Genomic DNA, 140,455 nt, shown 5'->3' on the forward strand with positions numbered 1-140,455 from the left:
CCATCAAATGTTGTTCTTTAGAGAGTACAGTTGATCTCTCAATAACACAAGCCAGATGTTGGTCAGATGCTAGATATAGCTAGACTTGACCCTAAATGTGACTTTGCTATTACTGTGGGTAAGTTTGAATTACTGCTTTCTATGCTTTATTTATCCTAGGCTTGTAAATTAGTAAGTAATGGTAGTCTGTGCTCTCAAAATGTATGCATGGAAAACCCCAGTACTGTCTGCGTGGCACAGACTACAAACATATGGGACTGATAGATTTCCCTAGGGAGAAGTAATGGTGAACTAGGGCCATAATTAGAACTGGATTATAATGTGATGAAATGCATAATGATTACCTTTTAAAAAGATAATACTTTTTTTTAAGCTTATTTATTTATTTTGAGAGAGAAAGAGGGAAGGGGAGAGAGAGGGGGGGGGGGGGGGGGTGGTGTCAGAGAGAGAGAGAGAAAGAATCCTAAGCAGGCTCTGCTCAATCAGTGCAGAGCCCAACACAGGGCTGGATCCCATGAATCATGAGATCATGACCTGAGATGAAATCAAGAGTTGGACGCTTAACCTACTGAGCCACCCCTTGAAAGGATGATTCTTGATCAAAGTTCAGACCTTTAGTAAATATAAGTTCTTCTACTTATTACCTTTTAAAGTAAAAATACAGATCAATAGATTGGCATTTTAATGACCCTTTTCTAGGATTGGATCTCTTTGTAGTGAATTTGAGATACTAAATATTCATGAATGAACATCCATGCTTTACCTTCAAAATATCAAATTCCTCTTTGTCTAAAGTTACACTGTCTTCATTTTCTCTTTTAATAAGTATCTCTTCTGCTCGCATTTTTGTTTACATGAACTTATTTACACAAAAATCTAAAGTGAAAGAGAGAAATGATTTTGAATTATGTCCAGTTTGACGATTAAGGGTAAGAAACAATTAGGAGTCCAACAAGAAAAATGAAGTTACATACATAAAATGTATTATTTTGTCATGTTCCTAAGTGCTTCAAATTACATTTTAACTGAAAGAAGCAGGAGTTATAGGGGCACCTGGGTGGCTCGGTCGGTTGGGCGGCCGACTTCGGCTCAGGTCGTGATCTCGCGGTCTGTGAGTTCGAGCCCCGCATCGGGCTCTGTGCTGACAGCTCAGAGCCTGGAGCCTGTTTCAGTTCTGTGTCTCCCTCTCTCTGACCCTCCCCTGTTCATGCTCTGTCTCCCTCTGTCTCAAAAATAAATAAACAGTAAAAAAAAAAAAAAAAAAAAAAAGAAGCAGGAATTATAAATAAGGATTCAGAGAACACTTTTCTAAGCACCTGGGCTGTATCTCTAGTATAAAAAAATTGTACAAGTACACAGCCTGGATTTTCATTGCAGTACCCAGTTCTAAGAAGGTCTTCTGATTACTCTCACATGATAGCCTGTGGCTTGAAAACTAAACCCTCGAACAGAACTTCAGAAAGATATCCAAATACACATCATTTTGTTTGGTGTCTGTTTCTTCAAAGCCTCATGTTTCCCCAAAATAACTTCTCTGTCTATAGCCACACGTCAATTGCTGAGCAAGGCTTTCAGTTTGACATGTGCTTATAATACATAATCCTGCATTTATTTCTGTTTGAAAGACTACAGCAAGGCAAATAGCTGACAGACAAGTCCCTAGATCTATTCAATTATTTCCTGGGAGTTCAAAATGTGCAGTAACCTCTCAGAGACTCTAAGAAGCCCTATTGTAGGGAAACCTGTTTAGCTTTGTTTAGCATAGTCCCAGCTTTTCAGGCACTGTAATATTTACTAACATGGCAGGGTGTGTTTAGGGAATTGCCAAAAGCAGTAAAGTTGAGACGTGATGAAGTGTTTTTCAAATTACATGTCTGTATTCAAAGGTCAATATATCACTATCATCACAATTGTAAGGTACCTTACAGTTTACAAAACACTTTGAAATACGCCATTTCATTTCATTTCTGTAAATATCTAAGGAGTTAGAAAGAGCAAGGACCCACCTTGAAGCTGAAATCACTGAAGTTTAACACAACTGAAGTGAGGGTTCCAGTTCCGGTGATGATGAAGGAAGCCTCTCCACTCTCTCTCTCCAACTGAAGACAACCAGAGCCTTCCACAGACCGCGTGGAGTGCATGCTCTACGAGAACTCTAAGTAAATGGTAGCAGGTGACTTGAGGAAGAAAACCGGAACTCAAAGTACAAGAAATCAGTGGCAAGTTTCCTCGTTTCTTCTTTTTTCCACCCATAACTTTTAGTTTTTGAGTCAGCACAAATCCCAGAGTGGTGTGGCAGGCATGGACAAAAAAGAGCTCCAAAAGAAGTTCTTTTTTTTGTTTGTTTGGGGTTTTTTTTTGGTCTTAAGTACTGGAAAGTGGAGCCTTTAAAAGGAGGAGAGAGCGTGGGGAAATCCGTGGTCTTTGTTTATTTCTCTCTCAGCTTTATCTCCAGCAAGCCTCACTCCTCACCCTGCAACCACGTGGTGGGTGGCGGTGGCAGTGGCAATGAGATGATACTTGAAGGAGTTGGGGGGGGGGGTGGCGAGGGAGGGAATCCTTTTCTCTAATCAGGGAAACTGTGTGATCCAAGGACCACGGAGGAAAATGTTCGTTTTTACTTTCCGTCCTCCCGCCGCTTGCATCTGGCAGCAGAAGCAGGCTCGAGACATGTATGCCATGTAAGGAGACTAGCAGGGGACCAGGAAGCAGGAACCCTGGGAGCCAGACAGTCTAGGGGTGACAATGGCGAAAGTAAAGGAGCCCAAAACATTTTAAATTCTCTTTAATGTTTATTTATTTATGAGAGAGAGAGTGAGAGAGAGAGAGAGAGGGCGCACGTGCGAGAGCCTGCACAAGTCGGGGAGGGGCAGAGAGAGAGGGAGACATAAAATCCGAAGCAGGCTCCAGGCTCTGAGCTGTCAGCACAGAGCCTGACGTGGGGCTCGATCTCAGGAACCACGAGATCATGACCTGAGCCAAAGTCAGGCACCCCAACTCCAAAACACTTTAAATGAACCCTTTGGCCCAACCCTGAGATGAGTAACGGATCTGACCCTAGCCAGTATACCAAAAGCCTTGAGCACTAAAGTACGAGGTAGACAACAACTACCCAGGCCTCAGCCTGGGCCCCAGCGAGACACACGCAGAATGCTGAAGAACATAGCAAAAGCTTTAAAAAGTATATGGACATTTGAACCACAGTCCACATAGGCATTTCAGACATTGCAGCCAACTGGCTGGTAAACTGGCTACTAAACCAAACTCAACTGGCTACTAAACCAAAATAAAATGACAACAACAAAACACTCTCCATAGGACTTAGTCAAGACCCAGACTCTCATAACTTCCTATTCAAAATGCCCTGCAACCAATCCCAAATTATTCAACTTATAAAAAAAAAAAAATCAGGAAAATCTGACAAATTACCAACGGAAAAGAAATCAACAGGCATCAGTTAATATGAGCCAGGTGGTCAATTATTAAAGACTTTAAAGAAGCTGTCACAAAATGCTCAAAATGTAACATCCTTAAAACCAATGGAAAGATAGAAAGTTTCACCAGAGCAACAGAAGTTTTAAAGGAGAACCAGACACATTTTAGAACTGAAAAATACAATCACTGAAATTTAAACCAAAAAATCACTGAATGAGGTACACAACAGAACTGGGGACAGTAGAGCAAAGAGTTAATGGACCTGCAGATCTATCAATAGAAATTATCCAATTGGAACAACAGGGAAGAAAATGTGTAAGGAAAAAATGAACGGTCTTAAGACTGAGGACACATCAAAAAGTCTAACATTTGTGTCATTGGAGTTCCCAAAAAAGAAGAGAAAGGTTATTGTTCATAAAAAGATATATTTGGAGAAATCATGCCTGAAAACTTTCCAAATTTGGGTAAACACATAAACTTATAGACTCAAGCAGTTCAGCAAACCCCAAACAGGAAAACTCAAAAGAATCCATGCCCATACACATCACCACCAAACTAATAAAAATCAAAGATGAAGAAAAATCTTGAAAACAGAGAAAAATAATGCATTATATATAAAAGAATACGTATTTAAATGATTGTAGATTTGTCGTTAGAAAAAAAGCAGTGGGGCAAAAATGATATTGTACTAAAAGAAAAGAACTGTCAACCTAGACTTCCCTATCCAGTAAAAATAACTTTCATTCAGAAACTAACATGAAACTAACATGAAATAAATACATTATCATATGAATGAAAACTAAACCTGCTATAAAAGAATTGCAAAAGGGGTTTCTCTAGGTGTAAGGGAAAAGATATGAGGGAAACAGAACTTTGGGAGTAAGGGAAGAGCTACAAAAATCATAAAAACCTGCATAAATAGACTATTTTTCTTTGAAGTTCTTTAAAATGGTAAGTTCTTTAATTAGTTGAAAGTAAAAATTATAACATTTTCTGGTAAGTTGTTCAATAAACATAAAGTTAATGAATATTACAGTTGAAACATAAAGGGAGATAGGGTGGTAAGGTTTCTACATTCAACTGAAGAGTTAAATATTAACTGAGTAGACTCTGAAAACGTAAGTACGTTTATTGTAACACTTGGAAAATATTCAAAGAGATATATTCAAAACTTAATTGACAAATTAAAATGAGATATTTAAAATATTTAATTAACCCAAAAGAAGGCACAAACAGTAGAGTGAAAAACAAAGGAGACAAACAGAAAGAATAAAATGGTATAAACGTTATCGGTAACTACTTTAAAGATAAATAGTTTAAGCATACCAATTAGAAGACAGCATTGTCAGACGAGAAGAGGGAAACAATTATATGTGGTCTATAAGAAATGCACTTTAAATATAGTGATAAAAGTAGGTACAAAGGAAAAGAATACAGTTATACTAGTATACCAATCAGAGGAAAACTGGAATGGTTATAGTATTATCAAAGTAAACTTCAAAGCCAGCCGAATTACCAGAAATGAGAGACACTGCATCACGATAAAAGGGCCAATCCTTTAGGAAAATGTAACAATGCTAAATGTATGCAACTCACAACAGAGCTTCAAAATATGTGAAGCAAAAACGGATACAATGGACAAAAGAAACACATAAATCCACAATTGTATTTGGACATTTTAACACTCCTTTCTCAACAATCCATAGAAGTAGCAGATACGAAACCGTTAGGAATAGAACTGAAGGACATCATCAAATAATTAGGCCAATAGACTACTGGAGCCACCAGCAGAAGAATCCCCATTCTTTTCACGTGTACAGGAAACATTCACTTTGAGAGACCACACCATGGGTCATAGCACCAAGCTTAACAGATTTAAAAGAATGGTAATCATACAAATCATGTGCTGACCGTAAACTTATTATATACTTACCACATAATATAGCCCTCTCCCACTTAGCTAATTCTGTGGAGAAATGGAAACTTGTGGTGATGCAAAACATGTACATAAATATTTAGAAGTTTTATTCATAGTCACCTAAAACAGGAAGCAACCCAAAATGACCTTCCATAAGTAAATGCAGTTTAAAAAATGTAATTCATCCATACAGATTACTCCTCAGCAATAAAAAGGAACTATGTGTATACACAACACTACTGATGAATCCCAAAGGCATTACACTGAGGAAAAGAAGCCAATCTCCAAAGATTACAAGCTGTATGATGCCACTTACCTAACAATCTAGAAAAGGCAAAACCGATGTGGAAGAAGAGATTCATTGGTGTCAGCCATTAGAAGCAGGGAGAGGTTTTAAGTCCAAAAGAGCAGCCAAAGGGAATTGTTTGATGTGATGCTGCTATTCTATATTCTGATTGTGGTAGTGGTTACAGGAATTCACACACATGTTACAACTTACAGAAGTGTACCTCAAAAACAGAAAAGGTTAAGAACATAAACCTTTAAGTGAGTTGCCCAAGATTATGTGACTCTGATATGACGAGTCAGAAGAACGAGTGTTTTCACTGGGCCTTCAAATATTTGTGGAATACTCCACTGTCAAAATAGTAATTTGGCAATAAATGAATTAATTGTAAAAACTGAAATCACAATTTTTAATGTATTTAAATAACACCTGATACCTTTCAACAATTCTTCCTGCTTCAACAATCTCTGCCATGTGACACTGCAGTTTTTCCTTCTAAAGGTTCCACGTGTATTTCTCCAGGCCTCCGTCTGGTTTCAGCTATGTGACTTGCTTTGGCAAAAGTATTCGGTAGAAGCGATGATGTGTCCGTTCAAAACCTAGACCCTGAGAGGCCTTCTATGTTTCCATTCGCCCTGTTAAACCTCTATCAATGCCATGAGAAACACCTGCTGGGATTAGCCCACCAGGCCTGGGGGAAAATAAGATATTTGTAGAGGAAATGCCATGAAACTGAGCCCAGGAGACTCACAGATCCATGAGTCTTTTGTGTGGCAAAGGCTAACTCGTATCTTTCTAAAGCACAAAATGACCTCCAGTCCCTGACAGGATCCCAGTCTTAGGGTGATAGCAATGAGAATTAAGGTATCTAGGAAAGAATTCAAATAAAAGGAACAACACATATCCAGTTCTAGCAAATGGAGTGCATGATTTCTCCACAGGCTCAAAACACCTGGTTAACAAATCTGAAAGGAAAAAGTCAAAGCAAAATAAACATCAGTGTTAACTTGTTACTTGATCTACGTGGGGCTCTTAAGCGCAGACAGGATTAGAACTGAGTTAAAAGTAAGAAAGACTGAATCTCTAGGTGAAGGTCTAATAAATACAGAAATAGGAAAAAAAGGTGAGTAGCTAGGGAGAGAGGAATGCCTTTATTGCAATATAAAGAGGCCACTATATAAGCATTGTGTTTCTTCTTTGGACTTGGCTAACATGGGAGCTTAATGATAAGTTTTATGTGCAATTACAGTAAACTTCTCACCACTTCTTCCAAATGATTCTGACCTTTCTTATCTCCATTTTAATAGTATTAACACTATTCCTTCAGGGAAAAAAAGCACTATTCCTTAGAACTATCTAGTAATTCATTTTACAGATGGGTATGACAGATATAAATATCAATGTATGAGTTCTTAGCCTACGAACTAATGCCTTCGAAATTGTACATTATAGGGGCGCCTAGGTGGCTCAGTCAGTTGAGCTTCTAAGTCATCGTTTCAGTTCAGGTCATGATCTCAGAGTCATGAGATCAAGCCCCTTGTCAGGCTTTGTGCTGGGTGTGGACCCTGCTTAAGTTTCTCTCTCTCTCTCTCTCTCTCTCTCTCTCTCTCTCTTTCTCATTCTCTCCCTCTGCCCATTCCCTCCTCACACGGGTGTGGGGGCACTCTCTCTTTCTCTCTCTCTCTCTCTAAAAAAAAAAAAAATGTACAATATGGTCAACAATGTACTCAATATACCAAGAATAATGGGGGATACTGCATGAGGGCTGCTCCTTGTCTTTTAAATAAAGGGCCAGTAACATTGACTTTTGTGAAATTCTCATTTACTACACTGCAATATTCAGGCAATCATCAGAACTTGAAAAAAAATGTCTTGCCAAATGCTTCAGAGATGCAAATTTAAGTAATTACAATTGTTCCTCTTAACTCTTACCCAATACTGTGATTAATTTCAGATGTCCAGGCTGAAATTTTCTGTTGCCAAACTTTCTGAGAGAACACTCCTTTTAACAGCTGAAAGATCTCAAAAGCAAAGGAATAAGAAGTAGTTTAATTTGGACATGCCTTAAAACCCAGTGCTTTAAATAAAAAGAGCCAAGTAGCATAGCATTAATGCTTGTTTTATTTGGAAAGACCTTGAATTTGGAAAACCATCCTTTTATCCCATGCTTACTGGGCCATGTCATTTGCTATCAGTGATCATCCAAGTTTATTCGAAGTATGATCGTAAGATGTTCTTATATAGAGTACAAATTATGTTGTGCATAAATTCAGTAAGATAAGAAACATTAAATTGAAATGAATTAGTATTTATACTTTCTCAAAATCCTTTCTAAACTTCTCTAAACATTTTATGGACATCAACAGCAATTTTAATATTCTAATTTAGTTGAAAATTGACCTTATAAAATTGCATTTGGAAATTTTGGCAATCCTATTATTAGAGATAATTACACTGGAACAGAATAAAATCTGATATTTACATTCAAATAAAAAATTGCATTTACATAAAGGTTGAGAGAAACCTCATTTAAGAGCAAAACTCATTTTGTTACATATTAGAACAATCGCAACACCTTACAAAAATACCTACACCTGGGCTTCTACCTCCAGAGGTTCTGGTTTATTTCATTAGGGCCAGAACATTAGACATCAGTATTTTTTAAAAGCTCTACCGGGTGATTTTAATATGCAGCCTGGATTGAAAACCACTGAGCTAGTATTTTAAGTCATTGTGGTAGTGATCCCTATAAAACCTGATAAAATCTTAGGTGATCTTTCTAGAAGTACAGTGACCAGACCAAGGGAGGCAATCAGAACCACTGCGGTAGTCTATGTCCCACTCAGATGACACACTGGGAAGTGTGATGTTGACAAAGGAGAAAGAAGCAGGGAGTCACAGAGGACAGGGCGGTGACATGGTTGTTAAACCCTGAAATGTTTACTTTGGAGAGCAGACTTAGGAAGATTATAGTCCATTTGCATTGCTAACTCATGGAAAAGGCATTCAACTTAGTCTGTGTTCCTCCAGAAAGCAGAACTAGAGCCAACAGGAAGAAGTTAAGAGGGCAACTGGTGTCAGCTCGAGATAGGAGAATTCTGATAACTACAACATTTCATCCACAGATGAGCAAGCTGCAAAATCCTCAAGTAGAGGCCAAGTGATCTGTCATCTAAATGGGAAGGAGGTTGAACTAAATGATCTTTTCTTTCTCTCTCAACCTGACAGAACATCTTGAGACTTCATGAAATTTCTCAAACTGTGTTCTAGTATTTTGGGACATGAAGCAGAAGAAACAATTGACTGTGGGAACTTGGCTGGAACCAAGGCTGTCTATAATCATGAACTGTTTCCTTGTGTGATCACACTCGGTCCAACGTGGCCACCTTAGCACTGGTCAAGTCTCTGGATGTAGTAACCGAGGGAGAAGTTGGTTATTTTTGTCTTCCAATATAGAAGTTTTTAGATTTCATTTAGATTGCCATTCAATGATTGATTAGACATTTTTTATTCACCATGGTTCCACTAATTAGCTGGAAATCCTCATTCAGTAAGCAAAGCATAGGTTATAAATATTGTGTAGGGATATAAATAACATCTTTGGTAAAGAAAAATTATTTGATGACACCTATTCAAGCACAGTAAGGCAAACTTTATTCAGGACCATTACAATAGGTATAGGGACCACTGCAGTAGGATGTCGCATTGAATGGGAGAAGTTGGGCTCAACTTAGAATATAGCATGGGCAGTGGGAATTTAGAGCCAAGGAACAGGGTGGAGATCAGCTGATGGGAAATTCCTAAAAAGGAACATCAGGGAAAGGGGGAATTCTAGCTAAACCAACGTAACAGGATTCTTGCTGAAGTCTGGCCAGAGTGATCAAATACCCCTGGGGGATGGTGGGAGATGAGGATCTCAATCAGAAATCAAAGGTGATCAGATATCAAGCATCTGGTGGAGGGGGGGGAGGGGTCCTGTTAAACTACATTTTTTTAAGCTTATTTATTTTGAGGTGGGGGAGGGGCAGAGAGGGAGGGGAAGAGAGAGAACCCCAATTCCAAGCAGGCTCCACACAGACAGCACGGAGCCTGATGCAGGGTTCCTGAGACCATGACCTGAGCTGAAATCAAGAGTCAGAATTTTAACTGAATGAGCCACCCAGGCACCCCCAAAACTGCATTTTACAAGGAAGGGCACAGATTGGCTTAGGAGAAGTTTCAGGAGCCTGACTAAAGTTTGGCCAAGCAAAGCATCTTTGTCACTTTCAGGGGTTAAGCTAGATCCCGTCTTCCCAACCTTTGCTGTATATTAGACGTATTTAGGTAGCTTTTAAAATTAGCTCACCCCCCCCAAAGGTAATTTTATATTAAATTATATTGACAAAAATCTAAAATATGAGCACTCTTCACTTTGTTTCTATAGCACTAATACTTTACCTATTGAATTTAGATCTGGGCACCACCATGGGTATATGGACACATGTCCGTGGACATATTGACAAATCATTCCAAGAGGAAAGGAGAGTGTATGTAGTGATATTAACACTTTGTAAGATCAGGAAGCCACACTGGGCAGGAAAGAGGTCCAAAGGTGGTCATTTATACAAGGACTATGAAGAATCTGATACTTTAAACGTGGAAAAGATTAATATGGTGAGCCAGAGGGGGTGGAGGGGAGAGAGGGAATGTTTGTGATTACTGCTTTAAATATTTGAAAGATAAGCCCATATTAAAAGACATTAATTTTTTTCACATCATTCCCAAATGTACAAATATAAACTTTAAGTAGAAATTACAAAAGACAGGGGCGCCTGGGTCGCTCAGGAGGTTGAGCGTCCGACTTCGGCTCAGGTCATGATCTCACAGTTCATGGGTTCAAGCCTCGTGTCGGGCTCTGTGCTGACAGCTCAGAGCCTGGAGCCTGCTTCAGATTCTGTGTCTCCCTCCCTCTCTCTGCCCCCTCTCCCCACTCATACTCTGTCTCTCTCACTCTCAAAAATAAATAAACATCAAAAAAAATTTTTTTTAAGAAATTACGAAAGACAGATTTTGACACAGTTAAGACAAAGCTTTGCTGTCTCTGTCTCAGGATTCAGTGATGAATGCATCACTGGATTGTAATGGAAGGACAACATCTAAGTCATTTCAGGTACAAAGATGGGCATGTAACAGATACTTAACAAACATTCACTAAATGAAATTTTCAAGTGTAGTCTTGGATAATCATCAACCAAGGAAGCTTGAAAGGGATTTATTTATGGTGGGAACAAGGCAGAGATGGGACTTCCTAGCTTTTAAGACCACTTCCACCCCTGAGAGTCTATTGTCAGATGAACAAATGAAACCACAAAACCCTACAATGACTCCAGTTTTTTTTATTATTTTAAAATCAACACATACCTAAGTCTACCATCTCCAAACAAAATATGTATCATTTTCTCAAATATATGATTGGTTTTATTAGCCAGGTAAAAATAAGTTATCTTATTGAAACTTTAACATATCAAGCTTCATTTCTTTTTCACACGCATCTATTGTGGGCCTGGCACCTGTTAAGGCAAACCCCCTTCCAAATAGTGACTCAGGACACAGACATCTCAATATATATGCTTCAAGAGTCACTACTGTGGGCTCTGAAATGGGAGTGCTCTGAAATTGGCCTTTGGAGCGATCATCACTTCTGCTCATAAGCCACTGGCCAAAAGCAGTCACATGACTCCACCTAACTATGAGTGAGAAATCCGGGAAGCATATGAATGTTCCATGAAAAGCACATGAAACTGCCACAAAAGTAAACCATCACTGAAGATTTATATTCTGAGCTACAAGCATCTGAGAGTGGATGCAAATTAATCATGTCACATAGACAAGTACATATTCTGCACTTCTTGTTCTGTCCTCATTTTAGATGTTAAAAAAATAGTGCAACATTGGACTAAATATTTGCAAGAAAGCCTGTTGAAGGATGAAACTGGAAAACAGGGCACACAGCATACTTTCCAAAAATAACAGAACAATCTGAAATCTTAACATCAAAACAAATGCCCTAAATTAGTAGCTATAACCCCTCTAATCAATGGCAAGTTAGATGGGGGTTCATGCCCGCTTGTCACATTCTTATTTTGAAATATAATTAGATTGATTATAACTCCTGAACCTCATTGCTCTCTCTCAATTTTTTACACACTTGAATTTACTGTTTGTTACCTTTCAAATGGCTCAGATCTGCCAAATCCTTTACCAATTTTACGCAGTTAAAAATATCTTCTCCATATTTGTATAAAAATACTGCTTGCTGCCCAAGTCTGCTTTATTCAAACTATTACTTACATGCAGTCAAGAAGTTTCTAAGGTCTGGATTTTTCTGACATAAACTCCATTACAGCTCTCCGAAACAATTCATTTTTTTATCAGATTTATACCGGTCCATACTTCTGAAATTATAAAGCTTTAATTCCATTATTCATTACATTTCTAGGATCACACTGAAAAGATGTTAAAATGGCGCTTGGTTAAAATCAACAAGCCACACCCAACAGCAGTGTAATCTGTAACCATGGCAGCAACAGTGGTTCCAACGAAAATACACATCAAGGCCACACTCTCCTTGGAGTTTAAAAATCCACTATTTTCACAGTTTTCTATTTTATAGATAAAATATAGAGATGTTAGTCACTAAATAAGCATAATGCTTCTTAAAGCATTTTATTAAAACTGTCTTAAGATAGGTAAAACCAGGGGCGCCTGGGTGGCTCAGTCGGTTAAGCGTCCGACTTCAGCTCAGGTCACGATCTCGCGGTCTGTGAGTTCGAGCCCCGCGTCGGGCTCTGGGCTGATGGCTCGGAGCCTGGAGCCTGCTTCCGATTCTGTGTCTCCCTCTCTCTCTGCCCCTCCCCCGTTCATGCTCTGTCTCTCTCTGTCCCAAAAATAAATAAACGTTGAAAAAAAAAAAATTAAAAAAAAAAAAAAAAAAAAGATAGGTAAAACCAAACTCATGGAATTCAAAATACTTTTTGAAAGCCTAATAAACATATGGCCCCTAAGCAAGCTACTCATAAACTGACCACTCCCTGTCTCAGTCCTTCAGCACAGCATGCTGAGGATAATAGTGATATCAGTTTAATATTACAACACAGCAGTATATCATTCTATCCAACTTGAGGCCACCTATATATCCATTTATTCAAGAACAAACTGTACAATCTTTCTCAAGTCTTTCCTTGAGAAAACACACCATAACCAAAGTACACATTATTAAAAGCACAGATTTATTTTTATTTTTGGTCTATCTGTTAACTTTAAAACTCCTATTCCCTTCAGCAATCATTTTGATTCAACTACAATAAAATCTCAGACATAAAACCAAGTGTCCATTACTCACTCACACATAAGAACATATTATATGCCAGGCTGTATGCTAGGGTCTAAAATGGAAAAGATTAAACAAGGGCCAATCCCTTTCCTCAAAGAGCTTATGGCCTTATTGAGGAAAATGAAAGGTAAATAAACCGGTGTGTTAAGTGCTCAGAAAAGCAGGCCCAATTAGAGAACCAGTATAGACGATTATCCCTGGTTCAGTTATCTACACTGCTATGTAACGAACCACACAAAACTCAGTGGCTTAAAACAATGGTAATTTTGTTTCTCATGGTTCTGTGGGTTGACTGGGCTCAGCAGGTGGATTTGCTTTCGGACTCACATGTGGTAGCAGTAGGAAGTCAGCCATGGAGATAATAGCCATCTGAAGGTTTGACTGGGTTCATCATATGCAAATTATTTACCCACATGGTGCCCAATGATACTGTAGATCATCTTCAGCTCTTGGCAAGAGTACTTGTACACGTCCTCTCCTTGTGGCATAGGCTTTCTACAGAATGGCACCTGGATTCTAGAGGGACCGTCTAACGAATGAATGCTTCAAGAGAACCAAGCCACAAGGTCTCCCATGACTTAGCTTGGAATATGCAGAACTGCTTCCCAGTAGACCCGCCCATATTCAACGTGGGAGGGAACTGGACAAAAGCATGAATCCTGGGAGTCATGGCTCATTGAGGACCATCTTTGGTGACTTGCTCTCACAGGTGCCAAATCATTTAGGTTTCAATAATCCATATTTATTTTTATCTCCTCTCCTCTTAGCTCACAGAAGATCAATAAGGAAACTGTCTCTGGATAATGCGAAAATCATTGAAGTCACTCTAGAGTCAGAGTTAGTTCAGGAGCACCTGAATTCAGCCAAGCATTCAGAGCACAAGGTGATCCCCCGGGAGGAAAGGCAATCAAGAAGGATATGTGGGCAACATTTGAATACACGAGAGCTGGAGTAAATTAGCACTATGGCAGTACACCTCCCTTCAACAACTTAAGCAGGAACAAATTGCATTCATCCTCAAAAAATCAAAACAGAGATTATTAACTTTCATAGTTTGTCTGAATCACCCAGTTTTTGCCCCACAGGAATCCTGTCCTCATTGCTGCACTTACTGGCCCTTTGCTGATTATGAAGAAAAATATTATTATGACTTCTCTTTCCCTACCACAAACACATTTTTAAGAATATATTTATTTTTACAATTAAACTCTCTGGAACTGTTCTAATGTAAGTTATTTTGTCTACTCAAAACCAACTACTGTATCAGTTGTAATGGAGTCTGACCACTTCTATAGTGATTTTATTTTTAGTTCAGGCCCATGTCCACTAGTGAACACAGATTAGCAGTCTACAAAGTAGGTAAAGAATAGAAAACAAATTATTTCCTCAGTACTAACTGGAAATAATGCTAGCTATCCTTTATTTCAGAAATAAGGTATCCAAATCCTTCTTTTAAAATATTATACTATGTTACCAAAATAAAAAAAAAGCAATTCCTGAAAAAACATTCAACGTTATCATTTTTGTTCATATTAGCCTTTAAGAAAATTTTTGAAAGCATGAATTTTTTTAAAAAATTAAAGTTCCTGCTTTTTTGCTTAAAATTTAGACCCTATTAGTTATCTACATTGACCACAAGATGGGGCTGTGATGTCACAATTTGGCGAGATTTATAAAATATATAAACTATGTGAATACAGATGAAAATAATTTAATGAAGCAAAGTTTAATAGGATAATCTCATTTTAAATATGCATATATCTTCAATTAATCAATCATCTAATCATTTATGCTCATCAAGAGAAAATCACACTTTAATTTGTCCGTTTCTCACTTGGAAGTTATTGAGCTTTTTCAAACACAAAATTCTCCTGTGAAGATGCAGAATTAAATATCACGATGTGATTTCTTTAAGGATTCTACCATTTCACATTGCATTTTTAAAAGAAAAGTTACCGAACTTAAATCAGTGTTAAGAAAAATGTCGCTTAAAAGTATTTTTTAAATTATTTTATAATTAAGCACAAAGAAATTCATTCCTCATCAAAGCTTCATGAAATTTTTTCTCCTCTTCCATCTCTTAATTTTTTGGGGGTAATCTAATATAGTTGACCCTTGAACAACATGGGTTTGAACTGCACGTGGTCACTTATATGTGAGGTATTTTTTACATACAGTACACTGCTGTAAATGTATTTTCTTTTCCTTATGATTCTCTTAATAACATTTTCTCTCATTTTCTCTAGTTTAATTATAAGGATACAGTATATAATACATATAACATTTTAAAAAGCATGTGTTAGACTATAAGGCTTCCACTCAACAATACGTTATTAGTAAATTCTTAGGGGAGTCAAACGTTATATGGGGATTTTCCACTGTGTGGAGAATGGGGGTTGGAGGGTGGTCTTGGCATCCCTAACCCCTGCGTTGTTCAAGAGTCAACTGTATTTACTTTGGAGTGAGGATAATTTGAAAGAAACAGTATATTCTTTATGATATTTATGGCATTCGTGATCTCTCCATTTCATTTGTTGAAACTTCTTTAAGTTGATTACTTCTGTGTTTTGCATCATTAAATAGGCAAAAATTCCTTTCTATTTTGAAAAGATTATAAGGAATCTGATTTCTTAGTCAACCATTTTTCAGTAGAGACACAAAAGCAGGCCAAAATAATCAGTTAGCTGATTTATTAAAAAAACAAACACCACCACCTCAAAAATCAGCAAAGACGTTACTTTTCACGAGTATATTCTATTTTAATATGTTAACAATGATACAAAAATATAATTTAATTCTTAAAATTAAAAAAAAAGCTGTAAGAGTTAAGATTTATAACGTATATACATCCCTCGTATGTTTCATCTTTCCAATTGTTCTAATTCCTTTTATTAGAATAAGTTAGCTATGTTGCATTTTTAAAGCATGTCTCCATGTAGTTTTCTACTCTTTTCACTACTTATTTCTTAATGTATGTCTTCAAATTTAATGCAAAACCCATTGTGTTATTAAAGAGTTTTATACATTTTTCCTCTTCTTTTCCCCAAGGGCCTTTTCTTATTAAAGAGCTATTCTAAAAGAAGCATGTAGCTTGCTATTCTGAAAGTCCACAGATAAACGGTGCTGTTTGACAAAGGGTGCTTTCATGAAGCCTCCAAGACTTTAATTTTCCAAAGTAGTTGACATCTAGTCAAAGAGAGCTATTTGCAGAGACTGACTCTCAACTGTGACTAAAAATTGTATTTGGCTTTCCTGCAACTTGAAGAGATCTGTTGAATAGGCCACGCCATATTCCAAATGAATGACAGACCCCTAAAATGTCATACAAGGGGGACTTAGCGAGCAGAGAAATTAATAAGTGCAGATGACAGACAAGAAAACAGAGGAGTGAAGGAATATACAGATTCTGTCATCAGGATGGACAGAATGGACTCAATTTGTATGTTAATCGTTTTCCATACTTTTATTCTGTAAACAGGTATTTGATCTCTCAGGTAAGTTACCAACACAAGTAAATTATTAGTGCTTTTCAAAAATGAAGCAGAATCAAGAAAATTAATATACTGGACTACTACTAAAGTATCTGTATTAAGTGAAAATATTCACATTGATTCCTATGCACATGAAGAATTAGGGAAAAAAAGCCACTATGATGAGCATTTAAAGCTTTTTGGGAATATATGTTATACACACACACACACACTCACACCTGTAAACACAAATAATTACTATTGATATCAATATACTTCCATTTATTCAAATTAAATCAGTTATGAGAATTCTCCCCTTTTCTTTCTACTGGTTTTTTCTTTCTATTAAACAATTAATACACAAATATATATCTACAGCAAAAGATTTCAGTTCCACAAAACAGTAAAAAGAGCAGTGATATGATCTAGCAATTCCACTTCTTGGAGTATATCTTATTTGAGATAAAATCATTATCTCAAAAAGCAATCTGCACCCTTGTGTTCAGTGCAGCAGCAGGATTTATAAAAGCCAAGACACGGAAACAACCTAAGTGTTCACTAGTGGATGAATGGATAAAGGAAATGTGATATGTATACAATGGGATATTATTCAATCTTAAAAAAGAAGTAAATATTACCATTTGTGATAACATGGAAGGGCCCCGAGGGCATTATGGTAAGTGAAATAAGTCAGAGAAACTGAAACACTGTATGATATCACTTACATGTGCAATTTAAAAATGAGAACTCAGAGAGGCGCCTGGGTGGCTCAGTCAGTTGAGCGGCCGACTTCGGCTCAGGTCATGATCTCGCTGTCCGTGAGTTCGAGCCCCGCGTCGGGCTCTGTGCTGACTGCTCAGAGCCTGGAGCCTGTTTCAGATTCTGTGTCTCCCTCTCTCTGACCCTCCCCCATTCATGCTCTGTCTCTCTCTGTCTCAAAAATAAATAAATGTTAAAAAAAATTTTTTTAAATAATAAATAAAAAAATAAAAATAAAAATAAGAACTCAGAGAAACAGAGAACAGATTGGTGGTTGCCAGAGGTGAGTGTGCTTCAAGTGACAGTTTTCCGGATCCAACCAATCCTGCCTATTTCCTGTATCTTTCAAATTTTCTGACCTACTTGGGAGAATTTTTCACACCTTCCCTGATTATGAATTGTTCTTTTTAAAAGTACATTTCATATCATTTCATAAAACCTGAGATAAGAGGGAAGATGGAAAATGCTCAGTTGACTGCCTTGGTCCAATTTCTGAAAACATGGCACAAAATTAAAAGTTACTATAGTTGCCGTTCATGTATACAACAACTAAAAAGAAACAGGATCTCATAGATGTCTTTCTTCTGAAGTGTATCACAAGGGATATTAAGCTGGTTTGCACTGGTAGATTCTGTTTTTTGTAACCAGAATCTGCTCTGATTGGCTGGCATCCATACCAGTTGTTACATATTTAGAATACTATCCCTGAAGTACAGTAATGTAATTCAGAAAGAATTACTAACATGTCTCTTCAACAAAGTTGATGGACTTTGTTGGAATTTACTTTGAGTATTAAGTGCCACCAAAGAAAAGAGGTAGAACCCAACTGCCTTATTTCCTCGGTCCATCTTCCAGTATTTATATTATCTTGGTTATTATATTATCTTGGTTAAATATTATAATATTTATATTATCTATTTCCTCAGTGCCTGGAACAGTTCATGGCCCATAGTAGGCACTTGAAAAACACCACAGAACAGATATATTGAATATATGTTTTGTCTCTATTTCGTCACTTATAAAATAACTACGTCAATCTCTAATCATTTTCAGATTGAAGATAATTACAATTCAATTCATAATTCAATAAGTAGAGTTTTCATTAAGTTATTATAATATCAGTAAATGTACCAAGCAAAATGAAAAATCATAGCCTGTTATATCCAGATATTTGGATACCCCATCATATATTCTCTTCTAAAGATAAATCACCAATAATAAAGAGACCAAGAGAAACTTATTTTAAATTATTTTATTTTTCATAAGTTTCTAACACATGGTGTTAGAAAAATGAATTTTGGCACCATGACTTAGAACTTTTTTTTTCAAGTTTAACCTTTAAATTAAAAACAGTAGCTACAATAAGTATATTTAAACTGCACTCAGAAAAATGGTGAGAACTCAAGACACAAATTTTTTTGTGCTGGGGATTTTTTTTAAAATGGGATCAAGAAAAGGTAATCAAAAAGTAAGAAGGAGGATAAAATGGGAACTAGGCTGGGAAGACACAAAGGTGAATAACTCTCTAAAAAAGAATGAGGAGGGAGACAAAGGGCGAGGAGAAGAAGAAAGGCTCACCAACTTTATTTTCCTGATAGAAAATTCAAGTACTTAACAAAGTTTTTTTTAAATCATAAAATGCTACTACTAATCTCATGAAATTTTCTTTTCCTCATTATTTTCTAGAATTAAAATCAAAAGTCTGTTTTGACTTAAAGACACTTGCTGATCTTAGGTTGATACTTGATATACTTTCAATAATGGAAAGCTTTGAAAGCTTTCCTAAATCTAATACCGACTCAATATAATCCACCTTGGAAAATTCATCTGAAGGAATAGAGGGCTGGATTTGTAATATAAATGTAACCAAAAAAACTTTGTTTAACAATATAAACAGAAATGTTTTCAACTGGCTCTGTACCTCAATTGTGTTTTATACTAAGTGTCTTGAGGAAAAACATTGTGTGATATTTATTGTTCTCTGTATTCCTTCAGTAACTTCTAGAAAAGGTACCTGCATAGGTCATCAAGAAAGTACTTACACAATTAGTTGTATACAAACTCAGTTATAACTCCAGTTTTCCAATGATTCAAAAATTGTCAATATTCATTTATATTCATTTTGCCTACATGTTGATAAATAACATTCTTCCCGAGCTTTCTTAATAATAAAATATTATTAGTCTCACTTGTCACTTGTACATTTGTAGCTGAGTATCTGATCAAATGAAACACGAAATCAGAAAGTTGCCATTATTCTCAGAGACAAAAGGCATAGAAATAAATATTTGCTTTTACTTTTTTTCTTTTCTTCTTCAATCTGTGTTTTAAGGCTCAGAGCAGACATTATGAAATATCAAACAATTTTTTACAAAAAGTTTTTCAACGTTTGGCCCAAAGTGAAGTTGTTCTGTTGAAGTTATTTAAATATTCCTTTCATCTTCTCAAGCACAACTCCAAAGACAGGTTCATCCATTCCAAAAGAAAAATTCATTTCTATGAAAAGTAAATAACTTAGGGGTCTATAAATGACACTGCAATGTATCTCGTTCCATTTTTAACAGGAAGTCCTTCATGCAAATGTGTGAGTCTCCCTGGATGCATGAAGCTCCAGCCTTTTCTGGGTGATTCAATAGAGCAGTTGTACCTCAGAAATTTGCATCCGCCTCCCTAGAAGAGATGGAACAAATAAATGTATCAGCTTATTGTTTAATTTCTAATCGGTGGCAAAATTCAAATTATGCCCTCTGAGCAGAATTTTTAAAAAATAAGGCAAAAACCTTATCGTCATGACATATTTCTTTTAAGAAATGTAAAAAAATAAAAGCCATAATTACTTGAAAATCTTCTCCCACGTTATTGAGTGCAATGTTGATGGTAAATGTAGAAGCATCATGATGAGGGCGAAGAGAGCGTTGCCTTTCAGGGGAGTATTTTACTACAAAATTCAATAGTGCAAACCCCTAAAAAAAAGCAAAGTAAACCAATGGATTTGCTTATTAATAAAAATATAAAATAGCACGTTTGTGTAAAAACTAGTAGGAGGTAGACGGGAGGAATGGGAGCATAACTACCTTCGTATAATAACCTGCAAAGACCTTCAGTGTAACGGGTGCAATAAACTCCCGGATAAAATGAAGCCATACATTCTCCAGATCAATTTGCTTCATGTGGATATCATCAGTTGGGACATTTTCATAACCACCAGATATACGGCTATCCTAGAAACAGCATTAATGATGTCATAAAGCGTGGTCCACATGCAATTCACATTTATATTACCTTGGAATTTTTTTCAACCACAAGATCATAATAGACAATAAAAATAACAGTTGTTCAATTATGGTGTACCATCTGCTTTAATTGCAAAACTATCAAAATAACTTAGATAACATGGCTTTGCAAATGTATCAATGATGAAGCAAAGTATTGCAGAGTCAATGGACTCCTTTCTTACTTACTAATATACATTTGAGGTCTGACTGTCAAGTAAATAAAACTTATTTCCAAAGACTTCCTATGCCCTCTAAAAAAATTAGTTTTTTACAGTAACCCTTCAGGCAGTCTTAGATACTTGATGGATAAAGATTCTGCCAGTCTGCTCTTTGGATCCCCTATCACTGAAAACAGGCCTTCCCTGCTATGTTCCCCACTTCAATTTTATGACACCTCAAGTCCTTCCATGACTGCTTTTTATTATCCTACAACCTGCTGGCTTCAGGTTCCTTCTCATACTTTGAACTTCGGCTAACTAGCTGGGGTATGAAGTTGAGCAGAGGCAGTAATATTAGAGAATTCTAGAATTCCTTGGTATTGTTAAGGAGCAGGCATGTGCAAATTCTCAGAGGAAAAGAAACACATTGAACCACCAACAGTAATACTTCCTGCCAAGTCTTTGACACTGAATGTAAATTCAGTACTGAATTACACCAATGGCGTTCAAACAGATTTCTTCTTCCAACGTTTACACACAAGAAAAAGCTTTGGCAGTGAACCAGATAAACTTTGTCTTGGTATTTTCACTACAGCTCACTGTGAAAATGCAGAGAATAAAAAGTGGCCTTGGAGAAGACTTAATAGCACACAATAGGCATATATTTCCTTACCATTCCAGCCTGGAGACACTGACCTTTAGAAACTATCCAGTGTAATTGTATACATAAATGAGAAACTGAGGCCAGATAGATTAAATGCAACCAGAGTTCTCTTGACAGCCTTGGCTAGCCCCTGCGTTGAGGCACATAAGTCAGAGATATCTGACAAAACAGACAAATCTCCTCTAAATTCTCAAAATATCCATCCCCCGACTCCTATCCAACATACACATTATAGTTCTTTGTGTGAAAATACAACTCACATGATGTTTCCCCCCAGACCACTGGCCATAATGCTCCATTTCTTCCACCAATTCATCACAGGCTTTTTCAGAAAAGATGGGAAACCAAAAGACATCGGGACAAGGCTATAAAACAAGGGATCATCATTAAGAGAATAATATTTTGTGTCTTTTAACTAATAAATAGATTGCAAAAGTAATTGGATGGAATACTCAATACTCATCTCACTTAGATGCCTTTTTAAGAGGTTTGCCCAATATTATTGACATAACTGTTACAAATGTTAGTTTTTTTTTAATGCTAAGACTTTTTTCTTTTTGCATTTTCACATCTGTAAAATCAAGACATATCTTGGACTCACATTTGACCAGGCAACCACTATGATGTAGCTGTAATGCTACAGTGTATGTATACTTGATCAAATTTTCATAGTTTCACCTTGTGTGTATGTATATATCACTGCGTGTGGATGTACATGTGTGCATTTAGCTGGTGTTGCACTTGAGTTGACTTGCCCTTTAAAATGTTTTTTAAATAATGTACACTATGATTTGCCATTGAAATGGAAATTATTATGCATACAGTGCCCTACAACATATGATAACATCTATACCTTGATAAGTCTAAAATAGCTCTTCCAATATGTATAAAATTAAAAATTCTAAATGACTAGAAAACGTTATGTCATAGTTTAATTGGCAGTATTCTGGTCATTTCTTACAGTACACAAAATAACAGAGCATCTCAGAATCAAAGATGCCTTATGTTCTCTGAAATAAGGTATTAGCAACAGTTTGGAACACTAACCTAAAACAGAGTTCATTTTTTAAAAGACATCTTTGAGAAGAGACTCTTAAAGATCAATTTCTTGCAAAGATACACTTTTATTAAATGAGGGCTACCTCAGAGATTTGCCAAAGTTTCCTTACTTTTAGTGGTTTGGGACAGCTATAACATTTGAAAGTATGGCCAAAAAAGGGAATGATCTTAAAATTATGGTTGATCTTCATGTTCTATATTTTTACAACTATATGATCCTTAAGGTTAATTAAGCCACATGATTTTTATCTACAAGATGGCTTCTCCACTTTCACAACACCTCTGATAAAGCAATATTGCATTAATATTGTTCCCTTCTGGAAAACATAGCAAAAGTACTCTACACATCATTGAAATTATTAATACAAACCTGTTCAACTATATTTTCAGTGAAAATTTTTGAATAATCCCGGTTTATATATTTTTCTTTCCAGTCCTATCAAAAAAAAAAATCAATTGCACAAATCAAAAGCAAATACCTTTTAATAAATAATAGAAAATATAAAGTGTATGCATTTTAGAAATTGCTCAATTTATAAATGACTAGTGTATTGGACAAAAAAGGAATTTTCAGAAACCACAGTTTATGCTTGTTAAACTTTGACTCTATATGTTCACATCATTCTATGAAACATGAAATTTTTATGAATTTTTAGACCTCAGGATTTTAAAATTTGTATGCTGTATTCTATGCATAAACACAGGGATAGGTAAATATGGGCTTAAAAGTTAATGGTAAAGAACAAAATCCTAACAAATATTAGTAAAAATAAGCTAATTAATCAACTAGGGTCTTACTCATATATACAGGACTTTGAGAGTGAATTACTCTAAAATAGTTATGATATTTTAAAATGTATTTAAATTTTCTCTCTTCACTTCTGTTTTTATTATGTATCAAAGAATGATCATGGATTACTAATACTTTCATTTCTTTTAGTTCCTGAAATTAAGGTATAGAACCATACATTAAGAGAGAACTTGTCTTCATGCTAACTCAGGAATCTGATTCTTCTTTGACTAAGCTCTGATATATAAACCACATACTAAGGTATCTCAAGTTGTGTCAATATCAGCTAAGGAATTCTCTTCCTGAGTCAAGTGTTTAATTTAAAAATCACATATTTAGAGAGTATAAATGAAAATGTGGAGACATTTCGTATCAAAAAAAATCTCTTGTATTTAGACATGTTTAACAAAATTCTTAATTTTCTCTTTACAAAGTATAAACATGGGGAACCAGAAGGGAAGACTTGAGGTATAGTCAAAAGAATTCCAATCAAAATATGTTTCAAAAAATATTTGTCTGAAATACATCTTTTAAGCCATATTTCAGAGAAACCCTGATAATGTGTATGCCATTCTTAGATTTTGCACATCTCTGCTTATATGTAGATCATATGAAAGAACCAAAGTTATCTTCAAATTCTTTAAATAAATTTCATTTATACTTCGTATATAATTGTAAGAATCAAATTACTCCATTATCTCATTAATCCCTTTAATACTGATTAGTTCTCTGATTTCAGAATATGGAGGCAATTAGAAAAAAATCATTTATAACATTTCAGAATCTTTAAGTATTTTTTAAGCATCATTATCGATTTTTTGAAATTAAAAAAAAAATTCCTAAGATCTCACATTAAGGCATTAACGTCTCATTTTAGGCCACCTTTCAAATATCATTTAACAAACTCTTACTTGACTAATTTTTTAGAAGTTCTGATAATAGGACAATGGTTGAATATTTTGCTATAGGACATCCCTCATGAGGCGTATTGATCAGGGTAATCTACCAAAAACAAAACAAAGCCATGGAAAGAAAAGCAGTTCCTACTTACTTCTGATGTTTTCATTTCATATTCTCCAAAGTTATGAATCCTGACACAAATGTCTACAATTCAGGATATAATTTGGGACATTTTTTCAGGAGCTAATATTACCCAACAAATATAATAATTCTATTCCTCAAAATAACCAAGAGGCTCAGTGCCAAAGTAAAATATGTAATTCCACCCTCACCACTTAAAAAGCCTCTTTTTAATTACACTCTTGTGAAAGATGAAGATATGTAGCTTAAACGAAACAAAAATACTTTTAAAATACAAAAATGTCAAAAAATGTTATTTTTCTATTCAACAGAGTCTTCAGAGACTTTGAATTTACTATTCCTGGCTGTCAACTACTCCTACGAAATAAAAGACAATTCTGATCAGGTGGATTGAGTCTTTGTAATTTAAAACTTTTACTATTGGCAAGGGGAAAGCTGTAAACAGTAGCATTCCACAGATGAATACTAAAGAGAGTATTTTCCCTGGAATAAGCGCTCCAATTTGACTGAAGAGAATAGGCTCCAGCAAGACAAAAAAGGAATGAATTCCTTGAGGATTCAAATCTTTAAGATAAGAAATAATTTTAGAGTTTAGAAGGAAATAGTTTCCTCAATTTAAGACTTTCTATACATGCTGAATCCACTTACTCTGCAATTTTCTCTGGCTGTCTTTGGTGTACATTCAAAAAATTGTTATAAAAAATAAATAAGATAAAATAAAATGTATTTTCTCAAACTAACTCCTTGAATTCTCTTCTTGAGCTACTTGTAAACAGTTTTTCTGAAATTACAATTAAAAATCTGATGATGCTTTTGAATATATAAAATAAAAATATTAAGAGAAACTGATCATTCCTTTCCCCATGCGTAATATACGTCTATATTTTAAAAATTCTTGGTCAAGAAATATAATCAATTGTAGCTTTTAAAATTATACTAAATTAGGGGCGCCTGGGTGGCGCAGTCGGTTAAGCGTCCGACTTCAGCCAGGTCACGATCTCGCGGTCCGTGAGTTCGAGCCCCGCGTCAGGCTCTGGGCTGATGGCTCGGAGCCTGGAGCCTGTTTCCAATTCTGTGTCTCCCTCTCTCTCTGCCCCTCCCCCGTTCATGCTCTGTCTCTCTCTGTCCCAAAAATAAATAAACGTTGAAAAAAAAAATTAAAAAAAAAATTATATTAAATTATTATAATTAACAGAGTATTAATTATAATTAATATTATTATACTAAATTATATTATTTTTAAAAGCTACAATTGATTATATTTTTAAACTGTTTTTTAAACTTTAACTTTTTAAAGCTTCTTATCACATTTTTATGTTATTAACCCAACTGATTTACATCTGAAAATAAGAAATAAATGAAGTTGAGTATGAAGTACATACCACAGGATTTTCAAAAATCTGCCAGAGGTCATTGTTATAATGTGAAGTATTGTAATTAGCAGTTGATAAAAGTCTTCCAAATTCATGTCTATTAGAAATGTACATAAACACACCCTATGTGCCAAAGAATAACAGTATTAACAATCTTAGAGGAAAGTACAAGAAAATAAACTTAACCATAGGAAAAATATATAGGAGATATTAATTTCAACTTTTATATCTCATTCCTGAACATGCATTTTATTTCTCATATAAAAACATGCATGATTTAAAATAAAAGAGATAAAACTTTTATTAATTATAAATTCAGGCACCACACAAAACTAATTGATAGCACTGACACTCAACTGAAAAAAAGAAGAGGAAGAATGACTGTTTTTGTCCCTTTCTCATTGATCCTAGATGTAGACATCAGGGGAAAAACAATTCCTGTTTGAAAGCAGAAATATTTTTGAGACACCAAGTGCAATGAATTGTACCTCTTTTGGCTTCTTTCCCTTTCAAAGAAGATGTCACATTTTTAAACAAGATTTCAAATGTCAGTATTTTTACATCAGACTATTTCATTCTCTTATTGTCCTGATGTTTAAAAACTGAACACAGAAATTATTTGTTCATTAAAGGCAGCTAAAGAAAATCAGTCTCGTATCCTTGCCTTAAACGAAATAAACTTGGCAAAAACCACCATGGTAAGGTTGTTTCTTTTTGTACCTGTTTTAATGGTAAAAGAGTTAGTTATTAATAAAAAAAAAATAATGATGAAGGGTACCCAGATCTCATTTTAATCAAGATATACTTTATACTTACTCCTATTTCTTCTCTCCCTTTAAAAAACAAAACTAGAAAAACCAGTGAAAGAGATTTGGGTTTAACTTTCTCATCTGTCAACCATAAAATGTACATCAGCCTGAAGAACTAAGAATTTAATATTACACGATGCCCATCCCCAGCACACAAAATACACATACACATACACTAATTAAGAACCAATGAATACCAACATTTTACCATGCTAAATGGAAAGAAGACTGTTAAAGAAACTTTACTGCTAGGCAATATACCATATCTAGTATTAATTAAACAAACAAAAATAAATAAAAATAAATAAAAATAACACCTTTGGGGGGCTGAGCATTTGGAATGTTTCCGGAGTAGGGGAGTCTTTTTCCCTTTGTAAAGTCTAAAATGAAGAGAAGCATTGGGTAAGTTGACCTGCACACCCATACTCTCTCAGGTATTCTTAGGTAAATAAAATTAGCAGCCCTTGATCAAAAGCTGACATTCTGAAATGTCCTTCATAGACAACATGCATAACAAGCAAAGCTTATAGTGCACACAAAGAAACAACTCCAGCCCAATTTTTTTTTTTTTTGGTCAAACATAAATCCAAGCTCATTCCTTAGTAGAGTTTTCATTAGACACAAAATTAAGACAAAGGGGAAAACGTGTAAGACAGGCCATTCCAGGACGCGCTGTTGAGTCAAATTAGCAAAAGATGAGCACAAGTTATAATCACAAGTACTGAAGATACTCGATATAACAATGCACACAGGCTTGTAGGAAAAACACATACACTCCAACAATACATGCCTTATTAAACTAGAAAAAAATACTTGCCAACTTTTCTGATTTTTTCCAAAATCACATTTGTATATATAAATTTGAATAAAATAACCCAATCATTTCTAAAACAGAAAACTATACAAACAGGCTTTACAACATTTACACATTTTGAAAAACAAACTATTTTCCACGATCATTAAAATTCTACAATGAAAGTATATTTGTAGAAAAACAATGTATCGTTACTTTTCACACAGATCAAATACACTCCGTAACTCATGCCTTTTCCTAATATAGTGGTGAGGAGCACCTTTTGAGCAGTGTGCAGTTTGTAACAACAGAAATAATGGAGACATTGATTTCAGAACAAAAGTGTGTTCTTCTTAAATGTGTAAAGGATTGTTTCACCCAGACTTATCTAATTAATTTAACTAGGTCAGGTTTCCACTATAAAATTTTGAATGAAAGTAAACATGATTTCTTAGAAATGCAAAGCTGATTTGCAACAAATCCATGTTTGTGACTGAAATCTTTTTGTTGTTTATGAGTTAGCCTAAGCACCAAAGCTAACATTTTTCAAACTGTTTCTACAGACAAATGGTCACAAATTATGCTCTATAACTGCTCCCAGTTTTTTCAATACAGAACCAAAAAAATTGGCTAGTACTTACAAATTAGAAAGAAAAGGAGCATCAAAACAATGACACATCAACTGGTAAAGCAGGCCACTTTATAAGAACATTCAAGCAACCCATCATTGTATACCCTACCATTTCTCTAGCATTTCGGCACAGAGCCATATCAGGATCCAATTTATCACGAACAAAATAGTTCCTTTCATTCATCTCTGATCGGAGCGTCTTTCCCTTAATTAAGTACACGTTAGCCATGTATGGGACATTCCATATCCCTCTGAAAGTAAAGACAAAACATTCCAAAATACCAGAAATTAAAATATATATATATTTAAAGGTTTATTTTTATGTTTTTAAAATAAGTGCCCTGTATGTTTTTAAATTTTGTATATATAAATTATTGAATCAAATTACATGCAAATGCAAACACATTTTATGATATTTAAAATATACGCACACACATCTATGACATTACTTGTTACACACTACATGTTTATTTGATAAATACTAACTCCTTATATAAACTTCACTTTAAGACTGTTATCTGTTTAGCATTTTGACTATAATCCTTCATGTCATTGTTAGAGTATAACACAGAAAGTATTTCCACTTAGGATCAAGCAGAGTGATAGCAAAAATAATCACACACACACACACACACACACACACACACACACACACACACACACCATATGGTGTACTGCAACCAGCTCACACTGGCTCCCAGAACACTTAGCTTCACTTCCCAAGTCTAGACTCAGTGACTTCATGTTGGAAGCTTGAAGTCAGCCATGGCAGGAGCATTTACATCACAGAAACTGGCAAACACTACAAATCAGGGCATCCCTCAACCCCAAGACCCAGTTGTTACACATTCACCAGCACGCCACTGAATACAACCTAAAATTTTCCTAAAATATATTCTCTGGAAATTCACTAAGCCAACTCAAATTTCTGTAGAAAGAGAAGATAAGAAAAAATATAGCTAGAAGTACATGAGTGTTGAGAGACACTATTTTGTCCTTTATTCTTCCCCACATTTGTCTTCTCATTCTGAACATGACTCGTTTCCTAAGAACAGCAAGTAAGGTTTCGCCTGAAGGCATATGCCTGTTGCTTTTAGAGAACAAAAAGGAAAGATCCTGACCAAGGAAATGTAGTTAGATATTAAAAGGAATATGATTTCACTTAGTCTTGCTAGATGAGCCTCAAAGGAAACAGCCATAAAAATATACAATGTGTCATCTGATTTCAGAAATTTATCACTGGCAGAGTAGGCAGTGTCTCAGTTTTGAAGAAACACACACACACACACACACACACACACACACACACACACACACCCTTACATGTGTACATGTCATAAGATGTCATTCCTTCATGTAGCTTTTGGCCATGAAGTGCATTCTTGTATTAACTAGATCAAAAGCCTCTCCCATATTCTTTTTCTTACACTTTAAACAACAGTGACAGGAAGCTGCACAAAATATCACCAGTGCCTAAAGCAACTTAAATGAAACATAAAATTCTCTATTCCACTTCTGTGAGCCCTTATTTCTGCTATACCCACAGATAGTATCAGGCATTTGGTCTATACAAATCCTCAGAGAGACAATAAAAGTACTTTGAAACAATATAGTATATGATCTGAATAGTGTTTTCTCAGCTATCATGCTCCTTAACCACAGCTAACAAAAGCTTTTATCATTTTTGTATTATTCAAATTTATTACTATTTTCACAAGCGAAACATCTTTTTCATACTCAACTGTTCAACAATAAATGTATGGGGTTTTTTACTCTAAATTTAGGGGCACGTATATTTACTCATGAAAGAATGTTTTCGCTTTTAAGTGGGTGGATGCATCTGAGAAATTAGGCAAAGCCCTTAACACTCAGTTAAGATGGCCTCTGGTAGAAAAAATAAAAGATAACATGCCTCTCTATCTTACCTTAGCAAAACCACACTATTACATTTGTGATATTTTTTAGTCTAAAAAATACCAACTGTTGTCTCTGAAACAGGTATCAATCATGCACACACTTTGTAGCAAGCATATTCTTTTCAAACTCTAGAAATGGAAACCAGATATTAGTGAAGAAAGTGATCTTTAAAGTAGAATACTACCTATTTCACACAAAACTCTTGCAGTAGGAAATGTTGGAAAGTTATGGCCTTTGGTATTGTTTTTGTTGGTTTACTTGTAAATTTTAAAAGCTATCAAAACAATTTTCATCCTGGGTGCTAGAAAAATCAGCTAAACAAAATTCCTTTTCTAAACTTTGAACTAAATACTACTCCTCCGACAGCTATCTCTGGCTGCCCCTATTAACCATGTAGTGTCTCTTACATTTCCCACAGCAGTAAGTTTGTTCCTGTGAAGATTTAGAATTTCAAAAACAGATTCTTTTAATATTAGTTTTACACTAGTATTTCAGGATTCCAGGTTTTCAAATTTCCATTAATCACAAAGAAAAGAGGAATAAAAATTCAGGTAATGTTAACAAGACCACATTTTGAGATTATGGCACTTTTACAGTAAAAGAGTAGATCAAGTAACTTACACTCTATTCCCTTGAACAATATCTACATAATCTTCCGATCGAGCATAGTATCCATCAGGACTCAAAGCTCCCCAGAAGTTGGACCACAGTTTTCCATGACGAGTTACAAGAGGGGCAATGATCTTTCTAAAGACAGCGTGAGAGAAAAGCAAATCCAAGAAATTATTTATACTTAAGTTACCACTGAATTGTGTTTTGGGCTTAGCATGACACCAAAACACTAAAGTTCACTTAATACACACATGGTAAGTCCAAAACACTGAATTCTACTCCTGAAACCAATATTGCACTGTAAGTTAACTAACTAAAAATTAAATAAAAATAAATAAGAAATGAAGAAAAAAATAAAAGAAAAACGAGAATTTCTTTCCACTTTTTCTTAAGCACACTAATTTTCTTAAAACAAGTAACAAAAAAGAAAAACTGAAAATGCTAATGAAAGTCTAAAAACGACTTTTAAAATAAGTCAAACTACTTCCATTATTTAATTATGTTAAGTAGTTCAGAAATTATGCTAAATGAAATCAAATATTTTCACCGTCATTGAGAAGACATAATAGTCCCTGGCGTATTCAATTATTCAATAAATATTTGTTGAGTGAAAAAATGAATAAAGATGAGCTTAGATTTTTATAAATATGCCAGTTTTCCTAAAGTTAAGTCCTGAATCACTTTAAAGTATGTTTCCTTTTTAATTTTTTTTATAGCTTATAAAATGGGTTGTGCTAGCCTGGCAACACTGAACATTCTTCTGGTCCTTCAACTACTGTAAAAAACAAAATAGGTGGTAATTGCCATAGCACTCGATCTGACTACCTACCAGGAAAGTAGTCCCTTTGAGAAACGCACATGTTACAAATTCAAAATAAGTCACATTTTTCTTAGGAAAATCTAATTTATAATGTGTTAACACTTTCCAAATGAGGTAACAAAATCCGAAGCTGTTCTAGAATTACTTTTAAAATGAAATGAACTATAGTAGTGGCCATTTTTTTTAAGTTTATTTTGAGAGACAGAGAGAGGGTGCACAAAGGGGAAGGACAGAGAGAGAGAGGTAGAGAGAAAATCCCAAGCAGGCTCTGCGCTATCAGTGCAGACCCTGATGTGAGGCTGTATCTCAAGAAATGTGAGATCATGACCTGAGCCAAAACCAAGAGTCAGGTGGAAGCTTAACTGATGAAGCCACCCAAGCACCCCTGGTGGTGTCAGTTTTTACGAAAATCTCACACGTCTTTATCCATTCAACAGTTGATGGATATTTGGACTCTCTCCATAGTTTGGCTATTGTTGATAATGCTGCTATACACATTGTGCTGCATGCACCCTTCGAATCTGTACTTTTGTGTCCTTTGGGTGAATAACTAAGAGTGCAATTGCTGGATCATAGAGTAGTTTTATTTTTAGTTTATTTAGAAACCTCCATACTGTTCTTGAGAGTGGCTGCACCAGGTTGCATTCCCACCAACAGTGTAAGAGGGTTTCCCTTTGTCCCCATCCTTGTCAACACCTATTGTTTCTTGTGTTATTGATTTTAGCCATTCTGACAGGTGAGAGGTCATATATCATTGTGGTTTATTTGTAGTTCCCTGAAAATGAGTGATACTGAGCATCTTTTCCTATGTCTGTTAGCCATCTAGATGTCTTCTTTGGAAAAGTGTCTATTCATGTGTTATGCCCATTTCTTAACTGAGTTGTCTGTTATTCAGGAGTTTAGTTTGGTAAGTTCTTTACAGATTTTGGACACTAAACCTTTATCAGATATGTCATTTGCAAATATCTTTTCCCATTCCATAGGCTACCTTCTAGTTTTGTGGATTGTTTCCTTCACTGTGCTTTTTATGTTGATAAGGTCCCAATAGGTCATATTTGCTTTTGTTTCCCTTGTCTTTGGCAACGTGTCTAGTAAGAAGTTGCTGGGGCCAAGGTCAAAGAAGTTGGTGGCTGTGTTCTCCTCTAGGATTTGATTGTTTCCTGTCTCACACTGAGGTCTTTCATAAACCATTTTGCATTTATTTTTGTGTATGGTGTGAGAATGGAATATTACTGGGGTACCTGTATGTCTCAGTTGGTTAAGCATCTGACTCTTGATTTCAGCTCAGGTCATGATCTTACACTTCATGAGATCGAGCCCTGCATCAGGCTCTGAGTTGACAGCAAGGAACCTGCTTGAAATTCTCTCCCTCTCTCTCTGCCCCTCCCCTGCTTGTGCTTTCTCTCTCTGTCAAAATAAATAAACTTAAAAATATATTTAAAATTTAAAAAAAGAATGGAAAATTATTCAGCCATCAAAAAATGAAATCTTGGCATTTGCAACGATGGGGATGGAGCTAGAGTGTATTGTGCTAAGTGAAATAAGTCAGAGAAAGATAAATAATACATGATTTCACTCATATGTAGAATTTAAGAAACAAAACAGATGAACGTATGGGAAGGGTAGGGGTAAGAGAAGACAAAAGCAAACCACAAGAGACTCTTAATGATGGAGAAACACCAATGGGTTGATGGAGGGAGGTGGGTGGGAAATGGGCTAGATGGGTGATGGGTACTAAGGAGGGCACTTGTTGGGATGAGCAGTTGGTGCTGTACATAAGTGATGAATCACTAAATTCTACTCCTGAAACCAATATTGCACTTTACGTTAACTAACATTTAAATTTAAAAAAAGGAAAAAAGAAAGAAAAAGAAAACCTCACACAACGCCTCCATGAGGATGTTTATGAACCAGGTATTCTCAACAAAAAAACATTTCATAACACTCCAGTCTTGAGAAGACCAGGTGTGCCCTTTCTCTTACTCACAGAAAAGTGAAACACAGTCCATAAAGACATACCATACAAAATGGTTATTTTGGTTTATTTTTCCTGGTTCCTTTTAAAATGAAATGTTAACCAAAAACACTTATATTCTGTTTTGTTTAGAATATCTACAATATAAGATATATTGTGTTGATTTAAGAACATATATTATGTTGATTTAAGAAATAATTCAATGGTAAAAAAAAGAAATAATTCAAAGGTAATAACTGACAAGATCAAATATATATTTAAAAAATCTTGTAATTTATAATCCCAGCTGCCTCCCAAAGAAGGCTGGGCAAAGAAATGGAAATCAAACTCTGTCTGCAGTGTGCCTCAATATTTTTGAGTATTGAAATACAGTAGGCCCCCTTACCCATGGTTTCACTTTCCATGGTTTCAATTATCCCGGGGTCAACCATGGTCCAGAAGCAGATGATACTCCTTACGGTGAATCATCAGATCAATAGAAGCCTAATGCTACATCATACTGCCTGCGTCATTCACCTCACTTCATCTCATGCACTGGCATTTTATCATCTCACATCATCACAAGAAGGGTGAGTACAGAACAGGAAGATATTTTGAGAGAGAGAGACTTCATTCACATATTTTATTTTTATTATAGCATTTTGTTATAATTGTTCTATTTTATTATGGTCATTAATCTCTTACTGTGACTGATTTAGAAATTAAATTTTTACGTAGGTATGTATATATAGGAAAAAACACAGTATGCATAGCGATTAGAACTATCTGCAGTTTCAGGAATCCACTGGGGTCTTGGAACATATCCTCTGTGGATGATGGGGACTCCTGTATCAGGATAGCAGCTAGGGGATGCTGAATTACACGATATTACTGAAGGAGTAAAATTTGGAGCAAGGCAGTAAATGGCAGAGATAGGAAGAGGAAAGGGAAAAGAGCTGATGAGATGCTAGAAAGCCACATACCCTAGGATGTGACACATCCCCGTCCCTCTAACCTTCAGTCTACTAAATCTCACAACATTTTTGGTAGAAGTAAATTTTTTCTGAAAATTACATGTTTGGATACAGGAGGAAGAACCACAAATGTCATACGAACCAAAACCTTTGATCAGTAACAGAAATTTATGGAATTGGAGAAATACCCTGAGTTTTACTGGCACTTCAAGAACAATGGCCCCAGATGGCAGCTGAGTTACTTATGAGGTAATTTTATTTGTTACAAGGTTTAAAACATTAGGTTAATATTAAAGGGGATATATGCTTAATCCATAGTATAAATTCATTAAATAGTTCACTAAAAGAATAGTAAGTACCTACAAAAGTGTCATATATAGTAAAAACATACAAAGATTATTTTTAAAATGTGCATTCCACAATACTGAATTTAAATCAAAGTTAAGAGGCAATTAACACTACAAATTCAAGATAATATTACTGAATTCCACTAGGTTTTAAGAGTTACAAATTACAACTATAGCCCTTCCCTTGTCTCTAGGATAACCTAAATGCTTTTCCTTGCCTTATTTCCAAATCCTTATTCATACGTTTTGAAAATTACTTGTAACTTATAGATAGTTATCTTAGATAGATAAGCATCTATTGCTAGATATACAGTGGGGCTGTATATAGAGATTAATACTAAGAGATCTTGGATTTTGAAGTAATAACTAAATTCTCAAATTGGCAAATTATACTACATATAGAGTAGGTTAGAATAGCATAACAGATTTCTTATATATTTTACTAAGCGAAATAAAAACAGTAATTCTAACATTTCACTGTTAGCCATTCTATTTGCTAATTGTGTTCATACATATAAACATACTTAAAAACAATACTGGTCATTTAATAAGCACATACTGTGTTAATATATATAAACACACATAAAAACAATACAGGTCATTTAATGAGCACATATTAAAGGTATGCTATGCTATTGATAAGAGGATTAATAAGTATTAATAGGAATAGGAGTAATATAATAAATAATGATTAATATCATTATAAGCTGGAATAGATGGTGTCTTTTTCACACTTCAGTTAAATAAAAATAGGTACTGCTGAGTAATAATTATTAGTTCAATACTAAATAAAATCACAGATCTCTGAAATTTTTTTTCAAATTCTAAGAACTTAGATCTCTGTTTGCAGTAACTTTTCAAAAGATCATAGGTTTTATGAATTCTAATTTAAAAATACCTACAGAGAAAAAAAATTCCAATTTTTCCAAATAGATCATAATTCCATCTAGCTTTAAACAGAAAAATAGTCCAACTATAATTGATAAACATTGCATTTGTGATTGTAACTAATATTAAATACTTCTAATTTTCATCAGGTTGTTTTCTTTTTGACTCCTTTAAAAGAAAACTAATCAGAATTGAAAGTTATAAGGTATAGAAAATAACTTCATGGGATTCCCCTCAATTCACTAAACACAGATAAGTATAGTGTGCCCACATAGACACAGAAAATGATTGTCATTTTAAATAAATCGACATGAATTTTAGGTAGTACCTGTTTTGTTCAATCAAAATTTTTAAGGTCCTTGGATTTGTCAAAACAACATCTGCATCGATACTGAAATAATAATCACAGCTTTCATCCTGACGGCAAAAATCCCTAACATTGAAAAGGAAATAATAATTAGATAAAATATATATTTGCTGGTTAGAAAATGTCAACATAAAGCTTATATATAAAATAAGGTTTCTCTCACATATTTTTTTCTAATTAAAATAGTTAGACAATATCCAAAGGGATAAATATTGTCTTAAATTGCAAAATAGTTTGTCAACATACATATTCATATGTAAATCAACACCAAAAATTTTAGGTTAAGTGAAATACATTTTCAAGCCACTAAAAGATTTAAGACATAAAATATCCAGTCAGAATGACAATTTAGAATTTAGTCCTCTCTGAAAAGGAAACACAATTTATCTCCATGTATTTATCAACAACTTTTTCCACAAATCAAAATGCTTTTTGCACACACGCACACACACACACACACACACACACACACACACAGACAGTGCAGAATCTTGCTTATCCAACAACTTAATTTTAAGTATATCTGGAGATACAAATGTATAACTCTTTAGGTATCAATAATTTTTAATCTTGATTTGCATGGAATTCTAAGATATCGACTCCCCTGCTTATTATCAGGGGTCATGGACTATGATATACGTTCTTCTTGGTAGTGTCTGTAGCATTATTATCAGGAACAACAAAGAAGGAGCTACTTGTTATACACGTGAAATGCTTTCAAGTATTATGGTTTTTATATTTGGGGCTCTCTGCTTTCAAGCTCCTCTCCTTCACTGTTAATCCTAGTCCTCACTTTCTGCTACTGTCAGTATGTATCCTTATACCACATTTGTTTCTAAGCAACTGTCATATAGGACAGCAGACATGAAACTTTGCTAAAGTTGTGCAAAAAATTAGAGAAAATTTTCTTTAAATTTTGTAACTATATATGGTGACGGATGGTAACTACAGACTTATGGTGGTCATCATTTCACAGTGTATACAAATATTGAATCATTATGTAGTACATCTAAAGCTAGTATGTTATAAGTGAATTATATCTCAATTAAATAAATGAAATAAATAAAATAAAAACAAAACAGCCAAAATTATTTTAGAAAAAAAATTGAAGGAAGTTTACTACTTGATTTCAAGATTAATATAAATCCCTGGTAATAAAGTGTGGCATTGGTCTAAGATCAATGAAACAGAAAAGAGAGTTCACAGTCACTCATAAATATTCAGCTAATCGATTTTTGACAAAGCCAAGTCAACTAAATAGGAAAAGAAAAACCTTAAAATAAAAAAAGGGTGTTGAAACAACTGGAATTTCATTTGTAAAGAATAAAATTTGACCTCTACTTCACTCCAAACACAAAAATATATTCAGAATGAACTGTAGATTGAAACATCTTAAACATAAATGCTAAAACAATAAAGCTTATAAAAGAAAAATTCCAAAGAATAGTTTCATGACATTGGAATAAGAAAGACTTCTTAAATAGAAATAAATTCAATAAGCACAAAGCATAAAAGAAAAAAAGAGAGAAATGGAATTTTATTGAAATTCACATTTCTTCTCATCAAAAGACAGCACTAAGAAATTAAAAGACCAAGCCACAGAATGAAACGCATATCCACAAAACATTGTACACATAGACACACACCCATACAACCCTCTTCTAGACAGATTATATAATGAACTCCTACAAATTAATAACAAAAAAGACAACCCAATGTAAATGAAAATGCACAAAAAGATGTAAATAGATACTCCACAAATGAAGACATATGAATTAGTCTTCAGGGAATTAAATTACAATTGCAATAAGATACACAATAAAGTGGCTAAAATGAAAAAGATGGGCAATATCAACTGTTGACAAATGTGGAGCAGACAGAGGTCTGTTACATTGCTGCCAGGTGCGTACGATGGTACAACTATCTTGGAGGACTATTCAGTCGTTTCTTATAAAATTAAACATACATCTACTCTAACCCTATGTCCTAGTTAGTCTACTCTTTCATATTTTCCCAAAACATACTAAAGCCAAATAGGTCCACATACACATATACACCTCTTATAAGGAATCTTCATTAACAATCTTATTCAAATGGCTCTAAACTGGACATGACCTAATGTCTAGCAACAAGCAAGTGGAAAATGCACTTGTGGTATATTCATATGATAGAATATTAGTTAGCGATGAAAAGGAATGAACTGCTAATAACTACAATGACATGAGTGAATGAGAGAACACTGTGCTGAGCCAAAGAAGCCAGACACAACAGAGTATATTTAAAAAAATAAATAAATAAAAATAAGTCCTGAATTTGGATCCAAGGTATTCTCCAGTGAACAAACTATGAAACCATCAGTTTGGTCTTTCTGAGGCTTGCTTTCCTGCCTATCCCTTTACTCCCACATCAGGCACTATCTAGCACTCTGAGCTCTGAGCTTCCACAGCACAAGATGAGAGGTCACCATGACTCATTCACCTTTTTCTCAGCAGGACTTAACCCATTGCTGGCATATCTAATCAACACTCACGGAGAAATCATTGTTTTTATTATTATCAGAATTTTACTAGTATAATTGCAATCTGCAGTATTAAAGGGGCTAAACAAAGGACCTAAAAAATTTCTTCTGAGGGTTATAGTATTATCTAGATCATTCGGTGACTAGAAAGGAGGAATACCTTTTTCAGTCTGAAACACACATTTTTACCACACAAACCTTCAGATGGTCAACATCTAAATCACTGTTATATCAGTCATACTATTCATTTGTCTGAATCACTTTTTTATTTCTTATTTTAATTAATCTCTACCCCCAATGTGGGGCTGTAACTCACAACCCAGAGGTCAGGGGTCACATACTCTTCTGACTAATCCAGCCAGGAAGACCTGTCTGAGTAATTTTAAAAATCTTGATCTAAAGTCCAGATAATAGTCTGATTAAATATGTTGACCCTTACCCATAATATATCTTTCCATCTCTCTATATATATAATATCCATTGGCTTTTACACATAAATACACACAAGCACAGATAGAGTCTAACATTCGAGGTGTGCTCATGAACATACACAAACAGACATGCACACAAGACAGTCGAGACACCCAAGTTTAGGATACTAATTTTGAAGAAAAGTTGTTTTTCTTTAAGCTTCTTTAGGAGAAATTGTTTAACTTAAATTGATTAAAACATACATTTCTTACTTGACACATCCCCAAAGGCAAGGGAACTAAAAGCAAAAATGAACTACTGGGACCTCATGAAGATAAAAACTTCTGCACAGCAAAGGAAACAATCAACAAAACTAAAAGGCAACCAATGGAATGGGAAAGGATATTTGCAAATGACGTATCAGACAAAGAGCTAGTATCCAAAATCTATAAAGAGCTCACCAAACTCCACACTCAAAAAACAAATAATCCAGTGAAGAAATGGGCAGAAAACATGAATAGACACTTCCCTACAGAAGACATCCAGATGGCCAACAGGCACATGAAAAGATGCTCAACGTCGCTCCTCATCAGGGAAATACAAATCAAAACCACACTCAGATATCACCTCATGCCAGTCAGAGTGGCCAAAATGAACAAATCAGGAGACTATAGATGCTGGAGAGGATGTGGAGAAACAGGAACCCTTTTGCACTGTTGGTGGGAATGCAAATTGGTGCAGTCACTCTGGAAAACAGTGTGGAGCTTCCTCACAAAAAATAAAAATAGACCTACCCTATGACCCAACAGTAGCACTGCTAGGAATTTACCCAAGGGATACAGGAGTACTGATGCATAGGGCCACTTGTACCCCAATGTTTACAGCAGCACTCTCAACAATAGCCAAATTGTGGAAAGAGCCTAAATGTCCATCAACTGATGAATGAATAAAGAAATTGTGGTTTATATACATAATGGAATACTACGTGGCAATGAGAAAGAATGAAATATGCTTTGTAGCAACGTGGATGGAACTGGAGAGTGTGATGCTAAGTGAAATAAGCCATACAGAGAAAGACAGATACCATATGTTTTCACTCTTATGTGGATCCTGAGAAACTTAACAGAAACCCATGGGGGAAGGGAAGGAAAAAAAAGAAAAAAAAGAGGCTAGAGTGGGAGAGAGAGCCAAAGCATAAGAGACTCTTAAAAACTGAGAACAAACTGAGGGTTGATGGGGGGTGGGAGGGTGGGGAGAGTAGGTGATGGGCATTGAAGAGGGCACCTTTTGGGATGAGCACTGGGTATTGTATGGAAACTAATTTGACAATAAATTTAATAAAATAAAATTAAATTAAATTAAATTAAATAATTAAAATATAAAAAATTTTAAAAATTTAAAAATTAAAAAATAAATAAAAAAGAACATGGCCTGTTTCTGACCCTATCACAGTCAAGGATTGCTTTTCAGCTTTTTGAAATTCTGTCTTCCCATTGTTTCATTTGAAAACTTTCTGTTCTGTTTCATTTTTTTCTAGGTTTATTGAGATTTAATGGACACTTATCATTGTATAAGCATAAGGCAGACAATGTGTTGATTTGATACTTTTATATATTGCAAAATGATTACGACCATAGCCTTAGCTATGACCTACATCCCGTCACACAGTAACCATTTCTATTTTGTTGTGAGGTCATTTTAGATCTACTTTCTCAGCAGCATTCAACTATGTGATACAGAATTATGAGCTATAATCATCATGCTGTATATTAGCTCTTGGTAGTTTAATTTGATTAGTGCTGATGAATTACTACTTTGTGCCAGGCCCTGTGCTAGGCACTGAGACTTAAAGAAAAATGGGACACAGTTCCTGCCCATGAAGATTTCTAGCTCCTCCACTAGCTGGCTGGGCAGACTTGCTTAACATATTTAACCTCTCTGTCTCCTTGTCTAGAGACTGAAAATAAAAAGAACCAATTCATAGGTTATTGAAAGGAATAAATAAGATACTACATGCAAGGTATTTACCACAATGCCTCACACAGTATAAGCACTCATATATAGTAGTTACTATCATACGAATTAATTACTCATATATAGTAATTACTATCATCTGAATACTATCATCATCAACTAATATGATAGTTAATATTTTATTAAGGGCTCACTGCAATGCTGTCTTCTTTAAAGTATCTTCACCAATTTTGCCTGTTGAAAGTAATTTCTCCTTTTCCTTTTCTTAGTACTTTGCATCCTGAATTACTACTTCTTCCATTCACTTTTGTTAAAGATAATTGCACCTGTATCGTTAATGTCCACTAAACTGTGGGCTCCTTGAGGGCAGAGACTATTTCTCATTTATTTCCATTCATTCATTATTCATCATTTATTCATTCATTTGACAAGCATACATTATAACCATCTGTTATATACCAAGCATTATGCTAGCCACTGGAAATATAGCAAAGAACAAGAAAGTCATAGTCTGGTCCTTGCTATCAAGTTTGGTAGTAGAGATAGAGAAACAGGTGATTATTGACCAGCCTATAAAAGGAGTAGGCATAGGGGTTTATTAGGAAAACAGAAAACAAAAAAACATACATTCCCATGTTTCTGGCTTCGGCTTGACTTAGGTTTTCTTCTGGTCCTACTATTTTTATAGTACTGATTTCATGTTTAGCTTTATCAAAAAATACCTTGATGTCCTTTTCATGATAAACTTCCTGTAACATATTTTAAAAGTCAAAAATTAGTGCCAAAATGACAGTAGGATGACTGAAGTGTTCATACATAGGGATGGCATCCCATTCAAAGTTGTCAATTCCACAATTCACATTATTTCCTCAATTACAGATGAAATGATAACCTATATTAAACAAATTCAATTTCAATATCACATGAAAAATCTAAAGTAGATACATAGCAATATTTTTTTCAATAGAAGATACTTCAAAATTCTTCTGACGTCCACTCCTAGACAGGTCCTCGAATCAATATTTAAATCCTGGCTGCTATAAAATGCTCTAACTCGAAGGAAAATGGTTTGTGGCCTGAGAATCTTAGACATGTGCTTTAAAATATCCATAAAAATGCCTACTGAACATAATAGACATTAATCTAAGTTATAAATACAATCATATTTTATAAAATAAATATTTTAATACTCTTTAAAGCCAGAGAGAAAAATTAGTGGTCACATATGAAACTGTGTTTTTACAAAAAGAAGGTAAAGTTTAACAAAATTTTATCAATAAGGAAATATAATGGGAAAATTATCAACATATAAGTCATCAAATTAGTGTGATTCAACTATGCTAAAATTTAGATAAGATTATCTAACATAGATAATCCAATATTAGAGCATTTCAGAGCTTTTTATGTATCAAGTCTCACTAAGTATTTTTGAAAGCTTTCCACAGCTTGTTAAAACTACTTATAAAGCATAAAAGCTTTATAAAGTTCATTTTATATATAAAGTTCATTTTATATATAAAAAAGGGGGGGGAGGCAAAATCCTCTGCCATTAAGAAGGTCCTACAAAAGGAAGAAGACCTAAATAAAAGACACAATACATAAAAACAAAACACTTTAATGTATATAAATACATTACAATGCATTTTACAGAGCAAATGCTCAACGATTCACCCTTCTAAACTTTTTTTAGCTATGAAACTTTTTCTATGAATTTAAAATATTCCCTGGAAAAGGCAAATGATAAACTGACATGAACATTAGGAAGAAAGAACAATATTAAACCAAAAGCATTAGGACAAAAGGGAGAAAACAGTATACTTCACGCCTATTGCATTTTTCTACGATATGTTAAGTGTCAATTGTTTTAACAGGAAAGAGACAAATATATGGGAAATTTCTGAGAAAAGGGTCTTTAAGTTTAGATTACATGTGGGAGGGTTGAGGAGGTTCTGTATATTTTTGGAGGAAATGACAGTATCAAAATCCTTTGGGGGAGAGCATGCCATTGTGTGATTAATCAAAACAATACTATATCTGGAAGCGATTTCAAGTTCTGATGCTATGGTATTAGGTTAAGCTGCAAACAATTTAATGACCAGTTCCATAAAAGAAAATTCCATAAAACCCAAAGGCAAGGAATACAAGGACCTTTGACATTTCTTCACATATATATTAAGTTGAGCCATATGAAATGAGCTGATATTCAACCATTTTTGATCTACAAAACTGAGTTTCACGTGGCTCATTCCAATGTTATGATAGTTTCCAGATCCTAAAATCCTTAGGTTCGACATAAGCAGGACAGTAATTACTCCAAAAATTCCCCACTAAATTTATATAAGTAAATAATAACACGTATTTCCAAAGAAGATAAAAAATAATTTTCACATAAAATATTCATTGCTCAAATACTTACTTTATTATGAATAAAGAGTTTAAGTGCTTCTTTTGGGTAATCCAGTGTCAACAATATGTCCAGAAATCGAGGTAGGAAAGGGGTTGGTTGTTCAATAAAAATGCCTATTGTTACATTTGGATGGACCTTTGTTTTACAGCAAACATGAAAACAAATTATTATTATTTTGGATTTATTCTTAATTTTATTTATTCTTAATTCTTAATCTTAATCAATATTAATCTTAATTCTTAATCAATACAACATAAAATATACTGGCAATATCATTTCAATATAATCTGCTAAATCTGAATTGACTCATGGCAATTCGCTAACATGTAAAATACAATCTTATGGCCTCCATCAAAGTGATTTTACTCAATCACGTATGGGCATTATGACTTAGGTTTGAAGAGGAAACTCACTATCCTATTTATTACATGGATGTAATAAAGGATATTGCTTACTCTATTATTCAGTGCTTCCTTTATGATAGTCTTTAAAGAAATGTCCTTCAGTTCTGAATCTATTTTGACATCTTCATCTAAGAAGCCATAACGCTAATTGTGTTTCTCTTTTGGTTTCCATGGCTTGGAAGTCCCGCATTTAATTTGTAGCTCAAATAAAGCAACCATGGAGTTCTTGAGCCTTTATTTCTATCCTTGAATATTTCCTTTAATCTCATTTTATGGACAGTACTTTATTTTGCTTCATTATTATACACGAGAAAACTATAGTTTACCTTGTTCTATTTTTATAGATTTTCAAAAACCTGTTTGGGTATGTATTATAGGATAGTTTATCTTTCATTCATTGCATGAAAACTTTTGAAATACTCTTTATATTTGTCAGTCCTTGTGATAAACAACATTTAGGACAAAGAGTGAAAGTTCCTGTCTTGAAAAATTTACAAATGGTTGGGGAAGACAGAAACATAAGTAAATGACCATGTAATAGTGTTATTACCAAAACTATATGAAAGATTTCTTTATAATGCCTTTTTTAAACATGTTTTGAGGCAGCTGGATGGCTCAGTCAGTTGGGCGTCCGACTTCTGCTCAGGTCGTGATCTCACAGCTTGTGAGTTCAATCCCCACATCAGGCTCTCTGCTGAATGCTTGGAGCCTGGAGCTTGCTTTGGATTCTGTCTCCCTCTCTCTCTGCCCCTCCCCTGCTTGTGCTCTGTCTCTCTCTCTCTCTCAAAATACAAATAAACATTTGAAAAAAATAAGAAAATTAAAAATAAACATGTCTTAAAACCTGAATTTAAGGATTAAAGTTTTTTAGAAATATCATATATGTTAAGTGCTGAATGAGGTACCTCATTTCCCATCTTTTCACACATGATGCCTCATATATTTCTGTTATCTGGATTATAAGTTAATATTTGTTTGCACTGAAGTATACCTTGTACACTGTTCTACTTCTTTATAAATTCATTCACTCACCCAAATATTTATTATTGAATAAAAAAATCCAAACAACTAAAGACAAAATATCTACCCTCTGGGAGTTCTCAATTTAATAGAGGAAATAAGTGAAAAGTAGATCACAACTGTCCCTTATCAAATGATATAATACATTTCATTTACATTTCATAATAACCTTAGAAGTTATTTATTATTCCAAATTTACACATGAGGAAAATGGGATTTAGAGAAGTTGAGCAACTCAGAACACATAATTAACAGGTAAAGACCTGGGTTTCAACATGCTACAATTTCATTATCCATCTAAGTTGGCTTTATATACTAATGATAATACAACAGTTAACACTGATTGAAGGCTTAGCACTGCATATGTATATACAATTTATAAATATAAATATCATTTATATATGTATAAAGTTTCATTTAACCCTCCCTTTCTTTATATAGAAAGAACCTTACCTATGGCCCACATCCAAGAATATGGTAGGCCTGAGATCTTAACTACCCATATAATTTTAATTTTTATATCTTTATTGCATAATAACTAATATGTAAAACATATAAAAAATCTGTCTAGCAAAATATAATAGCTTTCCTTTCTAACATATTTTATCAGTCTGTCAGACAAAAGAGTTTAAGAAACAAGTGATTTACTCCTATATGCAAAAACTAACAGTGAGAAGATAAAAAATTTTAAAGTAAACATTTTTCTATCTTTGCACCAGAAAGTTTATGTAAAAGGAGACCGAACAGATAAAAAGCATTAACCCTCCCTCCAAAGGACAACACTACTTTCTGCAGAAAAGATCAGGTTGAATTTTTAAACATCATGATGCAGCTTCATTCAAAAATATTCTGGCATTCTTTCCGGATAGGAAACATTCAGTTTGTTATTTGAGAGACCGGCCAAAAAGTCTTATTTTCAAGGAAAGTAAGGCTCTATTCAGAAGCTCCTATATATGCACAAGTTACTCTTTGTCCTCCTTTCAGACAGTGATAAGCATAGAAAGTATTTAAATTCAGGAGCTTTGGTTCTACACAGTGAGAGTATTTTATATTTGCATGGATCCAGGAGTTGCCAGAACTACATTACTGGGAATTTTATTTTTGCTTATATTGGTTCTACTTATCTGGCATGCTGTAGAGACTCAGTAAACCTATGATGAATGAAGGAAAGAATCGGCCTTAATGACAAAATCATCCCTAGAATCCAACTGCTCATATATGTAATAACAGTTTTCTAAGTTACAAGAGCAACTTTTTGGAAGAAATACGTTACTATAGAATACACTGAAACTGCTCTGGTGGATGACAGAAGAAGAATGCATGCAAATGTTCTACAGGTAAATATTATTTCTAATTGCTCCTTTATCCTCAAACTAGTTATAATTCTCTATGAAATATGCCTATAAGTAGCACTGTGTCTGGCACATAATGTGTATATGACATCTAGGCGAAATTGCAGTGGTCAAGAATACAGGGTCTAGGGCCGGGCTGCCTAAATTCAAATCCCACCTTCAACGCCTAAAAAAACTGTGTGCCCTTAAGCAAGTTACTTAATCTGTGTGTCCCTCAGTTTTTCATTTGTAAAACTGTGTCAACAGCACTACCTACTTAAGAGATTTTGTGAAGTTTAGTTGGAGTATTTTATGCAAAATACTTAAAACAATTCTTAGTTATATAATCATATATTATTTTTTAACTCATCAAATTTAAAAATCAAGCACAGATAATATTAGTCAATACAAATGCTGAAGCATTTTTTTCCTCAATGCTTTGACTAAGTTGGCAGACTAAAAACAAGGGCACCCAATCATAATAAGATTAATATTAAATATTAACAACCAAGCTCCTTTTATTGGGATCAATTACTAGCCAGTTTTACTCTCAAAAACAGTTCAGAAATACAAAACTCTAGCAATTTTCTGTGTCATCCTGTTTTAGCCATATAAATGCATTATCTACCATATATCAAAACTATAAGCTAATGTTCTTTCAACAAATCACTGCACTTCCTGACATTTCACACATTTCCACTCACATCTACTGTAGACAAGTCAATTGTATCCAAGTCACAAAGAGTGCAGCCATTATCCTGTGTCCATGCATTAGGTACATAGTTTCCAAAATAATTCAGGAGAATCTAGTAAATGAAGGAAAACTGTATTAAAGAAAGTAAGCCTCTCCCATCAATGTGCTTTCATTCTCTAAACATCTAACTTCAAAGCAGGTTTTCTGCATTAGGTATATTCTTTAATAGTTCTACTAATATGTAAGACCTAGAGGTTTATACTGAACTAAATTCGTTCCAGACAATGAGTCATAAAACCAGGGCAAACTTTGTCTAGAAATGCCAAAAACTGCATTATAAATCATAAAGGTCATTGTATTTCCTTATGTAAGAAACAATACCAGATGAGACGCAATTAAAGAAATATGTAAATAATGAAACACAGAGATTTAATTGAGCTAATGAGACTTACCAAAAACAACACTAATGAGAACAGTCACATGAATAGTAATTTAGTAATAAGACATATATGTTTAGGGGCGCCTGGGTGGCTCAGTCAGTTAAGCGTCCGACTTCAGCTCAGGTCACGATCTCATGTTCTTGAGTTCGAGCCCTGCGTCGGGCTCTGGGCTGATGGCTCGGAGCCTGGAGCCTGCTTCCGATTCTGTGTCTCCCTCTCTCTCTGCCCCTCCCCCGTTCATGCTCTGTCTCTCTCTGTCTCAAAAATAAATAAAACATTAAAAAAAAAAAAGATAATATATGTTTAAAGGCCCAGGGCAGACACCTATGGTGAATGGGGCAGTGCCAGACGATCGCCACTCAAAACAAGTTTTATATATACTTTATCACCAAAAAGCACTAACCTCTTCCAGGAAACCATGCTACCTACCATAAACTAGGCTTCTGGGCAGTGGTTCGGGGGGCACTGACTTCAGGAAAAGAAAGTCTGCAGTTTAAAACAGATCTACAACAAGGCCCTAATTACTGCCACCCCACAATTATTAACAGTAAACTGAAGTACACTACTGCTTTTCTCCCCCCACCCCCCGCCCCCGCCCTCTGCTACCCCTTTTAGGTCACTCAGGGCATCTCCTTTTTAACTTTTCTCCCTCTGCCCTTAGGCATCATTGGAGATCATTTCACCTGTAAAATCTAAGTCCCTTTGTGTGTTTTGGCTGAAGAAGAAAGTGAGGGAAGGTAGATGGAGGAGAGACATAAACACACTAAAATATGCTCTGAGCCCTCAAACAAATCTTGAGTATCCCCAGAATGTAAACATTTTCAGGAAACTTGTGCGGATTTACTTATAGGTAAGATGAACTCAAAAGGGAAATGTGTCGATACATTAAGTATGATGGCCAAAAATGTACAGAAGTGCCTACTGAATTTTTCTAGCTTCCTAAGTCCCTGAAAGATCTTATGGTGCAGAATAGATGAGGTAATTAGTACCATTTTACCAGATTCCTCTCAAATATATGGGATGCCATCTAAATATCTCTATTGTACTAAAACAAATGTTGTTGAAATGATACAGTATTAACTGCAATGGGAAAATCTTTGTACTATGCAGATATTGTAGATATAGTTACATTCAATTTGTAGATTACAGTCATAAGACATCGGAAGTAATTCATTCACATCTCTTTTGAACTACATGATAATTCAGGAAACAAATTACAAGGCAGGAAACATGTACTTATGAAATTCATTAATGACATTTCAAGAGTCAATGTGGTCATTTTAAGGTGCCTCTAGCGCAAAAAAAAAAAAATTACTGTTGTCAAATTACAAATGCAAACATTAAACATTCATATTCCATACAATAATATGGTTTTGAAGGAAGAAAACAGATTCATGTGAAAATGGATCCTGTCCTAAATATTATTTCTAAAAGAAATTTTAAGAAATTTAAGGCTAGAGGAAAATATAACTTTTTTTAAAATGTCCTGGAAAAGAGTTTTTCTTTAAAGGGAGAAAAAAAATCCCCCATAGTTGGCCATATCTAAAAGCCCCATCTCTGTGTAAAGACTGGCACTTTCCTCATCTCAGAAATCTCATAAAAATTAAATATTTATTTCATGAATTATTGATCAGTCTATTAGAACCCTTATGTGAATATGAAAATGATCAATATCTTTTCAAAGGTTAGAGCATAAAAGGTATTACTTTTAGTTTTCAGAATTAAAACTTTATTTTGTAACCTTTCCACATTCTACTCCTTACCTCAATTTAATTTTCATAGATAATTAAGATATTTTAAAAACGTTACTTTTGACTGGAAACCTTTCTCTTTTGGATCGCTCACTACACAGGCAGAAGTTATCCATCACCAACCCCCACCTTCCATTTACATCTGTTTTCTTCATTAAAATCTGCAGACATTTATGCTGGCAGCTTTGGAAAGTGCAGAAAACTGTTTATGTAGTTAGGCTGTTCCAGGCAGTCCCCAGCTACTAGGTGGTAGTACTTTCCTGATCCTTCTTTCACAATATCAAAATGTTTCCAGAGATGATGTCATTTCATTGGCAGAGAAACTTTTCCAACCAAATCTTTTCTTTCTTTCTTTCATTTTCCCAAATCATCCAATTATTCAAGGTCATAGTGACCCAAGCATTTAATTTGTGTTTTTATGTACAGAATTAACATCCCTATTTTTATTGTAAATCAAATTAGTTTCAGAAATGTTTGTTTTCACGTGCAAATTAGGTGATCTGATCTTCTGTTCAATTTTAGCTTGTATACTACCACCAATGTCATGATTACCTTAACAGGTATATTATCTGATATGTAAAAGAAAAGGTTAGGTGTTAAAGTGAGCATCTTTTAATGTGTTACGAACAATAAATGAGCTTCTATAATAAAAAGTAAGGCTTCAAGCCAGAAATCATAGTTTCTGTCTAAAAATTTATTAATATTAGATTGTGTGTATCTAGCCAAGTGAGAAAATAAGTATGTAGAATACAAAAATATATTGTAAATAAAATGTTACTTAAGAAACACAAAATTATTTACATATCATTATGAAAATAAATGAAAAGTATAAATGCTCACAGATATAGACTAAAAAGACAAAAAAACCTGAAAGCAATCATGAATAAAACAGTATCAAGGGCTAGTGAGATTATAATTGATTTTTTAAGCTACTTATAATTTTTTTTTAGTGTTTATTTATTTTTGAGAGAGAGAGAGAGAAGAGTCCAAGCTGGGGAGGGGCAAAGAGAGAGGGAGACACAGAATCTGAAGCAGGCTCTAGGCTCTGAGCTGTCAGCACAGAGCCCAACATGGGGCTCGAACTCACGAACCATGAGATCACGACCTGAGCTGAAGTCAGATGCTTAACCGATTGAGCCACCCAGGCGCCCCTAAACTACTTATAATTTAAAAATTACTCTTACTAACAGCATGAGATTTAGAGAAATTAACTTTAATAACTTTGGTCTGTAAACACATTAAAAATAATTTATCATTTCTAGATTATGTATATATTTTTAAATGAAAAAAATGGCTTAAATATTATCAGTTAGGTCATTGTTATGGTTCAAAGCCACTGGCATTATAATCACCCCTTAACTAAATAAAATAGTAAAATAAACTTATAAAAATTGATAGAAAATATCCTTTTGCCTTTAACGATGGTTTAAAAACAAAGTTTCTATCTAGAGAATAATCTGCTTTCTTTCCCATTAGCCTGGACACAGGGGAAAATGTAATACATTCATGTGCCTTTAACTTTAACATAATATTATTAAATTAGATATTAGCGCTAAGTAAATGCTTATTTACATAATCTTTTCTCAAATGTTTATGTTATCACAAGTTTAATTTTTATAATAAAAAACTTGCTTCATTCTTTGTTGTCAAATAGAATCACAGGAAGGTAGACCAGATAGGATCATGTCAGAGAAAATATAATAGGATCATCACACTGCTTGAAATTCCAGAAACTGTGACAGCCCAAACTGAGAATGTTTCTTAGAAGACCTAAAACAGGTCTTTCTAAACGGACTAAGGATTAGGGCTCCTTTTCTCATGAGAGGTCCTAAATTAGTCACTCTGTAAAACTTTAGGCAGTATCATCCTGAGAATTCAGGAGAAACTGGTGATGACGTCACAACCACTGAACATCAGGGCTTGCCCACAAAAGCTTAACGCTCAGGGCCATGCCCCCTCTTTAAAGACATTTACATTTGATTTAGAAAATTACCAAGAAGAAACAGCACCCTATGTGGTTATAGGAGATGTCTGGTTGAACAAGCCCTTGTCTAAATGGCACCAAGGATATCAGACAGAGGGCTAAAATAGACACTGTGTGCATGCACACGTACAAACACGTACGCACACACACATGTATTGCAAAGGACGCTTCATAGACAAAAGATGTCCATTTATCTGCTTAAGGAAAAGTTACAGGGATCCACATCAGTTTTATGACTTTTTTTGCCCTGCCAAAAAATAATCTGCCTTACCACTCCCAAGAATAAGCTAGGTCATTAGATTGTTTATAAATTCCAACATTTACTGAAAGGTTAATATATGCTAGATACGTGCTGGAGCCTGCGGAAACAAAAAGTAAACAGGATAGGTATGGTTTCTATAATTCCTAGGCTAAAGGCCCAGTAAGTAAGAGAGACAAAAAAAAAAAAGTAAATCCATACCTGTCTAGCGTGTGGTATTAGGTATTGTGATGGACAAAGTTCCAAATACTATAGAAAGCATGCAGGAGACCTGAGAAGTAAAGACTAAGCTGATGTCTACAAGATGAAGAGGATTTAGTAGGTGGGTAGAGCAAGTGGGATTAGGGGCAAAGGATTCCAGGGTTCAAAGTTCAAAGGAATTCAGTACGTAGGAGTGGGGAGAGAGAAAGAGGGAGAGAATGAGTATGAGAAACGTTCCTGCAGATATCTGTAGTGTCAGGAGCGGGGAAGTAGATGGAAGAATGGACTGGTGATCACTAAACCAGGAGTGAAATTTTAAAAGGAGTTTTACAAGGAAAGGTGAGAATTTGGCTCTTTACACCTAAGTCTACAGAGGGCATTATACAGGTGACTGATGTGACTGACTTTCTGCTTCAACACAATGCCCTAGGTTCCAGGTTTCTGGTGGGTGGTTTGCTAGGGGAGGCAGGGTGCAGGTGGCCTGAACTAAGGAAGCTGTCACTGGCACTGAGAAAATTAGACAAACCACCACGTACAGGAATCAGAAAAAAAACAGCTCTTGGGTTGGGAGTGGGAAGCACCTAGAGCCAAAACAAGACCCACGTTCCCATGAACCAGCTGGACAAAAGAGGAGGCAGAGCTGAAGGTCTTGAGTTCAGGTCTTCATATGATACACAAAGCTACCAACTGGGTATTCAGACCTGGAGCCTGAGAAAGATACAGGAGCCAGAGCAAGGATTTGAAAATCATCAGCATCACAAGAGGATTGGCTGACATAGGAAGGAAGCAAATTAACCAAGAATTTGTGTAGAAACGAAAGGTGTCTCAGAGAGATACCTATGGAACACTTAATTAAAACAAGAAAGGAAAAAGATCGCTCCCACCACCCTTGAGCTACCCCACCCATACGATGTCTTAGTTTTTTTTTTTTTTAATGTGTATTTAAAAAAAAAAAAGGCAGAAAAAGAGAGAGATTTAAGAGGCCAGAAAATCAGTAGACAAACCAGCAGAGAATGGTGCAAAGGGAAACAGTGTTTATTTCAAGTAGGACCAAACGGGATCAACATGGTCAAATGTTATCTCTGAGTCAAGTAAAATGAGGGCTAAAGAGGATGTCACAACAGACCTTGGCAGGAGCATTTCTTGGTGTGGTGGGAAGAGGAACAGAGGTGGCAGTAAGTTGACTCTAAAGTGTGTGGCTGTGAAGGGGAGGAAAAAGGCAGGCAGGCTCAAAGGCAAAAGGATTGAGGAGGATGGTTTAGTTTGTGCTGCCTTGGCTTTAAGATGGGAAAGACTTGAGGGTCTTTACATTGCTAAGGAGTAGGAGAGGATAGATCTGGGAAAGTGATACAAGACAGAGAAAGGAGTGCCCCCAGCCAGACTGCAGGAGGGCTGGAATGGGACAATACGCAAGTTGTAAAGATTAACTAGAGGGGAAGAGGAATCTTCTTCTTCCATTTTGAGGGTGAACAAGCTGCTAGTGTGAGCTTTCCCTTGCCCTGCTTCCCATGCATATAGCTTTTACTGGAATTCACACTACTCAGTCCTCTGAAACAGCAGAGGACATCTCCCCATCCCCTCTTCCCACAGTGCACATCTGTTCATCTCTTTTCTAGGTACTTACAAACTAGGCATCTCGGTTTCTCGGAACACTGTTTCAAGCACACATCTGTATCTCAAACTTATCTAAACATTTTGCAGTCAATAACATTCTCAGCAAGCTCAATGATGTCTATCTGAAAAGCATCTAAAATTTCATTAGTCGCAATATGTCTTTCTCAACTATAACCCATCAACCTCGGTATTAAAATAAGTGCAAGAAGAAGCTTCCAGCCACACAGTGACACCTCAATCTTTAACAGAGTTGTTAACTCAGAAAATGGTGAGTTAAAGACCTCAGCATCTCCTATTCAGATAGGATATCCTGTATGAGGAAAATATGGCTCATTCTCAAGTTCGCTGTTATTCTTAAACAGTAATGTGTCAAAAATAGAATGAAAAAGTATCACTTTGCTCAAGAAAAATCATCATTTGATTAATCTGAAGGAAACCACATAATACACAGTGTAAAGATGAAGCCAGTAGATTGCTAGCACTAAAAATAGAGACTCTCAAAGATACTAAAAAAGAGAAGTAGAAGGAGGAGAAGGTAAAGGAGGGGGGAGAAGAAGATGACACCCTACATACTGCTCTGTAGTAAGGAAACAGGGAAAAGTCACTGTGACTCACCTTGGTGGGTCCATTTCCATTAAGTGCCACTGGTAATGTTTCATAAAATACATTCTTAGCTCTGGCTTTGCCATTTTCAAATTTTAAAACAACTTCATCTGGGTTAAAAAGGAAAAAAAAAACAGATTTTAGTCATTTAAAATGTGTGTGTGTATTCATATGCACATATACATGTCTACATCTATCTATACCTTCTTGTTGTTATAAAATTTCTCACGAATGCTATTCCATGTGCTACAACACGTTTAGAAATTTTGCCTACTTTAGGTCCGCAGAGCACCTCCATCACTCCAACCCGGCACCCACAAACTGAGGCGCTAAGACACTGACCGGGGTGTCTGGCTGGAGAAAAGCATCTTTGCCATCCTGCCTCCAAGGGCTCTTGATAGTAATGTGATCCCAGATGAGGTAAATTATTATCTCAATTTATTCAACTGTAAAAATGGGATCTTTGCCTGCCTTTCAAAGTTATTATGAAGATGATAACAATATAAATATGGCAAATAGAACACTGCCAGACATAAGCAAGGTTTCTGCAGTTGGCCATCATTGATAGTATTTCCAGTTCTTGGAAATCAGGCCTAATGCAAATACCAGGAATACACAAGTCAGATGGGAGCAGGAACAGCTGTTTTTTGTTGCTGTTTCCAGTTCCTTTCCTCACATTTCCTAAGCACTTCAAACTAAATGCTTTCCATTCTGAGAAACTCTTTAGTGCATGAACTGCCTTGAAGAGTTGTACTGAATTACAATGTATTTTTAATCTTTAAAGTATTAATGCATTAGTGAATTAGTGTATTTTTATTTTCAGTATATTGGTTAATTTAATGGATTAATGTATTTTTGCCAAGAAATATGTCTATCTAGGCAAACACACACAGGCATACCCACACAAACACACACACACACACACACACACACACACACACACACACACACCACAGTATGTGTGCCTGGTTACCAATTACCATTTAAGCTAGGTAAATTACTCCAATACTCTAATATTCCTCATTAATTCACAACACAGAGAACGTACACGGAAAACTGTGTAATAATAAGGTATCATTAAATTAAAAATATATCTCCAGATGGTGAGACACTAAATTCTAAATTACCTAAAGCTAGAAGCTTATCTTTTTTACACTAGTCTTAAGAAATGATTTTCAGTAAATGTATTTCACGATGTCAAACTAAGCCCAAGTCCATTGTTTTTTAAAAGTTGTAATATCTACACAGTAAACCTTAACCGCAGCCCCAAAATGGATATAATACAGGACAGAGAGTTGAAAACACAGGTGTTCGTTTGTATTCATGAACAATTCTGTATTTAGGAAGCATACCTACAGCTCCATTTAAAGTCTGGAAAATTTTGCATTTGTGATCCAATGTGATGTTAATAGCCTCCTAAAAATGAGAATAAAGATACTATTGAAAATGAGAACAAAAATAGCAAACAACACTATCGTGGTAATATAGTTTATTCTTTGGGGGAATTTAAGATCCTATTTGTAAATTATTCCAGCAATGTTCTTCAGAAAGACAGAAAGACTATAGAGAGTTGACTGAATTAAAGGATAAAGGGTATGTTAAAAAATTCATGCTATGGGGCGCCTGGGTGGCGCAGTCGGTTAAGCGTCCGACTTCAGCCAGGTCACGATCTCGCGGTCCGTGAGTTCGAGCCCCGCGTCAGGCTCTGGGCTGATGGCTCGGAGCCTGGAGCCTGTTTCCGATTCTGTGTCTCCCTCTCTCTCTGCCCCTCCCCCGTTCATGCTCTGTCTCTCTCTGTCCCAAAAATAAAAAAAAAAAAAAAAAAAAAAATTCATGCTATTCTCCTAGTATTTCCACTTCACTGCATTATGACTAATTCTGACAAGTGGATTTTTAGCAGAAGTAAAATGAATCACTTCTAACCTGGAGCATGGAACTTCCAGTTTGAGACCCCAAGTGGCACACAAACTAGTAAGATCTATGATGGCTGCTCCATCAGCCGGGGTCCCCAAGCGACTGCAATAAGCAGAAACCCTCTGCTGACCTATCACTGACATGTAGCAGGAGACATAGACCTCTGTTGGGTTAAGCTCTTGAGGTTGGGTAATTATTGTGGCATACTCCCCTACCTGTCAGCTACAATAGGCACATAATCAATCAACATGATTACAAAGATTAATCCCCTTTACAAACTTTATGATTCTCAATGTACCAGTTTTTCAGCTACATTTCTCTGTCATAATAATATTCCTAAAATTATCTTTGTGTATTCCTATAGATTGAATGTTTGTGTCTCATCAAAATTCATATGAAGCCCTAACCCACAATGTGATGGTATTTGGAGACAGGGCCTTTGGTAAATAATTAGGGTTAAACTGAGGTCATGAGAGCAGGGACCTCACAATAGAATTAGTGCCCATTTAAGAAGAGACACCAGCGTGTTTGTGCATGCTCTCTGTGTATGTGTGCGTGCCTCTGTGTCTCTCTCTCTTTGCTACGTGAGGACACAGAAAGGAGATGGCTGCTGTCTACAACCCGGAAAGAGAGACTTTGCTAGAAACCGACCATGTTGTTGCCCTGATCTAGGGTACAGGGTATGTCAAAGCATTCATGCTTTTCTCCTAATATTTCCACTTCTCCACCATATGACTAATTCTGAGTTCCTCCAGAACTCTGAGAAAATACATTTCTGTTGTTTAAGCCACCCAGTCTAGAGTATTTTGTTATGACAAACCAAGCAAACAAGGACATGTGCTAACCAGATAAAATCTTACGCTAAGAGAGAAACTTAAACAGGATTTACACAACTAAAAACATTACAGACTCAGTAGTGAGATTTCAGGGAAAGCATCCTGAAGCACAGACAACTAAGTAAGACTCAAAGTACTTTCACGGTTGAATTACACAAAGGCAGACAGACATCATGCTGCACAGGCTAGCACTCGTGCCAAGAGCAGGCTTCTCCTCCCAGATGAAAGAAGAAGTCCTCAGGCTTGCTATGTCAGACACATAAGAGGGAAAGCAAAAAAGGGAGACGAATAAAAATAAACATTTTAAGCATAAAGTTTCCTAAGTATTAAGTGTCTAATGAAAACATTTAGATAACTGAAATGTTTATCTAAGAAACAGAAACAGCTACAGTTGCAAACTCGCTGTAAAATATACTTTAAAAAAACTTTTTTCTGGGGTGCCTGGGTGGCTCAGCCGGCTAGGCGTCCAACTTCAGCTCAGGTCATGATCTCACAGTCTGTGAGTTCAAGCCCCACACTGGGCTCCATGCTGACAGCTCAGGACCTGAAGCCTGCTTCGGATTCTGTGTCTCCCTGTCTGCCCCTCCTCTGCTCGTGCTCTGTCTCTCTCTCTCTCAAAAACAAATAAACATTTAAAAAATTAAAAAAAAACTTGTTTCCAATAACAGCACCCACAAATTATATAAACTCAGTACATTTTAGAACGATTATGTTACCTACGGTGAATTTATGAAACATTAACTTACATTATGTAAATATACTAACAATTTTCTAAAATTAGAGAACTTTGGTTTTACTTTTCTCCAAAGTTTCATTTAAATCAATCTCAGGAATATTCTCTTTAGGGTCCATACCAGACAGCTACTGTTCCCTGCATTCCTCCTCCTTAATAATAGAAATCCGATTTTTTAATAGGACACTTACACTTGAAACAAAGGACAACATTTTCTTTGCATATTATGCGTAGCCACATAAATATGTTCTGGTCAAAGAAAAGTAACAGAAAGTTTTTTCTAGAAAGATTATTTAAAAAGAGGTAATGTAACTCAGATGGCCCCGTATTTACCATTCTGTCTGTTAACTGCCTAGAACACGGATACAATGGCTGGAGCTCCAGTAGACATCTTAAATAAGAAGGTTATATTAAAAATGCAAGCTATTACATACCCTCTTCAGTGGATCAATGTAAATTTTAGTGTAAAAGAGCTGATCATCATCATTATCCTGGAGATTCCACTGCTGGACTATACGGTTGATATATGGAGCATAGCCAATAAATCCTGCAATATAACAGAGAGAGATTAGAGAATTTAGTAATCAAAGACCAAAACTGGTTTCTATTAATTCCATTCATCAGTTGCACAGAGGTGTAAATCCATCAGGCCTAATACTTAGGTTAGAATTTTACAGATTACCATGGAAGAAATGAGTTATTGAGCATCCTTTGTTTTATATATAAACTACAAGAGTGAGTTTTTACCAACTGCAAATCAAAGACTTATTTTGAATAAACACATTCCCAAAATTAATCGACACAAGAGAGGGAATAATGTTTTCCAAGGCTCCTAAGGGAAAAAGTTACTAGGAAAAGAACAGAAGAAGACAGAATTTTCTTCCTGACCTTCTAAAATGATCTTTCTTGGATCCTTTGGAGAGGATTCACTGTTTCTGGAAAAAAAAAAATCTCTACTATGGTGATTTAATGTCAGTGCAGGATGCTAACAAAATCAAAGGAATGTTGGAAATGTCACTGACTGCAAACATGTCAAAGAAATTTTATATCTAGGACATTTTGGGAATTTTTCCTTTACTTGAACTGGTCATAGTTGTACCTGCTAAACCATTTTCTGGCTAGATTTTTTATGTCACAGTCTGGAGAAAGGAAGTCTAAAATTGGATTGTTCCCCTTGGCCTTCAAGCATAAGCATTAAATTTGCCAATAACAGTTGTCTATAAAAGACACAGACAACAGTATCATTTTTCTCCTGTTTGAATCTTCCTCTGAATTTCAGAAATGTAGCCAAGCTGTTATGTTTCATTGACCTGCAATACTTTTAAAAAGGGACGAAAGTTACTCTTGTGAACTGAAAGAAAACCTAATTTTTTACCCTCAAAATTAAAATTTCCTCATAGGAATAAAAGAATGAAAAGAAATAGGTCCAGAAAAATTACTGTTATCTAGAGAAATCAAGAGAAAATGAAAACATGCTTAAACCAATCACTGGTTGCTCCTCATTTGTTATTTTTATCAAATTAAAAAAATCTTAAAACACTGAAATATAGTCAATTTTTTAATTCCTATTACCAATATACTATAATGAAAAATATGTCCAAGTAATGGCATATGACATTTTCCAATAGTTTATATTACTCTTTTTCAAAATCTATGTTTCCTTATCCTTTGTATAAACCCCATTCAAAAATGAAGAGAAATTTCATCTATTTTCATAGTATGTGATATATATTTTATGATTTATATTTTTCTATTAAATTTCCATATTATTTCAAACCAATAAAGGTTATAATATTCTGAAATCTTCCTGATAAGGAAACATGGTTTCTTTCCATAATTTTTTAAAACTAAATGATATAATCATAAACGAAACTCATGTCCCTTAAATAACTCTCAATAGTCCATTCATGAAATTATATAATCTTTTATTGAATATATTTAGATTTTCTAGCATCTCTTTAATAATTATGGCTACAGAAAGCATAGGAATCATGTTTTGATCTCTTTCCCACTTAAAAACACCTTTTCCTTAATTAAACTTTCTCACAAAGGCACTCACTTGCTGGGTTTTTGCTGTTTCCACAGCACTGTGCATCTGTCTGAAATTTAGATTCTTAAACACATATACTCCATCTAGATGAATTTCACCATCTCAGTGAATCATTACATAATTTGTATATAAATTACATCTAGATGTTTGACTATATATATGTTTAGAAAAATTAATAAATATAAAATAAAACTTCTCCCAGAGTCCCTCAGCTAAGTGGTTTTTAGACTATATAGGACTTCAGATAAGTTAAAAGCCAGCCATGTGCAACTGACAGGCTGACAGTTTGGGGGTGCAAGTCGCACCAATCCATAATTAAGGGGTTAAGACAAAGAAGTAAAAATTGGGAAACAATCTTAGGGAGAGGCTTTGTCAGTGCATTAACTATAAATCTAAGAAGGAAAGACTACTAAGGTAATGAGGTCAAGTGACTAACATGAGAAAACCGAGGTTGTAACTTGATTATGGAAGTAAAATCCAAAGGTGGTAGATAGATTAGGAGAAAAATAAAATGGTCAAGAAATCCCCGTAACTATGAACTGCAGTTGGACTGAGATGGAGAGAAAAAGTGAGCTGAAACTAGGCAGTGCAAACTGGAATTTAAGGTGTCAGAAGTGCAATATTTATATGGGCTGACAAAATTCCAAGGCATAACTATGGGAATATATTGCATAAAATACATTGCAGGTAAATAGAGCTGGAATTGAGGCATCCCAGAGAAAGTAAATTACTTGTGAAAGGTTTCATTGCCATAAATTCCTTGATCAGAGCCTAGAATCCAGAAACGCTGCTGCTGCTACATCAAGTAGGACTTAACCTGAACTAAACTAAATAGTATCAGTTATGTACATGTGAATCATCCAAAAAAAATTTGTTTTCCCAATGTGGCTTGGAACTTTCACCGAACTTATTTCTCTAACATGTCTCCCATCCTATTTGGTTATGTCTTCGGGTCATATGTTTATATTAATCTCAGTCTAAGGAAAACATTTTGGAGTCATCATAATGTCCAAAGTCAAGTTTATTAATTTTTTTTGAAAGGAAAGGGAAAATGTGATAATTTGTTCCTTTAATCCATGGTGGAGTAGCTAATGCAGCACTTTACATCCACTCAGTGTTGAACCTTTTTGACGAGTGATTTCAAGACAAAATCATTCATTTACTCTGATATATTTAAAACATAGATAGAATTAAGTAATGCCTATATTTTATAGCTACATGATTATAGCTTACACTTTTTCCTAAGTAAGGGAACTTACTTAGAACTCATTAGATAAACCCATTATCTAATAGCCAGAAAATTGTCAATGAAACTATAATCAGACCAGAATCCATGCTGTTTTTCCTTGAACAACTGAATGTCTCTAGGAGAAGTCACTTAAATTTGGGGAACATAGGTTTTCCCACTTATATTCTGGAAATCATAACATTTACACGGCTTAGTTCTGTTAGGAGCATCATATGATATAATACATGGAAAATATTTAGTTAACTAAAGCACACCATGGATTCTAAGCTGATAAAATTTTTCATAGTAATAAGAAGATAATGGTTCATGTCTATAGTTACCTATACAAAAAAAGGTTGTTTCATCAATATTTGTAATTTTCTATGACTAGCAGTTAACTTCTCTGCCAGTATCTTACCCACCTCCCGAATTCAGGTAGCGTTTCCCAAAGTGCACAATGGGATACTTGTCTGCTAGTCTTTTGTCTGGCCACAGAATTCCATCGGCTGCAAAGACCACTTTATGGTTTGACTTTTGGAACTTTTTTAGAACTTCTTCTGGACCACCAGCAAATATGACATCAAAGCTGTTTAATGGGGGGGGCGGGGAGGAAGAAGTTTTAAAATACACTTGTCAGAATTTAGGCATGTAAACCAAGAAATAGTCACTAATAAAAATCAGAATTTAGAATCCAACATAAGATTAATACCAACTATTTACAGAATATTCCAATTTTCCTTCAATTTAAATTATATGGGTTATACTAAATTATTAATGTTTACATCACATCGGCAGATAAGTCCAAATAAAGACAATGTTTTTTAGCACCAGTCTTGATACATTTTTTCAATAATCACATATTCCCAAAATCAAAATGCTCAATCAGTATTGAAAGGTTAAAAAAATCAATAACTTGGGGTGCCTGGATGGCTCATTTGGTTAAGCATCCAACTCTTGATTTCGGCTCAGGTCATGATCTCATCATGGTTCATGAATTCAAGCCCTGGGTCAGGCTCTGTGCGTCAGCACAGAGCCTGCTTGGGATTCTCTGTCTCCCTCTCTCTCTGCCCCTTCCCTGCTTGATCTCTCTCTCAAAATAAAAAAATAAACATTTTCTAAAAATTCAATAACTAACTATATATAACAATAATATAGACATAGTCATTGACAGAAGCTGCCATTATAACTGCCTAATGTTTCGATTTAATTTGTATCCAACCATCATCATTTCTGAAGATTTCATTACCTTTGATAAAATGTGTTCAACTACTAAAAATCACCATTATAAATTTATATTTAAATCACTATTTAGCCTAAAATCCTAAAATAAAAGTGTTAGACAAGTGCATCTTTTTTTAAAAATTTGTTTAATGTTTATTTATTTTTGAGACAGAGTGTCTGCCTCTGCATAGCTTTAACAAGATGCACTTGTCTCTGCATCTTTTAAAGCTCAATAAAATTGAAAAAAATTATCTAAAAATTGACACTATAGGGCACCTGGGTGGCTCAGTTGGTTAAGCATCTGACTTTGGCTCAGTTCATGATCTCACGGTTCACAGGTTCAAGCCCCGCATCGGGCTCTGTGCTGACAGCTCGGAGCCTGGAGCCTACTTAAGATGTCTCCCTGTCTCTCTCTGCCCCTCCCCCACTCACGTGCTTGCTCTCGCTCTCGCTCTCTCTCAAAATAAACATTTAAAAAGTTTTTTTTAATTGACATTATAATGTCAATGGTTTCATTGAGTTTTCTGAGGACATTATTGCTCATTGTTCATTCACAGAGTAACAATGACTTAACAAAACATGAAGTGTAAAAGCCACAACCAGATACGCTTCCACTCTGCAATAAATTCTTTATCCTTGTTACAACCATAAATTCTTTTGCATCGTTTTTTTTCACATCAGAGAACTTCAAGACCAAAAGTTTCCGAAGATGATAATTTAATGACCTAATATCCCAGGTAGTAAACAGTAAGAACAAACTAATGCTCCTGAACTCAGCACCAAGTGTTCCCAACAGCCAATAGTGCAGATACACTGCTGTGATATCTGAATGGAGGAGTAAGGAGACTATTCCACATGCTTTTCCCAGCCAGACTCGCTCTCAAAAAGCCTGGTAATATGCCAAGGCTGTAGTAATGCATCAGGCAACATTTAATAACGTTTTATATAGGAGTTATTTTGTAAAACAAGCCACACGATTCCTCATCTCTATAAAAATAAAAACCCCATGAAGTTTTAAAAATTATTTTAGAGCGGCACCTGGGTGGCTCGGTTAAGCGGCCGACTCTTGGTTTTGGCTCAGGTCATGATCTCAAAGCTTGAGGGTTTGAGCTCCGGGCTGAGCTCTGAGCTGACACTGCAGAGCCTGCTTGGGATTTTCTTTCTCTCCCTCTCTCTCTGCCCCTCCCCCGCTTGTGCTCTGTCTCTCTCAAAATAAATAAATAAACTTTACAAAAATTTACTTTAGCAAGAATAGTGTAAGTTTATACTTGTGGCAGAGGTGCTAACTGACCCTCATATACATTCCCCAGCCTTTATTTCAATAATGGAGCCCCCCTGTGTTAACTGGGCACATGGTCACCTTATTAAAGACTACTCTGAAGCTAGATGTGGGCACATGTCTAAGTCTGTCCAGCGGAATGTGAGTGGAACTGGTGTGCTTCTGTAATCTCCAGAACCTGTACTTTAAAAAGGAAGTTGCCTTCCCTCTGTTCCTTTCCTCTCTTTACCCTTCACGGTGAACTACACTTTACAAGTAAAAAGTACTCGACATACACAAACCCTCACCAGATAGTACACTTCTGAGTCTTAAACAAAACTAAACAAAACACACGAGAGTTAAAATGTTACTAATGTGCAACTACACTTAGTAAGTTTTTTAGTGAAGTTTTTTAGCCAAGTTTTTTAGAAAGAAAAAATAAGGTTGGGATCAGAGACGTTGACTACTTCTTTTCATTTTTATATTGTTCTAGAAAATTTAAATTTTATGATTTGTTACAGAAAATATCATCTCAAAATTAAAACTTATCTATATATATATACCTTTCCATACATGGCGTCTTCTTTCTTCCAGAATCAATAGGCAAGCTTCTGCTAATACTATTAATAACATAATCATGAAGGGACTCAGAGCATACAGTTTGAAGTCTTCTAGTTGTGTGTCTAATTTCAGCTCTGCCATGTGCTGAGTAACCTTAGACAAGCTACTTAAATTCTTAATGCTTTAATTTCTTTATGTATAAAATGGGGGAGGAGGGCAGTACCTATCTCATCAAGTTACTGAATAAAAAATTAAGAATAACTCATGGCATGTTATAAGCACTCAATAAAGTTAAAAATTAGCATTATTGTTACTAGATGAAAGGGACTGTAATAATGGGAGAGGCAGGAGGAAAACTCACTTTTAAGTTCATACCAATCTGTAGTTTATAATAATTTTATTTTTATATACACATATGTTAAGATAAATTTTAAATCAGAATACATGTGTTCTGACTAAAACCTCAAACTATCTTCTCCCTGCCTGTTGATTGAAAAAGCTGAATTAATCTAACTGTACAAAATAATATTTATAAAAATATATCTATTTCCTCTTTTTCTTATAAATAAGTACAACTTAGTTCCTCAGCATGACCGCTTTAGATTTGACCACTAACCCTATCTTACTTTCCTGAAGTAGGAAAGAAGACCAGTGTCATGGGTAATTCAGCCACGAGAGGCAAGACAAATAAATCAAACCTTCTGAGACACAGACTGCCCTTCAAGTTGCAGAAGACTCCCAACACATTGCCTAGAGATGGAAAAAAGGGATTATTATGTCAGAGAATCACATGATTGGGAGACTTGGGCCAACGGATTCAGAAATTTTGTAGGTAGCATCACATCTTCAGAGGTAGAAATGCACATTTGGAAAGTGAATATTTTCTGTCTTTATAAACCTGGTGAAGACTATAGTATCTATACCATCTATCTGAAACTATTAGCAGAATCCAGCAGCTTGAAAGGGAGTTGTAGCAACTTCTACTTTTATGATTTAGTAGTTGACAAGCAAGCATTACCTTTATAACACAAAATAATTATTTTCAGCTTATTTATTTATTTTGAGAGAGACAGACACAGCCTGAGTCGGGGAGGGGCAGAGAGAAGGAGAGAGAATCCCAAGCAAGTTCCACAATGGCAGCACAGAGACCGATGCAAGGCTCAAACTCACGAACCATGAGATCGTGACCTGAGCTGAAACCAAAAAGAGTTGGACACAACTGACTGAGCCACCCGGGCACCCCCCAAAAATAATTATTTTAAAGCAAAATGTAAAGGCAAAGATTATGTTCACACAATCGAAGTGAGAATTTAACTCTGAATAAAAATTTAAGGTAGCTAAAACTTTCCCATTTTATTTTAGTGGCATTGTTATTTCCATGTTTAAGGATTTTAGAACAGTTCTCTGAATTGATTTAAAACTTTTCAAACGGCAAGAAAGTTTTTCTACTTAAAATTACGTTGGCCACAACAACCCAAATAATCAAATTTTTTAAAATGCACAACGGTCATAAAAATAATTCTCACAGGAATTTGGTCCATTTAAATGCGAAAAATAAAATAAAATTTTCCATAGTTAACTGTAGTAAATATTCCTGGGTCCTGCAAAAACCATAAGGTCCCACCTTATGTGGTCATACTGAGTTCTCTAACAGACATGTCAGCATTCTATCTCTAACAGGTCATTCAAACTTTTACAAGTGTTTGCCCTTCTGTGTTCCCTGTTTCTGTGGCACCATCAACCACACAGGCTGAAAATCTTTCATCCAGCTTTACCTCCTCCCTTTCTATGCCCTCTCGAATAAAATATTTCACCAAATCCTATTGACTCCATCTACTTAATCTATTTAGCATTCAAATCTTCTCCACCCTTTCTAGAAGACACTGGACTAGATTAATTCCAAAACCCTACAAGCCTCTGCCTTACCTATCTCCTCACGTCTGATAAGGACTCACGGACAAACTCTCCTGAAAATCATTCTGTGCTAGTCCCCAGGCTGGATCAGTAGCTCACAACTAGGTCTAAAGCAGGACTCTGCAAATATTTACGATCTAGCCTTTTACAGAAAATAATTTTGGCTTTGAGGGCAATATGGTCTCCATTGCAAGGACTCGATTCTGCTGTTGTAGTGCAAAAGCAGCCAGAAACAATGACCACAGCTGTGTTTCAATAAAACTATTTATAAAAACAAGCAGTGGTCTGGCCCCTGGCTTACCAGCACCTGGCCTACAGGGTAAAGTCTAAAAGAATCAGCGTCACAATAACTTTCCATTAAGTAACCTGTTCCGAAACCAAACTGAACCATTTGATCTGTCATTCTCGTATTTTCTCAAGATGTTTCCATCTGCTTGGCACATCTTCTCCCAATCGGGTCCAAACCATTCCCATTTCAAATCTCACCTCCTTTAAAAACTTCTATTTGATTCACCTAAATAGAAGAGACCCTTTCCTTCCTTTTAGTTCCCACAGACCTTTTCCCTTCTCATTTCATGAAACATTTTATTTCTTCCCCTTCACACTGGGACTGCCTATCTTATACTAGACTGCCTATTCTTTCTTCATATGCCAGATCCACATCATTATTCACCTGTGTATTCCTCTAGCTTTGTATCTGGGAGACAGTCAATAAATATTTGTTGAACAAATGAATAAGCACATGAATGAATGAGTCATCCCAAGTCTTAGTAAGAAGCAAAAGCTACTGGGTAGCCAGAAAAGAAAGCAATAGAAGTGTTCCCTAATTTTATTTGTTCCTCCCGAATACAACACTTTCTTCATCATCATGGACATACGCTTAAGCCAAAAGTTATAAGCATTCAATCTCTTACCAGCTAGTCTAATGAAACCAAAGCACACAAGGAGCAACGCACCTGGTACTTCTGTCTTTAATCATGTCCTCATCTTAAATACCTATCTGTATTTTCATAGATAATACTGCAAACTGATGCTACGAGATCACTCCTTCTCTCTCTCTCCCCTCACAAAAAAAAGTTAAAATGTCAACCAGGAGATGTCTGGCTGGCTCAGTTGGTACAGCTTATGACTCTTGATCTCAGGTTCATTCATGAGTTCGAATCCCACATTGGGTATGGAGACTATTTAAAAAGAATGAATGAATGAATGAATGAATGAATAAATAAATAAATAAATAAATAAATATTTTTAACAATGTCAACCCTGTTGAACTTGCAAAATAAATTACAATAAAATCACAGTATAAAATGATAAATACATTTCACTATAGGAATTTTGAAGGAAAGGGTAGGAATTAGCTCTTCTTAAAAAGCAGGTACTCTTTTAAAAAACAAATAATTCTGGGAGTATTTTCCTTCAAATGGTATCTACTTTCATTTCCTGTACAGTATTCCTACTGAGGCTGGGTAGAGGCAGGAGTCAGTCAGGACACTGCTTAGCTAGAGAGTCATTTTCTCCAGACTGTTTCCTGAGAACGGCTAGGAGTAACACCTAACAGAGAAGGCAGCCAAGGTAGGAATGGTGGCAAGACGTCAAAGTAGCTCAAGCTGCCATAGCTCGAGGCACCGTCACTCGCTTTTCTGGGTCAGTCTGCTTATTGCTAAAATCAGTAGTTAAAAGATGATTAAGTAAATGACAATTTTCCTTCTACTTTTAAATAATGCTTAAGTTTATCTCTGTAACATTAGAACTTTCAAATCTGACACATACTTAGTACACAGCAAGTATTCACTAAATCAATGAGGGGGACAAAGACTTAAAAATCGCCAACATTTATTATGAAGCTCCAGCATGCCAGATACAACATATACAGAGCTATGTATGGATAGAAAAATATATCTAGGGAACAAGATCTCTGTCCCACTCAGCACTTGCCGCCCCCCGCCCAACTCCAGTTCCAACCACACGACCAGCACTGTATTTTGCACATAACAGATACATGTTTATTCAAAAGAACAAACTTCAAGGAGTGGGCAATCTGGTTTGGGGAAAAATTATACGTATGCATTATATATTATATATTATATATACAAACACATATAGTCAGGCGAGTTAGTGCATACAAGATTATACATATCAATCGAGAGACAGATGATATATACATATATATAAACATCCAATGCTTGTTTTGTGTACAATTTATTTCTTCCTCATTCCAACACACCAATTAATATACTCAGTACAAATTAACAAGAACATGTGAACAATCTGAAAAAACAAAAGTCACTCATTTCCTACATAATTCCTAAACATATTTCAGGCTGTTCTGGGTAAGCCAGAAGACCGTGCAATATATTTACATGACAGCTAATGATTTTAATCTTTCCTTCAAAAAAGGAAAAAAGAAAAAAGCAATACTCAAACTAAGAACTCTGATGTATTTTGGCTTTCCTTCATACTAATATAATGAAATGTTGTCCATTGCTAATAACTAGGTTCTTTGTGTCTGCACAATTAAATTGTCATCGCTGACAGGAAGGAGGAGTCCATCAAATAAATCTGCCGTAGTTGGTTAAAATTATAGCCATCATACTTGAAAAGCTTTGCTTTCAGAAAATTTTTTTTCTATCTTCTGAATAAGCTATGTAAGACAATATAAAATGCAGGCATTTTATACATACTGGGTATGTAATGAGCTATGAAAAGTATAAAATATTTATTTCATAGAATAAAATAAGATAGGATCTGGTCATCTGTAGAATTAATACACATAATGATGCTTATGACTTATATGACTTATATAAAATAATTTTATAAACAATTAGCAGAATGATATAATAAAACATAATCTTTGACAATTTTCTAAAAGTAAATGATTCTAAAAAGATTATGTCAACATGCAAGTTTTTCTGAAATCATATTATTTCTTCCAAATTAGATTTGTTCAGTTTTGTTTGCAGAATTAGCATAATATGAGAATTCTTTGAGCATGGGATCTGTGTTTCTCTCTTTTTTTTGCAGTGTTAACTTTAATGCCTAGATCATAGTTTGTACTCAAGACACGTGTACTAAATACAAAGTAAAAAAATCTGTCCACTTATCTTACTTTTTCAGCAAAATAATATTTAATTAGGAGCCAAAGAAACAAACATTAGCTTACATGGGAAAGATCAGCAACAACAACATCATTATTTTCATGGCTTCTGATCATCAAAATTCATTTTTTTTTAAATAATTGCAACCTTTGAGATCTAGAAAATTTGGACACTTCTTGGCCTTCGCCAATCATTTTAGTATCTCCAAACGAATGAAGAAAATCTATCTTTAAAAGCAATTTCAAAGTATTTACCATATTTCTTCTAAGATCTGTTTCTTGCTCTTTTAATGCCAGTTTCTGTTACCGAATATTTATCGATACCTTGTTGTTTACCCAGACAATATTTATATCAGGTACAGCCCTCAGCCTCACTGTCTGGAAGTAAGAACAATTACAATTCAACATGCAAGGTACATGGAAGCTAGCAATATACAAGGGGTAAGGCATATATGTTAACAGAAAAGAATTTGTGACTAAGATTATTCCTGGATTTTCAGCCAGTGCCCTTTATCCTGGATCAATTTCCCAGGCCAGAGGCTTTACTTTATATTCATTTTAATTCTATATCAACTTTTGTGTTATAACAGTAACTACCATTCTAGTTTTTTAAATTCAATCTTCCTTACTGCAATCTTTAGTGAGTAAGAGCTTATAAACTGCAAAGTCAATTCCTTTATCTTACCTCAAAATCATTTAGTTAATCATCTTTAAACAAATACTTTAATGAACCAAGCAGTTTCTATATACCCAAATCCTTGGGTAGTTATTTTAATAGAGGAAATATTCCTTTTGGTGAGGCCAATAACCACCCCTGAATATGTCTTTTAAATATTTCATATATTAGGAGTCTTTCAAAATGTAGCCCATCAGCATCCTGATTAATGGCATTATTTTCATCACCAAAAAAAAGAAATTTATGCTCAGTCCAAAATCAAAACAAAATAATTACATCACCTTTATTTCTAACAACTTTTCTTCTAAAGAATTTTCTCAAATGTATAAGAAAAAAATAAAACAAATCACTAAAGTTTTATTAGATACTGACACCCAAAATAGAATTCCACCACATGCGTATTCTGGGGTCTGGACTCTGGCTGGTTTATATTTTATTACATCTAGTACAGAGCAAACTTGTGGGGATATTCAATTTGTATCACTCACAATAAAACACTTTTTGTTACTTACTGGCCTACATATTATTTAAAAAAAATACTACCTACTATATAATAATAATTAGGCCTGACCATCTGTCTTCAATGTGACTGAAGTAAAAGAAATACATAATTTACAAGGTAATTCTAAAAGTAATGCAATGTACCTTGTATTAAAACTCAAAGTGCTCAGTTACTTTGATTAAGGTGAATTATAAAATCTTTGTGGAATAATTTTTCTCCATACGGGAATGTGCAGCTATCAAGTTACAATATTTGTCCTCAAAATCTTCATGAGCCTAGTCCAAAAGAACTCATTGCACTCCATCCATTAAAAGTCATCAAATTCATTATGATTGGAATTATCCATTACAATTATATTAAATAAATTCATCTAATCAAGGAGAGATGGTCAGCTTTACAAACCATCTAATTTATATTAACACACACACACACACACACACACACACACACACTCCAGCATCAAATAACTTGAAAAAAAGTTTATGGTACTTTCTCATATGGATAGCTTCAATTTTCATTTTAAGAACCCAAACCCTTGCCAAATACTTGTTTTTATCTAAATTAAATATGATAAATCTTACTCTATATAGTACATTTATAAACATCTTGTCTCTAATTCTAAATTTTCATCCAAAAGTCAGTTTAGAATACATATTCCCATGGAAGCAGTGTTATAAAATTGTTCCCAAATTAATTCACAAGAGCGTGTCTAAACAAACACAAGGGATTATTTGGAGGTGTTAGAAATGCTCTAAAATTGAGAAGTGATGATAATTGCACAACTCTAAGATGACTAAAAATCATTGAATTTTACACTTAAAATGAGTGTATGTAATGGTATACAATTTATATATACCTCGAGAGAGGTTTTTTTGACAAAGCCCATCCAAACTATACAAACCATTAAGTACATAAATGTTTGTATGTTTTCATACAGTGGTGACCTATGCTTCCATAAAATGAATTATTACAGTTGAGTTGTCCTAAGGAAACCACCTAAGGGGCACCTGAATGGTTCACGTGGTTAAGTGTCTGGCTCGATTTCAGCTCAGGTCAGGATCCCAGGATTATGGGATGGAGCCGTGCGTCAGGCTAGGTGCAGAGCGTGAAGCCTGCTTAAGATTCTCTCCCTCTCTCGGCCCCTCCCCCCACTATTGCTCTCTAATAAAAAAATATTTAAGAGAAAAGAAAACCACACAAGAAACAGGAATTTGATTTATAAAAAAATTAATAATTCTACCTTTCTGAATTCTACCTTTGACCAAAGGTAAACTTAATTAGGAGACTAGCAGTTTTGTTACAGAACGGGTATCCTAGTTCAAGTAATTTAAAAATAGCCTTATCCATTTCTCTCAGACCTTAGATTATGCATAATTTTCAACTATATTCATCACTCTGTACATGACACTTTTTTTTTTCAACGTTTATTTATTTTTGGGACAGAGAGAGACAGAGCATGAACGGGGAGGGGCAGAGAGAGAGGGAGACACAGAATTGGAAACAGGCTCCAGGCTCTGAGCCATCAGCCCAGAGCCTGACGCGGGGCTCGAACTCACGGACCGCGAGATCGCGACCTGGCTGAAGTCGGACGCTTAACCGACTGCGCCACCCAGGCGCCCCATGACACTTTTTTTAAAGGGTGCTGTTTAAACAAATACATAAGAGGAGAAAAAAGCTCTAAGGTGGCAGCACCTGCCCATCCCTCTTTACCTCAGTTACTTTCTCATGATCCCTAGGCTCTTCCAGCAGAACAGACATGCTGGGTCAAGATAGAGAACATGATCCTTCTCAGACAGTGGCTTGGCTGAGTTGGGTCTGCATATTTTCAGTTACCTGGCTGTTTTCACAGAGGAAAGTGTCAGAAATTTTGTCTGTTTGGTTCACTGATATATCCCAAACACTAACAGTGCCTGACACACAAGTCTTCCATTTAAAATGTTACTGTTGTCTTTTTGTCATGCTGGGTCTTAAAATATCATCTAAATAAATAAATGCAACTGCAGGCAGCTTTCAGATATCTAGAAGTATCCCTTTCCTTAAGAAAAACAAACTGGCACCTTATTAAACCAATTTTTCCCAAGGCTAAGTCCTGGATTGGGGGATGGGGGAGGTGGAGTGGGACAGGAGGGTAAAGGTAGAAGGAAAGAGGTTCTTCCGAAAACACAAAAGGAGGCTTAAGAACCTAAAACCATTACTGGCTCATATGTGGTAACTTGTACAAGGAGAATTTGCCTCGAAATGAAAATCAAAACGTACATGAGGCAAGTTCAAGCTGACCAAATTGGCTATTTGAAGTCCACCGTATTTTAAGTTTTTTTTTTTTAATTTTTAAATGTTTATTCATTTTTGAGAGATGGAGAGAGAGCATGAGTGGGGGAGGGGCAGAGAGAGAAGGAGACAAACAGAATCTGAGGCAGGCTCCAGGCTCTGAGCTGTCAGCACAGAGCCCAATGCGGGGCTCAAACTAGCAAACCAAGAGATAAGGACCGGAGCCGAAGTTGTACGCTTAACCAACTGAGCCACCCAGGCGCTCCTCCGCCATATTTTTAAACCAAAACATACTCAATATTTAATCTAAACAGTTATTGTGAGCTTTCTACTCTTTTCCAAAGGTAAATATATATATAATAATAGATTCTGTATAAAAATTCCCAGTACTCAAGCTGACACCAGCTATCCTACATCTCATGTTGTAAGAAGAGGTTAGCTATAAGCAGAACTTTATTTTTTTTCCTCCAAGATATTAAGGAAATTCTATGGGGCACCTGGGTGGCTCAGTCAGTTAAGCATCTGACTTTGGCTCAGATCATGATCTCTCGGTTCATGAGTTCGAGCCCCACATCTGGGTCTGTGTTGACAGCTCGGAGCCTGGAGCCTACTTTGGATTCTGTGTCTCCCTCTCTCTATTCCTCCCCCGCTCATACTAGCTCGTTCTCTCTCACTCTCAGAAATAAAGAAACTTTAAAAAAAAAAAGGATATTAAGGAAATTCTAAAGAAGCAAGTAATGTAGACCTTCTCAAAACTTTTAATGGTTGATGGCAGCGGGACTTTATTATGTCTATTTTCACTTCAAAATTTATGCCTTTCTTATATACATATTTGTATGAAATACATTACTCTTACTTTTATCTGCAGTAGTAATGGTTTGGGATTTTCAAACTGAGGAAGAGATTCAAATAAGCTTTCCTAAGTTAGAGGAGAAAATGCATGGGGATTTGAAATAAGCAATTAATGACCAAAACATAAAAATAAAAAGCTGAAGAAAATGGAAGAAAGAAAGTAGCAAACACTAATGACTCATGACAATTTGACATTATAAAAACATGCAGAAAGAAGGTAAAAGAGGACAGTGGGCATTCCAAATCAAGGAGAAGGAAAATAAAACAGTATACAAAAAGATACTCACACACTGAAAAGACTTTTCTTCCTTAAAAATAGACTTTATTATTTCTCACTTATAACTTTTCATGATCCGTTTCCTCCTGGTCAGCCAGGACCCACTGAGTTATTCTCAACAGAAAACCTCAACATGATCTTTCTTCCATCTCAAGTCAGGATTAAAAGACGGATTTCACAAAAATGCTAGCTCATGCTGTATTTTCTCATTGTTGCTTATGGTAACTCATTAGATTTGATCCATTACACAACTATGTTAGATGATGGTTTCCTACTTATGAGCAAAATCTACTTTTTAAGTTAATGATTCCTTGTGAATAAAATAATATATAATCTGCAAATATGAATTTCAACTTTTTAATAATAATTTAATGTAGACTTAAAAATTCGTAAGTTATTTCTCTTACCATTCAGTAAACAAAACAACCAAATCCTCTTGATTAGCATAATGTTCCATGACTTCTTTCATTAATCTCACTTTTTGGCCCCCTCCAATACTATTAATTCCAGCACCACCTCTCCACTCTTCTCCTTGACCAAGGACCTATAAATGAAATCAACATTTTGTCACTGAGCAAAACTCAAGTTATAGCAGTACCACAGAAGTCATCAGCAACTTGTACAATATTACACAGTATCCACTCTTCAAACATTTCACTAAATCACTAAATCATGATGCTACAGAGAAAAAAACACTTGATGCCTAGTTCAGGTCATGGTTCTTCAATGTTATCCATCCCATAAAATGTCATTCCTGATTTTACCATTTCAAAAGTAGAATCTAATCCAAGGAGGTCAAGGGGGTAAGGAGCACTGAAAATATTTCTCATATCTTATTTCTACTTGTTCAGACTAAAGTGAACAAGAAAATACAGAAACTTCCCACAATGCTTTTCAATCTGACAGGAAATCTGTACGATGAACACCAAAGCCAAGTCCAGAAGGGTTTTGGACAGGACTCTTAAGTGATTTTCCTACTGAACCAAATCAGCTGTTCAAGGAAACACAGAGGGCATCAGGTCAGATGTCACCTTCTTTATAAAGTTTAAATGTACATTGCCCTCAAAAACTTAATAACAATTCATTAACGCAAGGAATTGCCTAAGCACAATTAATCAGAGCTAAACTTGTAGCTGTTCTCCTCACCGTCTGCCTCAGCCTCAGCAGCTGTCTCCCATATTGGAAGTACACGGAACCACACCTGGCTGGAGGGAGCAGCAAGTATAGGTTCCCCTCCGCCACACACACACCCTGAATTTTAATTCCATCACAAATTCTAATGTTCCCAAGATAATGATCTTACTAGGAGATTTGTGAAATTAAGGGAGAATGAAATTAAACACAAGAGAAAGGGTAAAATAAATTTAGAAAATAATTTTTTATATCAAGATAGGTAATAGACAAAATGGACTTTATTTCTTAATTTATTTATGTACTATTTTTTTTTTAATTTTTTTTTCAACGTTTATTTATTTTTGGGACAGAGAGAGACAGAGCATGAACGGGGGAGGGGCAGAGAGAGAGGGAGACACAGAATCGGAAGCAGGCTCCAGGCTCTGAGCCATCAGCCCAGAGCCTGACACGGGGCTCGAACTCACGGACCGCGAGATCGTGACCTGGGTGAAGTCGGACGCTTAACCGACTGCGCCACCCAGGCGCCCCTATTTATGTACTATTTTATTTATTTTCCCCATGATAAGGGTACACTTTAATCTCTATCCCCTATTTCCCCCACCCCTCACTCACCTCCCCTCTGATAACCATTAGTTTGTTCTCTATACTTAAGAGTCTATTTCTTGGTTTGTCTTTCTCTCATTTTTATTTTTCCTTTGTTTATTTGTTTTGTTTTTTAAATTCTACATACGAGTGAGATCATATGGTATTTGTCTTTCTCTGACTAACTTATTCCTCTTAGCATTATATTCTCTAGCTCTATGTTGCTGCAAATGGCAAGATTTCATTCTTTTTTATGGATGAATAATATTCCATTATATATAATTACCACACCTTCTTTATCCATTTGTCTATCAATGGATACTGGGCTGTTTCCACAGTTTGGCTACTGTAAATAATGCTTCTATAAACACAGAAGTACATGTATCTCTTTGAATTAGTGTTTTTGTATTTTGGGGGTAAACGCCCAGTAGTAGTGTATTTACTGGGTCATAAGGTAGTTCTATTTTTAATTTTTTGAGGAACCTTCACAGCATTTCTCACAGTGGCTATACCAGTTTGCATTCCAAGTTTACATTACAGTTTACCATGCAAGAGGATTCCTTTTTCTCCATATCATCCCAAACACTTAATGTTTTTGATTTTAGCCATTCTGACAGGTGTGAGGTGGTATTTCATTGTGGTTTTGAGCTGCATTTCTTTGATGATTAGTGATGTTGAACATCTTTTCATATGTCTGTTGGTCATCGGTATGTCTCATTTGGAGAAATGTCTGTTCGTGACTTCTGCCAATTTTTTAATTGCATTATTTGTTTTTTGGGTGTTAAGCTGTATCAGTTCTTTATATATTTGAGACACTAACCCTTTATCAGATATATCATTTGCAGATATATTCTCCTGTTCAGTAGGCTGCCTTTTAGTTTTGTTGCTTGTTAGAAAATAAACATTAGCTCCAACTTTGCTAAACACTGAACCAAATATAAACTCTGCTGGCAAAGTCCATGGGGCTCCCAGCCTCAGATTTCTAGTTATCACTTCATCACTGCACTCACTACTCTACTGCAGGTTGGGGATAAGTGCTAACAAGAAAACTCAAAACTGACATGTATCTGGATTCATACTGCGGCTAGTCTAGGAGAATTACTGGTCTGGTAGAACTATTAGTTTTTACCCTAAAAACTGGCCTCCTATGGCCCATGATTTGCTACACTTCCATTCCAAAACCCTCTGGGCTTCTCCAATACTGCACTAATACCAGGCCCAGCCATATCCAAGAGCCTACTCTGTGCAGTGCACTATGCTAAGCTCCATTTTCTATTTTCTTTCCACTCTATCAGTATGTCAAACTTCAGCGTGCATCAGAATCATGTAGAGGGCCTGTTAAAACACAGACCGCAGAGTTTGTGATTCAGTAGATCTGAAGTCGGGCCTGAGTATCTCCTTTCTAACAATTTCCTAGACGATGCTGATGTTGGTAGTCTGGGGTCCACGCTTTGAGAACTACTGCATTTCATAACGGGAAAACAGCAAGAATCACTCAAATGGGCTGGGGTCCAAGATTTAACATTTCATAGCCATATACCCTGGGGCAAGTTTTCCTCACCCATAAACCAAGTAATATCTAACATACATGGTTTCAACAGCATACCACATATAAAGTTCCAAACAGTGCCTCACACATAAGGAACATCCCACACCCTCCCCAGTACGAACTCTAATGATCCCTCCTCATTGTATTTCAGTATTATTTGGCATAATTTTACCCTGATTTCTCTGTTACTTCCATAATGCCTCCCATCAGTACATACTACTATATTTCTCCTCTATCCTAACAAACGTCTAACAGACTTCTCATTTATCCTGTAATAAATATCTGGTTGTTAACACTAGATCTCTTTTCCAGCAGAGTTTAGCCTCTTTACTAGCTGTTTTATATTATCATCCGTACCTAGTCTCCTAGGGGTTATGTAAGTGAATACTACCTTCCTTCTACATTACATACTAGAATAGCTCAATTTTCCCTAGGCGAAACAATCTTTCCTTCTTCTTTTTTGTTAAAGTTGTTTTTTGTTTCTCTGGTTGGCTTTTTGTTTCTTTGTGTGTGTTTTGCTTTTTAGTTTTTGGTTTTTTGTAAATGTCTTCAGTTTGTTGGTTGGTTTGTTTTCCTACCTGGGATACCTCCCCATCCGCCTCTTATTTGTGGAAAAGACCTGGCTGACAGATCCTCATTTCTATAAAAAAATAAATAAGTAAACAAAAAAGGCAGGCCTTTCACAGCTCAGTTTACTAGTTCTACTAAATTCCCCAGGTTTCCTCTGATCATTTATCAATGAGATATTCCCCTGGAGATCAGCCTTCTAAAAAAAAAAACCTTTTATACTTTTAATGTTCTCAAATTCCTCTAAAACAAACAACAAGAAAAGCAACTCTCAATAATGAAACAGAAAAGGTATCCCCTTCACAGCCATGTTTCCCCTTCTCTGTAAACAAAGAAACATACTATGATAGACATACCCATTATAGAAAAAAAATTCTTCTTAGTAATGAAAAAAACTTTCAAATCTGCTATGCTGTGCTTGTACATGGCCCCTCAAAAGAAACATAAATATATATAAACATATTTTTCTGTTGTTTCATAGAACATGTTTATATAAAGCATTAGCAAATATGAAGAAATCATTGTCTAAGTGGCAGAGTATTAATAAGGCCAAAATGTATCCTTAAAACAATCAATTATATACACAAACTCAGTAATTATGTAACCAAATTTCAACTTCCTTGTGTAGACTGCAGATTGTGGCGGTAGGATCGTTGATTTTTTTATGAAAAATGTACTTTAGTCACATATTCTAACATGTCTGTGAATTAAAAGATATACTGTACCTTCACAGTATAATTGAAGTATTTGGCTGACTGCATAAATCGATGGAATCCATCACTTTCTTTTGTTGCTACAGTTATGACTAATAATTTATCTGTAAAGACAGAAGGGACTAACATAAGATGGTTTTGCAAGAGGTTAAATGCTCCCACTTTACAACCCACTACAGTGATTAGAGTCATTAAACCTACCCGCCTACCTCCTATTCATTTTCGTAATGAACAGTCTTAGTAGCCACAACAACATATACATCGTCTTCACTGCTTTGTTGTTTATTTAGCAAATAAAGGAACCAAAATCAGGGCTGCCCTAGTAAATACACAGCTTTTAGTCACCATTCTATAATGGACAATTATTTTCAGTCCAACATAAAACCATTTGTCAGTAGGAGGAGGCAGACTTAAGCAATCATTCAAAACATCCATAAAAGCTATTAAGGAGAATGCTTATCAGGAAAAGGCATGCAGAAAAATGTATAAAAGAACAAAGTATATTAGCAAATATCAAAAGTGCTGGGACATTTCTTTTAACCTGAGGACACAGGAGGACTCACGGACTAAAAAAGCAAAAGTCAACATCTTTATAACATTCAATGCATTGAGCTGTACCGTTTGTCACCTGCATGTTGCTACCAATAACACAAAACTCACAAGGTATTAAATGTCTGCTAGGCAATAGGCAATTATTGGAAATAGCACTAATGCATTACAGAATTCAATTAGAAATAATTTCATATAAATCAAAGTAATTTTCCATCAAATTTTAAAAATAATTAAAATAATAAAATATAAATAGGTGCAATACACATGAAGAAATAATAAATTCAAACATTCACTAGTCAACTAAAGAAAGGAAAACGTTTCCATAAAGATAAATATCAACGTCTTTAGATTTTTTTCTGGAAAAAGGTATTTCTCACATAATTTTCACCACTATGAGAAATAAATATTCAAGGAAAAATAAGTTATCTTCATAAAGTTGACGGCAGCAAGTAAATATATTTTAAGAGGACTTTTGTAATTATTTTTTTTAAAGGACCAAGTTGTCTTTTTTTTTTTTTTTTTTTTTTTAGAGAGAGTGCGCGCATGCAAGCGCACACACACACAAACACACACACTTGCACGCACACGAGCAGGCGAGGAGCACAGAGAGAGGAAGATGGAGAATCTGAAGTGGGCTCCATGCTAACAGCAGCGAGCCTGACGTAGAGTTCGAACTCACAAACCATGAAATCATGACCTGAGCCGAATCAAGAGACAGACACCTAACCGACTGAACCATCTGGGTACCCAATTAACTGCTATTTTTTAAGAAACAAAATTTATACCCAATTAGCTGTTATTTTTTAAGAAACAAAATTCAATTTGTAAAGATTCAAGCAGGGCTTAACTGATTAAGAAAATATGACATATTACCATTCACAATAAATTTTAAAATGGAGACTACCAGATTTTATAAGAGTAAAAGAGCATACTTTAAAGTCTCTTTTCTCTGTAATAAAATTACTGTATTTAAAGATACCTTTCTTATCTTAACCTTCCATACATAGGTCATAAGAATTATCTATGAGTTTACATTTTGGTTAGATGGATTTTTACGCTTACCATTTTCAGTATAAAATTAGCAGCAAGGATTTCATCATCCTTAATAGGAAAAGTAACGTTGGCCAGACCACTGAGTAGACAGAAACGTTACACTAATCCAATGACTCAGAAGGCAAAGTTAAAAATGGGTAGTCTATGTCTGGCAATCTTATGCCAAATAAGGACTCCTATTGTTTCATTATTGTTGCTAATTACAAAAAAAAACAAATAGTGAATTAGTAACTTTGTTTTAAAAAAATGTATGATTAATAGCATTACATATAAATTTCTGTTTCCTTTTATCTGCTATTCAGTATCATTACTGTGATAAGAAACAAGTCTTATTTATAATAAATATATAATAAATATATTAGTATATTTATTATATATTAATATATTAATACATAATTTTATATTATAAAAATATAGTATATAATAAATATTAATATTGTAAATATACTCTATAATGTATTGATATAATATATAAAATATAATATATAATAAATATATTTATTATAAATAAGATTTATTTCTTATCAGTTCAAAAGTCTAACTTTTTCACCATTTATGAAATTTTCTTGTCAAAAACTTTAACCTAAATTTGATATATACTTAGATTTCACAATTAACCTATAGAATCAGTGACAAAAGGGAAAAAAATGGAAGGGAAACGGATACAGTATATTAACAGAATTAAGAGACAATTCAACCACATGTAAACCATGAACTTTATTTGGGTCCTGATTTAAAAAACTAACCACAGAAAAGTATTTCTGAGAAAATTAGGAAAATCTGAACATAAATTGGATATTTGTTGACATTAGAAATTAGTTAATTTTTTATCATGTTAATGGCATTGACTTTTTTAGAGTCCTTATAATTTAGAGACACATACTTAAGTATTTACCCAATGAAATAATATACAGTATTTACAATTTGTTTTAAAATTATCTGAGGTTGATGGGAGGCAATGGAGGAGGAGGATAAAGGTTAAACAAGACTGGCCATATGTAATGACTATTAAAAATGGATTCTTTTTGTGTATGTTTGGAAACTCCTACAATTAAAAGAGAGTTCAACTTCATCTACAATCCCTCATTTTCCAATCAAAAAAATTACAGAAAAATAGGCAATAGAAAACTTTTAACGGTCTAAATCATCTAAGAGGAAGGATGAAATAGCAGAAATTCTAACTAAACCATATTGTAATTTAAGCAACTATCGTGAGTACATTACTCAATCCACCCACCACAACCAAAACGATAATATGAGATGATTGAGCAAGGAAATGAGCTTGAATAAAAGGCATCCATCAACAATTACCAAAATCAATCTACAATGGTATCAAAGAAAAGACAAATGGAACCTCAACTGTAACCAAATGGAACGAACCTCTGTTGCCACTGTCTGATCCTATTAGAAAATAGATTAATACAGTTTGCATGGGCAAGAAACATGTAACACACCTATAGAGTGCGGTAGATTAGAGCAACCATTTATCAGTGAAAATCACATCATGGCAAAAAACAAAAACTTCTGTCCTCATCTCTACAATCCCCCAAATGCCTATCATTATAGTAAGATTTAATAAATACTGAAGTGTTTAAATATATAGCACTCTATAAAAATTCAGGTGAATATCAGAAATTCTCCAAAAATCAAGTTGTCAATTTATTTAAAAATGCCAAAAAATGCTATATTCTCTCTTATTAATACACTTCTGGGGGCTGTGGGAATGCACAGAGTCATCTTTTGGGGCACCTGGGTGGCTCAGTTGGTTGAGCGTCCAACTTCAGCTCAGGTCATGATCTCACGGCTCGTGAGTTCGGGCCCCGCGTCGGGCTCTGTGCTGACAGCTCAGAGCCTGGAGCCTGCTTCAGATTCTGTGCCTCCCTGTCTCTCTGCCCCAACCCACTCACATTCTGTCTCTGTCTCTCTCAAAAATAAATAAACATTAAAAAAAAAGTTTTTAAAAAAAGAGCTATCTTTATTCTCCAAATAGTTATTTATAAAGAGCAGAATATATCAATATTTAGTGCAATTTTTGTTTTCAAAGACAAAGCATGAGTTTAAAATAGAAAGTGTTTTGTTAATATATCCTGTTTCCAAATTCTAAAGCAGCACATAAAATTCATCCGAAATTCATTATCTTAATGACAGACATCACATTAAGTAACTCAGCACCAGCCCAGCTGCTTTTGATCCCAATACTGAAGGATAACTCTCCTATCTTTCCAAGAAACTACACAGTCATACCAGTCCTTAATTTTAAATTGGAAAATATCAAGAAAAATAATTCTACAACAGGACCTATGAGTATACTGTTTTCACTCTGCAACTAACTCATTTTATGACCAGATATGTCCTTCGTCTATAAAGATCAGTGACTCTCACTGATCTACTAAAGAAGGTATCTTCTTAGTAATGGTTAGCATAGTGCAGGGGCCAGCAAACTTTTCCACTGTAAAAGGCCAAATTGTAAATATTTTAGGCTTTGTGGACCACATATAATCTCTGTCATGATTTTTTCTTTTTTTAAAATACTTTTTAAATGTTAGATTTATATATAAATATACATATATACAACACATATAACATACATATATGTATGTATTTGTTTTCTGGCTGTCTTTACAAAAACAATGGGCCAAATTTGGCCTAAGAGTCATAGTTTGCCACTGTAGTTGGCCATATGAATCTGAAGACAAATACCTGGGTTCAAATCCCAACTCTACCATTTATTTGTTAGAAGTTGGCCACCTATGTGTGTCTCATCTGTATCTCATCTATAATATGTGTGTAATAGCTCCTGCCTGACAGGTTTGCTGTGATAATTAAATTAGTTAATATATGCAAACTGGCTGACACACTGTAACGTCTACATATATCTACATATATAGTATCTTCTTATTCCTACTCAATAGATGCATAGATAAGGTGGGCTATATTAGTGAAATCTCAGCAGATTATAACTCCATCTCTTTCTCTACTAGAGTTATACACTCACGAATCTGATATCTCTTCCAACTCTAGATTTTATGATGCTAGTCATGACTGAAGCACACATACCCAACCTATATAAAAACAGTCTGCTTAAAAGTATGCATTCAAATATTTTAACAAGAAAATGCAGATATGCCCTCTCAAATGTTCACATGTCTCTCCATCTCCAAGCAAGCTATAATACTAACTCAAATTATGGTCATCACTAGCCCAGGCTCCTACAACAGCCTCCTAAACCCACTTAACCCACTCTAGTCATATCTCCACAAAGCAGCCAGAGTGAACTTTTCAAAACACCTAGATATCCAATCATGTCGTTCCACTGCTAAACACCCTTAAGTGGCTTTCCATTGCTCTTAGGATGGTGGCCAAGCTCTATCACTTCAATGTAGTCCTTGACTGTGGCCCTCTCCAATATCATTCATTACCTCTCCCTCTTTTGTTCTCTCTGCTCCAACTGCCCAGGACTTTTTTGGTTCTCCAACAATGCTCGCTCCTTCTCACCCAAAGAGAAGAGCGTATGCTACGTCATTATCTAATTCCCCTCTTGACCTCTTGATGGAGTCACTGCCTATTGAAATCTGAGGTTCTTACACATAGGCTATTTCCTTAGGGAGACCATCCCTGACCACTGCACTGTCTACCTCTCTTTCAGAGAACTTAGCACAAATTGTACATTAACACTCATGATTATTATTTGAGATTAAAGTCTCTCCCCCCCATTTGACTCTAAATGTCTAACAAGATGTCTTTTTCTGAACACTACACTCCAGGGTCTATTAGTGTTCAGCACCTAGTAGGTTCTTAATACACATTTGTTGGATGAATAGATTCAGGGATAAGTAATACTACGCTTCATGTAGATGTGTGTATAAAGCAACCTGTTTTCAACAAAATCCCTAGATTGTTAGCTTTATTATCTCCAATTCAAAAGTAAAGAAAGTAAGTTTTAAGTAAGTTAAACAATTTGGGGTGCCTGGGTGGCTCAGTCGGTTAAGCATCTGACTTTGGTTCAGGCCATGATCACACAGTTCGTTGAGTTCGAGCCCCGTATCAGGCTCTGTGCCACCAGCACGGAACCTGCTTGGGATCCTCTGTTCCCCCTCTCTCTCTGCCCCTCCCCAACTTGCTTGCTCTCTCTCTCTCACTCTCAAAAATAAATAAACTTTAACAAATAAATAAAGTTAAACAACTTCAGTGAAGTCACTCAACAAGTTACTAGTAAAGCCAGGAGTAGAACTTTCGTTATTCCTCAAAGTCCATTTCTTTCCAACGTTTCATGTGGACTTACTTGCTAGAGAGAAGTCAAGAGGCTAGAAGCAAACTTTGAGTTTTATTACATGTGTAGAAACGAGATAACTTGGCAAGCCTGAAGCTTCTATCCTTAGACCTGCTTGCAGGTTGGTCCTTGGCTGCCATCTGGAAAACTGAATTTGGGGAAGTTCCTACCATTCCCAGTAAGAATGGTTCACTGTGCCTAAATTGCACTAACAATGTACTTATGCTGAACACCTGCTTTCTTTCTAGAAGTTTGGAATTTTGATACAGCACTTGCCTGTATGAACAGTCTCCATTAAAAACCTTGGGCAGTGAGTCCCTAATGAGCTTTCTTAATAAATAACATTTCACATGTGTTGTCACAGCTAGTTGCTGCGGGAATTAAGCAAATTTTGTGTGACTCCACTGAGAAAGGACTGTTGGAAGCTGTATCTGGTTTTCCTGGATTGACCCATGTGCCTTTTTCCTCTGCTGATTTTGCTTAATATTCTTTTACTGTAATAAATCACAGCCACGAGTTTGACTTATATTCTGAATTCTAGGAGTCCTCCTAATGAATGGTTGATTCTGGGGACAGATGGCCTTGAGGATGCCAGACCCAATATGCTTCTAGCTATAGGCAACAACTCTTCATCTGAAAAAGACATTATGAGCCTAATTGGTTATGTGTCTGATAAAGGGATAGATAATAGATTCAGGCTTCAGAGGCCAGGCTAGAGATATAGAAAAGACTCCAAACACACTCCACAGAAGTATTTAGTACATAAAGCAATCACAGTCTGCTCCTCCACCGACAGTTATTTTATTGTGATGTAAATTGTGATCTCATGAACAAGCTAGCAAAGTCCAATTCCTTTACAGAGGAGGGAACCAAGACCTCAAGAGAAAACAAGGCTTGCCCAGGGTCCTGCAGTTCAGCTAGGTGGTAACCTATCCAGGACTGGAACTCAAGATTCCCAATTACTAAAAACATGGTTTTGCTAGGTCTTACTGAACAATTTTGTTGCTTTCTTAAGTACGGGGTCACCCAAACGCTATGACAATTAAACCAAAGCCAAGGTATGTAGGTAGCAAGGAAACGAATTTTATTTTGTGGAACTGTTGAAAAACAAAACAAAACAAAGATTCTTCAAGAACAATTAATGCCAAAATTTCAACAAAGAAAAAAATTAAATAAATAGGATGTGTCAAAGAGACATCAAAGGATTCCATTGGGTTTTCATAGGAAATGGAGGAGAAATGAGAATACTAAAAAAAAAGAAAAGAAAAGAAAAAACAAACAAACAAAAACCTCCAACCACTAATGCTGCATAGGGAACAGCTTTACACATCAGCATTCAGATGAATGCCTGAGCTTCCACAGACCACTCTGGACCATGCACAGATATACAGAAAATCAGGAGATACGCCATGAGGTAGTGGGAGAAAGGGCAGCATGTAGGGTGACCAACCACTCCAGTCTGCCCAGGACTAAGGTGTTTCCCAGAACACAGGGATTTCAGTTGTATAACCTGGAAAGTCCTGAGCCAACCAGGACAATGTGGTCACCCTAACAGTATGTGCAGTGGGATTAGAGAAGGTGAATATTGCCAGTTATGTATAAAAAGACGAGATGGCACAAGGAGTCAAACAGTAGGAAGGCAGTAAGTTAAGGATAAACTCTTCCAGAACCAGAAGGTCAATCAACACAAGACATCAAGTGAAGCAGGACCATATTAAGATCTCCAGAGGCCTCAGGCACCTAAAAGGACAAGCCACTGTCCTCAGCGAAGCCCACGCATAGAAAATTACGAGATGTTTGGCATGGTACATTGAGGAAAATTTTGACAAACATGGAGTTTGACCAGCATGGTTAGAGGTCTGGCAATTATTTCATACTTGAATAGTTGAGGGATTGAGAATTTTTCTAGCTGAAAAAAAGATTCAACACCTCCATTATCTTATCACATTTGAGGAGAAAAAAAAGATTTCTTCTATCTTAAAGAAGATAACTGGATGGGGAAGAATTAATGGAGAGAAGGCAGATTTTATATCAATATTGTTTTAGCCCATTCAGGCTGCTATAACAAAATACGATGGACCCGGTATCCTATAAACAACAGAAATTTATTTCTCACAGTTCTGGAGGCTAAAACCCAAGATTACCCCACGAGCATGGCCATACTGTGGTGAGGGCTCTCCTCTTGGTTCACAGCCAGCACCTTCTCCTGTGTCCTCTCTTGGTGAAAGCAGCGGGGGTCCTTTTGGAGCCTCTCTTATTAGAGCATTAACCATATTCATGAGGTCTCTACCCTCATGACTTAACCACTTCCCAAAGGCCCCACCTTCTAATACCATCGCCTTTGGGAGCTAAGTCTTCCACATATGAATATGGGGGAGGGGATGGGACACAAACATTCAGACCATAGCAAATATGAAGCATGATTAAGGGCATCCAGAATGAATGGACTGTCCTGGAAAAGCAGTGTTTCTTATCTTTACAAACATTAATACAAGGAGTGTAAGTCCACTTGCCAGGATTTATGACTCGGAGGACACACTTGATCCATTCGAAATATGAAATTTACACCCTGGATACAAGTTTTTTTTTTTTTATATATATATGAAATTTATTGACAAATTGGTTTCCATACAACACCCAATGCAAGTTTAATGTCAAAGGGAAAAGGTACTGCCCCCTTTACAGACAGAACAGATTTTAATCTGTAGAATCCCAAGGGTTCAAAGGTTACAGGAACCTCCAAAACAGAAAGATGTACCAATAATTAAAACCTCCTTTGAGTAGGATGGGATAACCCATCTGCTAGCCAAATGCTTTAACAGAGACTATAAATTGCCTGCCAGAAATCTGGTCCCAAGGTTATGTAGTTTGTTCAAACAAATTTGATTTATTGCTGTTTATTCCATATCTTACATAGGCACTAAAAATATTTCCAGACTTATAAGCAAAGAAATCAATAGTAAAGTTAACAACCAGTACAAAACAGCAGAGGCTGAGAGGCTATATTTCTGCTAATTCACCTACAAATGAAAAGAAGAGGTACCCTAGGGCAGAGACCAACTTGAGATGGACTTGCAGCTAAGCAAGCCCTGTGCTAAGAGAAACTTGTAAGGAGGAAGTGCCTGAATCAAAATATCTTTTCTCCTCCAAAATGGAAAAAGAATCTTGCTGAAGTCTGCCTAACCTAAAGGAATAAAAATAACTGGCATGCAAAATTAAAAGCAAGCCTGATAAAGTGTGGAGTGCCTGAAATGGAAAGTCTTAACTTTATTCATCATCTTCAAGTATAAACATTTGCTTCTTCTACTCTACACTGCCATGAACACATTATAAATACATTTTTTAAAAGAGGGTATTTTCCATCGTATCCATCTTGCACAAAATGAGTACAATTAATCCGAGCAGCAGCCCATTCTCACACTGTCTGGAAAGTTTTACAGCATGTATTCCTCCCCCAACAACACACTACTTCTCCACATCGTTCAACAAATTGAACTTGCCATGTAAGAGGTTACTAAAAAGTTGAATCAGTATATTTAGACCTTGGGGAACATAAAATTAAGTGCAGATGAATTGATTTCTACAACTATGGATATTTTCTTCTATGGAAGAAGACTCAAAAAAAAAAAGAGCCTCATTGTTTAATTTGTGTTGTAAACTGTCATAAACTTTCATCTTTACATAAGAGAAATGTCCTATTTTTTGGAAACCATGTCCGAGAAAACATAAAAAACATTCTAGCATTCACTGTGTCAAGTTAGAGTTTTAAAACAGGGGCGCCTGGGTGGCGCAGTCGGTTAAGCGTCCGACTTAAGCCAGGTCACGATCTCGCGGCCCGTGAGTTCGAGCCCCGCATCGGGCTCTGGGCTGATGGCTCAGAGCCTGGAGCCTGTTTCAGATTCTGTGTCTCCCTCTCTCTCTGCCCCTCCCCCGTTCATGTTCTGTCTCTCTCTGTCCCAAAAATAAATAAACGTTGAAAAAAAAAATTAAAAAAAAAAATTAAAAAAAAAAATTTTTAAACATATACACGTGACTGATTTTTCCCTCCCCAGCCACTCAAATTAGTAATTTAATTTTTTGGACTAGGTGATAAAGTAGGAAGTGATATGCCTTCCCAGACCTTTCTCCCAGACCTCTACGTAACTTTCCCTCAGGAGATATCAATAATGTTGTTCTTATGGATGCTTCAAAAGACGTCAATGTAGGGGTGCCTGGGTGGCTCAATCAGTAGGGCATCCAACTTCGGTTCAGGTCATGATCTCACAGTTCATGAGTTGGAGCCCTGCGTCAGGCTCTGTGCTGACAGCTCAGAGCCTGGAGCCTGCTTCAGATTCTGTGTCTCCTCCCTCTCTCTCTGCCCCTCCCCTGCTCAATCTCTGTCTCTCAAAAAATGAATAAACGTTAAAAAAAGGTTTTTTAAATGTCAATGTATATGTTAGCAAATACTTTATATTCTACACTTTAATTTTGCATAGTTTAAATTTTTTATTATTCAATTTATTTAAAATTTTTTTTAAAAGCAAAGAAAACTTCACCCATTTCTCCTACCCCTCCATCTCTGACCTCTGGCAACCACCAATTTGTCTACACCTATGAGTTTGGTTTATATATATTTAGTATGTTGCCTTTTCATTTTGTCGGTAGTTTCCTTTGCTATAAAGATGCTTTTAAATTTGATGTAGTAAAACATGTTGTTTTTGATGCTTTTCTTTTTGCTTTTGTTTATTTTATTTTTGCTTTTGATGCTTTTACTTTTGGTGTCAGATTCAAAAAATAATTGCCAAGAACTATGTCAGGAGCTTACCACCTATGTTTTCCTCTAGGAGTTCTATAGTTCAAGCCTTACTTTCAAGACTTTAATCCATTTTGAGTCAACTCTGGTAACCCGTGGTATAAGATGGTGGTCCAGTTTCGTTCTTTTGCATGTGGATGTCCAGTTTTCCCACAACAATTGATTGAAGAGGCTGTCCTTTCCTCACTGTATATTCTCGGCTCCTTTATGATAAATTAATTGACCATAGGTATACAGATTTATTTCTGGGGTCTCTATTCTGTTCCACTGATCTATGCATCTGTGTTTATGCCAAGATCATACTATTTTAATTACTACATCTTTATAATATAATTTGAAATTATGGAACATGATACCTCCAGCCTTCTTCTATCTCAAGTTTGCTTTGGCTATTCTGGGTCTTTTATGGTTCCATACAAATTCTAGGATTGTTTGTTCTATTTCTGTGAAAAATGCCACTGGAATTTTGATAGGATTGCACTGAATTTGTAGATTGCTTTGGGTAGTATGAACATTTTAACAATATTAATTCTTCCAATGCATGAGCACAGAATATCTTTCCATTTATCTGTGTCTTCTTTAATCTTCATTAATGTCTTACAGTTTTCAATATACAGATCTTTTACTCCCTTAATTAAATTTATTCCTAGGTATTTTATTATCTTTGATGCGACTGTAAATGGGATTGCTTTCTTAATTTCTCTTTCTCATAGTTCACTAGTATATAGAAACACAATAGAATCAGTATGGAACTGTTAGTTCTAACAGTTTTTTTCATGGTATCTTGGTTTTCTATATACACCATGTCACTGGCAAACAGTAACAGTTTTACTTCTTCCTTTCCAATTTGAATGCTACAATGGACATGGGGGTGCATATATACCTTTTTGAATTAGTGTTTTCATTTCTCTTGCTAGGACTACCAATACTATATTGAACAAAATCGGCAAGAGTGGGCATCCTCGTCTTACTCCAGATCTTAGAGCAATAGCTTTCAGCTTTTTACACTGACTATGATGTTAGCTGTAGGCTTACCATATATAGCCTTTATTATGTTGAGGCATGTTCCCTCTATACCCACTTCGTGGTGTGCTTTTATCATATGGATAAAATGTATATTGAATTTTGTCAAATGCTTTTTCAGCATCTATTGAGATGATATATGACTATTACACTTCATTTTATACATGTGGTATATAACATTGATTGATTTGTGTATGTTGAACATTCTTTCATCCCTGGAATAAATCCCACTTGATTGTGGTGTATGACGCTTTTAATGTATTGCTGGATTTGATTTGCTAATATCTGCTCACATTTGCATCTATGTTCACTAGGGATATTGGCTGTAATTTTCTTTTCTTGTAGTATCCTTCTCTGGTTTTGCTATAAGGGTAATGATGGGCCTCGTACAATAAGTTTGGAGGAGTTCTCTCCTCGTCTATTCTTTGGGAAAGTGTGAGGACTGATATTAATTCTTCTTTGAATGTTTGGTACAACTGACCAGTGAAGCCTGGTCCTGGACCGGGTTTTTGATTCCTGATTCAGTCTCCTTACTAGTAATCAGTCTGTTCAGATTTTCTATTTCTTCATAATCTAGTGGTAGTAGGCTGTATGTTTCAAAGAATTTATTCATTTTTCCATTTGTCCAATTTGTTAAGAAATAATTGATCATAATAGAGTTTATGATCCTTTGTATTTCTCTGAGGTCAGTTGTCACTTTGATTTCTGATTTGATTAGAGCCCTCATTTTTACCTTTTTCTTTTATTTTTTATGACTCTAGGTTTGTCGATTTTATCTTTTCAAAGAACCAGCTCTTAGTTTGATCTTTCCTATTATCTTTTTAGTCTCTATTTCATTTATTTCTGCTCTAATCTTTGTTACTTCTTTCCTTCTACTAACTTTAGATTTCATTTGTTCTTCTTTTTTCTAGTTCCTTGAGGTATAAAATCAGTTGTTTGAGGCTTTTATTGTTTCTTGAGGTGGGCATTTATTGCCATGAACTTCTCTTACAACTGCTTTGGCTGCATCTTATAAATTTTGGTATGTTACATTTCCATTTTCATTTGTCTAGAGGTATTTTTTTATTTCTCTTTTGATTTCTTCTTTGGTCCATTTGGTTGTTCAATCTCCACAGACTTGTGAATCTTCCAGTTTTCTTCATGTAATTGATTTCTAGATTCATACCACTGCCGTCAAAAAAGGTGCTTGATATGTTTCAACCCTCTTAAATTTATTAAGATTTGTTCTGTGGCCTAACATATGATCTATCTCAGAAAAGGTTCCAGGTGCTGTTGACAAGAAGGCATACTCTGTTCCTTTTAGGTGGAATGTTCTGTTAAATATATCTAGTCTAATATCTGTTAAGTCTATCTGGTCTAATGTGTCATTTAAGGTTAATGTTTTCTTATTAATTTTCTGTTTGGATGATCTCTCCATTGATGTAAGTGGGATATTAACATCACCCACTATTATTTATTGCTGTCTATTTCTCCCTTTAGATCCATTAGTATTTGCTCTATATATTTATTTATATGTGCTGGGTACATATTTACAAATGTTATTTCCTCTTCTTGGAGAGCCCTTTAACACTATGTAATGTCCTTCTTTGTCTCTTATTACAGTCTTTGTTTTAAAGTCCATTTTGTCTGATAGAAGTATAGCTACTCCAGCTTTCCTTTGGGTTCCATTTGCAAGGAGTATCTTTTTCTATCGCTCCACTTGCAGTCTGTGTGTATCCTTACATCTAAAGTGAGTCTCTCATAGGCAGCACACAAATGGGTCTTGTTTTTTACTCATTCAGCCCACTCCATGTCTTTTGATTGGAAAATTTTGTTCATTGATATTTAAAGTAATTATTGGTAGGTATGTGTTTATTGCCATTTTGCTAACAGTTTTCTGGCTATGTTGTAGTTCAAAAAATTTTTGCACCTCTTTCTAAAATCTACATATCTGTAAGGTATTTTCAGATGTAATCCAGCTACACTGTATTCCATCATATAGATAAACCACAATTTAACTAAACACCATGCTACTGACAGGTATTTACACTGTTTCCAATCCAATGGTGTACTAAAAAATAATCTGTAATGGATAATGATATATATAAATACTTCTTACATATAAGATTGTATCTTTAGAATAAATCCAAAGTCGAACTTCTGGGTCAAACATTTTCCTCCCATTTGCCATTTACCCTTTGACTTTGTTTTGATTGCATGAGTCTTACCAGGCAGAATTTCCTTTTATATAGCAGTATTTTTATCGGCCATTAACTCTTATGTCCTCTAGGTTTTAGAAAGGCCTTCTACCTGCTACAGTTATACAACAAATCTTTCTTATTTTCTTTTAGTACTTTCATAGTTTCATTCTTTTCACATTTCTTTCTTTTATCATTTGGCTCATGTTGAACAAATGAAATGCTGAACCTGCTGAGATCTTCTCTCGTATCATTCCAAACAGGAAAGTCCTTAGGTTCCATTCTGAATTATTAAAACTTATGATGAATTAAGACAATTATGCTTTAGGAAAAATATTACCTATCTCAACTATGACAGGAAAGTGACATGTGATTGCTCTGAAGACTTAAACCAAAGAGGAGTTTCTACGTCTCCAAATATACAAATCCCAAAACACTAACAATAACAGGAAGATAATACTATTCCATAAAGGCTTTTTCTAAGTAAAGTTGGCTTTCTGACACTATTTTCATTGGATATAAAGCTCCATAGAGAAGGTTCTCTATGCGCTCTCATCTGCCACACTGACAAAAATTCACCTAAGGTGTAATTATCTCTGTCCCAATCAGCTCCCTATTGCCTAAGTGCCTGATTTTCCTTCCTTCTTATTTCTTCTCTCAATTTTGAATAGTGACTTCCTTGAATTTTGAACCAAGCCATATGTTAAAAGACACACATGGATGATTCAGACAAGTCATTGTTGGGTAAGTCTGGCCTGTGTCTGATTAATCTCACAACCTTGAGAAAGCCATACTCCAGGTAAGGCCTCAGTCACACCAGTCATGGTGCATCAGAACCTCTGTACTACATTCCCAGATCTAAGCAAATTCCAAGGGGGAGGGGGGGATGGTGTGGTGTGGGTAAGTATGCACCTCAAAATGGGGCTTAGAAGGCTTGAAGGACCACTGCAAAGAAAGCCTACCCAATTGAAGGTTTACCGTATTTCATGTACAACAATATAAAATCCCAAACATACTCACTTTTTTAAGTTTTGTGCCCATGATAATATGTATGATAAGTCAGTTTTAGCAGGGAGCCAAAAGTGTTTGTGAGTATGTGCTTATATTCTCAGTGATTGAAGCACAGTTTTATGCAAGTTCAAAGTTGGGGGAAAGTCCAAGAGATTGAAATCACATTGTAAACACATATATATGATTAAAATAAGCCCTCATAAACAGCAAGATATTAAAATCTTTGATTTCAATCCATTATCATTCAGACAATGAAGAGTCAAAAAGATGTATAATGTATAAATCACCTGTCTTCAAGTAAAATATTTAATTGGATACACAACACACAGTAGACACCTTCTGCTGACCTTAATGATTTGTGTGATAACCAACCCCTCTAAACACCACCCCTGAGGCCATTTAACCTTGTTCCAGGAGCTCACACTAACCTATTCTCAGTCCTCAGTTCTTCCAATTCCAAGCTCTTTTGTAGAGATGTATTCCTTTCTTAATAACTGGGTTTCTTGTCCTTTTTCCATCAGTGGTCAGATCCCTATTATGACATATCATTTCAACAGATGATCAGAATTTGATTTTGTACCCTTTTGTTTAGTTTTAGTTCCTGTCAAAATATTCCAGTCTGAGAGCTGGTACCCCAAATTCTCACCACCCAGAAAAGGCCATATGTACGACCTTAATCTTTCCATGGCTTACCACTCTCAAGATCTGCCTAATGCTAACATTCAACTTCCAAGTTCTCTGCTAACCATCTATTTTCCAAAATCTACTCAACAAGAAAGTCTTTGACATATTTCTATTCCCTTTAGTATTCTTTATCTTAAGACACATTTCCTGGTTTCTGATACATTTCAGAGAAATGTTTTTGTTTTCTCATTCTTGGAACATTCTACCTCTGGTCCTCCTATAACCAGTTTAGTTTCCCTCCACCCCTGGGGATCACTGAGCCCTGAAGATCCGACTGGATCCTTAATCCAGACACTCTCAATTAGATCCATCATGCCAATGTCCTTGTCCCGTGGTTTTCAAACATTAGCATGCATCAGAAATACCCAAAGTCTTATTAAAACAAAAATTTCCAAACCCACCCCCAGAATTTTTGATTTGGTACACCTTGGGAAAGGCTCAGGAATAATTTCTGAGCACCAGGGGATGGTAATCATGCTGAAGAAGTATGCCAATGAGTATACATACTTAGGTCTATTTATAGATTATAGCCCAATGAGGAGGTTAAATAATGAAGGAAGAGATCAAGAGTAGTTGGGAGTATTCCCACATAAGAAAAAAATTTAGGTGGGCCTCAAAGATGAGATAACACTGTTATCATGGAGTTTACACACATGTGGTGGATGAAAACCAAACAAAATATTTTCATCTAACTTATATGGCTAAAGAGAAGGGCGGGAGAGAATAGGGAGTCTTGAATATGCTACAGTTTGGGATAGCAGAACCAAGTTTCACTGAGAGGGTAACATGAAGCACAGGAAGTGAGTTAGCCATGCAGACACCTCAGGAAAAGCTTTCCAGCAAAAGGAAATAATAAATACAAAGAACCTGACTGAGCTGGGTCCAGTCCTCATATGTCCTCAGGGGAGGAGGAGAGGACACCAAAATCACCAGAAAGGGCAAAAAAGCCTAAGCAAGAGAGAAAATGAGATGAGTTCAGAAGTCAGAGTGAAGAGATTGTGTAGGGCTTAGTGGGTCATTGTAAAGATTTGCCTTTTGCTCCAAATGCAATGGGAAGCTATTAGAGGATTTTGAGTGAAAGGATGACGTAACAGTTGCTAAATGGTACCACTACTATTACTACTATTCCTATTATTAGTACTACTAATCACTTCTGTTAATAACAGAGTCTACTATGTAGATACTATTAACTAGTATAATCCAAGTACTACAGTGTGATATAATGATCTATCAGAAATACATATTTGGTCATTCAAACAACTAAAACATATTTCTCAGATATATTTAGTCTTCATCTACACATCCTAAAAATGTCTCCGAGCCATAAAAGTGAAATGGGATTCTCACTATTAATGAAGGTGACTTTTTGGACCTCACCCAGGGTAGGGATTGGTTACCAGGGAGACAAACCATGTGATTAGAGGGTTTGAACTGTCAGTTGAACTCTGGGGAGGGAAGAGGGGCTGGAGGTTAAGTCACACAATGGCCAATAACTTAGTCAATCATGAGAATGCAATGAAGCTTCCATAAAAATCCAAGAGGACTGGGTTCAAAGAGCCAACGGGTTGTAAACACATGGAGATTAGGGAGAATGACAGGCCTGAAGAGGGCATGGAAGCTCTGTGCCCTCTCCCTATACCTTTCCTTAGCATCTCCTCATCTGATTGTTGATACATATCCTTTACTATGTCTTCTAAGAAACTCATATAAGCAATAAGTGTTTCCCTGAATTCAGTGAGCCACTCTGGCAAATTAAAAGAACCTAAGGAGGAGTTCATTGGAACCCCCAGTCTGTAGCCATTTGGTCAGAAGTACATGCAACAGCCTAGGGCTTGCAACTGGTGTCTGAAGTGAGGTTAAGGGTGACTGAGCCCTTAACCTGTGGAATCTGACGCTATCTTGAGAATACACGGTGTCAGCTGGTGTTTGAGAATTGCTTGTGTGTTATGGTGGGGGCAGGGGTAACCACCCCATTGGAATTGGGTCCAGAAACACCAAAAAACAGAGTTATTTCAATTTTTCAATTAAATATGTTGCCCAATATCAAACAGACTATAAATGGCAGGACCTGGATTTTAACTCAGGCAATCTGGCTCTCAAGTCTGTGCTTATGACTGCTATACAATACTGTGTCCTGTAACTGGACTGACGTTTTAACAGGATTACTCTGGTTGCTATGACTGAAAGAAGTCAAGGATAAAATCAGGAAGCCTGAGTGGCAGAGTGTTTACAACAATAATCTAGGGTAGAGGCCATGGTGATATGCACCAATGAATAGCAGTAAAGAAGGCAAAAAGTATTCAGTCTGGATATGTTCTGAAGACAGATTAAACAAGACTGACTGACAGATTAAACGTGAAATTTAAGAGAAGGAGGGAAGAGGAACTCCAGATTATTTAAGAAGACTAACTTTAAAAGATTAGCCTGCTGTACGGGTACAGTGGTTAAGAAAATGTTTAAATTAAAAGTATTTACTACAACCTTCTAGATGATAAAAATGCCACATACCCTATCCTGAAGGGGATACAGTCCCTGTAACTTCTCTGGTACTTGTTTGCTTGTAAAGGACTTATAGATACCAACTATCAGGCAACCTAAATGTAGATTAAGTGTTCTATGATAATGCACAGAACAGGACAGTGACCGAGTTCATCCTAAAATGTGAAGCTTTTCTGTACTCCGTAATATTGTGTTTACATTTGTATTGGTTTCAGGCAGAAATAAGTATGTAGAGGTTTTCTTTTTTAAAAAAAAAACTTATTTGTAGAATAAGGCATAATTGCACATTTCTACATAAATGTCATCACTTTGAGTCATTGGTAAGAAATGTGTTACAAGGATTAGAACATGTACATTGAAAAGTAATTTGGGAAAAGAAGCATCAACTGTTGGCAAAGAGCATTGTTAAGAGGATGGTCACTGTGAAAAAGTTGATCTCTCCCTCCCTCTCTCTTTCCCTGCCTCTTGTACAGTCATATTCTATTAATACCTAGCTGCAACACATCAGAAATGAATGGTTCACCAACCGGTTCTTCAAAAAGAACAAAAACATAGCAAGGCATTAAGCAGTCATAAGCAAGATGCATATTTAAAGCAGATGTTTATAAAACAGCTCTCCTTTGAATGCAGTCTAATCTTATCAGTATCAGTCCCTACAGGGCCAGGATGCTCCTGTATACTGGGTCAGGTTGTATCTGAAGGAGTCAGCATTTCAGTCAGAGAACTTGTGTAATAGGAATAAAGACACCCTGGTTGTAAAGCTTGGCCAGCGTCCATGGGAACCACTGATGTGAGGAATCCCCAGAATTCCAAGCTCTCAAGATGCCTTTACACTCCAGAGTCAAACAAAGAGACATTCCCACTGCTAAAAGGGTTCCTGGCATTACTCATCAAGGCACAGCTCCCTAGTGAAGTCTGATTTCACTGTGACCTACAAGCAGCAGTAAGCATTCAGTAGTTCGTAGGATGGATGATTTCTCCAGCACTCTTCACTCACTCTTTTTTTTTTTAACTTTTTTTTTTTTAATTGACATCCCAATTAGTTAGCATATAGTGCATATAGCATATAGGATTTCAGGAGTAGATCCTTAGTGCCCCTTACCCATTTAGCCCACCCCCCCCCCACAACCCCTCCTGTAACCCTCTGTTTGTTCTCCATATTTAAGAGTCTCTTATGTTTTGTCCCCCTCCCTGTTTTTATATTATTTTTGTTTCCTTTCCCTTATGTTTGTCTGTTTTGTCTCTTAAAGTCCTCACATGAGTTAAGTCATATGATATTTGTCTTTCTCTGACTAATTTCACTTAGCATAATACCCTCCAGTTCCATCCACATAGTTGCAAATGGCAAGATTTCATTCTTTCTGATTGCCAAGTAAAACTCCATTGTATATATATACCACATCTTCTTTATCCATTCATCCATCGAGGGACATTTGGGCTCTTTCCATACTTTGGCTATTGTTGATAGTGCTGCTATAAGCATGGGGGTGCATGTGTCCCTTCGAAACAGCACACCTGTATCCCTTGGACAAATGCCTTATAGTGCAATTGCTGGGTCGTAGGGTAGTTCTATTTTTGAGGAATCTCCATACTGTTTTCCAGAGTGGCGGCACCAGCTTGCATTCCCACTCAATCACTCTTAATTCCAGAATTTCTCAAAGTAAAGAAAACTCACTACACTATTGAGGTGTCATTTTTCAGAAATATATAACATGGCTTAAAATAATACTAGAAAATATTTCTCAAATTCACAAATTACCGTTAGCATTTTTAATCGTTGAGCATTCCAGTCAGTTACACCATGGAGCCTGGGATCTTCCTCTAAACCCTTAACAAAAATCATTCTATAAAATACTATAATTAAGCAGAGGGCACCAAGTGTAATCTCTTCCTGATGTGTCATGATCATTCCTTACTATACTTTCCAGTGACACAGGAATTCCCCAAAACACATCTAATCCTATACAGCTATTTATCCCCTTAATAAGTTCTTCACATGCTGTTTTTTACCTTTAACTTCTTGATCTCCATTTTGATGTCTGAATGTCAATATGCCTGCTTCTATCAACAACACAGTATGTTTCTACAGTTATTGCCCTCTTATAATTTTTATAATGTATTATGTGCCAAGAGGTAGAAAACTCATTTGTTCATACCGCGTACTGAATAAAGTCAGTAAATGGTTTTCCTATCTCCAACTATAAATAACATGGAGAGAGAGCTGGGTGTTTAGATAAACTATGTCCAAAAAGAAAAGTACAAAGTTAACTACATTAAAATTAAAATAGATATTATTTTGCATCTTACTTAAACTGTATAAACTCATCAAATGCAGTTTTACAAAATAATATCTAACATTAGGGAGGTTCTAGTTTGTAATGGAAAAAAAAAGTTATCCTGACCTAAAACATACTCAGGCTCAGGCAGTGAAAAATATCTCAGGCTTCCATGGTATTTGGTGAAAATTTGTGATGTTCTGATAATTATTAGAATGGCATGGAAACAAATTCAAAACTCCTTCTGGAGAAAAAAAACACACAATCATACATGCACACACCCTACCTAAAAATCCTGCTGCCAAAATAAAACAAGCGGTATTTGAAGAGAGGAAAATCCTCTCAACTCCGTACTCTTCTTCCTTGGGGATAGTAATTTTGGACCCTGCATGCATAATACAAAAACCTAAAGAGCTTTAAAAACAAAAACAAAACCTTATGCCCCAGACCCACCTCAGACCAATTAATCATTCAGAATCTCTGGATTATTCTTATGTGCCTTTTCAGAGAAGTAGATCACTGAGGTCAGAGAGAAACCCTTGTGCACCAAAGGAGGACTACACAGTCAGAGGCACTTGGAAATCTCAGCCTGTGATAGGGGAAAAGAGTCCCAGCCTCAGCAGAAGTTTATATTCCTCACTGACTCCATTCCACCTTTGAGCCCTGCAAATAATCCTCAATGGTTTTCATTCTCCCAACAGTTATTGATGGTTCTCTATGAACTAGGCACTATGTGCTAAATGTTAGAGATCTAAGCAAACACCAGACTTTAGGACAATGCAAACTTTAGGAGCTGTATCCCTAACTTCTAGTTGACACACAGTAGTCACTCAGTAAATATTCTTGGAAGAATCAATCAGTGCCTTCATGGATTTTACACTATCATAGGGAGTGCGGATGGGAGCGGGGTGAGAGACAGTAAGCAAATAATTCAATAACTAAGTACAAGTGGATATTGCTGTAAATGCTAAGAATGAATTCAAAGCAAGAAGGAGATGAGAGATTTTAAATTGGGGGGTTAGGGAAGAACTCAGAGGAATTCACTCTTTTAGAGTGAGCCATGGAGAAAAGATGAAATCAGGTGAAAAAATGTGCTGTGTGTATAGGGAGTCAGATTGAATATAATCCCAGGGACCCCCTCTTTGCCAGCTATTCTAGATTTCTTCATTTCTGTCCCTAGACAGAGGATTTGTAACAATGTCCTCCTACTGCATGGTTTACTAAATGTTCCTCTCAGAAAAGCAATTACCAAGTTACAATTTAACACAATAAGAAAACAGCCCTTTGAAAGTAACTGTAAATAAACCACAACTGAACTATCTACTACTATTAAATTTCCTTCATTAAAAGAAACTAATTTTTTTCTCAACACATTTTTGTCACCTAAATCAATGTGTGTTTGGTATTTTCTTTTTTTCAGTAAATGGAAAATTATGTAATCCAACAAGTTTCCTTGTTTGATTCAATTAGCAGAAAAGTTTAGTGCCAACTTCACTGTCCAGCTGTATCAAACTATTCCCTCCAGATATTTGTCTCCATTGTTTTTTTCCTCCTCTCGTTGCTTATTCATTTTGGTGTCTGTTTTCCAGTTTTTCTCCCTCCATTTCCTTCTGAAAACTAACGGTGGCACATATCAGAAGCACTGGGGGCCTTTTTCCAACTACAGGGTAGCTGTATGTTTTAGGCAAAGGATGGTCAGTGAAAATGCTACAAAATTCAAACCTCTCATATTACACAATTAATTTTCCCATTGAACTAAATGGAAAGGGAAGTATTTCCCAAGTACACAAATCTCCCGGTGCTTGCTTTTAAACATATGAAGCATGATAAATAACAAACACTTGAAAGATGAATTCAAATAAAGCTTTTTAATTAATATATTGCATCAAACCCTAAGAGAAAGGAACCATCAGCACATTCCGATCTCTTGTCAAACCAAATACACTGATGCCTTGGTGCAAACCACAGCTGACTCTGCAGGAGCGCTGACTGATCTTACAGTCATGAAGCCAGAGATCCCCCTCCCCCCGCCCCCAAATTTGTTCCCATCTTCCATGCTTTAGTTATATAGCACTTTCTATAAACTTAAAAATCTGCTTCAAGCTGCCCTGCAATTTTTCAGCACTTTAACGATCATTTTTGCGGAATGCTCCCTCCCAAACTTAGTGAAAACAGTTCAGTGAATCACAGCAGCTGTTTTGGACTTCTTCCTAGAGTTTAACACTCTGACTTCCCTTGCAAAATTTCTGTAGTAGCAGGCCTGCTTTTCAGTACCAGCACCTTACTGAATAAACGTTTGGAGAGCAAACTTAGAGACACAAAAAAAAGACTATAAATTTTAATCATGGTGATTATTCAAATAACTACATAAAATAGTTACCAAAGTTCCTTAAAGAAGTTCCAATCCATGCAAACAAAAGTGAGAAATACATGGCACCTAGACTATATTACTAACATAAATTCAGGCAAATTTAACCTTTTTTTTCTAGTTTTATTAAGAAATGACTGACCTACATCACGGTGTATGTTTAAGGCATACAGCATGACAGTTTGATTTACATATCCAGCAGTTGCCCCTTAATGGTGGGGGATAAGTTCCAAGACTCCCAGTAGATGCCTGAACTTGAGGACAAATTTAAACTTTTAACATGAAAAACTTCAGCCCCTCTGTTCTGCTCACATTCCCCACCCAATCTATCTGTGAATTCTATCAGCACTGCAGAATTCAGCCTTACCAACACCACCATCTGTGACTGGCCTAAATCTGGGCACCATCATCTCTTCCCTGGACTACTGAAATGACCTCCAGAAGAATCTCCCTGCATTTATCCCTGCCCACTTCAACCTATTCCTGACACCACCCCTGAATAACAAGTCTACAACTCTACCAGCTGAGGGATCAGTGTACTCCACATAGCCATACAGCAAAGGGGCTTGTTCTCAATAAAATCCAAATTCCTCGTCATAGTCTACAAGTCCCTAAGGGATCTTGTCCTGTCACTCTGATCTCCTCTTCCACCACTAACACCACTAGCCCTCCCTGCCCCTCCTGCAGGCACATGGGAAAACTTGCTGTTCCAGGGACAGACACATCAAGCACATTCTCAGGTATTGGCACTTGTGACTCTGGCTGCCTATAATGTTCTTCTTCCAGTGACAATTCCTCCCTTTGTGTCTGTGCAAATGTAACCAATATGAAAAGTCCTCCCTGAAAACACTACCTGAAACAGCACCGCCCACTTCAACAGTCTTGCCCCTCATCCCATTTTATTTTTCTTTGTAGTACTTGTATCTCCCTGATAGGTCTATTTATTGTTCCTTTCTCACTCCACTAGAATGCATACTTCGTTGATATGAACATGCAACTCACAGAAGAAATCGCAGGGGCAAACAAATGCTTTCATTTTGGCAAGTTAAGAAATAAATCACTATAAATTGGAGAACCAAACTCGATTTCCCATAAAAACTAGAAGAAATTCTTTTAAAAGTCGTGCAGCTGAGAATTCCATGCAACAGACCAGTTGGTACCCTGCCGGTGAAGATGACAAACCATATAACCTCTAAGAAGCAACTCGATAATATGCAACAGGAGTTCAAAGAGTTCATTTCCTTCGATTTCAGTGCTTTGTTTCTTGGACCTATCTTCTAAAAATAGGAAACCAAAACTCATTTTCAAGAATATCCCTATAATATTATTTCCATTAATAAAAAGTAGAAAAAGAAACCATATATCCAATAATAAAATGGTTGTAGAAATTATAGCATTATTGGGGCACCTGGGTGGCTCAGTTGGTTAAGCATCTGACTCTTGATTTCAGCTCAGGTCATGATCTCGCAGTTTCGTGGGTTTGGGCCCCACATCGGGCTCTGTGCAGGCAGCGTGGAGCCTGCTTGGGATTCTCTCTCTCCCTCTCTCTCTGTCCCTTCCCCACTCATGCTCTCTCTCTCTCTCTCAAAATAGATAAATAAAACTTAAAAAAATTTTAAAGAAATTATAGCATTATCCCACATATCAAAATGTTACTTAAAAATCGTAACTTCAACAGTATTTAAAGCCATGAGAAAACACTTACAGTGTAGTGTTTCATGAATATGGTAGAATATAAAACTATCTCTTTATGCTTGTCAATATATGTATCCTGATTTTATAAAGAAAATGTATGGGGCGCCTGGGTGGCTCAGTCGGTTAAGCGTCCGACTTCAGCTCAGGTCACGATCTCGCGGTCTGTGAGTTCGAGCCTCACGTCAGGCTGTGGGCTGATGGCTCAGAGCCTGGAGCCTGCTTCCGATTCTGTGTCTCCCTCTTTCTCTGTCCCTCCCCCGTTCATGCTCTGTCTCTCTCTGTCTCAAAAATAAACGTTAAAAAAAATTAAAAAAAAAAAATAAAGAAAGAAAATGTATGAAGAAATGTGAACCAAAAAAGGGAAAAAACTATCAAAATGTTTTACACTGTTTACTAATGATAGTGGGATTATGGACAAATTTAATTTATTCTTTTTAAATGCCTTCATTTTCATTTATATTCAGATATTTTCATTGTAACTAAAATACAATTTTTCAGTGAGGTTATACCATCTTCATGAAGTCTGTTGTGTTGTAATTCTTACTGATTCCTGCTGCTTCACCATGTCTTCAAAAGATTTGTCACTTCTTATGAGTCTTCAGAATGATTTACAGATGAAAAACATCTGTAAATGTTGAGACTTATCATTTTAAACATACACACATAAAACCCAAACGCTAAAATTTCCATGGTAGCATATTCAACCTATACTGGCATTTATTTATTAATCTAATCCATCCATATCCAACCTAGCTTTTGTTAGTTTGTTCATTTTAACATTGAAATGTATGTACTTAACATCTGGAGTTGTCAAAAATAAGCAAAACAGATGTAATTGAATAATAAATAAGTGCCATGTGTAGTTAGGGAAGAGCTTAGAGCCTAGAGAAGTCAAGTAATATGAAATATTTGTATGTCTCAACTCCAGATAATTTTGAGAAAGCCCAACATTCTAATTATAATGCAAGATACTCATGTAGATTTGCTCAGCAGAAGTTTCAGCCACAGGCTTATTTATAGTTTCTGCTATGAGCAAAGAAACTATAAAAGTAAAGAAAAAAATTACATGAAAACCAAACTTTCAAATAAAAATCATTAAAAATAAGTCTATAATTGTGAAGTACAGTTATGGTAATCCACAAAGTTTTCTCTTGTACTTTTGCTTTCACGAATACTTAAGAAGTGGAGTCAAATTAAATCCTTCCTTCCTAAATGAGCCAGAATTTTTTCCGTTATCTCTTGACCCTCTCAAATTCCAGAAGCCTTAAATAAGCCCCAGTTGTTTCATCTCAGAAAAGTGACTTTAGTCAGCTAAGTATTCACTGAAATCTAATAGGGTGTTGTGTAAGATGAAAGTACCAGAAAAGAAGAAAATGAACAAACAGCCGAAAGTCAAACAAACACTATAAAACTGTAATTAGAGATAAGTTGCCCTATACTGTTCTCCATGTAGGTTACGATCCACTACAAAAAGTGTCTTTAAAAAAAAAGGATAAGAAGAGATAAATTCCTACTACTTAGCTGCCTCTATTTTATAGTTTTATTTCCTTTTTCCCATGACTTTCCTCAGCAGTTGGTTCTTAAAACTTGAAAAAGCATTCAAAAATCTTAGAACTTTATGACAGACTTTCGTGTAAGTAGACCATATGTTTCATGTAATGCTGACCCCATACTTGCATCCCTACTGCCAAAAAGCCATAAAATTCTGAAAATACTGAATGATTTGTCAAGCTTCAAGAACGATTACTGAAAAAAAGTCATAAAAAAAATAAATGTTAAAGCCATATGTCTCCAACTCCTTTGGAGCTAAGCTTCTAGATGAAAATTATGCCCCATCATCCAGATTCAGTTCTATGAGATGTGGAAGACAAGCGGTCTTCTCCCCACGATTTCTGTCTGTTTCCACTGGTAAGCATGGTCAAAAAGATGTGGAGTTATCTACACCAGTGTTCCAGTCTTCCATTTCATACAGCTAGAGAGAAAGGGAGAACAGGAGAGAGGGAGGAAGACAGACACACAGACAGACATACTGCAGAGGCAGTAGTTGAATTCTGCTTTCCAGAGTCTAGTCACCAGTTTTGTGTGAATAAGGAGTCAATGGAGACAACTTCCTGATCTCTGAATTATATTTACGGCAGCATATTCCCATCTACCACCCGTTTGTAATTGAGGTAGTAGGTAACGTGCTACTTTGGTCAGCTGCTCTGCTATCCTAGGAGTCAAGGCTAAAGAGTGAGCCTACAGCCTGCTCCTCAGCCTTTCCTGTAATTGTGTAAGTCCATACTTACTTTCGTTAAATCCCCTTCTGCTCCAGATATTTAAAATGGCTTCTCTTTCCTGAATGGAACTCTGACATAGTTACCCACTTCTCTCATTAGTTGTGACTGAGGTGAGCCATGGGTTACCAGACTACCCTTCCATAGGGCTCCTGGGCAAAGAAACTTCCAGAGGCTTGCAGTTGACAGGCATAGCAATTCATAGACATGGTCCCCAAAATAAGAGATACTGTCAATGTCCTCCTGCAGGTAAATCCAGCTGAGAATTTGAAGTTAATTCATATGAAAAGATTTAGAATAACATATTAAATACCTAATTAAGTAACATGTATTAGCATTGGGGGGGGGAGGCAAAGAACCAGGAGACGCCTTGGATAGATCACTTAATATCTCTAGATTCAGTTTCTTGGATTAGAGAAGCAGGGATGGTAGTAAGGGAAAATGTTAAAATAGGTCATCTTTTAAAAAGTCTCCAGCGGGGCGCCTGGGTGGCGCAGTCGGTTGAGCGTCCGACTTCAGCCGGGTCACGATCTCGCGGTCCGTGAGTTCGAGCCCCACATCGGGCTCTGGGCTGATGGCTCAGAGCCTGGAGCCTGTTTCCGATTCTGTGTCTCCCTCTCTCTCTGCCCCTCCCCCATTCATGCTCTGTCTCTCTCTGTCCCAAAAATAAATAAACGTTGAAAAAAAAAATTTAAAAAAAAAAAAAAGTCTCCAGAAAAAAAAAGTCTCCAGTTCTAATAAAATGATTTTTGGAGAATACTGTGATAAGGTGTCATCAAAGACAGCTTCATGAATGGGAAAGATGGAGGTCTTAAAAAGGACAAGAGGGATTCTGACAGAGAAAAGGAACTGAAAAAAGAGATAGGACTTAAGAAAGGCAAAAGTATAATATTTTGGCTGGACACTGAGGAGTCCAGTATGAATACAGAGTGAAAACTGGGAAGTATTTCACACTTGTGAAAATAGGGAAGGCACAGGAAGCTTCTGAAGAGGGCAGTGAAATTTGAAATTGGAAACATTTGGAGCAAGGTAATCCCTTCTTGTGGGGGAATGTGCTGTGCATCGCAGGATGTTTCAGCAGCATCCCTGGCCTCCACCCACAGGATGCCAGGAGCACCCACCACTCATGACAGTCAAAACATGTCTCCACACATTACCAAGTATCCCCTGGGCCGGGGGCAAAATCACTCCTGGTTAAGAGCCACCGGACTCGAGAAAGAGGACTATGGAAAGATGAGACAGGCGTGTTAACTTAAGAAGCAATTATAACTATTTCATCCCGCGATGTGTGCCCAGAGCAGGAGTTGCAAACACACATTAGTGAAGAGGCCAGGTGCCAGCTGTGGTGAACACAGGGGCACAAGCACCAGCCACAGGCAGGGAACCCTCAGCATCAGCCAGCTGTTGTTGCCACGTGGGAAGGCAAATCCAGCCTTGCAGGTCTCCCTTCCCCACCTCCCTTCAAGAGAAATAAATCCTGGACTTCAGGTAAAATTTCCTGATTTTAAAAATATAGGACTTAGTTCAAGTTTTCTGGGAGACAGCAAGCAGGGTGGATTTAACCCTCAAGCTGCCCAAGATCTGCAGCCTGGACTAAGTTGGTGATAGCTTGGAGAGTGTTTAGCAGGAGAAATTAATGGACCCTGATCAAACCAACTGTAAAACCACAGACTTTTTTTTTTTGTAATGTTTATTTTTGAGTGAGAGAGAGACTGAATGTGAGCGGAGAAGGGGCAGAGAGAGAGGGAGACACAGAATCTGAAGCAGCTCCAGGCTCTGAGCTGTTGGCACAGAGCCCAACAGAGGGCTCAAGCTTACGAGCCATGAGATCATGACCTGAGCCAAAGTCAGATGCTTAACCAACTGAGCGACCCAGGTGCCCCAAGATTTTTTTTTAAAGACAATTTTGAGAAAGACAATTTTAAAGACAATTGTCTTTTGAGAAAGACAATTTTAAAGACAAAAGTGAACTTGAATAAGCATTAGATGACGCGAAGGAATTACTATTGAGTGTGATAACAGTATTATGATTATCTCAAAAAAGTTTTATCTTTTTGAGATAATGACATATTATACACAGATACGCTTTCCATTATAAATGAAACCAAAAAAAAAAAAAAACAGAAAGAGAGAAAATAATGAGTGAAACTCAACACATTTCAATATCAAGAATAAATCAGAGGAATGAGAAAAAGTGACTTCAAAGATTTGAATTTGAGTAAATAAGGAACATCACCAAATAGACTGTGCCACTAAATTTATTATTTATTTCCTTGGGGTTCCCCTGGGGAAAAAAAAAAGTTGTCTTTATATCTTAACTTGTTAAAACTTATTCTCTAGAATTTATTGAGAGCCTATAATTTTTTCCATTGTCAATCAGAATACAGAATTAACTCTATACATTCTAGGTTCTACTTTAGGATAATGTTAATCAGAATTATACTGTGTAAAATAATAACATTAGTTAGTAGCACTTCCTGAGCATTTTCTGTTTGCAGACCCTGTGCCAAGCCTTTTACTGGCATTATAACATTTAATCCTCAAATCAACTTTAGGAGACAATCACCTTTATAAAGAAAAGATGATTCAGAGAGGTTAAGTAACTTATTCCAAGGATAACCAGCAAAAAAGAGAAAAGAGAGGAGATTTAAATTCAGGTTGTCTGATTCCAAAACCCTCTCCCCTTAACCATTACCCTACACTGTCTCAGGCCACAGGGCATCTTTTCCTAATTAGCATGTAAGCAGCTTATTAGCATCTGACTGTATCCCAGTAAGCCAGGTGAGCTCATACATACTTTAGTTAATTCATAGTTAGAGGTGTCCAACCTCCTTGCTGTATGGTGAACCCTCTTTGGCTATATGTAGAAAGCAAACATTCTCTTCTGTATTGCTTAACGTTTGAAATGCAAAGGAGTATCGTCCTCAAATTCTTAGTAAAATATTCAAGATGAAAGTGGGACCAATATAGCTTTCCAGATAATTCAAGGCACAACAGGCTTCTACCATAGTTTATGAGAAATACTAAGAGACGTGAAGCACCCTCTTCTGCCATGTGGTCTTCAGAGTCACAGTGTCTATGTTTCTGAACCTCTACTGATCCCCAAGGCAACCAAGTGAAAAACAAGCCCAGTACTGCACACTGTCTCGGTGTGCACGTCTGGGTACACAGGACTGCAGGCTGGGAGTCATGCATGGCAAGAATGGCTGGGATATACAATTTATTGTGAATAATAGGAATGCTATGCCATCAATTAGCATAATCCAGATAAACAAATCCCTAAGTAGGAAAATACTCAAACCAAATTTGTTCAGTGCACATCCAATTTTACATAAACAAAGTTCTCTTTTGCCAGCATTGGGGCAGTGGCTTCTAGTTCAGTTTTTTGAATTAATTGTCAGAACACATTCGAATCACGTATGTTATCATTTTCTAACATGCTTGCAAGCAGTTTCACCTTCTCCACTTACCTTCTACCTCCCACCACCTCTTCACACTGAATAGGACTCATTTTCAAAAGAGTTTTCTACAATTCAAATATGCTTGAAACTAATTCAAGTGTGGGCTATTCTGACACGTGTTAAGAAAAATCCACATCTTGCATCCAGTTACAGAAAAGATGTTAACTATGAATTGTAGTCATCTCTTAGGTATGCATGTTCGGTATAAAGTAAGCTTCTTAGTTTATCTTTTACCCTCAACCTGAAAAATTTTCCCTATCCACTCATCCATAAATAGTAGCCCACAATGGTGCTGCTCGTACCACTGCCATCGAGGCCAGTCCGTGACTTGCTATGGAGAAGGGGGGCTTGGCTGCTTAGGATTTTATACCCTACGAGAAAACCTTATGCTTATGGGACGTGAAAATACCAACCGCTTTGTGTTAAATAATAATACAAAGGTTAGTTTATCAGTTTTTAAAAGAGATCTTTCTTTAACCTTACCTACTCTATAGGAAAAAACATCTGCTAATGCTTACTTTCTTATTCAATAAACCACAGTTAATCTCCAAAAACAACATCCAGGCTAAATGGTTCTGTGATTTTTGGTAATGTTGCACATGAAAAAGTAACAACTGTAAATATTTTCAAAATTAAGCCACCCTTTTCCCCCTCCAATTGTTTTATTTGAACTGCTTCCTTCAATTTACATAAAATCTCTGCAAACAGTAACAGTAAAAGCCAAGAAAAGAGAAAAAGCATAGGGCACCATCTCCTGAAAAGATTGGGTCTAAGACACTACCACTCACAAGGTATACTCCATTCCAGAGGCGCAAACACACGTAGAATAAATGGTACTGTGACAGTGATTGAGCAATATACCAAAGAAAAGTCCAGATCAAAAGGCATTCCAACTTTATAATCCATTCTTAAGGCTTAACTAATCTCCATGGCTAGAGACACATGCAGACACAGAGACATACGCACACACACAAATACTTTTACCCTATAAACTGATTTTCTTTTTATTTACCATGTTTCCAGTTTACTGAATGCAATCATATTTTAAAGGTATTTAGTGAATCTAAAAATTAGATAGGTGATTTGATGACTGTTTCGGGAACAATTTGGAAGAGGGCCTCCAATTTTTTACAATAGCTTCTTTTTAATTTTAGAGAATTACCAGCATCATTTTTAATAACCAGTAGGACTTAAACAGTCAAGACTGAAGCAGAGGAATATAAAGCCATTTTTCAAAACAGCTTCCAGTATTTAAATGTACTGAAGAGTACATGATTTCTCTCAGAAGACAGAAAACACCTTCATATCAAACACTAGACTAGTTTCTCCTCTCACATAAAAACCCTTGGAATATTTTTAAATGTAAATTTAATTCTAGTTATTCTTGGGCTTATTTTCTTACCTCTAAATCAAAAGTTAATTAGGGAAAAAAGCAGTATCAAGGCCTGTCCAACTCCAGCTCCTGAGAGAACTAGAATATTAACATACAAAGCAACTTTGTGTCTATGCTTCCTTTGGCACAAGGGATGTATTGATAGTAAGTTTCTTCAGATCTGTTTTCTGGTTCCTGCAGCCTTTGTCTCCACTCCACTTCCTGACACAATTCAAGAGACATCAAATAACGGAGCTATAAAGAACATACATTACAAAGGAAGTCTGGAGAAGCAAGATAATTGGCTCAAGGTTGGTGAATGGAGGGGTTAGAACTTAGATCAAGGTTTCCTGATACCCAGATGTCAGTGCTATTCCCCACAGGCCAGGCTGCTTCACCGTAAGTGCTTCTTTGATTTGTTCAGTTTTACATATGCATCATTTCTCCTGTAAGAATCTCAGAATTTCAATATGGAACAGGGACTGAGTCTGGTGTGTTTTTTTGTTTGTCTTGTTTTGTTTTTCTATTTCTCCTTCCCATAAGGCAACACAGAACACAGACTAGCCAATGAATAAATACTCGAATTAAATTTTGAAATATTAATAGTCATGCTTTGTAATATTACACAATGGGAATTATTTCTAGCATACGTTTGTATCTAAGAAGTTACAATAGGTTAGTTACCTCTAGAAAAAATGTATTCTGGGAGAATTTTTAAAGTTAAATTAATTAAATAAAATAGATTTATTAAAGTATGTAGACTCATAAAAGCTAATGTAAACTGGTGCTCAAAACCAAGAATTAAAGCAACACCAAAAGAGTTATAGGCAAAAATGCATTAAAACTTTTCCTTACAAAAGAAAATAGATTGGCCAAAGGCTAGGGTTATGCTGATATGACCCATGAAACTATAAAAATACCTAGTGTACTTATGTCTAGGGAAATACAGGAATGTTTCTCTTCTAGTACTACACACAGTACTTCTGACACCAGATGTGTGGACTTTTTCCCCACACTGGCCAATTTTCCCAGACCAAATGAGTATCCTGTTGTTCAATTCAATTCAACCAGAATTAGCACAGATCCTAAAAGTTAAGGGCTCATTCCCATAAGACTGTTCCCACTTCAGATGCCAATCATAAGTAGCAGGTCCCCAGGTAACCCACAGCTTCTGTCCGACTTGACTACAAATAAGAAGTTACTAAGAGCTCCTCCTCAGGTTTGATCATTTGCTAGAACAGCCCACAGAACTCAGGAAAACAACTTACTTACTATTGCAAATTTATTACAAAGGATATTTTAGAAGATGCAAGTGAAGAGTCATATGAAGAGATACATAGGGTGAGGTCTGAAAGGATCCCATGTGTCCCCATAGAGTTGGGTCGCACCACCTTCCTCGCATATAGATGTAATCACCAACCCAGAAGCTCTCCAAACTCCATACCTTAGGGATTGTTATAGATGCTTCACCATGTAGGTATAACCAATTAGTAACTTATTTTCTAAACCCTATCCCTCTTCAGAAGACGAAGGTCAGGGCTGAAAGCTTCAAGCTTCTAATCATGGCTTGATTTTTCTGGTGAAGAGCTCCCATTCAAGAGCCCATCAAGAGTCACCTCATTAGAACAAAAGCCATTCTTACCACCTAGGGAATTCTAAGGGATTTAGTAGTTCTATGACAGATACTTCTATCACTCAAAAATTACAAGGGTTTTAGAAGCTCTGTGTCAGGAACCAGGATCAAAGACCAAATATTAGCAGGAACCAGGGGCAGAGACCAAAATATATATTTCTTATTATTTCACAACCTAGCAACACTTTTGGAAATACGAAGTCTGTGGACTTTATGGACTCCAACCGTGGAGAAGAAAGAGCTGTATGTATAAAAGAACATGGTGAGAAAAAGTAGAAATGGGATTGAAGAATGGAGAAAGAAAAGCTGAGCAAAGACCCAGAACCTAGAAACTGCCCAAAAAATGCCAGGTATGCAGGTCTCTAACTCTACTTAAGTCAGAGTATAGTAAGAACTCTGAGTCTCTACTTTGTAAGTCCGTTCATTTCTTTGCTTTGGTGGTTTTCCAGTTGGGAGTTTTGTTTTGTTTTGCCTTTGGTTACCTAGTAAAGTCAGTGTTTAAAAAATTCCAACCTTGTTTAAACTAAACTAAGAAGAAAAGGAGAATTGTCCTTCTCTAAATGTGGCTGACAAGAATTTTAGATGGTCTGGACAAGCAGAGCACTCTGGTCACAGTTGTGGTGCCAGCTGGAGGCCAGGAAAGACCTAACATGGCTAGAGCAGGAGAAGGGGGGGGGGGGGGCGCCTCTGAAGACAAGGGGCCTCATTGCTGGCTTGGGCATGACTGGAAAATCCCATCAAAGGACCAGTTTGCTTCCTGCATAACAGCTCTGTGAGACTTCCCTAGGTGATTGAATTAGGGAGGTCATTTTAGTCTGCCTGCAAACTGTTTGCCAGGTTTTTTGTGTGTGTGTGTTTTTTTTAAGAAATGATTTAAATTCTGTATTTGCTGATTTTTTGTTTTTGAGATGTTGAAATGGCTGCTGGTGTTTATCATACTGATAGAACCAGGAAGAAAAGGAGTAAATGTTTAAAGAACTAGTTGGAGAATTAAAATACCTAAAAGTAACTGGCTCCCTTCTTAGCCCTATGTGTATGTGGTAACTGTAAGTAATCAGCACCCTAAGCCCCATAAGGCTTCAAACCAGTGAAACAGACGAGTCAATGTCAGAGCCTTGCTAATAGGACAGTGGCTCTGTCCTGAGACTTTGTGGCCACGGGAATTAAGGAGTAGAGCTTCTGGAGTTTTTCCTGAACAATGCCCAGAATGAAGAACCTAAGACTGCTAGGATTCCACATACCTCTTCCACTCCCTGCTGTGCCTGCAGGAGCGTGAAGCTGTGTGGCATGATGTATAATCAACTTAGTGTACTTGAGTGTCTGGGACTGACTGGGGATGGTAGGGAGAGAGATAAAAATTGCATGTGCTTGGGGCACCTGTGTGGCTTAGTCGGTTAAGCGTCTGACTTCAGCTCAGGTCATGATCTGATGGTTTGTGAGACTGAGCCCCACGTCGGGCTCTGTGCTGACAGCTCAGAGCCTGGAGTCTGCTTTAGATTCTGTGCCTCCCTCTCTCTCCCCCTCCCCTGCTCAGGCTCAGGCTCTCTCTCTCTCCTCTCAAAAATAAACATTAAAAAACATTTTTTTAATAAAAAATAAATTGCATGTGCTTGAAAGTTCCTTCATGCCATAAGAATGTTTACCTTGTAATGTCCACAGCACAGAGGAGCAGAACCACATTAGCATTTAAATCAGAGGAAAACCCTCTCTCTTTCTCTTTGGAAGGAACTTTAAAAAACATTAGCAGGGGCGCCTGGGTGGCTCAGTCGGTTAAGCGTCCGACTTCGGCTCAGGTCATGATCTCACGGTCCGTGAGTTCGAGCCCCGCGTCGGGCTCTGTGCTGACAGCTCAGAGCCTGGAGCCTGTTTCAGATTCTGTGTCTCCCTCTCTCTGTGACCCTCCCCTGTTCATGCTCTGTCTCTCTCTGTGTAATACACACTGGGATGTCTTATGCACCCACAAACAATGAAAGCAATTATTAAAATCAACATAATGATCAATATAACAAATGAGATTAATTCTAACTCTGACCTATTTTACTAACTTAACCATATTTGTTAGAAACACTTTTCCTGACCATCCTCCCATTTAGTCTCATTTTAATTGCATGTTCACCAAAACTCTTACTTGTATTAGAAGTTTTACATAGTATATTTGTATACTTACTATAGAGTAAATGTAGAGAATATAATTTTGCATGTTCTTTCAATTGTATTAAAATTAACATGTGGTGTTTATTTTTTTTACCTTTCTAGTGAAGATTTTGATTAGAAACACAGTCATTCTCCAGAAATATGAACCTTCAGCCTAAAAGGAGAAGATACTCAGATGTAGCAGACCCTGACATTCCATCTTAATAATGGAGTGCTCCCATCATTCAGAAACTTGCATAGAAACTGATACTCCCTTGTAGGAAGAATAAAATTTGAAAGAACAGTAAAAGAAAAGATATCACTGTTGATCTTAAAAAGGAAAGCAAAGACTGTCTGTCTACTACTCATTCTTGGTTTAAAGTTTTTCCCATGTTAGACAAAATTTAATTCTAAACCTATACAAACTACAGTTTAAAACAAATTCCTTATAGAATAGAAATAGTAAATGAAGTATATTTCCACACTAACAAATTAAGCTTCTTCCTCAGTCACATCTCTTTTAAGATATAAATTTGAGAGAGAAGATATAAACAAATTTCAATAGGAATAAAAAAAGATTGCTATTTTCCCAAAACTGCTACAGTATGCTACTAATACAATTTAAGCTCTGAAAAATACTTGAGTCAATTCAGTAACCAAGCAAATAAATACACTAGCCTGAATTAGGTTTTTTAATAAAGACATTTATACTTAAAATTAAGTAAAATCATTAACAGAAGTCAATTTCCCTCCTCTAACGTGCAAAAGAAAACATGTAATGGAAACCATTCCTCTGTGTATAAAAATAACACATGTCCACTCTTTGAATTGTGTTTTAAAATAAAGTTATCCTGAGTGGGAGATATTGAAAGTTATTTTTTGATTATAAACAATAGTGTTTGAAGGGGCATTCCTGTGACATAGTTAATAGAAAAGTAATAAATTCTGTACTGCTAGACCATCCTCAGTAACATCATTTCCAAACACAGGCTGTAACACTGTAGGCCTTAAGGTAGTAAATAGTACAATGATAACAAATTACACACAGTCTATAATTCTACTACTCAGGATAAGTATATCTTGGCTAATATACTCTCGATGGTTTTTAATTTAGTGAGGCAAGCACACCACTGCAAATGCAAGCTAGTAAACTGTCAAAGAAAAATATTTGTCACTTTAAAGGCTACCAATTTCTCAGTTCAGTCTAATTCATAGCAATTGTTGAAGAAAAATGAAAGTACTCATTGATGAATGTGCGAATCATTTCCTCCCAGGAACTGAGCCACAAATTCATAACCAAGTTTCTAGACCAAAATACTAGAACACCCACTAGCTCTGAAGAAGATGTATCTCCTTTCCAATCAGCCATTAGTGTTTTATTCCTTTCTGATCATAAGTACACTATTTATAACAAAGTACATGTCTAGTTAGCATCAATGCCATGTTTAAAAAGAAATAACAGAGAAGCCCTAAAACTATATTAAAGACACCACAGAAATCACTGGAAAGTCTAAAATGAAAAACAGGCCTTTCAAACGCCCAGAATCAGCTGCTACTGTCCAGAATCTGGCTCATTCCAAGAGAGCAGATCTGTTTGAGCCACAGCTTAAACGGGAATGTCATCTCCTAAGACAAGGATCCGCAAAGTTTTTCTATACAAGGGCCAGATAGTAAATAATCTATGCTTTGCAAGCCATACAGTCTCTGTGGCAACTACTCAACTCTGCCTTATGGCACCAGACCATTTATAAATAAATAAGTGTGGCTGTCTGCCAATAAAACTTTATGGACCCTGACTACAGAATTTCAAATAACTTTCACATGTCACAATGTCCTATTTTTCACTTGATATTCTTCAATCATTTAAAAAGGTAAACACGATTGTTAACTCACCAGCCATACAAAAACAGGTAGCTATGGTGCCACCAGATTTGGACCAAGAACCATAGTTTGCCACCCTGGCCTAGGGCCCAGTTTTCCCGCAGCCCATGCCAATTCCTTTCCCCCACCATTTACATAAACCTACAAATATGTGTTTCCCTTTTAGCAAAACATTCCTTTTTTTTCTTTAGGTCTCTGACGCCTGGTCTCTATTTCTTTCCCCCAGGTCCCGAAAGTCCAACAGAACAATAAGGAGGTCAGGAAAGACACGGAGCACGGCCTGGAGAAAGGACACAAGTTCCTCCTGTGTAGCTTTCCAGCTATGTGATCTTCTGCAAGTTATATAACCCTTTCAAGTCTGCACTTCACCATCCATAAGTTTTTTTTGAAAAATCATGATATCCAATCACCTGAAAGTATTCCTGAAGGTGTGACTTTATACTAACTAAGGTAAGTAGAGCAGAAAGATATAGCCCATGGAGACGAGTTGCCAACCACATTTCAGAAACAAGGCCTTGTCAGATATTTCATTGATAAATTGCTACATCATGTTAGTGTATGGGTCCCCAGGTAGAGAAAGGGAGGTTGGTGAATTCAGTCAAAATCCTAGGGAAATGAGCAGCTAGCAATCTCACTGACTGCATACTACTTTTCAAAATTCTACAAGTGGGCCAGAAACTCAACAAATATACATCGAGAACCTTGGTGACAGAACAGGGAAGATACCGTGACGAGCACAAAAATGAATAACTTAGTCCCTCACTTCAAAGAATTTACAGTTTGTTAAACATAAAAATCAATCATACAGGGGTGCCTGGGTGGCTCAGTCAGTTCAGTGTCTGACTTCGGCTCAGGTCATGATCTCACAGTTCGTGGGTTTGACTCCCATGTCGGGCTCTGTGCTGACAGCTCAGAGCCTGGAGCCTCCTTCAGATTCTCTGTCTCCTTCTCTCTCTGCCCTTCCCCACTCATGCTCTGTTTCTCTCTGTCTCAAAAATAAACATTAAAAAAAAAGCAATCATAAAAGTAGGTATTATTTATATAAACCAACTGCATTAAAAAGTGAGAAAGTGAGCCAAACAGAAGACAGTAAAGGAAAGGATCTCCAAGGAGCTAGACTTACCAATGAGTAGAATTTCAAAGAGAACAGACAGACACAGAAATGTGAGAGTATTGTACATGCAGACCTGCCGGGTATGTGAATTATCAATTCCACTAGACATTACTCAACTGTCCTCCAAGGATGATGCACTTCAACCAGTAGTTTGCAGGTTCCGATCCTCAAAAGAGTTGTTATGATCAGAGTTTATTCTTAAAATGTCTAAGTTGGTGTGATGGGAAGAAAGGGGTATTTTAATTTACCTTTCATTTACTATCCTCACATTCTCCAGAGGTGTTTTCTATGTCCCTTTTTATATTACGAAATAAAAGGCACAGTCTTTTTACGCATGGTGAGTTGTTCCATGCGGCTGGAGCCCAGGACACAGAAAATGTGCAGAAGGACAAGCCTCTCTCTGTCTCTCTCTGTCTCTCTCTCTCTGTCTCTCCCTTCCAGAGGTTTCTCTCCCTCTCTCTCTCTCTCTCTGTCTCTCTCTCTCTCTCCACACCCCCTTCCAGAGGTTTCTCCAGGACCTTGGTCTTCCCTTCTCCACCCCCCAAATTGCCAGTTTGCATCAGCAGATCGGACAAACCTTTGCTTTCCTCCCTGAATGTGCCAGAGTAAATTAAAGAGTTTATAAATGAACATGGTTGAAAAATACTGGCCTTGACAGAAACATCTGAAACCATTTCCTTCATTTTTGCCCAAAACTTGGTTTCTGCCCAACTTAGATCAGGCAATAGTCAAGGTACCTCAGAAAACACACAAAAAGTTTGATCCTGGCCTGGAGACCTGGTTGTAAATACTTGGTGGAAATACATCCACACATCTCCTTCTCTCATCTGGAAGGCAGAAAACTATAGGAAAGATAAATGAGGGTTTTAATCTGATTTGTGGAAACTCATTAGGAGAGTTTTGCCTCAAAAGCTCCCAAAGGGATAAACTTTTATGGTAAAATCCCTATAAATAATTCTAGGAGAAAATAAGTGTTATTAACCAAAATCTTACTTAGATTCTTTCCATGCTAAAAGCAAAGTGGTAACCAAAAAGGAACGAACACAGTACACAAGCGAACTCTCAGTAGGTATAACTAAAAACAATGTTCTCAACTCTGGTCAACACACAGCATCAAACAGAGCTAGGAAAAACGAGATTCCAAAACTTGATTAATGTGATTCAAATAGCACATTCCTTACTACAGTGGAAAAACGGAAAATCACTATAAACATTTGCTTTCAAAAAGGAGTTGCTATTATCATTCCAGTAACACCATAACGCCACACTGCCTCCCATACGCATAGATTTTTCTAATCCAGGTGTTTTTAACCTCGGGCAATTTTTCCCCTCAGGAGACATTTGATCCTTTTACATTTTGAGACATTTTCCATTCTCACACTTGGAGGAGGGTGCTTTTGGTATCCAGTGGGTGGGGGCCAAGGATGTTACTAAACATAGAACAATGTGCAGGACGGCCCTTTTCAATAAATAATGATCTGGCTCAAAATTTCAACTGGGCCAAGAAAGCCTGGTATAATCCATTTCTTCATGGCTAACTGGGACATGGTGACAAATACAGCTGGAGAGAAATGATAAGCACTTTTCTTAAAGACCTCCTAGTAAGCTAGACAAGTTCGAGTTCTAAAGTTCACGTGATGCTTAGATAGATAAGGAAGTTTCCAATTTAGCTATTCTCAGTTGTAGTATTTTAAGGGAGAAAATGAAACACAGTCCATGACTCTGGCCGTATTATCAAGCAGTGTACCCTCTATGTTTATCAGCTAATCACATTTACCTACACAAAAGTTCAAACTGGCTTCTGCTGCCTCCACGTATTACGAATTAATATCTTCCTGCATGTAGGTGCTAACTGAATTCCCCATGCCTACCCACCAAGATCAACCAGAACTCAGATTTCAGCAGCGGGTTTTATGTGGTCACTTTCTGGGGAAAACATTCGTATCTACAATTCCCTCTTATGCTACAATCCGTTAAATTTTTACTGTCCAGGTCCATGAAACTTAAAAGCCAGAGTGGGAAAGCAAGATGACTTTGACTGTAAGCCTAAAGGAAGGCACAGAGATACCTTCTATTAAAAAGGGGCGGGGGGGGGGGGTTGGGGGGGGGGGATGGTGTCCGTAATGCAGTGAACTAAAATATACAAAGCCTGAAGAGGTCCCTCTAAAGGAAGAAAAGCCCTTCGAGGTTATTTTATTTCCCGGTAAGGTTTCCTTGGGTGTTTCAACAAAGAAAGTCATTTTTTTCTAGGGATTTTTTTTTTAATGTCCCTATTTCCAAGTTTGCTGGAGGCATTTACTTGTCTATTTTCTAGGTGTTTTACTAGAAGGAAATGTTAAAGTTATGAAAAAAACTTAGTTCAAATTTAAAAGAACCACACAGGTTTCAGAAATGCATTGTGAACCAAACACATTCATCTAGGAGAAAGAAAAGCATCATGTAACTGACAAAAATCCATCTAAATGCTGAAGTTTCTCAAGCTCACAAAGCAAGTACTGTTTGGCAGGAATGTAGAAAGATAGGCAATGCAGCCCACTGAAGCCTTTTGAAACACGAAAAGATAAAGACAAAACTATGGCTTACATGGACTACCTGGGTTCTACATCAAATGTCATTTTCTGACTGTAAACCTGAAATAGAAATTTCTGTCCTTCCGCTTAAAGTTCAAGCAGAAAAACGCCCTATTTGCTTACAAAAAAAAAAAAAAAAAAGACAAAATGATCCTAATTTAAAAAAAGAAACAGTACAGCACAAGGACATTTAAAGGCAAGATCTAATTTCAGAGAGCTGACCATAGAGCCAGAGCACAAAAGTGGAATACTCCAAGGATATCTCCTGCGCAGCAAATGGCACCAGAGTGTGTTTGGACAAACATGTGGTGAGGCTCTTTAATGCTGCTAAATGTAAAAAGTTTTGTTTTACACGAACTTGACTGCACTCTTCGCCGCAGTTCCAGCTTCTGAAAACAAGAAATGGCACCAGGCTTAGGAAAAGGGTGGCTAAGGGGAGATGTGTGTCCACAGCTTCCCCTCCAAATCCCCAAGGAGGAAAGCTGCCGCCTGGAGGTATTGGGTAGCCAGTCCGTCTTAGAGAAAACAGCCAAGGTTTTGAGCGTTGTTTTTGGCAAGAGGTAGGTGTTACCGGCTGCTTCCTGGGGCGCTGGAAGGAATGTGTCACCATCAATCAGAAAGTACACTGAGCCCCGTGTTTAGGTCACAGAGGGAGTACTGCCTCTTCAAACACGAATAAACCATGCCCATTCCAGGACAGGAGGAGAAAGGAGAGTTGCCCGAAAGGTGTTGGTGCCCCGTGACCTGCAAGACGAAAAGGAAACCCCAACTGGTGCTGAAGGAAAACTTCGTGCGCTCCCAGGTTACGGAGAACTCCGAGAACCCGCGAGGGCGGGTGCTTCCCCGGGGACCAGCGCCGCCCTAGCGCACTTCTGGAGAAGACCTCAGCCGTCCCGAGGAGGAGGGACGATCACTCACCTCGGTGGTCCTGGCGAAGGGCAGGCTCCCACCTACTCACCTCTGCAGTCCTGGGGAGGGACGCCCCCCCCCCACCTACTCACCTGGCCAGCCCCGCACGAAGGGCCAGTAGATGAATGAACTGCCCCCACCCCCACCCCCGCCGGCCGAGCCTCCCGGGACACGGGCAAACCGCGGGAGGGCTCACCTGTGGGGATGCTGGAAGGCCTCTCCGGGTCTGCACCCACGCAGGGGCTCCAGAGCTGCAAGACGAGCGCCAGCAGCAGCAGCAGCAGCAGCGGCTGCGGCTTCCCGGCGCAGCACCCCATCTTCGGCCTCTCGAGGGCCGGCGCCGGCCCCGGCGCCCCCACTGCCCTGCAGCGGCGCACTTCTCGCGAGAGCGCGGGGACCCCGGTCCGCCCGGGGCCGACGATTGCGGGCGGGAGGCGGCGGGCCAAGTGCGCGCGGCGGAGCGGCGGGAGGGCGGCCGAGACCAGGCCGGCGCGGAGGAGCGGGCGCCCCCCGGCGTCGCGGGCAACTTATAGGCTCCCCGAGGGGGAGGCGACAGGGCGGGCCGCACCCCGGCTATTGGCCGCCGACTGACCCGCCGCGCCGGTGCGGTCGCCTCCGCTCGCCTTCCCGGGCCCCACGTCTGAGATTGTTTGCTCAACTCCGACCTATTTAAGGAGCTGTCTGCGGCTACGTGTAGAGACTCACGCAGGGCTCTGGCTGGAACAGGGAGCGTGTGCTTAAGTTTGGGAGTGGGGGCCTGGGAGAGTGGGGAGGAGCCGCGGGGAGGCCGGCGCGCGGGCGGCGCTCTCTTCTCTGCTGCCTCAGCACCAGAAGCTTCCCGGGAGCCTCCGAGGGTGCGAATTTGCCCGAGTTCTCCCAAGTGGGTGTCAGACACCCTCTAATCAGAAGCGGCTGCGAACCCTCGGCAACCTCGCCAGACTCTTAAGTCCTGGAAACGGAGCGCCCCCACCCTCCACCCCTACCCCCAGGGGGGCGAGCTTCTTCCCTCTGCGGAAGGAGGGCCCTGTTTTTCTTTTACTCTGTAACCTAAAGGTTTTTTTTTTTTTATGGTCCGGCGAACATTTCTTCCTCCTCCCGCCTGGGCCAGGAGAGCTCTCCAGTAATGGCTTGTAAATCCTGCGGAATGGCAGTCCAGCGTGTGTAACCTGAGGCTGTGCCTTACAAGATCTTCCTTCAGTGCACATGGAAAATTACTCCCAGAGTCGTCCGAGCCATCTCTCAGGTCCCTGGCGCGTCCTCCCCTGCTTCCCGTTTTGACTCACGTCTAAGCAAATTCACTTTCTGTGTACTCCGTCTCGTCACATTTTAGCTAGCCCGGTGTTCAAGCTGTTGGGATGAGCAGGAGCGAAAGCACGGGCGTGACAGTTGTGCTCCATATATTTCATGATTTGAGTGATCTATCCTATGGGAGAAAAAGAATCAGATTGGTAATACGGCAGTATTCTGTAATCTTTTACCGCTCTTTTCCTAAAATGAAAAAAAAAAAAAAAAAAAAAAAAGATTGGAGCCAACACCTTCTCCCAACTCTGAGCCTTTGAAGTTAAAACAAAATGACTGGGGCGCCTGGGTGGCTCAGAGGGTTAAGCAGTGGACTCTTGGTTTCTGCCCTGGTCGTGATCTCAGGGTTCGTGGTCCGAGCCCCTCCTTGGGCTCTGTGCTGGCAGCAGGGAGCCTGCCTGGGATTCTTTCTCCGTCTCTCTCTATCCCTCCCCCACTCATACTGCCTCTGTCTCTCTCAAAATAAATAAATAAACTTAAAACAAAATGATTGAAAAAGATATCCCAATATGATCAAATTTTCAAGATATATAGATGAGTCACCTCTATATAGATACAGTCGCATATCAGTTTAATGGTCGCGTTAAAAACAGGTGGAAAAACCTGCAAAGAACTGTTGCCTGGGTGTGACGTTTTAGAAAACCATTTCCTATGCCCAGAACTAAGCCAGTTGTTACTGTGTTTTGAAGGTTTGGTCTCAGTATTTTAAGAGGAAAATTGGAGAAAGTTCAGAGAAGGGTAACAAATAATTAAAGAGATGGAAAGTATGACCTGTGAGAAGAATGAAATAAGGTTTATTCAGCCCGAAGAAGAAAAAGCTCAGGGATGGATTCCTTAATAACATCCCTCAGTGTGTGGCCAGCGCCACTCCATAAAACCAGGCAGAAAACAAACAACATCAGTCCTCTGAATCTGAGGACTCAAGGGAATGGCCAGTCTTTGGGCCAAATCTCAGTCTCCAGAATTCCAAAACCTGGCTACTGCACCTGAACTCTGCCAAACTTTGTGAACTGGACTCCTTGCTTCCCTGGTTGTTCCATATCTTCAAGAATTCACCTGCTTAGAGCCTAGCTTTTTGCCCTGCCACAAAAGCCTAGCTTTCGCCCCCGTGCACACTTAAACAGCGTCTCCACCTCGCAAGTGTGTGTGTATTTCAATTGCAAGGTCCACCGATGACTGCAGGTTACGACGACATTTCTCCTCTATTGAGAGTCACAAGGTCAGGGCTAGAAGGCTTGTATAAAGCCAGTGTTTCTTGGGGATTTTCAGATAGCCAGGCACATTTATCGCTGTCTGAAAGAGCCCCAGTTCTGAAACCAAATCCTTCCTGCCTTCTTATATTTCCAGCTGTCTGCTGAACGTTTCTGCTTGGACATTCCACTGGCACAAACCCCAAATGTCTTTAACTCATCAAATCCAGATCCCACTCACGGCTTCCTCATCTCTGTTAATGATACTTTTCCTCTCTAACTCACATAGCCTCAGACATTTTCTACTTCTCTCCTTCCACCCCCGTAACACACAGAACTAGATTCCAAAGCCTGTCATTTTTTCCCTTGGACATTTTCACTCCGTCTATTCCTTTCCATTCTCACTGCCACCTCACCAACGCACTCCTGAATATATCCTAACTGTGCTGCCTGAACGGTTTCCTAACTGGTCACCCATCCCGTACACCCCCCCTGCCCCGGTACAATACCACTGTATCTATCACAGGTAGTTTCATCATACTCAGATATCCTTTTGATTACTTTATCCCCAAACTCAGAGATTTCATAAGGAATTTGGAAACAATCCAAATCCCTTAACATAGAATTCACATTCCATTACTATCAAACCTAATCACCTCCCCACCCATACCCTATACACAACCAATATGGTTTGCTTTATTATCTCCCAAAGCATACTTTGGGAGATAAATGACTTTGTCATTTTTATTCGCTAGAGTTTGGGTAAAAATCACTGTATTCATCTGGCTTTTTCCAGAGGCCAACCCTGAGCCACGATTCAAGGATCAACAGTTTGTTGGGAGTTTCAAAGGAAAGGGGTAGCTGAGGATGAACTGGCAGAGGAAAGGGAATTTAGTCCATAATGGGTGCATTATTAAATCTACAACAGTGAGTGACTGGAGTTCAGTCCAACAGAATTGATATACTTACCCTTCCAAAATAACCTGGCCAAGGGGGAGAGAACTGGGGTATATATACCCTAACACTCATTAGTCATTAAGAACTGAGGGAAACTTGTTAATTCTGAGGCATTCCCAGCCTGGCTATGCTGTAGGCATAGCAGGCTCCCAGTAACGATGCAGCTCTTGGCCGTAAGTCAGGTTGGCATATTCAGAAATGGTAAAAAGCTCTGAGGAAAAATGAGAGGAGCACTAACAGCATCTACTCAGCCACCATGTCTCCGTCCATGTCGTCCCTCCGTCTAATAAGCTCCTCTCCAAACCTTCCCTCCTCCTTTCGTTAGGCTAACTTTTGTCAGGCTCAGGGGCTACCTCCTATAGGAAGCCCAACTTTGGTGCCTCATCCTACCTCAGGTTGGGTTAGGTACCCCTGTTCCAGGCTTTCTAACTCCTTAAACAAACCTCTCTCGTTTTGGACTGTTTTTTTGTTTTTTGTTTTTTGTTTTTTGTTTTTTTTTTTTTTTTTTATCTGACAGTTTGTTTATTGAGGGCAGGATCCAATTCTTCATCATTGCATATTAAGTAACTGGCTCATAGTAGTATGTATTCATTCATTCATTTAGTCATTCAAAAAACATTGTATACCGGGGCGCCTGGGTGGCGCAGTCGGTTAAGCGTCCGACTTCAGCCAGGTAACGATCTCGCGGTCCGTGAGTTCGAGCCCCGCGTCAGGCTCTGGGCTGATGGCTCAGAGCCTGGAGCCTGTTTCCAATTCTGTGTCTCCCTCTCTCTCTGCCCCTCCCCCGTTCATGCTCTGTCTCTCTCTGTCCCAAAAATAAATAAACGTTGAAAAAAAAAATTAAAAAAAAAAAAAAACATTGTATACTTACTATGTGTAGACACTGTTCTAGATGCTGGTAAAACACATATACCCATGAAAAAACAAACATCCATATCCATTTACTCTTACATAAAGAAAGAGATAATAAGGGCGCCTGGGTGGTTCAGTCAGTTAAGCGTCCAACTTCAGCTCAGGTCATGATCTTGCCATTCAGAGTTCGAGCCCTGCTCTGGACTCTGTGCGGACAGCTCAGAGACCGGAGCCTGTTTCAGGTTCGGTGTCTCCCTCTGTCTCTCTCTCTGCCCGTCCCCCACTCACACTGTCTCTCTCTCTCTCTCTCTCTCTCTCTCTCTCCCTCTGTCTCTCTCTCTGCCCGTCCCCCACTCAAACTGTCTCTCTCTCTCTCTCTCTCTTTCTCTCTGTCTCTCAAAAATAAATAAACATTTAAAAAAAGAAAGAGATAATAAATATATATCATGGTGATAAGTGGTAGAGAGAAAATATATCAGGAAAGGTAACTAGGAAGGACCAAGGAGGGGAGGGTATGCTGAATTTTTGTATAGGAGGTCCTAGGAAGTCCTCATGGAGAACATGATGCTTCAGCAAAGATCCAAAAGTGATGAGGAAAAGAGGTGATTGTGCTGTATGGGGAAACTGTGTCCTGGGAAGAAGAGACAGGCAGTTTAAAGATTCTGAGGCTAGAACATATCCAGAGTGGTAAAAGAAGGCAAGATAGCAATGAGCAGGAGTTCAGTGACTGTGGATGAGACTAGTAGGAGATGTAGCCTGAGAGGAAACAACGAGGGCAAAGGTAAGCAGATATGGGGGCGGCGTGAAGTCATAGAGCCTGGTAACATCTTTGGTCCTAAGCCAAGTGAGATAAGCCACTTACATCTGAAATAGTCAAACTCATGGAAGCAAAGAATAGAACGGTGGTTGCCAGGGGCTGGGGGAGGGGAAAAGGGGAGCTGCTAATCAATGGCTGTAACATTTTAGTTGTACAGGATCGATAAGTTCTAGAGATCTGCTGTACAACATTGCATCCAGAGATAACAATAATCTCCTCTACGTTTAAAAGTCTGTTAAGAGGGTCGATCTCAGGTTAAGTGTTCTCACCACAAGGGAAAAAAGAGAGAGATTGCATCATTTGGATTACTGTACACATAGCAGTGACATGGTCTGGTGAAGGGTTTGAGAAGGATCACAGAATCTAGATGCATGGTTAGACCAAGAGGCATGAGTGGGGAAAATGAATTGCAAAGCCTGGAGACCAGTTTGGAAGTTAATGCAGTGGTCCAGAAGATCATGGTGCTTTCAGCCTGGTTGGTAGCAATAAAAGCAAGTCAGTTTCTAAATAGACTTTGAACATAGAGCCAACAAAATTTGATGGTTTCAATGTACATGTAAGAGGAAAAAAAGGAGACAAGGATATTTATTCAACGAGTATTCATTAAATGAATGAGAAGTTAAACCTTGGGAACACAAGAAATAGCCTTTGGGGTGGAGGGGGAGGGACAGATTAAATGAAATCGATGAGAAGGAAAAACAACCAGATAGCCAAGCGCTGAAACTTGGAGAAGACATACACTTTGAGAGGAAGTGAGGGAGTCAGCAAAGTTGATTGATAAAGTCAGAAAAATAGCACAAATTATACAGAAGAGAGACCTGGGGAATAGAAGAAAGCCTGGGGAAAGTGAGTGCTTTTAGCACTGTGGCCATGAGTTTAAGATCAAAACCTTAGATGGGAGCAGAAACCACAATGATTGCAAGATATAAACCAGAGATGAGGGAACGAAGGACACAGTGAAGCAGAACTTTCATGCTGTAAGTCTTTAGTCTAAATCAGCCTCTTCTGCAGATGTCAGGGGGTGACCTTTCTAAATTTAGGGGGAGCAAGTTGCCACCAAGCTATAGTACCTTCTACAAATGAGAGGCTCGTAGCATACTCTGTGGACCCCAGCCATTGTCTTTTTAAATTCTTTAAGCTGCAATTTGAGGGGAATGATTTCCAAGGTGACTTTTCAAGAGTTGGAGATCCAAGCAAAACCCGTATGAGAAAAATAAACATATGCTTAACATATGGTAAGCAAAATATTTTCTTCGCTGAGCAAAAATATTGATCTATCACAGGGGAAATGTGCGTGGATTATTTTCTGAAGTTTTTTACTTCTCTGGTTTCTTTTTTATCCTCAGGAAAAGATAGGAGCCCTTTATAAATTCTAGTTCTCATTCAGCACTCCCAGCCACTTTTTTAACTTTCATTATATGATTTAGGCATCTGAGCATGACTGTATAGAATCTCCCCCATATGAACTGTGAAACCCTCATACCTAGCAAAATGATGTCAGACATAAAGCTAAACTCAGCCAGATTAAAGTAAGAGGAGCAGGCCAGGAGAGTAAAGAGAGCCAGAGAGCACACAAATACTCCAAAGATGATCCTAGCAGATGTTTTGTGACTTTTTGCACCGATTGAGACAGAGCTCTCTGGGCCGTGAGTCACCCTATAAGGTCAGCAGCAGCAGTCTGTGGCTTCTGCATTCTGTCTTCCAAACAATTTTACCAAAGTTCCATACCAAAGCTATGACATTATTTGCTGACATAAGTGACATCAAAATGACATTAATGATGATACACTACAATATAGTTCAAAAATTTCTTGTTCAACAATAGTTTCTAATGAGACTCCTTATGGTAGCTCTTCTGGTCCCTCATGCCCCTGGACCCGCTTCTTCTCAGGACCATTTAACTCCTTTCGTCCTGAAGCTAATCGAGTGTGTAAGCCTCAGTGCCCTCCCTTTCGAGAGTCTCTGTGTATTGGGAGTGTCTGGGAGTTGTATAATGTCCTGTGTTGAAAAGGAAGAAGGTTGTAATCAGGAATGATTACTAAAAAAGCATTTCTCAGCAACTACCTAAGGAGATCTTAGGAAAAAAAGTAGAGCTCTGACCTCTAAGCGTTTCATAAATTGTTAGGTTTACTTTTCTTAACCTAAATAAGTATTCACTCCTTTAACTTATTTTATATTTGTAAGTCTATAGTGTCTTTCTTCTTTGAAATGCCTAAAATGATACAAACTTTGGGCCCCATTAAACCTTGATTTAATCCTTGACCTACCCCTAAATCTAGACCCAATCCCTTCCATAAGTCTTGAGACTATCAGGAGTCTATAATCAACATTTCCTGATCAGCTTGGAGTTGGACCTTCCTGAGTCAACTCTGATCGTATACTGTTTCCAAAACTGATATTGTTGCTTTTTTCCTCTGTGACTAAGTTCTTCTTCGCATGCATTAGCTCAAGTATTTAGTTATTATCTTGGATCCCTGTCTGATAGCCTACTTCATCTCAGACTGAGATCTTTCCTGGTCTCCTCATAAATCTCTGGAGAAGAGTTTTTAGCTTAGCCAAACTCAAATCTCCCCAAGGCCTCCTGCGGGCACTATCTTAACTACCTGCCATTGGGTGGTTCCTTATGTGCTCTGCCCCATGACTGGTTGGTCTGATTCTGGCCATCCCTGTTCTGGCAGAACTGAACTTAGCATACGTCGATTATGAGTGTTTGATTCAGCCAGAATACTATGAGTAAAATAATTACGATATAATTTCACTTAGTGAGATCTCCAATGATGTTCATTGCAAATGAAACATAGCCTAAGACATACACAGATCCATAATGCAATAAAACAGATATAAATAACTCTAATATCAGATGCTATAAAAAGAACAGAGAGAATAAAATTATTGAATACTATAAAGCTTTGGCCCCAGAGAAATGGATATTGTTTAGAAATATGCCATGAAAGTGCTAGTACTATTTTTAATTCATCATTCCTAAGATCTGGAAAATGAATTTTGAGACATACATTAAAGGAAACGTTTTCACAGTAGAACTGAAAGAAAGAAGGATTTGCTTAAAAGGCGTATTAGGAGAGAAAAGCACAGCGTTGGTCAGCATGCCATGCCCATTCTGAGTGCAACACCCTGAATTATAAGTGTTGCCTTCTTCAGAGCATTTTCCATTACAGGTTTCCAAAAGAGATGGTTGGCATCAGATATAATTTTCTGTATTATAGACTCAGATCACACTTCACAAAGTACCTGCATGCTTTTTGAAGACGTAAGGAAATGCAGCCCCCCTTGCAGACTGCTTGTGAGCCCTTTGCATTATATGTGAAATGTTGGGTGAACCCCCGACAGGCATCATATTTTGCAGAGTTCCCTGACATTATCTCTGACACGATTCTGGTATCTGAAGGTAGCCATTTGGTGCCTACCCTCTAGTTTATCTTTCACTTCAACCACAGAGTTTTTCTCAATAACCACTCTCATGTTACTTTGTTAATGTGTGGCCCTCATTTTTTTCCAGCTATTAATATGATTCTTTTTTTTTTTTAATGTTTATTTATTTTTGACAGAGAGAGAGAGAGACAGAGCATGAGTGGGGGAGGGGCAGAGAGAGAGGGAGACACAGAATTCAAACCAGACTCCAGGCTCTGAGCTGTCAGCCCAGAGCCCGACGCGGGGCTCGAACTCACAGACCACGAGATCATGACCTGAGCCAAAGTCGGACGCTCAACCGACTGAGCCACCCAGGCGCCTGAATTCGATGCTTAAAAACCACAATTTTTACCTAAAGTGGAAGGAAACACTACTGAGATGCAAAGGATTATCAGTATTTTTTTTTTTAATGTGTCAGGTATAGACTATACAAGGCAAATAATCATTTAAAGAACAAATTTTTAAACAAGAATATTTTTTCTTAAAAATTTAAAAATCTTTCAAAATGAAAAATATTCACAGGTAAGTTACATTAATGCCACCCTTTGAATTTTTCAGTTTTTCAATAATTATTATTTATTACCTAAATCAAAACAAATAAATGTTACAACTCGTATCCACATAGCAAAATTGCCCCAAATCAACCACAAAAGTGGAAAACCCCTTTTTCTCTTTGTTCCACCCACAATTTCCTTAAAATAGGTTCACAATTATTGATTAATCAGTCAACAAATAGTTACTGTGCTGGCACCATATTTCAGACACTACTTCCTCAGGATTTCAAAATGAATTAGATCCTTCTCTCACTTTGAATATCTTCATGCATGTTTAAATCAGGGTGCTAAATAGTAAATTCAATCATATTATGTATTTCTTTAGTCTACAATATACCTAAATAAAAATTTATTAAAGAAAAAATATTTTGAATTTTGGGTGACAGAATATTGGGGAAATACCTTAATGTCACAGATAAAATAATAATTCGAATTATCCTCTCAAGATAATATTTTTTGTCATTTCTTGTTTATAAGGATAAGAATAGCATATGTTGTGGGGCACCTGGGTGGCTCAGTCCTTTAGGCGTCCAACTTCGGCTCAGGTCATGATCTCCTGGTCTGTGAGTTCGAGCCCCGCGTCGGGCTCTGTGCTGACAGCTCAGAGCCTGGAGCCTGCTTCAGATTCTGTGTCTCCGTCTCTCTCTTCCCCTCTCCCACTTGTAGTCTGTTTCTCTCTGTCTCTCAAAAATAAATAAATGTAAAAAAAATAAAAAAAATTTAAGAAGAATAGCATATGTTGTTTATAAGGCTTACTGATTTTGGCATGTAGTTACGTATCAGAAGTGAGTAATGCTATGTACTTCCATATCTTTTTGTTCTTGTCCATGTCAATTCTCAGTATCAGGTTTTTTGTTTTTTGTTTTTGGAAAGTGTAGTACAGACCGAAGAAATGATTAGTTTTAATACTTCAGGTACATAAAAAATAACAGTTCCCAAAAATGTCATTTTTATTGCAAAAATAAAGCAGTGAAAGGCAAGTTACTGAAGTTTTAAGGTAATCTTTACTCATGACCAATATGGCATGTCACCTAACTTTCATATGCTCTTATTATTTTCTCTGTCACAAAGCCAGTTTCCATTTTTATTTTTTTAATTGTTTCTAATGTGTATATATGTTTTAGAGACAGAGAGAGACAGAGTGTGACTGGGGGAGGGACAGAGAGGGAGAAGGAGACATAGAATCCGAAGCAGGCTCCAGGCTCTGAGCTGTCAGCACAGAGCCCTATGCGGGGCTCGAACTTACGAACCGCGAGATCATGACCTGAGCTGAAGTTGGACACTTAACCAACGAGCCACCCAGGCACCCCAAGCCAGTTTCCATTTTTAAAGTATAAAATAAAGTATTTCAGCAATGGCCACATGGCATTATGTTTATCTCAAATCTATGACTCAGGTCAACCTGGGTTCTGATCCTAATTCTACCACTTACCACCTGTGAAATCTTAACTTGGTTTCTTAACCTCTTGAACGGGCTGAAAGTAAAGAAAATCTACTATTGTACAACCGACTGTGTCCAGAAGTAAGGAGGTCCCCAGGCATAGTAGGTTGGGTCTTAGGTCCTGATTCCTTCTAGTGCTCTTGGCCTGCCCTACTCTTGCTCTTGGACGCATAAGAACATGTGTGCAGGAATTCTAGGTATTACATCAACAGGCAGGTAGCCTGAAAAAGAAAAGGAACTGCCATTTTTCATGTCTTTGCACAGCAACAGCCCCCACAAACATGTCAAAAATCTTCCTCTGGTGTCCTCAGTCAGACTTAGATTACGTTGTCATTATGAAGCCAATCATGGTGGGAGAAAGGGATTGCCATTCACATTTAGCTGGTGAGGATCTTTCCCTAGAGTTGTGAATAGGGTCATCTTTCTCTGAGTCACATGGAAGGGAGGATTTTTTTTTTGTTTGTTCGTTTGGTTTTTTTTTTTTTTTTTGAAACCTTAAACAAAATTAAGGCTCTGTTAGGAAGAATGAATAAATGGTTGACAGCCAACATAGCCCATTATCTATTTATTGACTGGCTACTAAGTAAGTTGAGGATTCAGTACTTCTCTCTCTCTCTCTCTCTCTCTCTCTCTCTCTCTCACACACACACACACACACACACACACACACACACACGCACCCTCTCCAAACCTTCCAAAATATGTCATGATTTTAGCTGGATTACCATCTAAGGTTTGCATGATTATGATTGTGTAAAGAATATTCACTGTTAAGGTAGATAATTTTCTATGGTTTCATTTCCTTTCTTGTATGTTTTCTGTTTTTCCTCTAATTAATAATCACATTTTTAAAACCGTGAGTGTCTTGTTTTCAGTGTGGGTCCTATATTCATCTAATGGGAGTCCCTGAGTCCATGCCCTCTGTTCCATGTTTTGCAAAGAATAAATCTCCATGTGGGGAAAGGAAGGAGGATATCAAGGAAAGAGTAGTTCTCTGGCCGTACAGGTGCAACAGGGGATCTGAGGCATACAGACTTTCTATAACAGACCTTTAACCAATCCTTTTGTTTGTACCAATCAAACTCACATTCCAAGGTATTTGACAGCCCAAATTATGACCATTTTGTCCAGTAAGAACTCTTTTGTTTCTTGTCTGCTGGCCCTCAGTTTTCAGCTTTTTCCACTCTGCTAAAAGAGTTGCTACAGGGGGCGCCTGGGTGGCGCAGTAGGTTAAGCGTCCGACTTCAGCCAGGTCACGATGTCGTGGTCCGTGAGTTCGAGCCCCGCGTCGGGCTCTGTGCTGACAGCTCAGAGCCTGGAGCCTGTTTCCGATTCTGTGTCTCCCTCTCTCTCTGCCCCTCGCCCGTTCATGCTCTGTCTCTCTCTGTCCCAAAAGTAAATAAAAGTTGAAAAAAAAAATTAAAAAAAAAAAAAAGAGTTGCTAGGGATCTGTTTTACATTTTCCCATAATTGAGTCTCATAAATCATTTATTTTCATCCTATTCATGTTACCTTTTGGGTTAACCCAATTAGTTTTTATTCCTTTACTTATATTTTAGCTGGATTTTTGGAGAAAGACAGAAATGCAAAATATGTGTTTAATCTGCTATATTTAGCTAGGTATCTGTTTTTAACTACATTAAGCTTTAATTTTTCCATCAAAAAATGAGAATGTGAACAGTACCTATCTCATGGTATGGTTGATGAATTAAAGGAGCAAAGTATTAAAATTGTTAGTACATTGCCTAACACATAGTAAGCAGCAACCTAATATTTATATGGGTTATATTTATATTTATAATATGGTTATATTTTATATATAATATATATTATACATAATAATATATATTATATAATAATATAATATAATAATATATTATATATATTAACCATATCATTATGGTTATAAAACATATACATAAAACAAATACACATTAAAAATAATATATAATATATATTATATTTTATGTATATTAACCATATTATTATGGTTATAAAACAAATATACATAAAACATTTGTATGCAGCAAATAATACACATACATAAAATATGTTAGAATTTTAAAAAATTGTTTAATTCTATTTTATATTAAAAATCCCATAAGAATAGAAACGTTCCCTGTGCTGCCTATTATTGATTAATGCAGATTTTTCTAATTAAATTGAATTGAATTTTTCATACTTGCATTATAAGATCCTACTAATTAAATAAAGAAACATCTTTGAAATGAGAAGATGCATTTCACAGATGAAGACATGTGGGCCTACTGGGCTGAAATCATCAAAATGGAAACTCTGAGACCCTTGCTGTCATCGGTAAATATTGATGACCTGCCTCTCCCTCATGCCAGCAAATAATTATCTCTTTGCTGTGGCTATAAATAATTATATTTTTATAATCATTTCCTATGGAGAAACTATTGGTTTTAATAAGACAATTGAAGGTAGAAGGGGCAGAGTGAGACTTAAAAATGGATTTATAAATATTTCTAACATTTCTGTCAAACTTTGATTTATCAAAAACTGAGGACTTCCATAGTGTTCCCTGATAGAAACCATCATCACCACATTCTACATAAAGTCCAATGATCAACATATGAAAGGCATATTGTTCAAAAACTGTCTCCTGGGTGGCTCAGTCAGTTAAGCATCTGACTCTTGGTTTTGGCTGAGGTCATGATGTCACAGTTGGTGGGTTTGGCCCATTTCCAGCTCTCTGCTATCAGTGATGAGCCCGCTTTGGATCCTCTGTCTCCCTCTCCCTCTGCCCCTCCCCTGCTTTCTCTCTCTCTCAAAAATAAACATTAAACAAACAAACAAACAAACAAACAAACTGTATCATCAGGATGGACCTAGTCATTAAAAAATAAGTTTAATGGTGCCTGAACATACTGTAAAAAAAAAGAAGCCGTTTATCATTTTATCACTATAGGGTTTTCGTGATCCCTGCAGCTGCCAGTGTCCCCTCCTTCTCTGCCCTGCCTGGCATTTCATCTGTATCCCTTCGTCACACTTGCCATCTCAGAGTGTACTTCCTTCCTCACACCTGGATTGTATTTCCCCTTGCGGCAAAGCTATACCTGATTCATGTTTCTATTCCTCAAAGCCTTGAAAATTGCAGGCGTGCCGTAAATATCTGATGAATGAATAAGTGCATTTACTTTCCCCCCCTCTCTATCATAGATAAAGACCCCCATTCATTGGTTTCTTTTTCTAACCAGTATTTTAGTAATTGATATATACCTATTTTACTTACTATACCGAGATCAATAAAACAGGCTATTGACTCCTCTTATGTAATTTTATACCCACCTGCACCTGTTCTACAAGCTATTATAATTATACTTCCCTGTTTTTTTTTAAATTTTTTTTTTACGTTTATTTATTTTTGAGACAGAGAGAGACAGAGCATGAACGGGGGAAGAGCAGAGAGAGAGGGAGACACAGAATTGGAAGCAGGCTCCAGGCTCTGAGCCATCAGCCCAGAGCCCGACGCGGGGCTCGAACTCACGGACAGCGAGATCGTGACCTGAGCTGAAATCGGACGCTCAACCGACTGAGCCACCCAGGCGCCCCGTATACTTCCCTGTTTTTAATTGCTTCACTCTTTCGCATCATTATACCAGAATCTCCACCTCTCTACTTTTTTTTTTTTTTTTTTTTTTGATTCAGATGTTAGGAAGCTGATGTTAAGCTTACCATCACGTGCTATCAGTTTGGGAAGGGTGACTATTGAACATGTACCTTTTCAGTTTACTGAGGGATGTTCAGTTGAGCCTTATTTTTTTCCCTGCAAAATTCTAAAGTTTCATTATAAATGAAAAACAATGTTAGTTTGCTGTCATAATTGTGGCTTACTGTGAATCTCATTAGCATTTACCTGAAACTGGCATTTAAACATGATTTTAAAACAAGTGTGATGTATTGTCAGTTTGAAATAATAGTATGTGATGAGAACAAAATGTTTTCTATAGGAGTACCTCTCCCATCTGATAATAGAAGTCAAAAGGAAAGGAAAACGAGGCAACTTACAGTCAACATAAGAAAACTGTGACTGGTTGATAAAACCTTTTCTGATCTTAATAAAATATAGATATACCAGTATTTTGTAAAGTCAATCAGTCTTGACTGCACCTCACTAATAACATGATGTCATATTGATTTCTTCAGAAAACATTCATTTTTGTTTCAGCTGTTCACTATAAGGTATTTGTCATTTCTCCAAGGTGTTTAATTATGGAATTTTTAAAGGACTTATAATAAGCGCCATGAGGGACTAATCTGAGTTTAATTGAGGCCATGGAAATTTATTTAAACATGTGCCTGGTCTCCTGTTGTGGAGACAAGTGGGTCTTGGGGTACCTCTACCAACCTTTACATATATGATAATCTAATTAATTGCAATCATAGGGCTAGAAATTCCAAATAATCCGTACAGTACAGTCTGTTGGATGAAATTTTAAAGAATAAAACACATTTGGAGAAGTAATTGTTAAATTCACAATATTTCTTGTACTTTGTAAATAACTGTTTCCCATGTGCATGTCTCCAAAGCCTGAGGCTGGCATTGCTGTGTCATGCTGGTGGTGGGACAAGAAAGGCCGAGGATTGAAGGCTGAGGTGAAGATTTGGCCTTTGGTCTTTGGTCCCTGTCTAGACCATCCAAACTGATACTGTCTCCTTCTTGTCAATTGTGGCTGAGGCCTTCACATGTCCATCTACAAAGGGAATCTGTGTGTGTTTTTACTGCATCGTTTGAGGAAAGTTTGGTTTTGGTCACGTGACAGCATGAAGAGCTTGTCACTGAATTTGAGACGTAGGTTTCACATTTCCCTGAGCCATCTCAAGGTTCTGTTAATGCAATTTCACATCAATGATGGTGTCACTAAGCTCTTTGTGCGGTGAAGCAATAAAACATTTGCTTCTCAGAGGGATTATAAAAAGGAGGATAATGCTTCATAATGATGTGCCTTTTATACCTTAAGATCTTTTGCTTCGGGGCGCCTGGGTGGCGCAGTCGGTTAAACGTCCGACTTCAGCCAGGTCACGATCTTGCGGTCCGTGAGTTCGAGCCCCGCGTCGGGCTCTGGGCTGATGGCTCAGAGCCTGGAGCCTGTTTCCGATTCTGTGTCTCCCTCTCTCTCTGCCCCTCGCCCGTTCATGCTCTGTCTCTCTCTGTCCCAAAAATAAATAAAAAATTATAAAAAGAAAAAAAAAAGATCTTTTGCTTCTGGAGCGAGCTCTCACCACAGTTGCCTTCTCTCACCCCCCAGGCCCTGACATATGGCAGGCCCAGAGTTACACCGAGGCTTTCCACTTGCCGTGAAGCCTGAACAACAGCCTTCCCCCGTGAAAACATATTTCATTATTCGGAAATATGAATTAAGTTGAGGTAGCATTTCTTAATACTTTCATCATTTTGCTTGAGAGGTAGACATGTCATCCCTGGCTGTGAAAGAAACGAGGTATATAGCCCACCACATATTTTAAACATTGTATCAATGCAATTCTGTGTTAGGGAACTTTGGATGGTGGTTTCAGGAAGAATTTTTTTTTTTTTTTTATCTCGTGTGCATTTCCAACCTCACAAACGGTATAACTCTTGCTCTACCCTTTAAAGCCACAAACTAAATCTGAAATAGTCACATTGCTTTTAATCTATAGTGGACATGCAAAACAAATATGCAGAATGGCTTTTCTAAAAGAGAGAAGTGAAAACCTTTCATTTAACTTGCTGTTCAGTTTCGTAACAGTTACCTAACATATCTAACTCCAAGTTGTTATTATTGTCTCTTTTATAAGACAAACCTTTCTTCATTTTTCATTCTTCAGATGAGCTAAGCACAATATGAATGAACAACATCCAATAACAACAAAAATTTTGTTAAGTTCTTCCACGGAAAGTTTCAGGAATTCAACAACTCATCTGTGATCATTTGCCAGCATGAGACTAAATGCTCCTGCAAAGCTTTCTCTCCTATTCTTGTAATGGTTTGTAGAAGCCATCAGTGTAAATGGTTTGAACTACCTTCCCTCCCTATCCCCATTGCTGAATCTTGATCTTGGACTTCCCAGCCTTCAAAGCTGAGAGAAATAAATATTAGTGAATCATGTCAATGAACGTTTGGTATTCTGTTACATTAAAATTCATTGGTCTATTTTGCACTTTGAATGGATCTTTTACTGACGTATTATGTTGTAACATTGTGAATTAAAAATTTGAAATATATTGGCTCATTGAGTCATGCAGATCTTCCAAACACGCATACATGATATAATAAGAATGAAAAGAAGTCAAATAACCTTTAATATTATTATGAAAATAGTTTTGACTATTTCTAAACAGTACCGTCTAGTGGCTAAGAGAACAGAATCTGGTGTCACAGTCCTGGGTATGATTGTCAGCCCTATTGGGAAAAATCTGCATACCCATTTGTTTTAGGACTAATAAAAGTACTTTCATCATTAGGACTGCTGTTTTATGTTGAAATGACATAACATATGTTACGACTGGTGCACAGTCAATAACCAGAAATGACTGCTCTTTTTTTCATTTCTTTCACTTCCTAATTTGATCCTGTGCCTCTAGTTTATATCTGTGTTCTCTACTTTGACTTTGTTTCCTCTTCTAATCTCTGATATTCAAGGTATACGTGACCCAGATCAAACCTGAACAAAAATTTCAGAGATCACAATCTTCAGCTAAATCCAAATTGGAAGGCAAGGAGACAGGTGAATGCATGCTTTTTAGGAGGAGAGATTTCTAGAATTTAAGAGGTAAAGAAAATGAGTCCTTAAATCCTAAGGATCCAAAAGGATGTTTCCTTATTAAGGAAAAGCTATGGTTTATTAAGATGAGTCTCTATTCCGAGGGCCTCCTGGGACATCTCTGTACTAGGAAGCAGAGCCTCTCCCTCCTGCTGGTTGAGCTAATGAAACATTTGGGAAATGCATTATGTCAACCTAAGAAGAATGGTAGCATTTGGCTCCTGGGTCATGGAAAAAATAGCTGACTTCAGCCCTTTGTCAGAATTCTGACTCAGGTTGGGTTCAAGTTTTCTGTTTTGGTTGCTATTGCTGTGTAACAAATTACCCCAAATGTCAATGTCGTTTAAAATAACCGTTTTATTAAGTTCACGGATTCTGCCATCAGTAATTCAGACAGGGCACAGTATGAACAGCATGACCCTGCTTCTCCACGCCTGGGGCCTCAGCTGGGAAGATGTGAAAGCTAGGGGAAACCCTACAAAACTGGAATCATCTAATGGCTCATTCCCTCTCACTGTTGGCCTCACCACCTACACGTGGGCTATCTACCCATGGGGCTGAGGCTAACTCATTACATGACAGCATTAAGGTAGGCACATGCCGGTGTAGGGCTCCCAGGCTGAGTATGGCAGAAAACAAGTTAGAATCTGCATTGCCTTTCACGACCCAACTTTATAAGTCACAGAGTATCATTCCCACCATACTGAATTGGTTGAAACAGTCTGTCTTAAGATATACATGGCATGACCAAAATATTGTTTCACATGCATGCTCACACACACGGATATGCACATGTACACACACACACACACACACACACACACACAGTCATTTAAATTATGCAATTCTCACTCCCATACCTACAGACACAACACTGTAACAAAATACATCAAACTGTAAACATTGGTTACTTCTGGGTGGTTGTATTATGAGTGACTTTATTTTCTATATTTCTACTTTATTTTCCCATTTTCTTTACCAAGCTTTCTCATTCAATCTTTTCATGCCCAGCTCCGCTACCAAAGAAACTTTGATCTTTCTCAAGCTCAATCCAGCCAAGCTCCAAACTGTCCAAGTCTACTTCTGACTCACTGGCTCTAAAGCCTTTGTTGTTTCTCCTATTCCTTCTTATCACTGGGTCTAAGCTCATGGGGTTGGACTGTTCTTTACCTTAAGCTCCAGAGAATAGTTTCCTTGTCTGGAACTTAGGCAGTTTAAAACATGACCACAAAATTCTTTGACACTTTTTTTTTTTTTTGATTGGGTGAGGTCTCTGTCCTCTCCTCTTGAATACAGGCTTTCAACCCAAGGTTTGCTTCTCATTGGCATCCTGCTCTGAACAGATTTGTTTTTCAACTTTATTCACTTCTGCTAAGTCAGCTAAATTAGTCTTGACAGAGTTCCCTTATGCCCAGGTTTCTGTGCCCGGTGCCAATAGCCTGGCACTGAGTTTTCGTTGTTATTGTTTTTGTAAGTATTTACTAATTTGAAGAAGTCTTCCCATCCTAGAAATGAGTAAAGTCACTAATTAATCCTGTCTGTAAGGGTAAAGGCCAAGGCTCAAATACAAGAAAGCTTCTGCCCTTTAAACAAGACCCTGCCATCTTTCATGAATGTTCCATTCCCAGTACAACAACAAAGAAGATAAGAAAAAGTTGCTACCAGTAACCATCACTCCTCCCTTCCAGAAACTATAGACATGGCCCCAGGTTCACCGTCTGACCACTTGGGGTGTGCTTGTTTTCTCCTTGTAACAAATGTCCAAAACAAGGCAGCAAACTCCCGTCTCCTCAACTGGTAGCTTCACCTCCTAGCAACTGGTCTTTCTGGGATAGTAAAGAGTCCAGCTAACATCTCCCAGGCTTCCATCTACCTCTGAGACATCTGTTGGGTTCCTAACCCTCCCCACCACATAGGGCCTAGCAAGAAAGGCTCTCTGCAAAACAAACTGATGAGGAGAAAATTATTCCTGGATTTGTATTCCAGGAAAAACCAATAGCCAGAAGTTAATATCTCTTGCCAAAAAGCTTTAAAGACCATAAGAGCAGGGAGTCAAGCTGAATATATACAATGTGTTGTATTCTTAAAGTTTTCTTTTTTTTCTTTTTTTTTTTCCTTATGGTCAATGGATATTTCTAAGTAAGTAGTGCTTCCTTCAAAGTAGCCATCATGGCCAGGGACAGAACTATTTTAATGATGCTATTCTTACCATACCTTTTTTTAAATGCCTCTTTTGAAATTTTCTTCAGAGAGGCCATGTTATCTTGCCTATCTGTCTTCAATGGCATTCAGTCAATATCTATTTAGCCTCTGCCTCTTGCTAGTTGCTGTTGTAGGCAGTGAGTACATAGTGGTAAATATGAAACACAAAATCCCTGCCTTCTCGGAAACTATTATAAAAAAATAAACAAACAAACAATATTTCTGATCGTGTTAAGTGCTGACAAGGAGAGAGTGATTTGAGAGAGTGGAAATACTTTAGAGGGCTCAGGGCCTGTCTTTCTGAGCAGGTAAACTGTGAAGAAAAGAAATAAGCTACCTTAAGATCTGGGAAGAATGATCTAAAGCCCTGAGAGGAAACCAAGTTTAGTTTATAACATATGGGTAAATGGAAAGTTACTGGAGGATTTTCAGAAGGGTGTAACTTAATTTGGTTAATCTTTGAGAATGGATTTGAGATAAGTGGGTGAATGCGGTGAGCGATTCAACTGAGTCATAGAATTTATGGTACAGACTAACTTTTGTAGTTTGGAGAGTCATTTTTAAAAGATGATTTCCCAAACTGTTTTAGCAACAGAGACCTTAGAAGATTCTCCACAGTGGCCTTGCCCTAAGTCTTAATGAAGAGTAAATATCTTATTAACAATGGACTTATATGAGGGAAATTAAGTTTGTAATGAATTGAATGTGTCTAAGAATTAAACATACGAATTATATACAGGTAGATACTATGGTTACTTATGTTGCTTTTCTTTTTAAGGGGGGTTAAATATACTGTCTGATTTTTAATTTTTCATGAATACTGTGATAGTACACTTGAATTTAGAGCTTGTCTGAATGAACACACATTCAAACTTAGAGGAGCCCAACACAATGCAGTTTCCCTGAACCCTAAAAACAGAAATGTGTAATGTTTTATAAGGCGAACTTAAACTAGCTAATCTATGTAGACATATGGAAACATGGCATCCATACACGTTGTTTCCATTTAATTTACTTTACCACTCAGACTCTTGGAACCTTCCCGTAAGTTTGTCTATGACTCACCCTTGGGTCAGATGACTTAATACTTCCATCTAACTGAGGGAAGGGAACATGATTATTTAAGAAATCCACGATCCCCACTCAGGATGCCAGGAGCCTCTAAGGGGGCTAATCTTGTGGCTTGGCACTCTCCATCTTTTCTTTTTCCTTAGAAAAATCAGTGCTTACAGTTGGCCTGCTAACTGGCATTTCTTTTATCCCTTGAGGGTATTTCTGGGTCAGTATGCTTTGATAGTGCATAAAAGACTATACAAGAGCCCAGCTAAATTTCTTTGTACAGAGCAAAACAAACCTTGTTCCTACTCTTCCTTCTTCCTTTCACTTCGTAAAAATGCTAACGTTTGGAAGAGTCCAGCCCTATCCACATAATTATCTCACTGGAATTCCCCCAATAACACTTATCAAGACAAGTCAGGCATTATGGTTTTAGGTTTACAGATGCAAAAGTGGAGAAACACAAGAGCTTCATTTCTCATCTAAGGTCACCTAATGAGCAAGGGTGGCAGCTGGACTCAAAGCAAAGTCTGGGCCCCAAAAAGTCTTGTACAGTCTTTCTGATACATCACTTGTCTCTCCAGAAAACATCCAATACTTACCAGATACGTGCTTCCCCACCCTCAACTGAATAGTAGACACTTATAGTATAAGCATTCGTTGTTCTCTTACCATACATTTGTTATCTGTAGTGGTGATCTGTGTGGTTAATAAAGAATTCTAGGCAATAGTTTTCAAGTTCGCACAGATGCTGGTACTTCTATCTTTTTGATAGACCATTTACTGAAGGAGACTCTGTGGTTTATGTTTGAAACTGACACAGAAAGCAGCAGTTAGGAGATAAATTTATCTAAATTCCTAGTTTAATAGTGACATGCTATTCCCTGAA

At 37.0% G+C, this 140,455-nt stretch overlaps 1 protein-coding gene across 2 annotated transcripts; it reads right to left on the reverse strand.

Annotated features, from left to right (window-relative positions):
* Window positions 1–18,544: 18,544 nt before the first annotated feature.
* Window positions 18,545–119,333, reverse strand: PLOD2 (procollagen-lysine,2-oxoglutarate 5-dioxygenase 2). Of its 2 annotated transcripts, XM_030330023.1 has the most exons (20): window positions 119,198–119,318; window positions 77,265–77,356; window positions 73,115–73,251; window positions 60,507–60,670; window positions 57,241–57,353; window positions 54,676–54,739; window positions 53,336–53,433; window positions 46,482–46,583; window positions 43,032–43,157; window positions 41,243–41,364; window positions 35,674–35,778; window positions 30,372–30,497; window positions 27,943–28,084; window positions 26,727–26,789; window positions 25,610–25,723; window positions 22,767–22,832; window positions 21,598–21,702; window positions 20,315–20,461; window positions 20,078–20,203; window positions 18,545–19,910 (listed from the first exon to the last, which is right to left on the reverse strand). In XM_030330023.1, exons 1-20 carry the CDS (start codon window positions 119,316–119,318, stop codon window positions 19,755–19,757), a joined length of 2,289 nt encoding a protein of 762 aa, XP_030185883.1. In that variant the 3' UTR covers window positions 18,545–19,754. The 2 variants fall into 2 exon arrangements, with proteins under 2 accessions (XP_030185883.1, XP_030185884.1); XM_030330024.1 differs by lacking the exon at window positions 26,727–26,789 and having other exon boundaries at window positions 119,198–119,333.
* Between the last annotated feature and the right edge of the window lie 21,122 nt (window positions 119,334–140,455).

Source organism: Lynx canadensis, chromosome C2 (genome assembly GCF_007474595.2).
Source record: "Lynx canadensis isolate LIC74 chromosome C2, mLynCan4.pri.v2, whole genome shotgun sequence".
In the NCBI taxonomy this organism is placed as follows: domain Eukaryota; kingdom Metazoa; phylum Chordata; class Mammalia; order Carnivora; family Felidae; genus Lynx; species Lynx canadensis.

Coding starts and splice junctions, on each gene's coding strand:
- PLOD2 (XM_030330023.1), bottom strand. CDS start 119,318: ATGGGGTGCTGCGCCGGGAAGCCGCAGCCGCTGCTGCTGCTGCTGCTG. Junction 73,252..77,264: donor ACTTCAATTATACTGTGAAG/GTACAGTATATC, acceptor TTTCATTTATAG/GTCCTTGGTCAAGGAGAAGA. Junction 26,790..27,942: donor GCCGAAATGCTAGAGAAATG/GTAGGGTATACA, acceptor TCTTCATTTTAG/ACTTTACAAAGGGAAAAAGA.